General features: G+C 41.5%; 2 protein-coding genes across 2 annotated transcripts; one reads left to right on the forward strand and one right to left on the reverse strand.

Annotated features, from left to right (window-relative positions):
• Positions 1-2,212: 2,212 nt before the first annotated feature.
• On the forward strand, positions 2,213-56,967 carry nlk2 (nemo-like kinase, type 2). The gene is made up of 11 exons (XM_070970171.1): positions 2,213-9,308; positions 31,199-31,328; positions 32,511-32,566; positions 35,389-35,495; positions 36,167-36,252; positions 37,107-37,316; positions 38,927-39,028; positions 45,946-46,032; positions 46,882-47,080; positions 48,126-48,219; positions 52,709-56,967. The coding sequence occupies exons 1-11, from the start codon at positions 8,842-8,844 to the stop codon at positions 52,761-52,763; spliced, it is 1,593 nt and encodes a 530-aa protein (XP_070826272.1). The 5' UTR covers positions 2,213-8,841; the 3' UTR covers positions 52,764-56,967.
• Positions 56,968-64,680: 7,713 nt separating this feature from the next.
• On the reverse strand, positions 64,681-115,560 carry LOC139336480 (Na(+)/H(+) exchange regulatory cofactor NHE-RF3-like). The gene is made up of 9 exons (XM_070970613.1): positions 115,532-115,560; positions 114,294-114,355; positions 113,979-114,190; positions 91,042-91,113; positions 83,883-84,012; positions 71,668-71,807; positions 71,374-71,581; positions 65,009-65,205; positions 64,681-64,905 (listed from the first exon to the last, which is right to left on the reverse strand). Exons 1-9 carry the CDS (start codon positions 115,543-115,545, stop codon positions 64,681-64,683), a joined length of 1,260 nt encoding a protein of 419 aa, XP_070826714.1. The 5' UTR covers positions 115,546-115,560.
• Between the last annotated feature and the right edge of the window lie 28,619 nt (positions 115,561-144,179).

The following is a 144,179-nucleotide window of genomic DNA, read 5'->3' on the forward strand; positions in this document are numbered from 1 at the left end:
CACTATGAATGAGCTCCAGCTACACTGCATGCTCAACATTACAAGCAATTTATTGATCAATGGGAAAAAATTTTATTTCAAAATATTGTTGCCTATTAATGACACAAGGTATGGCAGGGGTCCTAAACTGCATTTGTCCAGAGGCCAGAATCTTACATTTGTTCAGGAATTATTTGCCTAATATTGTTCAATATTTTCACTTTTTCACAAAATTCATGATATTTTTATGAGCCTATATCAGTGTGAACAGACTCCTAAAAACATGGAAAATCCAAAATCCAAAATTTTCTCCAACTTCCACCATAGAGGCAGTCAGTGCTTGATATAAAATCCACCATTGAACTACCAATGAACCAGTCTTTGTTTTAACAACTCCTCTTTTGGGACTTAATACAACAGCTGGAAAATGAAAATAAATCCAAATGATGCCTCTTGCATCTCAGACAAGCTTTGTGATTCTCTGTGAGAAGTTATCTGTTTCTCTAGAACAACTGAACTATGAATGCTGTACTTTTTCAATACAAAACCTACAGTTCAATTTCCAATGAATGAGTCCTTATCTCAATAAAAAATTCCACACAACAGTTGGCCAATGAAAACAAACCCAAGTGACGGCTGTTGCATCTCACAGACAAGCCTTGTGATTTACTATCCATTGAGTGGGTGAAATATGAATTACAGACTACTTGATTGGTTTACCAACCCCTGGCATCCAAAGGTTGGTAAACCGATCAAGCATCACTCTCTGGAGGGACTGGAGCTCTTCCACTGGTGAGTGACATTAGATGTGTGCGTTTTCTGAATTCAGTAATATTCTGGAGGCCGGATGGGAATATAGTGGCCTGGATGTGACCTGCAGATCGTCAATTGGTGATGTGGACTGGGTTCGGATTGACTTGCTGGACATTGCGAAGCCCTGGTCTAGGATTTCCTTAGTTTTGGACAGGTCACAGTGGTCAGATGATGAGTGATGTTTATGCCCAAATAGCATTCCAGTTTGCTATGGCTTTTGGTTGGCTTGGTTTTGTTTTCTTATAATTTGATTTAGTCTAATGGGGTTTCTCTCTGGTGGCTTTGTTATGGAGCATGTCACTGTCACAGCCATTTAGCTAACTTCTTTTTTGGGACATCTGTCTCTCCTTGGGTATTACACATGAACACGTTTCACAAAGGTTTTATATAATTTCACTTTTTAAACAGTGATATGAAACACGTAGGTAGCAGGGTCAAAAAACCTGGTTAATTTAATATTCTGGCAGTACAGATGAAAGAGCTTTGCAAGTAATCCTTTACTACATGTATTAAATAATGACTGTAAGCAAGACAATTCTCTTTCACAGCTGAACTTTTTTATGGTGTTGACAGATCACAATACAAGTTACACAATATTTTCTACATAATTTTGAAAGGGTATTCAAGATAACACACACATATTAGTTATCTGTTTACCATAAATATTTGTTTAACTCATGTTTCACATAATCTGTTGTTTCATATTGTACTTTCCCACAATATAATAATTGTGTTTACATTACATTCTGTGCTACATGTACATGCTAACACATTATCTGTGAGGCTCCTCACAGCAAATGCATTCTACGTCACTGGGTATCTGTAAAGACACACCTAAAACTGAGTGTATGTTCCGGCATAAATGCTAATATAACTTAATGTGACAGAGATATTACATTAGCAGTATTTACCTGAGGAAAACCACAGAAGGATCATCAGAAAATGGCAGCATAAACAAAATGATGATGTCAGTTACCCAACATTCAACACTATGTTACATCAACTTCACATTCACTATACTGTTCTTTTACCTATTCTGAGGTACAGGCACAAAAACCATAACCCATGATAACATAAATTCTTCATTATATTGCATTGCTGTACCACCTGACCAATGGTGACAAATGAGAACTGGGTCCCCGGGCACCGGTTGACTGGCAGCCCACTGCTCGAGGAAGGGCTGACCATGGATGGGTCAAAAAGCGGGAAAGAATTTCACAAAAATGCATGGCGTGTGCAGTTTCCCCCTCAACTCTGCATGTTGTGTGTGTAAAATTGTGATGAATAAAGGAATTCTTCTTCTTCTTCTCACAATGCTGAATACTTTAATAATCAAAATATTCTTTGTATGGGCAATATGTACATCTAATTCTGTTTTATTTTTTTATCTTTTTTTTTTAACTTTGTTTTTATTGAATTATTTGTTTTACAATAAAACAGAACATTTAAATACCAAAGAAAGGCACAGATGAGCAAGTGGAAAAGGGCAAGGGATACATGAGTCACAATTACAGCGTTATTACTGTCTGTAAGGACAAGAGCTAGATCCAGGGTTTTTCAGTCATTTTTGTTCCAAATGTCCATGTTTTTCTTCTCCACATCAAAACAGAGCAGAGAGCTTTTCATACAGCTGTACAATAAACAACAATTCCATAGGTATTTATCAATTATCTTCTTTTTAGGGCGCAGGGTAATTTATTCAAAATGAGCTATCCATTTCCTCCAGTATTTGGTAAATCTGTCCATACACAGGTTCAAAGAAAAAGTCAGCGTCTCCATGTCATATATTTCTTTTACAATACCAATCCACTCCTCTTTTGATGGGGATTCTTTATTTAGCCACCGTCTTGTTATAGCTTTTTTACTGGCTGTGCAAAAATCATGTTCAAATTCGAAACCCATTATTAATTTTATTTTGTCTACTACATCCCACCAGTAAGCTTGTATAATTGGGCAATCCCAGAAAACATGGAGGTGGTCTGCCTGGGAACTTCCACACTCTCACCAGCACCTTCCATAACTAGTTTGGCCTGTCTGAGACTGTTTAATTTTAGGAGTGATAAAAAATCGAATCATGTTTTTCCATGTAAATTCCTTCCAATAACCAGAACTTGAAGTACTCATTCAAGTTTTACAGATGCTCAGCCATACCTCTTCTGAGATGATTATTTTTGCTTCTTTTTCCCAAAGAGATTTACCATAAAGTGTGGAAAATCCATTGCATGACTGTAAACATGAGTAGATTTGAGTAATCAGTTTACATTTGAACTTACATTTGTATGCGTTAGTCAAAATGTTTATTAAGTCAGAGTTGCTGTGTTGTTTTTATATTACTGTTAAAACAGGTTCTAACTTGGAGGTATCTGAAGAAGTCTTGTTTTCCAAAATTATAGCTATCCTTGAATTTTTGAAAGCTGTCTAAACTCCCTTTGTTGGAAATGAGACGCTGTAATACCTTTAGTAGGCCACTGTTGAAAACGTCCATCCATCTGGGTTCGTCTAAAATCTTTATTATATGATACCCAACATAATAGTTTAATATGATTATCCATTTTACTTTTATGACATATACTGAACCAAATGTTTAAGGGTGCTTTTGTCCAATCACTAAAATTTTGTTTATGCAGCAAGTATAAATTTCTGTCTCCAAGCAAGCGGCATATCCATTTGGCTACATTCTAGATTTATCCATTTAGCATTATAAAGATAAGATAAGATAAGATAAGATAAGATAAGATAAGATAAGATAAGATAAGATAAGATAAGATAAAAGATATACCTTTATTAGTCCCACAGTGGGGAAATTTCAGGTATTACAGCAGCAAAAGTGGATAGCAAACATAGAAGGCATCAGTAAAAGGACATTTCATATTAAATATTAAATATCAACCAAACAATATAAACAAGGAGTAATGAAATATGAGCAAACAATACTGATATTGCACATTGATATGATTGATATGATTGCACATTGATATGAATATGAACCATCAGTACTGACATTTCACATTGAATGATAGTACTCCTGACTGGAGTATTGATAGTGAATAGTTTCCTATATTGCACATAGGAATTGATATATTGCACCTTAACTTGAGATACAAATATCTTCACAGTATGAATGAACACAGTTAATGTGTATTATAGTGCAGTCATATTGAAAGTCTTTGTGTGTGTGGTCTACTGGGAGCACTGCTGATTGTAAAGTCTGACTGCTGCAGGAAGGAAGGACCTGCGATAGCGTTCCTTCACACACTTTAGGTGAAGCAGTCTCTCGCTGAAGGAGCTCTCCAGTGCTGTTAAAGTGTCCTGCAGGGGGTGGGAGTCATTCTCAATCATGGATGACAGCTTAGCCATCATCCTCCTCTCTCCTACCACCTCCACTGAGTTGAGGGGGCATCCCAGGACAGAGCTGGTCTTCTTGATCAGTCTGTCAAGTCTCTTCCTGTCAGCTGCTCCCCCAGCAGACCACTCCATAAAAGATGGCTGATGCCACCACAGTGTCATAAAAGGTCTTCAGGAGTGCCCCCTGTACTCCAAATGACCTCAGTCTCCTGAGCAGATAAAGTCTGCTCTGGCCTTTCTTGTAAAGTGCGGTTGTGTTGTGAGTCCAGTCCAGTTTATTGTTCAGGTGAACACCCAGGTACTTATAAGATGTCACCATCTCAATGTCCGTTCCCTGGATGTTCACCGGTGTCAGGGGGCAGAGTGGTCGTCTGCAAAAATCCACCACTAGTTCTTTGGTATTCCCTGCGTTGATCTGGAGGCAGTTCCACTGGCACCAGTCCACAAAGTCCTGCGTCAGTTCTCTGTACTCTCTGTCGTCCCCATCTGTGATGAGGCCGACGACTGCAGAGTCGTCACAGAACTTCTGCAGGTGACAGGTGGGTGTGTTGTATGAGAAGTCTGCAGTTTAGAGGGTGAAGAGGAATGGAGCCAGGACTGTTCCCTGCAGGGCGCCCGTGCTGCAGACGACCGTGTCGGACACACAGTCCCGGGTCCTCATGTACTGTGGACGGTTGGTGAGATAGTCCAGAATCCAGTGTGTGAGGTGATGGTTCACCCCGGTGTGCTTCAGCTTGTCCCTCAGAAGTGCTGGCTTAATGGTATTGAAAGCACTGGAGAAATCAAAAAACATGATTCTCACAGTACTCCCAGGTTTCTCCAGGTTGTTGGAGGAAGATGACGGCGTCGTCCACCCCGATGCCAGGCTGGTAGGCAAACTGAAATGGATCGAGCGATAGTTTCGCCAGGGGGCGGAGATGAACAAGGACCAGCCGCTCTAGGGTCTTCATTAGGTGGGATGTTAGTGCCACCGGCCTGTAGCTGCTGAGGTCCTTGGGGTGCGGAGTCTTAGGCACCGGTACCACACAGGATGTTTTCCATAGCTGTGGCACTCTCCCCAGCTTCAGGCTCAGATTGAACATGCGTTCAACAGTCCCACACAGCTGATCTGCGCAGGACTTGAGGAGCCTGGAGCTGATGCCGTCTGGGCCTGCAGCCTTCCTCGCTTTGATCCTCTGGAACTGGTTTCTCACCTGGGTTGTTGTGAGGGACAAGTTGGTGCAGGGGGGCTGTGTGCTGGAGGGTGTGGGTGGGGGGTTGAGTTGATGGGATGAGCAGTGGGGGGTGGCTGTGAGCTGAGTGTTGCAGAGGGGGAAAGGGGGGGCTAAAAAGTGGGTTGCAGCAGTAAATCAAGTATCTAACGTGCTGATTTGTAGTAATTCATTATATTTGGCAAGGACACCCCCCCTTGTCTTTGGGCAGTTGAAGTGTTTGACATCTAATCCTAGGTTTGAAGCCTTTCCATATGAACCCAGATAGCATTCTCTTCCACTCTGTCAGTTGTTTTTCAGGTATTTCTATAGGTATTGATAAGAAGAGAAAAAGTAATTGTAGTAATATGTTCATTTTAACTATGTCTATTCGAGTATGTAAGTCAAATGGAAGTAAACTCCATTTATTTGAATCTGTCTTTATTTCTTTTGTGATTGGCAGAGAATTGATTGTGTAGATGGTTGATAAATCCTTTGGAATTTTTATTCCCAAATATTTAATCTTGTCATTGTCCCATTTAAAATTGCAAAGGTTACACACTTGTACAAAGGGTGTGTAATTACATGAGAAAACTTGTGTTTTGTGTGTGTTCAGTTTATTACCTGAGTCATGACCAAAGGACATTCATTTTAGTAAACTCAGATCTGGTTGCAAAAGGGTGACTAATACGTTGTCTTCATAAAGGCAGGTCTTAAACTCAGTGCCTTTAATCAAAATTCCTCTCATATCTTGGTCTTCTCTAATAGCGTGAGTGAAAGGCTCGATAAATAATGCGAACAAAGCCAGAGATAAGGGACATCCCTGCCGGCAACCTCTTTCGAGTGGCACAGGGTTGGTCAGACTACCATTTATTTTGATTCTGGCCATGGGAGAACGATATAAGCTTATTAAACATAAGATAACTTTGGCATTCAAACCAAATCTGTGTAGTGTTAAGTATAGGTAATCCCAACTAACTGAATCAAAAGCCTTTTTGGCATCGAGGCTGAGAACCATGGACTCATCTTCACTTTTACTCATGTGCTCCATTAAATGTAAAGCCTGTTTTATATTATCCTGTGTCTGTCTGGTTTTGATAAACCCCATCTGGTCTTCATCTTTTATGTCAGCAAGTATGTTTGATTCTGGGATTATTATAATAGCTTCACAATGTAAGTCTATAGATAGCACCAAAGAAAATATTCGATTGTGAATTTTAGTCTCATGTATATTGAATTCTGTGAAGTCAGTAGGTGTTGAAGAAAGGTGTTCATTTAGCTGGGATCAAGATCAAGAGGTTGCACTGTCTATTCTTAAACCATAAATGGTTTAATGATTTTGAGAATTGATGTTAGTCAACACAGTTTGCATGCAGATTTAATAGAACAAGCTTCTGCTGGCGTGAGACTAAAATGCTTTCTTTTAACTATAAGGATAGGCAACTTTTAATGGAGTGTTACTGTAATAGTCTTGGGTAGGACATTAGTCAGGACTGTATTTATTTACAGATGATTATTGTGTTATGGTGTTTGATTAATATGATATGTATAGGTGAATTTTGGATTATCCAGTTTGTGTAGTATTTATATCTAGTATTTTTTGAAATTATTTAATAGTGTGCTGTGTCAGTAGAGAAATATGTAGCTATCACTGAAACTATTGTTAAGGTTAATACTGATTGGTGTTATAGGTAAGGCTTCATTACCATCCAGAACAGAGCCCCAATGACCCCAGAAATGAATGAGAATTTGAAGGCAACAGGACATTACATACACAATGAGCAGCTGACACTAAGTCAGGGTGGCTGTTCAGTGGGGACCCAAAAGCAAATTTTGGGAATGCTGTGCTCAATCTAAACTTGTTTTTCCTGTTTCCTTCTTGCACTGTACTTGTCTTTTTGGTCTGTACTTTCTGTTGGAACTTGACTCCAGATATTTTATTGAGTTGAACTAAATAACAGTTGTGGACCACTTTCGTGTGGATATCAACGGGTCTTGGGAGCAGCAGTCAACCCCGCTGTCACTTTAGCCCGGACGCCTCACTGGCTGCACGAAATGACAATCAGGGAGATTACTATTACGTCATTGCGGTACGGTCGGTGATTGGTTGGTCGTCCTGCATAATCTTATAGCCGACTAAGTAAGGTTTATTTCACCATGTTGGATAAACGGCTCATTTTATTTGCCTTGTGGCCAATAGTTTTATCATGTCAGTGACAACGGGGCGTCGCGGGACCAAAGTGTAGAGGTTCACCCGAGAGGCTTTCTCTTTCTCAGCAGGCAGCAGACTCACCGACACGAACCAAGGACTAGTGTTTTGATTTGGCGACACGGACACCGATTAGCTAGCTCCAGTTTGTCAGGTTGAATACCACTGCCTTCTTTTTTTTTTTTAATCTTCTGGCTGCATTATTATTTATCTCGCATTTAAAGGATTTAACTTTTTTTCACGCATTGTTATTTCGTCTCCCTGGATGTGTGCTTATGAGCCGCGAGAGGACAGTGTATAATATACTAACTCCAAGGCTGTCGATGGGGGAAATAAGTTACCTGCCAGCCGTCTGCGAGGATTTCTCTTTACATTTTTGAGTCACTGTCGAGGCTTCGTCACTCTGTCAGAATGATGGAGATTTCTTTCCAGGCAAGCCGCTCGTGGGATTGCTGTTACAATATCTGAGAGCAGTGGATGGCTGAGGCCTGGGCCTGCCCGTCTGCATGTGCTGTTGTATTGTGGCCTGGGCTGGGAAACACCTCTGCACCGGATCAGCAGCGTTAACTAGGGCTCCAAAATTACCGCTGTTTTCAAACTAACTGCCTGGCCTGCGCACACATCTGAAAGACGATTCAGTTTGGAATAATAGATGCGATTTCCACGCCTTGTGGAGCCCCGGTGGTGGGAACGGCAACGGCGCTGGACCAGAGCGTGTGGCAAACTTAGACGCTTGCAAAAGATGAATGCGCTGCTTCCCATGTGACATGCTTTAGATCACAGTGTTCTATCAAGACGGGAAAGCTGAATTTCATCAGGAGGGAGGGGGGCTAGATGTACTTCTATCATGGGGTACATCTAGGGCCACCAACTTTTAATTTATTGAGGGGGGTGCGGGTTATTTTCTATTCAGTATTTTTGATTTCTCATTGTTAGGAGTGACACTCTTAGGGCTGCTGAGATTTTTAGACTTGAGTGGTTATTGCTACATTATACATGTTCATGATATGATATGATTTCTGGTATTAACCTGGGTACAACTGGGTACAACTGCCCACTGGTGTGCAAGTAAGAAAATTAATTTAGAGGAAATAGATCAGATCCTTGTTGGCATTATGATATGGAGGCTCACCAGTGTGATATATCTCCCCACAGATTCGAAGTAGCTTTTGTTGGATAAGTTAAACCCCAAATCTGTTTCTGTATGTTTTCTCTAAGTTTCATTAGTTGTAGTGTTGCAGCCTGGTAGCCATTATCATCACTTTTAGAAGCAAGTTCTGAAAGTTGGCATTTCAGCATCATTGAATGGCTCTTTGTGGCACAACTGCCACAAATGTTACAAAAATGATGGCTGCTTACAATGGTGGCTCTTCAGCAGTGGCTGCCCATCACCCGCATCACCATCACCAGCTCCAGCATCTTCCACCTCCCCACATGCATCATCACCACCATCACCACACGGGCCAGCATCATTTGCAGCACCCAGGCCCTGCTGCAGCTGTGCACACAGTCCAGCAACATAGCTCCACGGCTGCTGCTGCTGCTGCAGCGGTGATGCTCAACCCTGGCCAGCAGCAGCCCTACTTCCCCTCTCCTGCCCCCGGACAAGCCCCTGGGCCAGCGGCGGCCGCAGCTCCTGCCCAGGTTCAAGCTGCTGCTGTGAAAACTCACCATCACCACCACCATCAGCAGCAACACACGCACCATCTACAACAACAGCTGGATATAGAACCTGACAGGCCCATTGGCTACGGAGCGTTTGGGGTTGTGTGGTAAGCGCACTACACTACTTTTTTGTAACAGACCATACCAGTATTCTTGCCTGTTTTAGTTCATTTTTCTACAAGCCATGTATAGCTCGGATGTATAGTGTTTTAGCTAAATGCTAAATTAGTTCATAGTAATTCCATCTAATGAGAGTGAAGTGACAACAGGAAACAGAAAAGCACTCGTGATGTTTGCTGTGATGAGTTATCAAACTCAAGCAACTTTCAACTGAAAGTTGAGATTTGAGTTTTAGACTGTATATGAATGGACAGTGGCCAGCTGTAAAGTATACACAATGTGTAATAAGTAGCCTAAAGAATGCAAAAGTGTTAAAGTGCAATGACTGCATGCATTCCCCAGTATTAGGTGAATACCTGTCAGTGCTATAATAACAAGTGACATTTGAAAAATCTAAGTTTGCCTTGAAGACCACAAAATTAAACAGAAGTTAAAAACTGCATACTTGGACTTCAAAAGATGTGGGTGTTCACGAGGCAGGAAGGGTTGAATAAAAGATACTACCAAGTTGCATTATAGAACACGTAGGAGCCTGTGTTTTCGGAGATTATATTTACGAGAATATATTTACTTATTCACTTACATTTACTTATTTTCAGTCCAAGCATCAAATCTGAAAGTTACAGCACATGTAATTTTTGAACGTCCCATATTATGAAAAACTCACTTTTCTGGCATTTGGGGTGTTATTTTGGGTCTCTGGTGCCGCCACACGCATTCAAAGTGTGACATTAGACAGTCCATGATTTTTTGAGTGAGATGTGGATTTCTGAAGCACCCTGCCTGCAGCTTCCAAACGAGCCGATCGAATTCGGCGTGGACAATGAATTAGGAAGCCCGCACACATGCATATTCCCACCCACCAGCCCCCTCCCCATTTTCCCTCCCATCGAGGGATAAGTACGCTGTCTCTCCACCCACCAGATACAGCGCAGCCTTCTTAGAGTTCCGCCATTTCGTTATCGAAAGCACCGGTTTAGGAATCATAATGTGGAGGCGCCACACCCAGTGTTCTGTTGTTGGCTGTAAAGACGAGCACAAATTGCTCCATTGGCTCCCAGCCGCAGAGGACAGAAGAGTGGTGTGGATTGAATTCATTTTTGAAGGCAACGTCCCAGCTACAGTTGGCAAAAACCTGTCGGTGTGTGCTAACCACTTCAAGGCTGACTGTTTCTCCAGCCTTGGTCAGTACGAGGCAGGATTAGCCGGGAGACTTTTTCTAAAGGAGGGGTCACTTCCAGCTTTGTGTGGAATAGCAGAGGGACATGTAAGTATACAAATAATTAGCTGTGTGTTTCTTTTGTAGATTAACGCCCAGCAACCCAGTCGGTCAAGCGATACATACACAGATGCTCTGTTGTGTGTAAGCTTTGGGAATGTGTGAAAATAATACATTTGGAAATGTTTCCTAAACTGGATAATATGTTAGCATAGCCCAGTGCAAAATGAATGTATGGTTGAGACTGCTACATCACAGCACAATTTACACTCCAGGCCAACCATTCTGTGCAATGAGTTTCTTCTCTTGGAGTTTATTTCTGAGTGATTTTTTACGCTGTATGTAGCTGTTGGCATAGCTATACATGTAAGATAAAGTTGATGTCGCTTCTCTTTTTTTTATATAGGCCAGTGCATCATTATAATTACCTGCTGTTGATCAAGTGTGACAGTGAGCTGTTGCAGCCTTGTGCTGTTATGTTTTACTCCTAAGTATGCCCCGTTATCATAAAAATATACTTTTGTTACAGCTGTCCAGGCTACTGTGTCCTGCAAGGACTAATGTTGTTGCATTAAAACGAGAATGCTGACAGTGGACAAGCCACCACATCACCAGGGGATCCTCTTTTCAAACTGAGCTTTCCAAAGTCCGTGAAGGGAGAGTGCAGAGGTTTGAAGCCTCTGTATCTTCCCTGGGCGCCAGGAAACTCCAGACGTATCCGAAGTACGACGCATGATGGGATGATTACACAAATCTTCCACCCAAGGAAGCCTCAGCACCAGCTCACAAAACTCATATAAGCTAAATGCCTGAGAACGACTGAGTAAAATGAACATTATGTTAGTCAACAGGTTCTATAATGTCAACATCTGTATTCACATTTTTCAAATTTGGATTCAGTGAATCCTTCACTTGTACTGTATTTCCATGTACAAATATTCATGACTGTGGTCAATAAATATTTATTGTATATCTGTAAAATGTTTCACGTGATGAAATGGACAAATATTTCAAGTGTAATATACAGTATTTGCTTAGGAAAAACTTGGCTATATTTAATGAAATTTAATTTAATGAAATTTAATGAAAATACATCTGATACAGGATATAAATCCTCTACATCAGACTCAAGATATAACAACCATACAAAAAAAACAAAACAAAAACAAAACAAATATACAGTTTAAAAACCTAAATAATGCATACATATCCAGGATAATCTCCCACATTATCTCAAAAATAATCCAAATCACAAAAATCATATACTTGCTTCATAATTATATAAAAAAATCCTAATTATATAAAAAATCCTAAATCATTTGTATATAGGACAAAAAGAAGCCTTGTGGGACTCCTGATGTCACTGGTTTTTATCCTGACATAACTCCATTCACCCTACATGCTGTTTCCTATTGTGCAAAAAGTCCTGTATCCAGTCTATAACCCTGTCATCTAAGCCATAAGATTTTATTTTTGAGAATAATCTTTTATGAGGAACTTTATCAAAAGCTTTTTGGAAGTCCATATATATATATACAATCAACTGACTGCCCTTTATCCAAAGCTGCTGTCCACTTATTCAGAACCGTAAGAAGCTAAAGTGATGTTGATCTCCCAGATATAAATCCATACTGTTTATTACTAAAGAGCCTGTTGGTCTTCATATGATCTACTATATAGTTCCTAATTATTTTTTCCATTGTCTTACAAATTACCGATGACAGACTAACTGGTCTATAATTTTCTGCCATTGACTTATTTCCTTTCTTGAAAATAGCACCAATTTGCACCTCTTTCCATTCACATGGTAGAGTTGCCTCGTCTAATGATTTATTAAATACCAGTGTTAAGGGTGCCACAATTACACCCGCCAACTTCTTTAGAATCCTAGGATGAATCCCATCTGGCCCTGGTGACTTATTGACTTCAATATTCTGTAAAAGCTTAATTATATCCTCAGGAATTATTTTTAAATGTTTCCTTTGGACATCCACTTTTTGCAATTCAGGTATGCGCCCTTCAGGTTCCGTCACATATACACTACTAAAATAATCAGACAAAATTTCTGCTTTTTGTTTATCAGCATTTGTTTTTGGAGAATCAGTATCATCCTGATTGGTATATAGACCACCTATTTTCGTTTTAATTTTTGTCCTCTTATTTATATAATTCCAAATAACCTTTGGTTTATACTTTGTTTGTTTTGCCAGATCTTCTTCATAAATCGTCCTTAAATACCTTGTTCTCATTCTTACAAAGTTACTGACTCTGCGATATGCCTTCTGTAGCTCTGGATCTTTACTTTTCATTGCCTTTCTCACAAGAGTGTTTTTTTTCTTCAATTTTCTTTTTTGTAATACTATCCAAGGGATATTTATATTTCTTAGTCTGTGACCGTTTTTTCCTGATTGGCACATACCTATCCTCTATTTCCTTCAACTTTTTCTTTATTGATCTCCATACATTTTCAACATTACCACTAGATAAATACTGTGTCCAATCAAAAACTTCCAGTTCCCTACATGCTTCCTCATATTTCCCTTATCATAATTTTTCCTCATAGTTTCACTGATCACAGTTTTGGTATAACATATTAGCTTAAATAATAAGACACAGTGATCACTTTTACCTAAAGGACTTAAATACTGAATGTCCTCAATCATATTCTCTTCATTTGTGATAATAAGATCCAATACATGTGGTTTATCATCTCCTCGCCACCTTGTAGGCTCTTGTACATGCTGAAACAAAAATACATTTTGAATACACTCCAAAAACCTATTATCCAGTGATGTGGGATTATCCCCTTTTGCATCAGCCAATTTCCAATCTATTTTTGGAAAATTATAATCCCCCATCAGTAATTTATACAAACACTTTCTAGTTGACATCTCTTCCATTAAACCCAAAAGATTTTCATTATTTGTCTCAGTACCACTATCAGATCTATAAATTAAACCCACAATCAAAAACTCATGACTGTTACATTTAACCTCCACAAAAATATTCTCTTGAAACTCAGTCACCATTGTAACTTCTTTAGCTTTGAGTGATTTATGAATATAAAGCAATAAACCTCTATGTCATTATCTATGTTCCAGTCAATATCATCCAAATAAAATTCTGCTGGATTAAATTTCTGCTTCTTATTCTTAAACTTCAGTAATTCCTATAACATGAATAACTGGAAGTGCTTTCAAACGAGCATTAAATTCGTGCAATTTGTTATCTGAGTTGATCTGCATTTGTATATAAACATCTGATGCTTTGTAAAGGTGAAGTTTTACAGACATACTGTGGCTTATCAGAAACAGGTTTATTGCTGTTCTCAAGTCACTCAGTCTTATACATCCTCACCACTCTCCTCGCCTCGTTCAAGAAAAAATACGATCTGACTTTGGGCATTGGGTGACTATATTTAGTTAATTATGGTGTATGAACATTGAAGTTAAGTAGGTTATTACAGATAAAACTCACTGCTCTATCCCCCATAGCTGTAGTCAGCATTGTGAATGTTGTATGCGTTCTGCAGCAAGAACACATTTACAGATGCAGCAGCCTCGAATTTCTCCTCCCAGCCAGAGGCCATCCGGCTGCCAGCCAGCTACCAGTCCCCCCCCCTCCTCTTGGGGGTGTGCCCAGAATCCACTATAAACACGCCTCTTCATTCAATTGCAGGGTGTCACCAAGAGATGGCGTGTCCCTCACAGGAACACATCTCAAGGGCAAAGATTTTTACTCCACTACATTCATCTGCTTTAGTAGGCTTATTTGTAGTTAGGCAGTCACAGTTACTCAACTATTTTACGTTGATTATTTAAATCAACTTAGAAAAATATTTCTCGCACAAAGTCTTAAAAAAGTCTTAAATGTGTGTTTCCATCAGCCTGTTTCAATGCATATTTTCGATTTGCAAGCAGAAAATTCCTAAGTTTTTCTCTTACAATATACTGTATGAATTTTTTTGTGATTGTTGCGATCAAAAAAAACAAACTCATGTAAAAAAGTTGTATATAATCACTTCCTATATGATAATAACCATACTTCACATTACAGAACCAGTCAAAAAGATTCAGTTCTCATCTTAAAAAAAAAAAAATGTTTTGACTTGAGAATGAGAAGCATCAGCTCAAAGTTAAGAAATTATGTGGCGGAGATTTGGCGCAGTTGGTAGAGTGTTTGCCCCATGTATGAAGTTCTCTGCCGTGGCTACGGGTTCGATTCCCGCTTTCAGCCCTTTGCTGCATGTCATCTTCCCTCTCCTGAACCACTTTTATGGCTGCTCCTCAGCTGTCCTATACACTAAAGGCCAAAAAGCCCAAAACATAACTTCGAAAAAAAAAAAAGTTACAAAATCATTCCTGAGTCATAAAAGTGATGTAGCTTTACAAAACAGCCTGTGACTCCAAGAATAAACAGGCTCCATCTGTTTACATAGAGTTTGCTTTTGATAATTATCAACAAAAATGATGACCTAATTTTACTTTACACGCGCTGGAACAGAGACAGAGCTGCAGGAGCAGAGCGCGTCATCTGGAGATTCCAGGGCTTGCCTATGTTTTCCGCAACAGGCGCGCGGCTCTCGGCAAAAATAGACCAGGAAGCGGCCAGTAGACAGTCATATTAGTATTGGTTGAATATGCGCTAATTTTTGCGATCGCAAGATTTCCTGGTTGGACTGATAATATACATTTTGATGCATGAGGGAGGTGGGAAAGTTGGCTTAACCATAAATGTAATTAAGTGTAATGGAAACATTTAGTGAAGTCTATAAAGTAGCCAGCGACACAATATTAATATCTGTGGCACAAATTGATTTTTAATTCCTGGAGGTACGCGCTCCCCTCAGCCCTCCACCTATTTTACTGGCCATAGCTAGTCTGTGGGACTGTGGGGGCTGGGAGCCTGTTTGGCTGGCGACCATCCATTGAGTTAGAACAAAGGATACACTGTAATGCAAATAATGACTTTTCAGCCAACGACGCGGCCGGCTCGACACTACACATGCCTGACAGAGTGACAGACAGGAGAACATCATGACGCCCGTGGTGATGATGCGCGATGTGTCAGTGAAACTACAGGTTTACTCAGCTCTGAAATGTGCCGGGAGTTGATCGCTTCAAATGCACAAATGCAGTGAAGTTCACAAACCACCAACAGTTTATAGAATAGGATGGACTGTCTATCAGTGGCCATTAGAGCAGCTCTTTAATAATTAAAATAGATGTCACACTGTGCGGAAGAGCTTAATAAGTTAACAAGAGATTTGGCCACGACAGCTGAAATGTAAACTTCTGTGATGCAAAACTGTGTTTGCTTCTGATGTCTAAGTGTGAAGCGTTTTAAATCATGTGCATCTTCTTTGTACTCAGAAGCACATCAAGAATGCATTTTTTACTCCGGAAATTATGAAGAATCAACAAAATATCACAGCCTAGAGAAGGATCACAAACTTTTCAATGTCTAATGTCAATTTAGTCGCCTTTATATTTATTTATTTATTTACGTGGATAACGTGCTGTCTGCCACCAGCTTTGTGTGGAAATACTTCAAAATATGAAACAATTAAACAATTGGATTTATACTTTATCCGAAATCGGGGTGAAATATTGCATGCCACAGATTAGATAGATACAGAAATCATCATCTGAGAAATAGTCATGATACTGATTCCACTGTTTATTGGCCGTTTTCATGTGTGTGTGTTAACTGATTGGTCAATAAAAACAAGTAGATTGGCCTATCTACATCGGCCCATTGGCCCTTTATGCCCCACAACATTGTTTTTTTTCATTGGTCTGATTGGCCCATTAGGATTATTCATGATTGAATGTAGGTGTCCGGCGGGGGATGAGGCTCGCTGGCTGCGGAGGGAGAGTTGATGTTGTAGTAAGAACCTGTCTGCCTGGTCTAACATGATGAAGTCATGTTGAACATTTCCGTTTCCCAAAAAATCATTTATTTGAGGTGCAGCGGCACAATATTAATATCAAACACGCGTGCACAACGCCTGACGTAAAAAAATGCATTCTTAGTGTGCTTCTGAGTACTACGTTTTCCCGCGACTATAACTTCTTTTCAATAGTTACTGTTTATATTCATTGCGTGAACAGTCTGAAAAAAGAGACACAGAGAGGAGGACACAGACAGTCACACAGACAGAGTGGTGAAAAAGATCAGTGATAATTAACTACAGTATATTAAGCCTATGATGTTGAACATCGCAGTGCGCAGTGCGAGCCGTCTGCTGCGCTCCGCAGTCGCCTGTGAAGGCGAACGAAATCTGGAACCTTTCAGCTCAATGACATGACTTTGAAAGCACCAAGTGATTTGTTTTAACGAATTTCGTTAGATTAAAATATGTAGAACTGTAAAATATCACTTTATCACACATTGTTGCACAATTTCTACATGTGCACCTATACAAACAAATAAAAATGACGATTCATGCATGTATAAAAGCTAAAGAAGTAGGAAACCTTGCATACCACTATTTGCGACCAATAATAGCACCCACGTTTTAGATTTGAATGTTCATGCTCTAGCTAACTACTTTTTCTCAGCCTGAGGTGAATGGCCAGTAGTGCTGGTCGGCAGTGTCCTCTGTGTGTAACTGCGTAGTTACGCCGATCAATAGCTCAGCGACCCGCCCACATTCACCATAGAAACACCAATGATGATCCAGAAGGAAGTAAGCCCAGAGTGCTCCCTCCACTCTAGAAACCACCTCCTCTTTATGTAAACAAGCAGGACCTTCGTGATTGATCTCAAACTAATACAGAGTCATAGGAGGAGACATTAGCAGCGTTTTTTTCAGGCTGGAATATACCTTGTGACCACAAAACAGCAATGATAAAACATACTTTATGATTTAGCAGTTTTTTTTCTGTTACTGTGTGGCTGCTAGCTCACCGAGTTTTCATCGCACAGTGAGGAGGCAGACATCTTCATGATCATCAGACTCTCTGCTTTCATTTGATACCAAGGCTTTTGAGGTTTGCGTGAAGTGGTGAAATCAGCAGATGCCGTATTCTTGACGTGCTCTATTTTCGTGTTTTCGTTACATGTGCATATAATTTCGTGGGGTATGAATTATGTTTCGTTTGGGTGGCAATGCTTGGTAGAAGCTTTTAGCTGAGTTTCTCCCCGTCATTCTGGTATGCTACAGGTTAGAATTGGTGCTTCCTAGCATGAGCATTGACCATCTGAACTGCGTGCATCTCATGCTGCTCCCTGTGCAGGGGGCGCTCATATTGAAAAGAAAAAAAAATAGAAAGACTTTTTTTGACTAACCATTCAGAAGCATCCTGCTGAATTCTCTGAGTCTGAGGTTCTGTAGGAGCCTCCCCTCCTTCTTCAGGATCCGATTCAGGTTTGAACATGTACGGTTGTATTGATGAACTCGGTCTGTTCATTGCGGCCATGTCCGCTACTGGTAGCGCTAGGTGAGTCTACGCTTTTCCTGTTACTATGGTAACAGTTTATGGGTAGGGTGTAGGCATGAGCAGTAGCTCATTTGTATTTAAAGCTACAGACGCCAGAAACAGCTCATTCTGAAAGGGACTGAGACAGAAGGAAATAGAGGGAGGTAAGAGTCTTTTCCTAAAAGCTATTTTCAGCAAACGGCTTCGAAAACATGTTTTATAAAACTCATAGACCTATGTAACTAGTTGAAAAATCTTCATAAATTGGGACCTTAAAGTGTCTAGTGCAATAACAAGGTAGTTTTGTGTCAAAAACCTGTGAACATCTATGTGTTGAAGGTATCATGTGGGTGAATATAGCTGGGAGGAGCAGTAATGTTGGCAAGGACAGCAAGGCAGAAATGCTAGCAAAATAATTTAAAGATAAAAAGGAGGGAAAAAAATTTGTGAAAGAGATATGAAGTAAAGAAACAATATGGAAGCTAAAGACACAGAACTATGGGAATCTATACACATTCAGTATTTCTAACAAAAACACAATAAATGGTCTAACAGACATATTGAACACACTTCCTACCTCCATAAGAAATGTAAAACCTTTTTTTCAGAAACATTGTTTTCAATATGGATTAATTAAACGTGCAGTCAGCATTTCTAATTTAATGTACTTCTTGTCCAATTAAACAAATATATCCTTATCCTTATAGATTAAAAAAAGTCTCTGTCCACTCCAAAGACAGCTTGTCCCCACTTTGAAGACAATTTCTTTAAATAAATACCTCATTACTAAACAACCACAATTCATACAGATGGGGATTTTGATACGCAGAGGAGTACACTGATACTAAACATCACATTTATCTGTAATGGTTCTGGAAATATTAGAATAAATATAATTAGTTTTTAAAGGGGCCATATTGTGCTTTTTGGGTGTGTATAGCTTTTTGTGCATCCACTCACTGTGCTGTCTGCGATTGCTATACGAAGATGTGGAAGATATTGTTATGAGCAAATCATTGATTTGCCTTCTTTTGAACATAAGGCGTGAAAATAGACATATGAAGTTTCAAACCTGTGTTTTTTCTTTTTTAGAAGGGGTATTCGAACATCATGTTTGACCAATTTTAACTTGTGTTTGTCAAACCATTTCAAATGGTAAATGAGCTGCATCTACTGCTTTTCTGATGACCACTCAAAGTGCATTTACAACATAAATCTGCATTCACTCATTTACACACACATTCATACAATGGTGGCCAGGCTATCTGCTTATCATGAGCATTAACCCACCATTTACACACACTCATGGCAAAGCATCAGGAGCAATTTGGGGTTCAGTATTGTGCCCAAGGATACTGCGATATGTAGATTGCAGAGGCCAGGGATCGAACCACTGACCCTCTGATAAGTGGACGACCACTCTACCTGGATGTAGACTACTCAGGAGGCAGACCGGTCTTGGTCTTTGGCCTGCGTTGAGGATAAGTAAAAAGCGTAGAGCTAACTGCTCTGTTGTTGGCTGCTAGAACAAACTAAGAAGTCTGTATCTACTCCCGCAATCAAAGAATATCAAGACCCATTGAATTAACTTTTATTTTTGATGGAAATGTGATTTGAATGTCAAAAAACTCTTTGCATTTTAGCATTCGTCCAAAAGACTGCTTTGTCAATGAAGGACTGTAAAAATACAATCTCAATGACTGAATGATACCAGCTGTCCGAGACTCAACTTTATACTTAGAAGTTTTTCCATGTTTTATGTTGTTTTAATCTTTATTTTGTTGGTTAACCTGTTAAACTTGGTGCTTGCATGTTGGGTTAGGGTTAGGGTTAGCCAATGTGACTACTCCCACCGACAGAGCGATGTTGGACTTATTCTTTAGTACTACTAATAGAAGTACTATTGCACTTGGAAAATACTATTGCAGTTGAGAAATATTAAGTCTGTATATGCACAATATATACAGTTTCTAAAAATTTGCTATTTGTTATTGCACAGTTGAGAAAAAACTTAAACAACTTAAAAAAAATTGCACAAAATGTAAAGGTATTGCACCAGATGATATGGATAATGTGAGCATATAATAGCATTAGAGCATGTATTAGCATTATAACAATAGTGCAAAACAAAAGGTTTATGATGTGGAACTGGGAAAAACTGCATCGACACAGTGCTACATTACATGATGCTGTCTTTACACACTGGATGCAGCAATCTGCTACTGAAGGACCAGTTTAAGCCCCCTACTGTCTCGTATGGGAGAGGGATGGGTTGTCCATGATCGATGTCAGCCTGGCTGATATCCTCCTCTCACCCACCTCCTTGATGGTGTTCCATAGGGTAGTCCAGGACAGAGCCAGCTCTACTGACCAGTTTGTTTATTCTTTTCCTGTCCCTCTCAGAACTTCCACAACCCCAGCAAACCACCGCATAGAAAACTGCAGATGCCATCACAGAGTCATAAAATATTTTTAACAGTGTCCTACATACTCCAAAGGAACTCAGTCTTCTAAGCAGGTGCAGACACTCTTTGGCAGGGCATCGGTGTTGTTTGTCCAGTTCAGTTTGTTGTTGAGATGAACACCAAGGTATTTGTAATTCCCCCACGATCTCAATGTCTAAGCCCTGGATTTTCACTGGTGTGGTTTGTGGTATCGTCCTTCAGAAATCAATCACCATCTCCTTTTTCTTGCTGGCGTTTGTAGTGTGTACAGAGAAATCACTGGAACTATGGAGCAGCTTAAGGACAACAAAAGTGTGAAGGGAGATCCCAGAGCCAAAATGGGACACCTGTACAAGGATGCAGTGAAAGCTAAAACGTACTTGCAGTGTTGTCAAGTGCTTTTCGAGCCATGCAAGTCAAGAGTTTACAGAATACCAAAAGCAGCACACGGGTTGTCCTTGAGTGTACTGATTTGCTTAGAAAGCGCATGCAAGCATTTTGAGATGATGCAGTAGTGGAAAAGATACTACACACAGGATCCACAGTGGAGCTGAAAATGCCTGATGAACACAGGGTGACAAACCCCCAGTCCATTACTGGCCCACAACAGCCAGAGGCAGAAGTACAGCACTCATGGCATCACAAGTTTTATGAAAGAGTGGATCGACCAAGATGGCATTTAACCAGAAACAATCAGACAGAAGGTGCTTACTAAGGCAGCCAACAAGGAACAAACAGTGAATGTAAATTACCTTCACCTCCCTTCCCTAGTGATGTCATCAGCGATTCTGCCTGACACTGTAAGACAAAGCTGCACATGTGTAGGGCAATTTTTAAAAAAGCTGAAAACCTCATTATGCTATGCCCATGTTTCTCCATCTCAGCTGCTTTGTCTGAGAGAACATTTTTCACTCTGCACCGTTTGCAGACATGCGCACAATGACACAGAAAAGACACTTTGTTCTCATGCAAGTTCATGGTGATATTTTGGACAGTTTGGAGATTAATGCCCTAATGACCCAGAGAGTTCTGTAATACAGACGGTAGGACATGTTCTTTTTTTTTTTAATGCTACCACTGTGCACCATGCATTTGTCTCTGGAGATTGGGCTTTGGTTACATGTGTTCTTATTCTTGTTTCTGAGTGTGGTCCATATACCTTTTGGATTTAAGTTTTTCATATCAAGACTGGTAATTGGTAGTGAACAAATACACTGAGGGGTTTGAAAAGATCAACCGTACAACTTTTTATGTTGTTGTTATTTCTAGGTGTGTTAGTGTAGCGTTTATATTCTCACTCATAATAATGTTCTTGCAAGTGAAGTCAAGCCCCAAACCACCCCATCCCTTTTTCAGCACCCTCGTTTAGAATGCATTCCTGCATTTCCCTGAGCTTCAGTTTTGAAGCAAATTCTGCTCTGTATTGGCCCTCAAAGCAGCAAAGTAAAACAATGAGTCCACACACAGCTTAAGAGTTTTCCAGCTGTTGGGAGGACACTTCCATCAAAAATAAAGTTAATCCACATTGTCTTCACTTCCTTGGATGGTTGGAGTAGATGAAGACTTTTGTGTTCATTCTTGCAGACAGCAGAAAAGAGATTGTTATGGTTTGTTACATCTACTAATTACTATTTTCCTTTCTAACAAAGATTTGGAAGGTAACATTACGTGCAAACCATGACAGGTATGTGATCTGGTGCTTGTAGCATACATGGCAAGAGATGGTCCGTTGACTGGAGAAATCTGCAGATTGCAGAGTTTTCTCAATTGGCACATTTCCATTACACAGTTCCAGCTCTACTCGACTCAGTTCTACTCTACTCTACTTGGTTTGGTTGAGTTTCCATTACAATTGAGTATTTCATAGTACCTCCTCAACATAGACGGGGTCGTCATACCACGGCTGCGCGAAACTGCCATGACGTCAATTTGTACGCGACGCAAACAGAGCCGACAAACAATGGAGGACATCGAGGCGATGTTGTATTTGCTGCTCGGTTTGTGGCTTTTTGTCACACACAAAACAAGAGAAGAAACCGAGCAGCCATTTCCTTCGAGTGAGAATAAAGAATAAAGTCAGCGGTTGCTGTTGCCCGGCGTTACAATGGAGGGGGCGGGATTGTTTTTCCGGTGTTGGATGTTGCAGACCAGTGACGACACTCTCCGGCCAATCAGTGGCCGACAGGCTGTTGACGTCACACATATAGTATCGCTTCTGCTCGCTTGGAATGTCGCTAGAGCAGGTACTAAAAATAGTATCAGGTACCAGGTACTATCCCTAATGGAAACACAAAACAACCGGGTAGAGTAGAGTCGAGTCGAGTCGAGCTGCGTTAGTGGAAATGTGGCAAATTTGTCAGGTGTTCTCATGGTATTGTTATGATAGAGACATCCAATGTGCTTGACTCCCCTTAGTGTGCCACTCTCCATAAAAAACATCTTTCCTTCAATTTTCAAATTTGGATTGTTCCCTATTGAAGCTGATCGTGCCAGGAAGGCAGATGATGCTTCTTGTGAACATGATGCTATATTTAGATAGGAGAAATACAGGAGGAAGCTGGAGTGGAAACTCCAGCAGAACAACTTGAGAGAGGTCTGGAGTGGTATGAGGACCATCACTGGCTTCAGGACAAGCCGCAGAGGAATTGAAGGAAGCATTGACAGGGAAAATGAACTGAATCTGTTTTTTAATAGATTTGACACTTCAAGCCTGACTCATCCCCCCTCTGACTCCTCTGCTGTCTGTCCTGGATGACCACCATCAACCACTCCCCACTCCCCCCCTCCTTCTCCTTCTTGCACCCCCCCATCCTCCTGTGTGAGCCCTCTTCACACCTCCGCAGACTGACTTTACTCCCCAACCTGAGGACTACACCCCTCCCCCACCTGTCACCTCCATGGTGTGCTTCACTGCTGCAGGTGAGAAGACAGCTGATGAGACTCCACTCAAACAAGGCTCCAGGCCCTGATGGTGTCAGCCCCAGGGTGCTCAAAGCCTGTGCCCCCCAGCTGTGTGGAGTTCTTCACCATGTCTTCAGCATGAGCCTAAGTCTCCAGAGGGTCCCCATGCTGTGGAAGACGTTGTGCCTCATTCCTGTGCCAAAGACATCACGGTCCAGGGCCTCAAAGGACTACAGACCTGTGGCACTGACCTCCCACATCATGAAGACTCTGGAGAGACTCGTCCTGGAGCAGCTCCGGCCCATGGTCAAGTCACTCTTGGACCCCCTTCAGTTCACCCATCAGCCCCAATTTGGAGTTGAGGATGCCATCATCTGCCTGCTTAACCGTGTCTACACCCACCTGGACAAGCCGGCGAGCACTGTGAGGGTTATGTTTTTTTGACTTCTCCAGTACACCATTCGTCCCGCTCTACTGGGTGACAAACTGACAGCTATGCAGGTAGACGCCCCCCTATTGTCCTGGATTGTGGACTACCTGTCTGGTAGACCACAGTATGTGCGCCTGCAACACTGTGTGTCAGACAGAGTGGTCAGCAACACTGGGGCTCCACAGGGGACTGTTGTCTCTCCCTTTCTCTTCACCCTCTACACCACGGACTTCAACTATTGCACAGAGACCTGCCGCCTTCAGAAGTTTTCTGATGACTCTGCGATAGTGGGATGTATCAGCAAGGGCGATGAGGATAAGTACAGGCCTGCTGTGGACAACTTTGTCACATGGTGTGAGCAGAACCATCTGCAACAAAATGTGGCAAAGACTAAGGAACTGGTAGTGGACCTGAGGAGAACCAAGGTACCAGTGACCCCTGTTTCCATCCAGGTGGTCGGTGTCGACATTGTGGAGGATTACAAGTACCTGGGGGTACATATTGACAATAAACTGGACTGGGCAAAGAACACTGATGCTCTCTACAGGAAGGGCCAGAGTTGTCTCTATTTTCTGAGGCAACTGAGGTCCTTCAACATCTGGTGGACAGGATTTTCTATGAGTCTGTGGCGGCAAGTGCTATTCTCTATGCTGTTGCGTGGTGGGGCAGCAGGCTGAGAATGGCGGACGCCAACAGACTCAACAAACTGATCTGCAAGGCCAGTGACGTTGTGGGGATGGAGTTTGACTCTCTGACGGTGGTATCAGAGAGGAGGATGCTGACTAAGCTACGGACTATCTTGGACAACGTCTCACACCCATTTCATGATGTGATGGCCAGGCACAGGAGTACGTTCAGTGAGAGACTCATCCCACCAAAACTCAAGACTGAATGCTATAAGAAATCATTCCTGCCTGTGGCCATCAACCTGTGCAACTCCTCCCTCTGAATGGCCTTTGGACTTTCACTGACTTTTCACTGCCTGATATTATACGGATACAGGTGCGCGACATAAAGATGAGACATGAGAGTGAAAGTGGAATGCAAAGAGGTGCGCAGTTTATTACCGCACACAATTAATTCATTCATTTTACGACAATAATTGAAGCCTGACTTTACGCTGAACCAAAGATAAGAGTTCTACCTATACCTAAACCCTAAAATGAAGTGGACAAATAAAAATACATTCACTGTGCTACCCTTCCTACTTCTGGCTTAAAAAAAGGGAGAAAATCCTGCTATGTTAAGAGATGTAGAAAGTGATGGCTATTTACAACATTTACAAAGTTGTTGTAGTACATAGCTGATGAACAGCAATAAGATAAACAATGGTGATCTAATCACAGTCTACAAGCAAAGCTCTGGCCAAGGCCAAGACACCAGTTCTCGTGCTCAGTTGTTACGTTTTCCCGACACCTACTGTGATATCCTTATAAGATTCATTTGTTCTTATGGTCTCTGCAAGGGGGTTACAGTGCAATTACAAACAAGTGTGGTGTTTAGGGTGGGAGCATTAAATGTCTTAGAAATCACAATGTGGGTTTCCTGTTCTGCCTTTGTTATGGAGCAGATGTGTGTTTATTTTTTTTCCCTCATATTTTACATTCTTGTAGTTGGTTTATTTTGATGAGATACTGTTTAAAGGGTTAGCTTTGACAGCCAGTGAACAACAGCTAAGCTAACGAGCAACACAAGATAGCGAAGGGAGACCAACTTCTTGGTGAGAAACTTCAGCTTGTGGCTATCCTGACAGACTTCAGGGCAGAAATTTCCCCCCTTTGCACAGGTTTGAGGCAAGAAATTGAGGTCTTATTTTTGGAGAACAAATCTTCAAAGCCTGCACCATGAGATGGGAGAGGAGATAAGGAGACTCTGTCAGGGCCATGCCTGGGGGAGTCCGAGCACAGCAAGCAGCCATTGCACATTGTTGCACAAACACTCTTTGTCCATGTCCAACAAGTAGAGCACCTTGTCGAATTGTAAAACAAAAGAGCTGAAGTGGCTAAAGGAAGAATGTTTCAGTGTTGAAAGCTGGAGTCTGCAACAAAACTTCATCTCACAGGGATGGGTGCCCCTGTCCCACTAAATTCATGACGGCATGTATTCCAGAGATTCTGGGTGTAGTGATAAACAGCACCTATCAATTGCCACCTGTAAATCCTGAAAATGGAGCCTGGCCAAGATCCACTCTTGTCCGGTTACACTATTGTGCACAAAATATCTCCACGACAGGATAGATAAATTCCCCTTATTGTTTATTTTTTTTCTTGCTGCTAGCAATGGCTTGTGATATGTAAGCCGGGACATACAGTGGCTGGAGTAAACACATGGCTGATGACATTGGACAATGTTTTTTGGTCACCCATTTATTTATTAACATATGCACAAAGTAAAAGTAAGAGTGTAGTTGACTGATGTTGCTGTTGGCTGCTGGGAGAGCGATAAGACTGCAACATGACCATCAATCAATGCTGATTGAGGAAATTGTGGACTAACTTTCTGGCTAACCTTACTCGTACAGAGTTTATTTTGGTTTACTGTTTCTTACTGAATATTAATATTGGTATCTGTATACTTCTACTAATACTACTTCTACTAATTGTACTTGTTAAATGAATTTCTGCTGAGATATAACAATTTAATGATAATGGGAAAGTATCAAAATGGAACAGTTTGGGAGATATAAGATAAAAGGTGTCATAGTCTTCTTGTCAATTACCGGCATCAGTACAATCCGTAAACTGTATTTCCATACAAACGTTACAGACAGTGCATTCAGAAGGTAGGAAGGTGATCAAGAACCCGATAGTCACTCTGACAGAGCTCCAGCGTTCCTCTGTGGAGATGGGAGAACCTACCAGAAGGACAGCCATCTTTACCAATCAGGCCTTTATAGTAGAGTGGCCAGACAGAAGCCTCTGCTCAGTTAAAGGCAGAAGGCAGCTTGGAGTATGCCAAAAGGCACCTAAAGGACTCAGACCATGAGAAACGAGATTCTCTGGTTTGTTGAAACCAAGATTGAACTTTTTGGCCTTAATGCCAAGCGTCACGTCTGGAGGAAACCAGGCATCTCTCATCACCTGGCCAATAACCTCCCTATGGTGAAGCATGGTGGTGGCAGCATCATGCTGTGGGGATGTTTTTCAGTGGCAGGAACTGGGAGAGTAGTCAGGATCGAGAGAAAGATGAATGGAGCAAAGTACAGAGAGATCTTTGATGAAAACCTGCTGAAGAGTGCTCAGGACCTCAGAGTGGGGTGGAGGTTTACCTTCCAACAGGACAATGACCCTAAGCACACAGCCAAGACAGCAAAGGAGTGGCTTCAGGACAAGTCTGTGAATGTCCTTGAGTGGCCCAGCCAGAGCCCATGCTTGAACCTGATTGAACATCTCTGGAAAGAACTGAAAACAGATGTGCAGCGACACTCCCCATCTAACCTGACAGAGCCTGAGAGGATCTGAAGAGAAGAATGGGAGAAATACAGGTGTGCCAAGCTTGTAGCGTCATAACCAAGAAGGCTTGAGGCTGTAATCGCTGCCAAGGGTGCCTCAACAAAGTACTGAGTAAAGGGTGTGAATACTTATGCAAAGGCGATACTTCAGTTTTTTAATTATTTATTTATTTTTTTAATTTGCAAAATTTCTAAATAACCTTTTTCACTTTGTCATTATGGGATATTGTGTGTAGATTGATGAGACAAAAATGGAATTTAATCACTTTTACACTTGGTAAAAGGCTGTAATATAACAAAATGTGGGGTAAGTGAAGGGGTGTGAATACTTTCCGATTGCACTGCATTTTTGACTCCTTATTAGCCTTCTTTGGTTAGTTGTGGGGTTTTCCCGATCCGATCATGTGATCGGAAATCATGTGATCATGTGACTGCAGACTCGATCAGATCGGACGTTATGTCCTGATCATGTATCGGATAGATAATATATATACATATGTATATTTATTGTTATTTTTAATCACATTTACAATATATGGGCTAATGATTAAAAATAAATGAGAATAAAATAGTATTTATTAACTACCAACATTTGCAGGCCGGGTCTGTGTCTGTGACAGACGGCAGCACGCAGCAGTTTGTTTTTAAGCTGAGGTGTGTGATATGCTGCTACCATGTCTGCTGTGTGGAAATATTTCAACGTGAATGATGAGAACAGTTGCGCTGGCTCAAACACTAGTTGGTAACCGTGGCAACAGAAACTCAGAACATACGTTAACATACGTTGTTTAACAGTTTATTTATCACAATGGCGAGACAGTAGAGGACACACACTAGTGGTAAGAGGTGCACTTGCCCTCTGAAATGATACTTTGTATCACGTAACATAACGTTAAGCAATCATCTCACTTCCCTCCACTGATTAGGCCTAATATAACAGCTGTGGCCGACCGAGCTGCAGGTTCTGTGGCCGGAGCCGGTAACCTTGGCAACGCATCACATTGAGAGATATTAAATAGTCCACTCAGCTACTTCTTGCGAAAAACTACGAAAACTACGGAAAAAACAACATTAACGTATTAATAATTGATTTAATATTTATTTCTTTTGTAAGTGACCATGGTATAAGCGGGATAATGCCCTTCGCGGTGTCCATTATCAGAAATGAAAGCAAAGTCCATTCATTCACGTCGGATGGTTCACGCCTCCGCATCGTCCATTCATTTTTGATAATGGACACCTCGTCGGGCATTATCCCTTACTTAATGTTGCACTATTCCTAATGTGAAGAAAATTTTTATTTTATTTCTGTGTTCTGTTCTGACTTGAGACTGTAATTCAAGCTACCTCAGAGAAGTTTACAATACACTGCACTGCATGCATGCACAATTGTGCATAAGTGTTACATGTTAATATGAGAGCCACTGGTTTAAAAAAAAAAAATAAGGGACATCCTGGATCTTATTCTTTGCTCTTAGTTCATTTCATAATGTTCTATAGAAGTATCGGATCGGGACTGGGTATCGGCAGATACTCAAAAGCAAATGACCTGGACTCGGGGGCAAAAAAACGTGATCGGGACATCCCTAGCGCTAGGGTGCGCCCCCTGAACGTTTCGATAGTGAGATCACTGTGTCCTTTAGATTTAAATGCAGGATGCATAACGATCAACATCACTGGAAACTGGATATTAATAAATGCCCAATACAGATAACTGGCAAGTCAGATCTCATAACAATGTGTGAGCTTTATGTAGCGATGCAGTAATATGCTTGTAAACTTCGAAAAGTGTATTAGCACTGATGGGGGCACTGGGAAATGTCAGTTTGTTTACTTGCTATGTTGCATATAGGTTTGAATAAAAAAATCCACAACTTTCTTTACAGGGAACAGTGGTCAGTTCAAGACCGGGCATGCCAAATTGGCCATGTGGTAGAGGGGGTATTATAGGGGTATCATCCACTGCACTGGCCATTTGGCTGTGTTGTAATTCCTGCCCAGTAAACCTTTTATAAAAAAACCTATTAAATAAAGATCTTGTGAACAATTCAGGTAAATAAAGGCTTGAATCTGAGAATTTATGGAAATTTCACGCAGCTTGAACCCCTCAAGCTATACACATTACCATTTCATAGCACTGTGGTGGTTGTGTACTCATTAAAAGTTTGAGAACATGAACTTACTGGTGGGGGAATGTAGTCTTGTTACCTTGCATCTTAGTCCATTGCCATCTGTTTGCCTTCACTGATCCTATTTGATAAGGTTCACTGAAGGTTGCGCTGGTGTAGTGTGTGCAGTTGGAATATTTTTACTTACACCTGCAATGCTCCTGACGAGGGCTTTGATCTCTGCATTCCCTTACTTTTCTTGATTCTTTGACTAATCACTAAGAAATGTGCTCAAGCAACAAACACTACAAAGGATAGTTTCTCTTGCCCCCCCTTGTCAGTCATCTTGTCACACCCTTTCTTTATTCAATATCTGGCTAAACCATCAAGATTACCATTATAAGGTCAGAGAGGTCACCAGAAACATTACAAATTATATAATTACCAATTTCCTGTGGTATTGTCATCAATTTGCATTGAACTTGGAGTAGGGTAGTCATCTGCAGGCATCTCTCTAAAACATTCTGCTTGCTGGGGATAAAACTTTAAAGTGTTACATTTGAATATAGACCAAAACCGTGCATGTATTCAAACAGTTCAAGATCAGGTTTCAATTTACTTTGGCTGGGCCTTGGATAGGTGCTTTAGAATGATTTAGGAATTGGTAAGGGACACACAATATGTTTAGTTAACAGAGAACTTTTCAACATTCTCTTCAAACAAAAAGTGCAAGGAGCTCCCAGCAACATTTCTTATAAAGTTAACTGAACATTTTAGTAAATAAATGAAAAAATAGCTCTCTGGAGTTTTTAAAAAAATAGATGAAGTAAAAATAGATAAAATTAGTAAAACCTACATTTTTACTCAAATTTGAGTCTTAATTAGTCATTCCAACTCAGCAGCATCAGATTGTGGCTCAAAAAGAAGAGTTTATCAGTTATTTAAACACACAGGGAACCTGTCATTCAAAACTAGGTGACTTCATTACTAATAATTACTCCTGCAGAATGTGTACAATTGTAGTGTACATCATCTAAGCAGTCCATGTATGGATTAACCAGTGTTGGAAGAAGTACTCAGATCTTTTACGTAAAAATAGCAATACCACAGTGTAAAAATATTTGCAAATTAAAGTCACATTCAAAATCAAAATATAATATGTCTGTGTGTATATATAGGAAAGTTTCAGGAAACATTTTAGTTACAGTATTAGTAACAGTTGGCTAAGCTATTAGTAGCTGTGGGATGAGAGTGAGAGTATGATCGGCTCTGTTAAGTGACATTCAAGAAATAATATTACAGCCTATCAATTGCTAGACTGCTGGCTAAATTATGGATCAACTGAACTTGTTGACATGCATTCAAGACTCAGCAGTTGGCTATTGCGACATAAATAAACTCAGCATCTTCTGTGTAAAGGATTGTGTTTGTAATTTAGGAAATATCAGATGCCTTTCTTGCAGCACAGCTCTGTTACTCACTGGAGCTCCTCCAGTCTGCAAAAGTGTTCCTCTGTGCCTTTCTGTGACACTTTGTTGATTGACTGTGTAACCCATCAGACAGCATCGTATGTGGGACACTTAGTAAGACCACACATTGGTAAGAAGATTGGTACAGACAGAGAGAGGCACTTGCATCAGAGCCAAAGTAGCACATTTATAAATTAATTTATTTTATTGTCAATTGTATGTATGTATATGTATATATATTCTGATAATCAAAAAAATACTGAATATCAGAATCAGCTAGGCCGATAATTGGTTAACCTTTACTCTGAAGTAGGCACAAACTGTGAGATCATATGATCAGTTATTGTATCAGCTGAACTAACAATACCAATGTGCAAGCTCCTCAATAGCCACTGATTGATAATAATATTGTGTTTGTCCTTTTTACCCAGGTCAGTGACAGACCCCAGAGATGGAAAGCGAGTTGCCCTCAAAAAGATGCCCAATGTCTTCCAAAACCTTGTTTCTTGCAAGAGGGTATTTCGAGAACTGAAGATGCTATGTTTCTTTAAACATGAGAATGTAAGTACACAGCAGTGCTAAAAAAGTTGTCATCTACAGATACAATCACACTCTTCGACCCCCTGTCCACGTGGTATAAGGGGGCCTTGGGCCTGAGCCAGATGTGAATGGCAGCAGCCTATCAAAAAGCTACAGATGAGCCCTTCCACTGCCAAGGAAAAATAAGCAGATTCGGACAGCATTGTCACTTCAGGACAGTCTTGAGGTACAGCTACAACAACAAAGAAGAGGGCCATGTGACCGACAAGTGTGATAAGTGTTTTCGCTGACATTGATTACATTCTTTCAGTGTCAAGCGTCTTGTACACATGCACAGCTACCCTGAAATTTTGTGGACATTATCCTGAGGAGCTGTATGTGAGAAGGCTTTACCCTGCCAGCACTTTAATACAAAATCCATGTAATGTCCCATGGAGCCCATGTGTAAATACAGCAGGTCATTATCTGGAGAATTCACAATGAGTGCGTGGACGTGATGACGATGCTGTCATGTGACTGGCACACAATCAAAAGAACATAGATAGTGCGGATACGTCCAAATACCTCTAGTATTAATGTCAATGGAAAAACTGTCATTATTATGAATGAGTTGGTAGCTTCGTCTGCCATCTTCAATGTGCTGTAAACAAAACACTGCCATTTCCGCAGCATACTTTTTACATCATGTCTTGCCTCCTGCATGCTCCACCCATTACTTAAACCAAATGGAGTTTTTCCAGTAGGTGAAAATGCGTCTAACAAGGACAATCTCCTTAGATGTGTGAAAGAGCAACGCTGGACAATGTTCCAGTCTCATTCTGAGGACATTGTATTGTTCATATTTTGAGTTCATATGAGAAAATGACCCTAGTGATCTAGTCATTGAGGCTACAGAAAAGTGAACTTAAGATGTCTTCAGCTGTGTCCATTTGTCACATGCCCCTTTGTTTGCATGTTGTGATGGTCCCTTGAGAGTAGTCCCTTCCATTGACTTGGTTTCTGTTCTGCCTATCTAATTTGCTTATTGAGATTGGGTCATGTTACAGGCAAAATCAGGATATCAAGAACGCTAAAAAATACCAAGTGTAAATGCAATGGTTCTGTGATCAGGTGTAGTTATCGAGAAAACATATCCAGATACGGGTAACTTGTATTAACCTGGAAATCTGAAGAAACATACCTTGGCTTTAACTCTCTCCGCAGGTGCTCTCTGCTCTGGATATACTGCAACCTCCACACATTGACTACTTCGAAGAAATGTATCCTTTATCTTTGACGAATTCAAAAATAATGTAATAAGCTACATTAAGTTATATCCATGCTGGAAAAGACATTGTACACTCGAATGTAAGCTACTCCATGTGCACATAAATGATATACCTTGGTAAAAGCACATGAAGTCAGCTACACAGATAATTGCAGGGCACACACTATACATTATTTAAATTTAAATGCTTCTTCTCTCACTTAGATGTATTTTTTATACACTCCTGTCTAACAATTCCATTCAAACTTTCCAGGCAAAGAAAAGAAAGTATTGTCACTAAGAACAGGTGCATCTCTTTCAGCCATCAGGCTCTCTCGCTTTCTACATTAAATAAATAACCTTTATTTTATGTTAGCTAATGAATAGCAACAATAAGTGTTCTACGAAATGATTAATATAAGAATTTTAAGTTACTGTGATTTGAAAAAGCCACAAAATGTTCACATGGGAAATGACAACAGTCTGTTCATTCATACAATCGCCATAACAATAAAAATTCCACACACATGCTCTTTAACAGTAACAACACTTGTTCAAATCCAGCTTGGCACCAAGGTAAGTGCATCTCCTGTTTCTACCCATCTGTTGTAAACCTTTGTGGTTTAAAAGTTGATTTTACACTTCCTGTGCTTCTTTGCAAATTCCAAACTTAAATTCCCAACCTTCACTAACATATGTTTAATTAATGTAATGTATTATTATTATTATTATTGTTGTTGTTGTTGTTGTTGTTCTCTGTTTCTGCTGCAAAAAGAATGAGAAAATATCCATGTTTTATGATTGAGACCTTTATGGTGAAATGGCCATCCTGGCTTTGCAATATTATTATTATTATCCAACTATCCAGGATTGTCCCTAGGCATTCAAACAATGAGTAAAAACATTTAATAACTTAGAATGTGTTTTTGTTTTTGTGGTTAGGTGGCTGTGGCCCCACTAGCCAGTCCTGTGTACATGTACATTAGATTGTTTTCAGCTGAGTTACCCAGAGCAGGGGTTCCCAAACTTTTCCATGCCATGGCCCCCCAAACAGCATTAGCTTCTGGTCGGGGACCCCCTTTGCAAACCCACTGACAATGCTACAAAATATGTAGAGAAACATCAACTTTTAGAATGATATTCTTACTTTTATTCACTATTCAATAATTATTACATTTGTTTGGCATAAGAATATTAACAAACATGTTTTCAACACTGTATTATATTCCCACTGAATAATGAACTTTGCAACAAACTGTTGACAGACAAGAACAGAACAAAAGAAATCAAACCTCTCAATTGTGTGTGTTCACTATTCAATAATTATTACATTTGTTTAGCATAAGAACATCATTAACTAACATGTTTTGCTTTTTTTTTTTTTTTCTTCCTTCAATTTTCTGAGGCCCCCGTAGCGGCCCCCCAGGGGGCCCCGGCCCCCACTTTGAAAACCACTGACCTAGAGGTCTCAATCACATAACATGGATATTTTCTGAGGCTTTTTGGTGCACAGAAACTTCTGGCAGAGAAACAACAGCTAAAAGAAATTCTAATAACTTTACATTTTGTCACAGTGATTGGGAATTTGCAAACCAGCACAGGATACGGAATGTCAATGAGTTTTCAGCACATGGGTAGAAACAGGAGATGCATTCACCTTGGTGCCAAGCAGGATTTGAACAAGTGATGTTAGTGTAAAGGGCATTGTGAGGTCATCTTGTTTGTGTTGCTCACTGAGATTTAACTGTGACAAAACAGAGTGTGACTACTGTATGAATGAACATACAGTACATACATGTGACCATTTTAGTTCAATCTTTACATTGCTTGATATCGCAGTAACTTTCCTTTCATTAGCTAACAAAAAATACAGGGTATTTTTCACATTTAGAAAGCAAGTAAGCCTGATGGCTGCAATAGAAGAGTTATTTCACAGAAGTGCGTAAAAAATAGATGTAAGTGCGAAAAGAAGGATGTAGTTCAAGACATAACTGTTTGGCGAGTGTGCGCCCTGCAGTTGTCTAGTAGCTGACCTTATGTGGTTTTACCAAGGCAATTTATGAATACATAGATAGAAGTAACTTAATGTGTTCATAAACATTTTTTCAACTCAGATGATGAAACTGAGAGAGTTTTTAGTAGAGTTTGGAGTGTCCTGATGTCCTCTGTGGAGAATGGAGAGTCATATGCTCTGTCTGCTTTGCATGGTGCCTTAAATTGCCCTTTAGCTGTTCTAAGATCACTGTAAGTCATGGTATCTTGGGAATCATTCCCTCCATAAAACCCACAACATGAGCCCTACATGTGAACATTAGCCAGCTCTGGAGGCTAAGGAGTTTGGTGAAACAACCAGCACTGTGGCCCACTGTGGGAATGGGACCTAAGATAAAGACAGACTTTCCACATCGCTTTTGGAAGTTAAAAAGCTTGTTCAAATATCAAATATGATCAATTTGGACTGTGGATGAGCTGTGTTACTTTTACTACATGGATGAGTGCTCTGTTAATATGGGATGGGAGTGATGGGAGTAAAAACACTGTATGACTGCATTACACGTACAATCCTAGTTATCGAATCACAGACAATTAGTGTTGAGGGGGAGCAAAATGGCTGAAGGGTTGTAGGATGGGCTGTGTCAAGGCAAAATGGAAGATGTTCAGCATCCATAGTGTGTGCAGCATACTACTGCAGATGAATGAGATCTACAGAGCTTCTCCTGATCTCGTCCTTCACCAAACACTTAGAATATCAGCATTGTTTTCCAGTGGTTCTCAATGAGAAATGCTGTTTGTGTTGGATGTTTTTGTTTTTTCCCTTAATTTCCTATTGGTCAGCTATGTGGTGACTGAACTGATGCAAAGTGACCTCCATAAGATTATTGTATCACCACAGCCTCTGAGCTCAGACCATGCTAAAGTCTTTCTTTATCAGATTTTACGAGGTAGGTTCTCTTCTTGTTATTAAAATACAGTTGTCAAAATGCAGGTTGAATACATAGTGTACACATACAGATGCATATCATGTAGAACGCAGAGGAAAGCAAGGGAGTAAAAATGGATCTCAGGACATCTTTTGAGACTGCTGCTAATATTTTCAGGTCAACTACTCCAGAATTGAGTAGAGTGTTGAGAATGCCCTCTCTCCAAAATGAGCTTCCATACATGCAATATGCTGTAGATTTCACTATTTAGTTTTTAATTAAGACTTGTGTACAATGTAAATTGAAATAATCTTCACGATTCAATGTTTTTTATGTCTTTCAAATTAAAAGCCTGCTAGGAAATACAAAGGATTATGTACTTTGAGTTGCTTCTCACTTTTGATAAAATTGAAGTATATCAAATATCTGTGAAGGAAGTGTTGACTTTCATTGATGGTAGCTTAGTAATGATCAAACAAAGGCCAAATGGAAGTGTAAATAATAAGTGAATTTGTGAATGTTTTTTGAATAAAATAATCATGCATCATTACCTGATGCTGAGACAGTGTCAACATATAAAATAACTAACAACAAGTATATGTTCTCCAGACTCTTATATAAATCTTTTTTCTTTTTTTTTTCCTAATTTTCCATCCTGTTGTCCCTTTCTCCTCCACCATCACCACCACCAGGACTGAAATACCTTCATTCTGCTGGCATTTTACACCGAGACATCAAGCCTGGGAACCTCCTGGTCAACAGTAATTGTGTGCTCAAGGTCCGTTGAACAGGTTATGTGCCTATCCTATTTTCAAGTCAACTGACTATGTCAAGAGAAAGTCAAAATTTGCATCCCACCTGAGGACAGCAGTGCCTTTTCATTCTTCGTATTTATTGTTTATTTTATATTTTTGCACTGCTAAACTTATTCTTCAGTCTTTTTGTTTGTCTTTTGTCCTTTTTCTGATGCAAGTACACTGAGTGCACTTTTAAACCAGAGTCAAATTTCTTTTATGTGCATACCATAAATAAAAAGCAACAGCATTACAAAATACAGTCTTGTGCAATAGGTAAATCAGTGTTCATTTCATCAGTGTAAACTAGGGTGAAAAGTATTCAACATCCTTCATCTACTAGTGTTAATTTTGTTGATGTTCGTCAACAACCGTCTTTGCCCTGACCAAGACGAGATGAGGACAAGAGAGCTGATATCATTTAAAACGTACTGTGACAATGTCAATATGCAGTATTGTCAATGAAAATGATGAGACAAATGTAAAGATAAAAGCACAAAATCTCGTTATTTTTGTTGACCAAAAAAAAAAAGACTCAATATTATATTTTTATGCTAATGACAGCTATTACCAGAGGCATTATGTTTGTGGGTTATTTGTCCATCCATCCATCCATCCATCCATCCATCCATCCATCCATCCATCCATCCATCCATCCATCCATCCATCCATCTCTTTATCCATCCCATTCTCAGGAATGTGATATCTCAGGAATGCCTTGAGGGATTTTTTTTCAATTTTGACACAAACATCCAGGTGGGCTCAAGAATGAACTGATTAGATTTTGGAAAAGGAAAAAATCCCAACAGTTGTACTAACATCTGAATGACTCTTTCAGATTTGTGATTTTGGCCTGGCTCGAGTGGAGGAGTCAGATGAGGCACGGCACATGACTCAGGAAGTGGTGACACAGTACTACCGTGCTCCAGAGATCCTCATGGGGAGCCGTCACTACTCCAACTCCATCGATATCTGGTCTGTAGGCTGCATCTTTGCTGAGCTGCTGGGGCGTCGCATTCTCTTCCAAGCCCAAAGTCCTATTCAGCAGGTAATTCCTACTCTAGTGGGATGAGATGAGTGAGCGTTAGTCACAGTGAATTGAATATATGCATAGTGGGAAGACCCAGGACACACTGGGGTGACTATGTCACTCGGCTGCCCTGGGAACGCCTCGGGATCCCCCCGGAAGAGCTGGGGGAAGTGTCTAGGGAGAGGGAAGTCTGGGCGTCCCTGCTCAGACTGCTCCCCCCGCGACCTGGCCCCGGATAAGCGGGAGAAAATGGATGGATGAATGGATGGATAAATTTATTTGGCAGTTTTGAAATATGAACTCACGCTTGTCAAATGATCACAGTTAATGTTACGTGTTCACTCGAGTGCTCAGTTTAAATGCTTATTAACCCAATAAGCCCACAGTAAGTGAAATATACATGCACACTAAAATAATGGCCAAAATGTAATAGTGGTCAGGGTCTTTTATTTTTTATTTCCAGTTTTATATCTCACCATACTTTAATAAGAATCCCCCCTGTTTTCTGATCAGGTCCTGTGTCCATTCACCGTCAATGCAATCTCAACACTTTTTCTATAAGACCCACCTTGATAGATTCAGGACAATGTGCATATCCCTAGTACTAATTATCACAGATTGTTTCCAGCCACAACTCTTCCTGCACAGATGTTATTAAAATGAACATAAATCCCCCCATTCCCGGTATGGTTCTAAGTATCTGCCGAATGTTTACGTGATAATAAGTTCACGTAAGGAAGTAGAATGTACCCGATTAGAATTAACTGGTGAATGAAAAAGAGTATTTGTGTGAAAAAGTGAGTCACTTAAAATTAATTGTTAAAAGTAAACAGTATTTTTTTTTTTAAATAAGAAAAAATGTCAGCAGAGTGGTGAGTATGACTCAATGGAATAAGAGCTGTGGAAATAGTCATCATACTGAACTCAACATGACAACCATTAGAGTACAGGTAATTCCACCCTGTTCAGTGTTTTTAACCAGCCTTGTCTGCTCTTTGCCATTATTTGAATAAGGCCTTCTATTTGGGAATTTATAGTAGAATTTAATGAAAATACGAGAAAGGGGGATGCAAAGTACAGATAAGGATGTAACACTTCGGTAGAAATAAATGGTGCCTTACTATCTTAAAAATTGCAAGCAATAGATAAATAAACTATACAGTAAGTACAGTACAAATGTATTGCTATGTCACAGATTTTATGAGAAAACACTATACATAAATTGTATAAAGGGAAATCATACTGCAAATGAAAAAAGCAAGAATAGGAAAAGAGATAGTAAAATGAGTTTTAGGTACTGCATATGATAAGTGTTCATGATAATGGCACTTGTCAATGTCACTAAAGAATAACTCATAGATAGAAAAAAACATTCTTTGTAGAATGCAGCTATGTTGGATGCATGTAAGTGAAGACTGACTAAAGTTTGTTGTACTTTGTATTGTCTTTCTTTAATAACATACTGTATTACTGGTTTGCTCTTTGTTGCTACTCACTGTCATAGATAAAATGAAGGCCTCTCTACTTAAAGACAAATATCTTAGGAGTCCTGACATGCAGAAACAAACCTTAGTATATTACTTGGTTGTCTGTGATGTGTGTGGGCGTTTTTTTTTTTTTTTTTGTAGCTGGATTTAATCACTGATCTGTTGGGGACTCCTTCTATGGAGGCTATGAGAACAGCGTGTGAAGGTGCTCGCGCACACATTCTCAGAGGACCTCACAAACAGGTAAGTAATCTATTTTTAGACAAAACTTTCCCATGTGTCTTTCTGGAAAGACAAAATAATTCTGGGGTTTTCTGTTTTGCTAATAGTATTGGAACTGTTTGCTAGATGGTACTGACTTCTGCTTGCCATCAGTGAAGACCACAATGCACAAGATGACTCCTAAATCTTTGTGTCGTGATAACAGCAGCAGCTGGATAATTAGGGGGAGAGAGACTGACTGGAATAGATAAAAAAAATTAGGTAGGATTGGCATCTTGATAATATTAATGTGTCCTATTATAGAGATAGGCATTGTGCTCCATTTCCCTAAAGATTCTCCTACTTTTTTCACCAGGGGATCATAATTGATTGGGATGATTTTTCCAATGTCTGGGGTTATTTTAATTCCTAAGTAAGTGAATCCTTCTGTGGCGGTAGCAAAATGTGCATAGACCGGTAGACCCTCTCTCTCTTCTTTATTCAACAGTCATAAGGCACTCTTACCGCTGTTGGTTTTTTAACCAGAGAATTTCCCAAAAGTCTCCAGAAGGTGACATAGCACCTTTAGTGAGGTTCCCAGATTTGTCAACAACAGAACAGTATCATCTGTTATGCCTGTGATTTAAGCCGACTGACGAATCACCATGGCCAGAGGTTCGATGTCAAACAAGAATAATAAAGGGAACGGTTGGGTGTATAATAATTGGATCCATTTAAGGTACTTCTCACTAAATCCCAATCTTTTTAAAGTATCAAAACCTCCATTTGATCCTGTCAAAAGCTTTTTCGGCATCTAATGACAGGATTGCATGGTCCGTGGCTTTTTGTTTATAAGACCTACGTGTGTTGTTAAATGCTCGTGTACAAATCCATTTTGGTCGTTGGTGATCAGATTTCGTATGACTTTTTCAATTCGCTTAGCCAGGGCCTTGCATAGTATTTTGGTGTCACATGTCATTAAAGATATGGGACGATAAGATGCTCTTTCTGAGGGAGATTTACCTGGTTTTAACAGAAGAGAAATTGTGGCAGACCTTAATGATGGAGGTAAGATTCCTTTTTCACAGGATTCATTAAACATCTCTAGGAGATGTGGTAGCAGTTTTCCTGAGAATTTCTCATATATTTCTATGGGCAAGCCATCGGGCCCTGGTGCCTTCCCACTGCCCATACTTCTCAAAGCCTGCAATAGTTCTTCAATACATAAACTTTTCTCAATATTAATTTTAGCCTCCTCAGCTAAAGTTGGAAACTGAAGTTGGTCCAGAAACTCATTTTGTTTTTCTGGGATGTCTGGCTATTCAGATTTATACAGTTCTTCTATGTATCATATAAGGCAGTGTTTATTTCAACTGGATCGACCAGATTTTTTTTTTTCCATTTTCTAATTAAATACAGTTAATGGCTCTATGTGTTTGTATCTCTCTAATTAACCATACTAACAGTTTCCCAGCCTTTTCTCCCTGGTCTTAATATGACTGCTTTAACCATAGCAAATTGGAAGCTATCTTCTTGGTGGTTCCAGGATATTACTATTATGGAGTTCTTGTTCCAACTCCCTCACTTTTTGTTTGAGAGTGCACAGTTGTGCATAATATACTTTGGATTTGTACTTAGTGTAGCTTATGATGTGGCCCGTTAAGTATGCCTTGAATGCCTCCCATTTTATTGAAGCACTGGTTTGGTTTGTATTCAGAGAGAAGTATTCGTCTATTTTGCCATCAAGAAATGTTACAAAATCCAGGTACTGCAGCCAACTAGATTGAAAGCTAAATCTAGGTGGTGAGGAGCTCATATTGGGTACTTGCATTGTTAAAGAGATTGGAGCATGGTCCAACAACAGTATACTATCATATCAGCATTTGTCAATTTTTGATAGTAAACTATTAGAGATTAAAAAAATAATCTATTCTAGAGTATGTTTTATACGTATTTGAGAAGCATGAATAGTACTTTTTATTAGGATGGAGGTGTCTCCAAATATCAATTAAATTTGAATCAACAATGAATTTTTTAATAGTCTTTCTGGTTTTCTGATGGGAAGTATCGATGCCAGTAGAACGATCATGTGGTCCAGTACAGAATAAAAATCGCCACCAATTACATATTGACCAGGGAAGGATGGTAAGGAGAGAAAGAGGTTCTGATATAAAGATGGATCATCACCATTAGGAGCATACACACATTAAATTGACCTGGGTAGACACTATGGTACCATTAAGTATAATGTATATCCCTGATGGGTCTATGTACTTGTTTTTTAACCGGAAGGGAATTGATTTATGATTTAGTATCATAACCCCTCTAGTATGAGTAGTGAAGAAAGCCGCATAAACTTGACCTGGTCATCTGTTTTTAAACCCTATCGTTCATTACCAAATGTAATGTAATGTGCCATCAGTCAACTGACAGCTCGTATTACGTCAGTCGACCCTACCCTAACTAACCTAACCAAAAAGTTTGGATGCTGTGTTAAATAGAATGTGATAATTTGCTAATCCTTTTTGAAATATACTAATTTGAAAACAGTACAAAGACAAGATATTGAATGTTTAACCTCATCAACTTTTTGATGATTTGATTTGACAATTGATTTTTGTAAATATATGCTTTGTCTGAAATTGATGCTAACAACATGTTTCAAACATGTGGGCATAATAATAATAATTTTTGAGGTCCTCAAAAGACACCTGTTTGGAACATTCCATAGGTAAACAGGTTAGTTGGGAACAAGTGATTTTATCATGATTGGGCATAAGAGGGGAATCCTTAAAAGGCTTAGTTGTTCACAAGCAAGGATAGGGTGAGGTTCACCATCTTTTGAAACGCATTATTCACTAGCATGTGAAACACATGGGCTTGAGAACTTGTGCACCACAAGGTCCTTAGCAATCTGCTCTTGGTTCAACTTTTTTGGCTGGCTATTTTCAGTTCATACCTATGTCCCACTTTAACCGGTCCTCTCAGCCTCTCTGTTCCACAATGACTAGTCCACACAGCCTCTTTGTCCCACAAATGCTCTCAGCTTCTCTGCCCCACTGTGCTCCTCAGAGTTTTCAAATACTTTGAGCCAAATGAGGTTCTTCAGTCACAGCTGTGACAGAAATTGTCAGAGACAGCAGAAAATCCTCACATATCTCACTGAAGGAAGAAATTCCTCAGCAATCTCAAAAATGTTGCTGGAAGATCCACCATGAGCATTTTAGCATTTAGCCTACGTCAGTGTGAACCCCCAGCAGACTACACCATAGAACAAAGCAGAGGCCACAACAGAGTCATAGAAGGTCTTCAGGAGTACCCCCTGCACCCCAAAAGACCTCAGCCTCCTGAGCAGATAGAGTCTGCTCTGTCCTTTTTTGTAAAGTGCAATGGTGTTATGAGTCCAGTCCAGTTTGTTGTTCAGATGAACACCCAGGTACTTATAAGATGTCACCATCTCAATGTCCCTTGCCTGGGTGTTCACTGGTGATGGGGGAGAATGTGGACGCCGACGGAAGTCCACAACCAGCTCCTTGATTTTATCCGCATTGATCAGCAGGTGGTTCTGCTGACACCAGTCCACAAAGTCCTGAATGAGTCCTCTGTATGACCTATTGTCCCCATCTGTGATGAGGCTGACAATGGCAGAGTCATCAGAGAACTTCTGCAGGTGGCAGGTGGGTGACAGGTGGGAAAAGTCAGCCGTATAGAGGGTGAAGAGGAACGGTGCCAGCACCGTTCCCTGGGGGGCCCCACACTGCAGAGGACAGTCCCTGACCCACAGTCCCGTGTCCTCACATACTGCGGGCGGTTGGAGAGGTAATCCACTATCCAGCATGTGAGGTGTTGGTCCACTCCTGAAAGCTCCAGCTTGTTTCTCAGGATGGCTGGCCTGATGGTGTTGAAAGCACTGCTGAGGTCCAGGAAAAGGATCCGAACAGAGCTCCCAGGTGACTCCACGTGAGACAGGGCTCGATGGAGGAGGAGGATGAGGGCATCGTCCACTCCGATGCCAGACTGGTACGCGAACTGCAGCGGGTCCATGGACGAGCTCACCAGGGGGCACAGGTGGGCAAGGACCAGCCGCTCCAAGGCCTTCATGAGGTGTGATGGCAGTGCCACCGGCCTGTAGCAGCTAGGGTCCTTGGGATGTGGGGTCTTTGGCACAGGTACCACACAGGACGTCTTCCAGAGTCGCGGCACCCTTCCCAGCCTCAGACTCGGGTTGAACAAATGTCCAATGATCCCGCTCAGCTGGTCAGAGCAGGATCTGAGGAGTCTGGGACTGAGGCCATCTGGTCCTGCACCCTTCCTGGTCTTTAACCTCCTCAGCTGATTTTTCACCTGGAGAGGTGTGAGAGACAAGTTGGAGCAGGGGGGCTGAGTGTCTTGTGATGTGGATGAGGGGCTGGGAGGGGCAGTGGGGGGGTGGCGTTGGTGGCGGTGAGCTGAATACTGTGGTGGGGGGGGTCAGTGGGGTGCTTGGGCAGAGTGCTGGCAGATCAAGGGAGGGCTGCTGCAGTGCTGGTACAGCTGGGGGAGGGGCAGATGTTTCCTCAAACCTGCAGAAGTAGCTGTTCAGCTCATCTGCCCACTCTGAATCCCCAGCTGCCTGGGAGTTTGGCTTCTGGTGGCCTGAAATGGTTTTCAGGCCTCTCCAGACTCCCCTGGTGTTGTTCTCCTGCAGCTGTTCCTCCATTCTCCTCCTGTATCTGTCCTTCCCCTCCCTTACTTTCCTCCTGAGCTCCCTCTGAACAGTTTTCAGCTCCTCTTTGTTTCCTGACTTGAAGGCCCTCTTCTTCTCCTTAAAAGAGCCTTAATGTCAGGATTAATCCAGGGTTTGTTGTTAGAGTGACACCGTACAGTCCTGGTGGGTACAGTGTTCTCCACACAAAAGTTTATGTAGTCCGTAATGTTGTCTGTCAAACTGTCAATGTCCTCCTCATGAGAGTCACAGAATATATCCCACACGGTTGTCTCGAAGCAGTCCTTCAGAGCCTCTTCAGCCTCGTCAGACCACCTCTTCACTGTGCGGGACACAGCTGGTTGCCTGTTGACAAGGGGCTTGTAGACAGGCAGGAGATGAACCAGGTTGTGATCAGCTCTTCCCAGAGGAGGGAGGGGTGATGATTCGTATGCCTCCTTGGTGTTGGCATAGAATAAGTCCAGTGTTTTATTGTCTCTGGTGGCACATGTGACATACTGGATGAAATTGGGCAGAGTGGAGGACAGAGAGGCATGATTAAAATCCCCAGAGATCAGTAAGAGGGCCTGTGGTTTCTGAGTCTGCAGCCTGCTGATCACGGTGTTGATGACGTCACAGGCTGCGTCGGCGTTAGCAGAGGGGGGAATATACACAGCCACCACTATGGTGTGTAAGAACTCCCGCGGCAGATAATATGGCCTCAGACTAACAGCCAACAGTTCAATGTCCGGGCAGCACTGCTGCTCTTTGATAGTGATATGCCTGGAGTTACACCATCTATCGTTCACAAACACTGCCAGCCCTCCTCCTTTCCTCTTACCGCCCGAACGAGTGAAAATCCATCCAGCGCCACAGTCGCGTCCGTGTGCTGCATTCCCAGCCAAGTCTCCATGAGCAGTAGCAAACTGCACCGCCGCTAATCCTGCTCATGTTGCGTCAGCGCTGCCAGCTCATCCATCTTGTTGGAAAGAGATCTTACGTTTCCCATGGAACGTTTCCCGCGGCACCCTCGCGTCCTCCTCCTTAGCTCGCGGGGGACATCAGGTCGCTCCTCCGGCCGCACAGCTGTGTTACGCAGGCCCAGCAGCTGATCCCTACTGTAAACAATGGGAGCCATTGTCTCTCACGGACCCACAGACGCGGAGAAAGTTGTAGAAGTGGCAACGAAGTAGCGCCAGAGTTACTGTTTAGCGTCTCTGATGTGCCAGATATTTACAAACACGTAAAACTAAAAGAATAAGCAAGACGCACAGAAAAACAGAAAAAGATAAGAAAAAACTCCTAAGAGTTAAGCGAGCTACTGTAAAAGGCTGCCACTCGTACGGCGCCAGAACCGGTGGCAGAATCCCACAGGAATCACGTGACCCACAGAATTCCTGAAAAAATGTCAGCCTTGAACACTGATTGTGATCTGATTATAGCTTAAGAATCACCACACAAGTCTTGATTATTGACTTGATTGTGATGTGAAGTTTTTATGGCTGATACAGGCTGTGGATGTGTAATATGACATTGACGATTGTTTGAACGGCCAAATGGTATGTTGCTGCAAATGTTGCTGCCACAAGGATTTGTGGGATGGCCATATCTCCTTTCCTTTTGTTAAGGATGGTACAGTGTATCCAGTACTAAAGGAGATAAGAAAAGAAGGATTGAATCACCTTTCCTTTGCATTTAGAGAATTCAAAGGACTTACGATGGCTGCCACTAAGATACTTCAGGATCATTTCACTCCATTAGAGCCCCACCTCTAATGGCAGCCCGAGTCTCATTCCCTTCTTTGACTACATCCCCCGAGTCACATCTACGCTTTTTTGGTGAAACCACAAAAGACATCTTTCACAAAGAGTATGAGCTAATGCCTATGGTGAGAAGGTACAGGTTACTAGTCTGTTAGTTGAATGGGTATAAATTTAATTCCATAATCAATCAATCCAACTACACAGTAAAAGATGAGGCCTGTATGTTTTTGGGGAAGGAGGTTTCAGCTCTTGTGACCAATAAAGTGGTGTAGGGCATTTTTGCATCTCTATGTAGGCCATCTATCCAATATCTTTGTAGGGCATCTGTGCAATACTTTGGTATGGGACATTGTGCAATATTCCCAGTGTGTATATAGATCTGGGTGTGATACTATAGTTTGATTTTAAATGTGTCAAAATTCGAAAACAGTTATATGTAAAAAGAGGTTTTAAATTTGTTTAAAGTGTGAATTGGAGGATGGTTGATGTTGTGATGTTTGTTTTGTCTGCAGCCATCTCTTCCTGTTCTGTATACACTGTCAAGTCAAGCAACCCATGAAGCTGTCCACCTCCTCTGCAGGATGCTGGTGTTTGATCCGGTGAGTCATTCTGTTATACATAGTTTTGTATTATGTTTTGATAATGAATGAAACCCATTCAGTGAGTCACTGAAGTATAATTATGGATATGTACTGCAAAGCAAAACAGAGGAGACACATTTAAGACCATTTTGGACGAAATTACATTACAGGGGATGGCAGGGAATTAAATATTGAACAATTTAACTCATTTTTCCCACTTGGCATTTTAACCATGTTGAAATTACAGACTGTGAGGTGGAATCTGGAGCTATGCGGGATAATAGTTAGGAAGGTAAAAAGAAAAATAGGTTGCATCTCACCCCACCCCATGTAAATTCCACCAATTCTTCAAGAAGCATCTGAAACATCAGATCAAGAGCAGAGATCATTGACACAGATGACAAATACCTAGTCATTGCCATTGCAAGAGTTGTGGATCACCTCAATTATTTTTGTATTATGCCTCAGTAGTTGAAAAAAGTTTCTATTTTTTTGTTTTGTTGGTATCTTTTGTACATGAGTTTGTATGTACATGAGTGTGTTTGTGGGTACGTGTACATACATGCATGCATATGTGGGTGTGCATGCATGGATGCATGTGTGTCGGTGTCCGGGCGTACATTCATGCATGCATGTGCACAGGTATCTATGTGTGTACTTATGTATATGTAGCCTATGCGGAAGTATGTTCTTAAGTGTCCAGTAAGCCCATGAGGGGTGGGCACCGTTAGGTGTAGGACACTTTGTGAATAAAATCAAATCAAAATCAAATCAATCTATTTCATTTCTTTTAACATGTATTCTGTGGCTAAGCTGAATGTAAAATTGAGTTGTGTTAATCACATACAACTTTTTTGTTTTCTCCAGTCAAAGAGGATTTCGGCAAAGGATGCCCTGGCTCACCCTTACCTGGACGAGGGCAGACTTCGCTACCACACATGCATGTGCAAATGCTGCTACACCACATCCTCTGGCCGTGTTTACACCAGTGATTTTGAGCCTGTCACTAATCCTAAATTTGACGATGGCTTTGAGAAGAACCTGAGTTCTGTGAGACAGGTCAAAGGTAAGTTTATCTGCTGAGCTGAGATACTTTTAGTTTTTATGTTTGCTGAATTAAAGGGCATTTTAACACTGGCAAGCACATTTTGAGAAGAGCAATTGTTGGCCCTCATGATTCTTTCAGTAACAACAAAATTTAGGCTTCTTACTGCTAAACAGCACAACCTGTGGGCCTGTAGAATATTCAATCAAATGCACTTTTGCTTTTTGTGAATGTTCAGTGACATGAGGAGAAACCAGCAGAGTACCACTATAGCACTAGCAGACACTAGCATCGACCATTTCTTTGACTGTGTCTGGATAGGAAGAATTTTCAAATACAAAATTTAGACAAATGTGCCAAGTTGACTCTTGGAAATTCTTGGAGATGAAAATAAAAACACTTAATAGAGCACATCCAAAGTGTTGGACCTGACATATAATAACACTGGTGTTTTCATCTATTGAGTCAACCTGGTGCAATTTGGCAGGAGCCCAACTAAGACCTCTAAATTGTGGCTACTGTCTCATGCACTTGAAGATGCCCAGTGGAGTTGTCTTGTTGAGAAACAAAAGTTATGCTGACATTCAGGGCCAGATTTACTGTCCACTGCTTTTCAGCCATCCTGCCCCAAACACATAGAGTGCTTATCATACAGATGTAGCAGGCTGGAATCACAGTCTGTGTGTCAGCTCTCTCCCCATTGCATATGCAAGTAGAGGGGAAAAACATATCAAATATAGGCTTGTATTCTAAATGAAGCAATTTGGCACTCACTTTGGCAATTACTAATGAACACAAAGTCTGATTAGTGTAAAAAAACAAAAACAAAAACAAATAGTGGACGGATGATGTGGTTCATGTTCATCAAGGTTGAATTTGTGCATAACTGTCAGTGAACTGTAAATGCATTTTTCATCAACACAATCACATGCTGCTCTCTCTCTCTTTCTGTCTCTCTCTTTTTCTCTCTGTCTATGACTGTGATTTTAGGTTAGAGTAAGTAGAAAATCAAATGAAGAATTTGTTTCCTAAGTGTTCTCTGCTTGTCTGTGTTTTTCCTTCACAGAGATCATCCATCAGTTCATCTTGGAACAGCAAAAGGGGAGTCGAGTGCCACTCTGCATTAACCCTCAATCAGCTGCTTTCAAAAGCTTTATCAGGTAGGAGGTTCTTTAATACACAGTATTACATTTAGTCTTAAAACTAAAGATTCTGTATGCGTTGATCATGAAAGAAACAATATTTTAATCAGACAGCTTTCGTGTTTTAATTTTACCTTTTTATCAGGGGTGTATCGAATGTCATCTTTTTACAGTCAAAGCTTTAACTGAAGCTTTCGAATGCAGCTTTGAATGTCTGCCTCACATTTTATGACCTCCTCACCTTAAAAAAAAAAAATAATAAAATTCTTATGTTATTTGCAATTTTTATTCACCACAAACAGCCAGAATACTGTACATTAGCCATAAGCTGCAGCTGCTTAGTTTTTCTTTAAGGTTATGGTATTATGTCACGGTACAAAAATAAAAGCAGTACAATATAAAAAAAATATTATACCTCTTCTCACTCTATTAGCGATGTAAGAGAACATATCTTAAGAGAGAAAGAAAGATCAAAATGGAAATGAGGTATAGGCCCACATGTGTTTTGGAAGGAGTAGCCTGCCCCAGAATGTAGGTTAATTGGTAAATGTAATGTGATTTATTCTCAGACTTAGACAAAGGGTAGGGTTAGGCATCTCAACAGCATTTTTTTGGCAGAAAACCCAAAGCATAATCATGTAAGTACAACAATCAGTGTACCACAGGGCGTGTCGATCAAGTACATTTACACATGGCAGCAACATAAAAATGGCAAAAGTTACATGTTCTAAATTTTAAATTGTATTGATCTGTCCCTGAGCTTTAGTTGTGCAGAAAATCCAGATATGTACTGGCCCTCACAGCAGTGTGAAGTAAATGAGTAGCACACACATATAAAGGTTTCTAGTTGTACTTGTGGGCACATATCTATCTAGTTAACCCACTCGGTCTCAACTTCCCCAGATGGGGGAAGACGAAGACTTTTTGTGTTGGTTCTTGCAGCCAACAACAGAGAAATTGGCATGCGTGACTCATAATGTTGCCATCCACATCTTCTGTGTTATTCTGGGGAAAACAGTACTGTATGTAAGTCCAGTTCTGATAGTATTTGCATAGCCCTCTACCTACGTTATCACAGTCACAGTAGAATAAATGATTTTAATATGCTGAAACATTTATCACAGTAATGCAGGTATTGTAAAATCCATGTCGTGACAGAATGTGACACTGACAAACTGGTTTACCACCCAGCCTTAGAATGTCTGTGCATGTTTGTTTTCAGTTCAGCCTCTGTCTGAACTCAACACTCACAAGACTCCAGGACACCAGATACTCTCTGTACATTCATGAAGTGAAGCACATTTCCAGTAAACAGTTAACGATGAGAAAATTACTGCACCTTTTGGCACCTCTGTAACTCAGTGCTGCAGACAGGTTGATGTGAAGATAAATCCACTTAAGAATAAACTCTGAGCCCTCCTCCTGCTGGTAAATGGCTCTGGATCAGAGCAGAATCCTGAGTGACTCTGGGTATTTATTCCTACACAAGCTCCTGGCTTCCCGAGCTCTCTCCTCCAGAACTCCCCAGTGTTCAGTAACTGTCTGCTGGCATCTGTCCCCCCACTCAGCCCAGTCCTCCCCATACAACATCTTGTGATATGTATGATACACATTTGAACGTTTATTTAGAATTCATATGTCAACATTATGAATGAAGCTTCAAAGCTTCAAACTATTTAGTACTGCACTACTTTTTATGGAGCTAGGCTAGCAGTTTCTCAGGTTCCAGTTGTTGTGCTAAGCTAGGCTAAACCCTTTGCACTTATGTTACATTGATAATAGTGTTATCTGCATACGGATAAGATCCCTAGATTGTAGAGAGCTCTTTTGAAAGTCTTTGTAATACTGCTGCTACAAGTTTTTCTGCTTCCTAGCTACAGTTATCATCATTAATGGTTGTTACAATCAGAGTATTTAAAATGTGTTTAAAGTGTTTCAAATTCCCCACATGTAAAAGTGTAATAGTCTCCTAACTGCAGTACCTGATGGTTTTAAACTTCAAGGTAACTCAATTCTGATAATAATTCTGAGAAACGCACAGTCTAGTGGGTATATTAAGAGAATCAGAATCTGCTTTGTTGGCCGATTTTTTTATGAAAGTATTTGTGTTGTGTAGACAAAGAATTTGACTCTTGAAAAGAAGTTGCTCTCAATATCAGGAAAAATGGAAATAAACATAAAAGTCTATTATCTCCATACAAGTAGGTGACAAAATAGGTGTATATACACGTGTGTGTGTGTGTGTGTGTGTGTGTGTGTGTGTGTGTGTGTGTGTGTGTGTGTGTGTGTGTATACACAGTGCTTAACAAATTTATTAGACCACCTGTCATAAAAACGGGCAAACAAAAAACTTCTACTAAATAGTCCCTTTTCACATAATAACCAAAAAACTTAATATTTTGTATTTGTCTCCCTTGGCCTTGGTAACAGCTTGCATTCTTGCTGGCATTGTTTTCATGTGCGTTTCGACAGTCTCTTTTGTTACTGAGCTCCAATTAGTTTCTAGCTGTTCCCACAGACTTGCTTTAGATGAAACTTTTTTGCGATCAATCCTTGAATCTACTAAATTCCAAATTTGTTCAATAGGATTCACTCTGGACTTGGCCAGTCCATCAGTTCCAGTAGCTTTGAAATATGCTTGGGGTCATTGTCTTGTTGGTATATGAACCCACGCCCAATCAGATTCAGTCCAGAAGGGATTCCATGATCAGGGCTGTCGCAGGGGGGTGCGAGGCCCTGCTCTTTGACATGGATGCACAATTGCACATAAACAGTCACACGGACACGACTATTCTAGTTCTTCTGCACGCATAATCCCGCTGCAATACGTTTTTATCAAGTAGAATAATACAGCATAATCATACACATAGTCTCAGCTATGACTTTTTGCTATTTATTATCAAAGTTGAAAAAAATCAACTGTGCAACGAGTGGCTTTACATCAAGTCAGCTGTTTACTTTTGGCATCTTGACATTTTAAAGAAGTAGGTTAGGACACTTCATTCATAATATACGTTCATTTTCATTACAACTGTACACAACATATTTACTGCACTGTAACTCTAACAAATAAGATGGACTCACCATGCATAAATTACGCAGAAGCTGATCATGTCAGAGCCACCGTTACTGAAAAAGTCAACAGGATCCTGAGCGCAATCTCACAGTTAGGGAAAGTTCCTTCAATCCCTTTGAGGTATCCAAGTGTTTTAAGTGCTGTAGTTGTTCCCTTTGGGATTATCTCTGGAAGTATCCTCATCTCTGTGAAGAGATCCGGTGCATCCTGAGATTCGGACATGCTCAGACGTTCAGTGAGGCCTAATGACATAGCGACAATGAAAAACCCGCTTAATTTGTTGGATTTGTCCAGCGTTTGTGCTCCCTGGCAAATCTGAGGCACTTCTGGATGTTTGCAGGCCTCAAAAATGGCTTCTCAGCAGCTATTCTTCCCTTTAAGCCTTGTTCCGTCAGTTGTCTGCTTATGGTCATTCTGGAGACTTTCTCAGACTCTGATCTAGAAGCATTCATCTCTGCCTGAAGATCAGCAGTGGTTTTCCTTCTATCTCTAGTACTTAAAATCTTGAGGTGTCTGACACCTGCTTCAGTTAACTTTCGTTTCCTGCCTCTTCCTTGGCGCATTTTGTAAGTACCAGTCTCGGCAATTGAATCCAAAGCATACTTGACCACACTGTGAGAACACTTTATGTCTTTCCCTATTTGCCTCAGAGACCAGCATCATGAAGTGCTTTAATGCATGCTCTTTCATTTTCAATGAGCTCTCGCTGTTTTACCATTTTGAACAGGAATGAGGAATTTCAAACTGAATTCACCTTTTTATACCCAAATTTGAGCGGGCTCACTGGGCTTCTCTGAGAAGTTAACCAAGCATAACATTCAACCACTAAAACTAATTTTTCTGTTTAATAATTTTTCTCAGGAATGCAAGTAAATGACTATAATTTGACATATTAATCAAGAAATAATAATGTGCTTTACTATTTTTTCATTTTTTTTGTAAATCAGTAAATTTGAAAATTCACGGATAACAATAATAATTATATTTTAGCATTAAAAATATCATTTCGGTTAAAGTGCTTCTACATATTGGTGTATTAACCAGTACAGAAAAATAGAAAATGATTTTGGTAATTACCGGTGCTGTTAATTTAGGGCAGCTGTGGCATAAACCTGACTTTGGGTGATGGTCTAATAAATTTGTTAAGCACTGTATGTGTGTGTGTGTATGTGTGTATAGATGCATACGTGTGTATGTATGTATGTGTGTGTGTGTGTGTGTGTGTATGTGTGTACATAGAGTGGGTTATTACGTGTAGTATAAGCATGTATACATGTATATACAACATAAAGCATAAACATCTTTTTAACAGTTGTGGAAACAAAGTAACTAACCACAGCCCCTTTAACCAAGTAGCAAATGTTTATAGCTGATAGAGACCTTAACAAGATAATACTAACATCACCCACTTTTTGGCCTCCTTTTGAACAGTTCCACAGTGGCTCAGCCCTCTGAAATGCCTCCATCTCCGCTGGTGTGGGAATAGCTGCTGTTGTGTGTCATCATCTTTCCCAACTGACAAGCTGCTAAACTGGGAACAAGAATGTGTCTCAACATCTTCTGTCATCTACGTAGCATTTCACTGGAGAGCAGGACTCAATGGTCTGCTGTGTGTATGCTGAAACATGAAACAAATGAAGAGAAACCCACTGATAATTTCTTTATGGGGTGTATGGGGGTTTGGTTTGGAAATGAATGAGACAAATCCTCTCTAGACCAAATCAGGATGTTTTAAACAAACCCATCTGGTCACTTCCAGGAAGATAAGGTTGATAGTTATTGCATCATAATGAAGTACATTTTGTTTTGCTATATATATTAATACAAATTTGAAAATAGATGTCTTTGTAAAATATTTTGTAATCACATCAATTTCCCATACAATCTGGCCACTATGCATTATTGCACCAACCTACACCTCTGCATTGGTAAATTAAATCCAACTTTCTTATTCAGACAATCGATTGTATTTGTGTTGGTAGACAGTGTTTTTACAAATGATTTTATAAGAACATGCTCTTGAGCACATTGGCATTTTAACATATTAAAAATAAATTACTGCAGGCATGTTTCCCTGTATCTCCCTATGTTCCCCCCCTGTAGATTTGGCCATCGTTTTTACTTATGTGACAATTTTTTTGCCAAAGCTCAGGTGACTCATGTATAAATGATGCAAGGTTTGGGATTTAGAAAATGGTAGCTGTCTGCCCATGTTCCACATTATGCTTAGTCATGTGTCGGGATGGTCAGACACTTCAGGTCACATTGTAAGGGTTCAGTCCTGTTCCAAGTGTTCCCTCCTCTCCCAGAAGCAACAATGATTGAATGATGAACAATATAATAATGTCATGTATAATGTGCATAATTAATTTGGACCTGTACTTGTGTTGGTGTCAGCACATTGACATGCAAAAAACACATACCCACTTAATACTTTACCTGCCATTTCATCTCACCGTTTCATAGTTTGTCATCATTCATGGCGATATCTTTCCATGCAGAATGCACATCTAATCAGTTCATAGTTGGCAAAGCTTCCATCATTTACTTATATGCCCACAACACTTTTGTGAATTTTCATGGCTAAATATAATGGAAGTGAATTAAATTCATTCATTTAATCAAGCTAGATTGCAGCCTTGGACTTCAACTATTTCTGGTTGTTGTCAAAGAAGGCAAGAATAAAGAGAAATCTACAAACGTTTTAAATGTGTTTTACATATACGTATACTTCACATGAATAGTAAATACATGTATCTGCTATTTTATGGGCGATTTCAGTGATGACTATGCAAACATTTATACATGAGGCTCCACAATATTAATAATTAAGTTGAACCTGCCCCAATATGTAAATCTTTCTTGGTCAGTCGTTTTGGAAAAGGGCAGGCTTTCCCTAAAAAGGCCAGTAACACCCCTATTTCTGTTGAATGAATAATGTTCTGTTTTGGTTTTTAGATGACTAGTGTTTTGTTGTTGAGATTGTTCAGTCAAGTGAAGGTTTAAATGCTCACTTGCATGTTACAAATGCTATCCTTAAACTATGCCCTGCTCTCAAACAGGATGACACCTTATCTGACTCGTGAAAGCCCATTTTCTGTACCGACGAAGGGAAAAGGAGCAGAACAGGAAATTCTCCAGTGCTACACTGCCCCCTCCTTTGACCAACCACAGCTCTTCTACTGTAATATTCAGTTCAGTACTGGTGCATGGGTGAACAGTCCTGTCAACCTAACTGAATAGTCATTGTTTTTTGTGGATGTGGAAAAACGATTGGAACACAATACACTTGAAACTGCATTTAACTGAAAGTGTAGTGTTACCTAAGAATAATTCAGTTTTTCACAATCTGGGTCTTGTTTTTTGTAGCATTGGCCATTGTTCCTGTTATTCATGAGAAATTTTACTCAACAGTTTGATTGAAGGATGTCATGCTGTCCACTGGTCATTAGAGGCATTTATTTACCACATAACTGCCATGTATCTGCTTTGAGTTGGGCAGTGGACCTTTGTTGCATGTTTTACCTCTCTTTCTCCCTATACTTCCTTTCTGGTTCTCAACTGTGACACAGTCTTATAGTAGCATTCATAGAGCAACCTCATGAGCCATCAGGCACGCTTTGACAAGTCCATACTTTAGTTATTGTATCCAAACCACTTAGTTGGATGGAAACAGAAAGGAAATTATTCAATTTATTTCCCAAACTGTCTCTGGAAATTACCAATTGAGTCTTTCAGAGCTACTTCTTACTTTTACCTGATGTGCTTACTCCACCCTGAGGTGGAGTAGATTCTCTGTTGTCAGTAGATATGTTATTTTAACATATCTGAAATATGTTTGTCTGTCGTTCTTTTGAAGTGACTGTAAGTGTACTCATTTTGTTTGGTCAGTTGGTTTTAAAGCTGAACTCACAAGTGACAGGCATGATGGCCAGCACTATGAGAATCAGACCCAGAGTGTGAAGAAATCCTTTGAAATACTATAGAACCTTAAAAAAATAATGTGAGGTCTGCTCTGCTTATTCTTTGGACTATAAAGACAAATAAAAATTGCCATCATGCTATGAATAGAATCTCAAAATTAAAGGAAAATGTACCATGGTAATGAGGCAATTAAACCAGCAGTATCATTTTGTTAGGATGTTCATTCTTTGTTCTGTCTACTTGAATGTATCATTAGATACTATTGGCTGACTTTTTCGTCAGGGATTACATTCAAGCAGCTCACCATAGGACAGAAACAAGTAGCATGTGAATGGTGTATGAAATGATGGCATGGTCTTATCAGTATGTTTTTTTTTTCTGACTGGAATCCAGTGCTAAAATGTGCCCCGCTCCTCTTCATACATGTACACTGTCTCCAGAAGAAAGAGCTTTGAAGTAAATTATTTAATATATTTTTAGAATTGTTTTCTATTCCTGTTTTTGTGTCCTATGGCATGCATTCTTGTCACACCTCAAAGTATGATTATGTATATATGTTAAATAGAAAGGTAAATCTACACACAACCTAAAAACAATACCACTGTATAGAAATTGTATTAGCCTGCACATTTCTAAGGCTGTGAAGTTAATTTTATTTTTAAAACTTGCATACAAATGTATATATTTTCTTGATTTTTACCCTGCAACTAGGATCTGTAGAGGACAACAAATCCTGTAATAATTCACAGTCATAAGTGTATCTTGTGTGTACAGCCGAGTTGTAGATATATGGAAGGAGAAGCCTTTCTTTGTTATTGTTGTTAATTATTTCATCACAGCAGCACTGTGTGACTATGTATATAAAGGATTCACCATGTTGGTCTCTACCTCTTGAGCTCAGTAACTTGGCTTTGTTTACCCCCATGTTCTTCTGATTTCATGTGGGGTAGAATTGAAAACACTTGAATGTCTATTCAAGCTTTTATACTGAAATGATAAAAGTGCACCTCCCTCCACCTCTCTGCAGACATTTCCTTGCACTATCCGTGTGCAAAGCATTAACCTGAAATTTTGAATCATCAGATGTTTGTATTATAAAATCCTACCAATAGCCAAGGGTTCCCTGACTGTTAGTCATTTTTCACTCTTTGATAAGACAGAATCTTATGGGGAGGCAGAATCACTACTTACACAGTGGCTGTGTTCAAAGTTCAGTATCAAGGACTCAATTTTATACAAAGTTAACTTTTGACATACTTTTTTTCCCTTTTCTTTTGACTTATTTTCAGGCTATTAAGAAATAGACCAGTGTTTCATTTGTATTTTTTTCAGGCCGTACTATATATGATTGGGCTTCAGTAGCATTTAATCAGATAAGTGTATCCACTAATTAAATCTGAATCCTTTCTGAATTGAGTTTAGATTTACCTTTCAATAAGTAACTCAAGTTCTAAAATTATACTTAAATTTGTAATCACCTGTTTTTGCTGATATGTGAAATTGTTTGCTAATAAAAAAAGAGCAAGGAGAGATTAAATTTCATTAAGAGGTTTGTTTCATTAGTGGATCCTGATATTTCCAAACCAGATCTGATTTGGAACCAGCTATCAGAGTTTAGCCCCAGTATTATATACAATATATTTCTTAATGTTTGTTTGTAGAGTTCTGATTGGCTGCAGGGTGGCTAAAAATAGAACAACACAAGCAAATGAAGAAAGAAAGAAAGAAAGAAAAAAAAAAACTCCACCATTTTACAACACATAGCAGCATTCAAAAAAACAACAACAAAAAAACAAAACAAAAAAGCAAGCACAAGCAATCTAAAGAACACATCTAAAGAAAACATGGCAGAAAGAAACACTGCAAATACAGAAAACACTTGTCTGACAAATCTAACAGAACAGAACATAACACAACAGAAATTTCCATGTGACACTCAAAAACAAATACATCAACTATTCAGTGATGTCTGAACACGAGTGAAAATGTTTAATTTTTAACATTTTCATTACCTGATTCTAAACATTAGCTGTAGACCTAGCATGAAGCCTTATTCACATTAATGTGGAAAAACAGCCTTTGCTCCTGTGTCCTACATACTGTGTATTATTTTGTATGTGGTGTGTTGCAACGATCCTGATGTGATGTATACACTGTGCAAAGTTCAAAATAATTTAATTATGACTTGAGTTGCATCTTTGTGAATGCAGTCCATGTCCAAAGGCTACTACTGTGATTAAATATAGAAGAGATATTAATATGGACTGTCAGATGGACCTAGGAAAGTGTCTTCTTAAAATTTGCCTTGAAACATTTGTATTGTAAAAAGTTGTAATGGCACTGAAACAATTATTAGGAAAGGTTCCAGTGAAATATAAAACACAGACATAAAAAATGATTTTATTTTTTATTTTAATAGCAAGTCTGACTCCATAACAATGCCAAAACTTAAAGTCACTGTTCTGCCTCCATATTTTCCTAGTGTAGCTATACAACAGCATATTATGATCACATTGAGACAAAACTGATAATGTTTGGCTGAAATATTAGTTTTCAGATTCAGTCCTGCACGGAGCATAATGGCAGCAGAAGCCTTTTAATAATTAATATTATGTTCATCTATTTTTAGTGCCCCCTGCAAAAGTCATTGATGTTGTAACTAAGTTATTTTGTTGTGTACGATCTGAAAATGTTTCTCATTTGCTTGTGTTTCTTTATGCCACCTGTAAATGGTCAAATTGGTGAATGTCTTTTTTTGTTGTTTTATTTGTTGTTTGCTGTTTTTTTCATTTGATGCATATGCTGTCAAATTTTAAAGGTATTTTCCTTTCTTCTCGTGTTTTCTTAGGTTTCAGTGCATTGAGTTCTCTCAGCCACTGTAATATTGCCCAAACACATGAAATTACCTGGAAGTAACACCAGTTCTATGAGTACATAGGTAGCTCTCTGCCAGACTATGCTATTGATTTTCCCAGATGAGGTTTATAATTTGTTTTCTGTCACATGACCATAGTTTTACATGGATAATCTACTCCAACCCATTATGAAAAATAACTGTACAGTAGCACTGTTAGCCCTCTTTCATCAAATTAGCTCTACTCCTTGAACCAGTGCGGTTTACGATTCTAGGAACCTTGGTGGAATCTAGCAGACCAGGCCCCCATTTCCACCACATTTGAGCCATTGTAATCAAGGATGTGTCATGAAAAAAGGTTATTATACAATGCACAACAGAAGTAAATGGTGGAAACAAGATGGTGGATTGCATTGATGATGTGAGAGCTTTTGTTCTGTTATTACAGATATTTGTTTTTATCCAAAAAACAAGGACCAACTATTACTGACAAGAAGATGTAGAAGACTGTTACATGGCAGATTAATGGTCTCCTCTCTTTCCAATCCATAGAATATGACATGCCCATGTTATCATGGTTTGCACATCAGGTCATGGGAAGACTGTTATGTTTGGTTCCAGCTTGGAATAATTTTTTCCAGTTCCAAATCAATTTATTTTTGATTGAAATGCTTCAAACTGTTCACAATTAGGTGCACAAACCAGAGTCTGTACCATGCTGGTGGAAATAGCGTGTTATTTATACTTACCCATTCAATGGGGACTATTTGATAAAAGTAGATAATAGAAATGAGACATGCTGGTGGGTGTCTATTGGAAACTGAATGGGAATTTTCTCAGGAATGAACAGCTAGCCGTGGTACAAGCACTGGCTATGGGCTCTATTTTCGTCCCCGCCACTGGCGGGGTGCAGGGTGCGCACCCCACGCAGTGATATTTTTGTGCAGCGCAGGCAGGCACGCAGCACTCTTGGTATTTTGGTAAACCGAGGCGCACAGAGGTACGCCATGATGGGCGTTGTGGCGCAGTAGGGGGAGGTGTCGGCATAATCAGCCGACCGATTTGGATTTTCAGTCCATTTTGATCCACGCCGGTGACACAAAAGTGCACTGAAAGCTCTCACCCCAGACTTGGTCAACTCTGTGCACCAGGAGCGCACTGCTGGGCAAGTGGTTTTTGGTAAACCGGCGGAGTCGTGCGCCCACGTCATTAATACCTCACAGGCAGGTTTCCACAGTGTCTGGCATTTCACGGCGATCAATAATTAGCAACAGCCACGATTCAATGCAACCATCTGAGTCAGCACGTACAGTCAGACATAAATTTGTATATTTTGATCAGCATCTCATCTGACCACATCGCAAGCGCATTCAGCACGCATAATGGTCACTCAACCTGACTGAATGTACACAGGTGAAACAGGGATACAAACTAATCAACTTCGCTGTGCCAACCAGAAACAGCCGTGGCATCCTGACTGCTTCTATCTCAGAGCACTTGAGAGACAGAGGGACACAGACACACAGAAAAACGTAAGTGATGATCGTTGTCCGCTATTACCCACGTCATTTCATTCCAAATACAAATGTTATCATTGTAATGCTTAACGTTATCTACAAAGATGGAGTACATCATTGCTTTGAGGAGGAGGAGGAGGAGGAGGCCAGATTTACCATCTAAGGACCTCATATTTAGACGTGGGTGACGTCAGTCTTCTCCTGGGAGAAGTTTGGGCGTTGACACTTTCCTGTACAGGCTCAGTAATCCTCGAAACTTGCCATGCGCCTCGCTAGCGGCATTTTTAAAGGTGAGGCCAGGAGCTGGTGTGATTGGTGAAGATTGGACTCGGCTGTGTCAAATTCACTCCATGCCTTCTCCCCTCCCTCCTTCTGAGTTGCACCGCTGGGTGGGACTGAGATGAGAATGGGGAGTAGTTGCGCCGGCAGCGCAGTGCACGAAAATACCAAAGTCTGTGCCACCACACCCCATCGGCGAAGCGGACCTGTCTTTGCGCTGTGCCTCCGCTGCGCCGGTGTCGGAATCGAAAATAGAACCCTATATGTAGATATGGTAGTTTCCTATATGTTTTATTTTGTGTTGGAATGAAGTACTTGAATCAAATGACTCTGATTATGGAAAATTGTAGAGTCATAACCGACAAATTTATGTGAGAAACTAACTACAGCTCAGTAGCTACTGAACTATTTGGATTCATACAATTTGTTGTCCTAAACAATGTTTGTATATTTGATGTTTTAATCAGATGCACTGTAATTTGAACAAGACTTGCCGTAATACAGTACATAGATGTATCTATTAAACTCTGCAAGCACTGTAACTCAAAGTTAAGTACTAATAATCCAGTTGGCATTTGTCATTTAAGAAAGTGTGAGGTCTACCCAAAAGGTTCCATCCCGAAAATAATGGTGAAAACATTAAATGTGACATTTAAAGAATACCAAACCTTGTTGTCGCTACTTCTAGCTCAGATTTCAAAAACTGAAGACAACCTCAGATAATATGACCACACTTCATGAGAACTTTGGTTCAGAATTTTGCATTTGCTTCAGGACACAAAAGGCAGACTTAATACCATACTTTCCATAATGACAGACTTGTCTCCCCCAACACACACACATTTTTTTACACCCCACATGGGTATGTATGAGTAATTTACATTTACACATATAAATGAGAGAAGACAGACTATAGATCATGTCTGCTGCAAAATAAATAAATCCATATGAATGAATGAATGATGAACTACCAGACACAGTATGTACCCATTTTAGTTGCATTCATACCATAATACCCAAAATATACGGACCATAACAGACTGGTGTTTATCATTGACAAAAGAAGAGACAAAACAATATACAGTTGGAGGACAGCACCAAAACAGGGGTTATGGTATCTGATTTTAAAAAAATAAACAATGTATAAAGAGTAACACAACTTAATCTCCAAGTGTCTCACCTCAGTCTGCTATTAAGTCATTTGCTTCTTTAAACCTGATTTCTTTGTCTTCCTCAGTCTGTTGATAGCTTCTGTCATTCATGCTCTGTTCCTTCATCCGTCACAAGAAAGCTTCACTTGTTCTCTCTGACACCTGAAAAACACAAAAAATGGTATTTCAGTCATAATGACTGTGTGTTCCTCTGTTGAGGACAATGCAGAATATTCAAACAGCACTGGATTGAATTAAACATTTTTCTGGATTGTCTGGAAAGCTTTGCTAGGGTTGGGCTTAGCAGGAAAATGGCGATAGTGCTTGGGAATAGGCCTAACAAAGCATCTTGAGCCCAACCCACAGGGTTTGCCACAAATATCAAAAACATCTACTTCAAAACCCAGCAGACAAATTTTCAACAGTTTCAGCAAGCATGATCTGGGGGCAAGTATTAACCAAAATCTGTAGTGTCATAGTGATTGGTGCAAATGGGAGTGGCCTATCACATATGTGCTTGTAACCCAAGATGCCTTTGAGTAATCCTGATTAAACTCACTGGAGAGATTCTGTTATCTCTTGAACATACAGACAGAGTTTCATGCAAATCCAATGAAGGGGGAATACATGTCAGTACTTTGAGCAGTTGTTGAAGTCCTGCTAGTGTTGTGATGATGAAAAAAAGCATGTGATTGGTCTCAATCCTTGTTTAAAAAACATTAAACTCGCTGAAGTGACTTGGCACACATTTGTGAATCCTGAAACCCACTCTTTGCTACTCTGTTTTAAATGTGGTCAATTTAGCTTGTTCCTTCTGTTACATGCAAAAGGAATGGAACCCCCAACTCACCACAAATATTTTTATTATTTGTTGGGTTGGGCACAACACAATTAGCTAATTAGCTAGAAACATGAAACTCTGCCCTGTAACTGAAAATGATGTGCATGCCCTTCCTAAAAAAATGTGAGCATAATTGGTCTGATGGTAGTGCTGTAATTAAGGCCCAAATGTGCAATTTTGGAAAGGCCACACTCCTCATACTGTAAGTCCCATGGTAGTCTGATTGACATGAAATTGGACACACAAGTTCATCTCAGTGTGCTCTTCATTAAAGCCTCTTGGACCATAAAAGGTCACCATGATGGATTTTCTGCCTTGTTGAATTTTTTGAAAACTATCAATATCATCAGTATAACTTTGGATTTTGGCTGTATCAACACCCAAATGAGTATATAGCATTGCAGGACTATGGCACACATTTTGATTATAAATGAGCAAAATCAGTCAAGAAAAGAGGCAAGGGGCAAGGCTTAGACCTAAAACCTAGTTGACAGACTTTAAGCAATTTAGGTTTACAGGCTCTGGGGGCAAGTATTAGCCAAAATCTGAAAAGCTGTATAAATTGGTGAAAGTGGCTCTTTTGCCACATTTGATGACGAAACTAGTGTGTGATTGGTCTCACTACTTGTTTGAACAGAATTAAACTAGCTGAAGTGACTTTGGTCACTATTGTGAAGCCTGAAACCCACTTGTTCCTGCTTGCTGCTTTAATTTTTGCTGCTCCCATGTTTCTATTAACCTGACATTCAGTTCAGTCCTCAGTGTTCAGAGTGATATCATCTACTCATTCACCAAGTCACCAATTTTCTACTACTAAAATTTAGGTATGAATGAAGGTCATGAGAAGTCCAGATCTGTTTTACTATCACCAACAGATCAGAACTTTTGTGATTAAGATAAAATGTTTGATTTAGAAAAACATGCATTCTTTGTCATGTATATTACTGCAGGAAGTTCCATTACTTCAGAATTTATTATTAATATATGATTTGGGGCATTTGGCATTAGTTTGCATGATTGGTCAATGGAAAAAAAATACAAAAAGAAATGCAGAAAGATAAAATTGCCTGTTATAGTGCAATCCATCTTAGAGATGGCTCTATTGTAATTCGTGCAATATAAATAAAGATAATTCATTCATTAAGTCCATAAATGCATATGTTGTATATATGGAAAATGCTTTCAGTGGACTTTTTAATGCTAACTATGCAATCGTCAGTTTACCTCCACGGGTGTTTCCCAAAGCAGCCCATCTAATGAGAATGTCCCCTGCTGAGGTGTTGCCATGTGGCTCCATGTCCACCATGATACAATCACTGGTCTCCCCAATCTAGCTAACTTGCTGACACTGTTTGCTAATATGCCAGACCAAAGACATTTTAAAATTTCTAACATTAGTGTTAATGTTACTTACCATAAAAATTTGATGGCGCTTGCTTGTTTGTTGACAATGAGATAAATATTTTTACCTGTTTGCTTCCTATAACAAAATTGTCATCAAGTTAGCTTTTAGCTGTCCAGGGTTATACTTTAGTGGGTAAGCCGTGCAGAAGGCTATGCAGAAGAGGGCACTCGTGGTATTCACCTCTTTAACACTAAGCCATTCCATTCTGCATTTTTTGATTGTAGAAGTAATGGTAACGGTAACGGACCAGAATTTGGTTTCTTTGGTAACGGCTGGAGTTTTTTTTAATGAGGTACAGTTGTGTAGTGTGAACAACAGTGCTATTCATAGTGTGTGTTATAGAAGGAAATGGAAATTTAATTAATTGAATGAGAATAAAATGATGGCTTAATGTAGGATTTGGATATTGGCCTCAAACCAATAAATATAATTGGCTGGAACCAGGCACAGTATTTCTGCCAGTGTATAGAGTCACAGTATAGAGCACATATGTCGGACTCAAGGATAATTTAACTGTGGGCCAAAACCAACCGACAGTTAAGTTATGTTTGGCCAGTATGATATCTAATTATCTATATCTAATTATTATTAGAGCTGGCCCGCCAGTATATTGCACGCACCACTAGTACTACAAGTCCCACAATGCACTGCCAGTGCATTGGCACGTCAATCAAAGGCCAAAGGTGCGAGTCCCTGCCCCACTCAAAAAATGGCTAAATGGGAGGTGGACTTTGAAAACAGGGATTTTCAAGGCAGGTGGGAAGAGTATTATGTTCATGGATATGAAGGACAAAGCTGTTTGTCTTCTGTGCGGAGACAGTGTGGCTGTAATGAAAGAATATAACGTAAGAAGACACAATGAAATGAAACACCATGACAGTTAAATTACTCTGGAAAACCTGCATAAAGAGCCATAAGAAATAAATGCAACTGATTTGTCTTGTATTCAGTGTTTAATGTTGTTGTTTATAGATAAAAATGTCTTATAAGCTGTGTTAGTTTCAGGTTCAAGTATCTGGCTGAGACTAGTGTGCATCAGAGAGCAGCAAACTCAGGTTCAATATATGTTTACTTTTTGCACTTTTCTTGCTACCACTGGGCATGTTTGGTTTTTCTTTGAAGGAAATTATTTTTTGGCTGTTGTTGGCCTGTGGGAAAATGTTTTCATTTGAAATTACTATGGAGAGCTGCAGATAAAGCCATAAGAAATGATTGCAACTGATTTTTCATTTATTTATTTATTTAATGATTAATGTTGTTTTATAGGCAATAACTTATGGGCTGTTCCATATGTGCAATAAGGTCATTTCAATCAGTTTTCAATAAACATTGAACCAGTCTGGCCCTCGACTTGGAACAGTTTATTTAATTTTGGCCCACTGTATATTTGAGTTTGACACCCCTGATATAGATGATTTTATGAATAGTAAGATCATACCTGTGTGGTTAAAGTTCCTGACTGGTCTTGGACACAGTCTGAGTTGAAACCAGCACCTGTCTCCTCTCTGTCCTGAACATACATTGTGAGATATGTCAAACATTCATCTCCATTTCTCAGAGGAGTTCCACTCTGGCTCTTAGTGCAGTGGGGGGCAGCCTGCTGTTTGTCATCCTGGAGTGTACATTGGTCATGGAACAACAGGGGAGAAATACCTAACTGCAGGAAAACAACAGAAGGCAGTTAAAGGCAAGTCCTAATACATGATCTGTTTTTGAGTTTAACTGTAGTTATGTGAACGCATTAAAATCACTGCACATACCTCTCTGTAAAAGTCTCTTCCTGGTATAGATATAGAGGTAAGGATGACTTTATCACCACTCTGTCTGATCTTTTTGACAATGTCTTCATGCTCCATAAACTCGACAGGTTCCCCATTGACAGCTAGCAGCAGGTCTCCGTCCTCCATCCCTGCCCTCTCAGCTGGACTCCCCACATCTACCTCCCTCAGGACATGGACTGAGTCACAACAGGTTCGGACAGGAAAGAACAGAAGCTCAGAGAGACATTCAACTATCTGATTAAAAAGACTCCAGAATGGTTTTGAGGAGAGTTTCATGTATATGGAGTTTGACCAACACAGATCCTACAGTTGCTAAGCCTTTAAAACAGCATTAGACCATGATAAGATGCTATGTTCTAGATGCTTTGACGTGAATAAAGCCAGTTACTAAATTATGATGACCCATAAACTGTGTAAAACAGTAGACGCAGTCTCCATGACATCACCCATAGGTTTCTTAGGAGCCATTGTGAAGCTCAGTGACTCCAGCTGTCACCATCCTGGCATTGCCTGGCTCCATGAATTTCTTGACTAATCCAAAAATGAGCAAAGAGGTGGAGTGTGAGTAGAGTTGAGGAGGGCTGAATTTCTTTTGTTTCTGGGAACACTGCTGTAAAATCTAACCTGAACTGTCTCCATCACATCATGTGACTCATCACAGTCACACATCGACCTGTGTTGAAATGAAAAATGTGGACCTCCAGACAACACTTTGGCAGAACAGATGGAAGATAGTCTGAAGAAGTTTTAGGAAAAGACATTGGGATGGATTGGCAAAAACGAACAGTGTGTCAGTATCCCACACACTTGACTGTGCACATCTTGATGTGCCTGATGTGCACATATGCATGGAGGCAGGGGCATGTATAGACATTTGAAACACCTGGGCCTGACACCAAAAGAGAGGAAGTCATTTTTGGTAATTTTTTTGGAATTAAATAATTAATTAGCTAATGGTATCATGAAGTCCCTCACCTCAATTAAATCAAACCAATTTTATAGGCCTAAAATGTTTACCTTGGAAGGCAGCTGGATTCTTCTCTGTTGTCTACCTCCATGTATCTTTCTGTGTTGTCTGCTTCCCTGTTCTTCTCCTTTGATGTGTGCTTGTTCTTTGTCAGGGTTGTCTAACTCTCTCTTCTCATTCTCCATTGTCTAACTCCCTGGTCTCCTGTATTGTCTTCCTCACTGTTCCCCTCTTGTGTTGTCTACTACTCTGTGATTTCCACATCTCTGATACCATGCCGTGAAGCCAAGCCAAGTTATGCTTTGATTGATCATGTGTATTGAAATTACACATGATGGCAGAAACTAGACAAACAAGGCCCAATGATGGGGGACAACACCATCAATGTAAATGCCTGAAGCAAGCAGCAAGCACATTGATTCAAAGCAAGCAGCAAGCACATTGATTCAAAGCAAGCAGTAAGCACAATGAGAAATTTCTTTTTTGGCTACTCATTCTCTTCATGTGTTGTTTGCTTGTTCTTCTCATTTGTTGTCTGTCTGTTCTCCTTCTGTGTTGTCTACCTCCCTCTTCTCCTCCTGTGTTGTTTGCATTTTTTTTGTCCTGCATTGCCTTCCTGTTCTCTTCATGTGTTGTCTACCTCTTCTTCTGTGGCTGAAAATGGTAGGGCAGGTTTGATTGTTGGCAAGTATCAGAAAAAGTTACTGATATCAGCAAAAATATTGATAGGGATTAATAATTATGGGGCACCACCCTGGTATCAGGGACTAATAACTGAATCAATGACGCAGTCTCAGAAAGGGGTGTTCAAATAAAAATGTAAATCTTTGAAGATGATTTACATCTAGGGTGAACAGTGAAGGGTTAAATTGTAGTACTGCTGTTATCACAATGCATATACACAAATAACCGCAGGCAATTGCTCCTTAGAGGGACAAAAGAGTTTATTTAACTTTAGCAGTGCTGATCAACTATCAATAATATTTCAATTAATGTCCACTGTCCAACTACAATGACAATAAAAGGCATAAAAACTGAGTGATAGAGGGTAAGATGGCAGACGTGACTGCATGAGTGCCTATGTCACGCAATAATTAGTTGGTGGGCAGAACCATAAGAATTAACCAGAGAAATGAGAAGCAAGATGGGAGGACGTGATTTCAACATCTCTGCTACCACACTTATGCTACCACAAGATCTTTGCATTTTAGGTGTGTATTTGGACGCATAAAGTAGGTGGATGTGTGCATTTCTGAACATCGGAACATACGATCTCAAGCTGGTCAGCCATGGCACCGGTCTTTTCATCGGTAAAGTGCAGCTTACTGGCTTTACATGTGGTAACTGAAACTAACGCTATCAAGGCCAAACGGCATGGGACAACACAATCAATGTAACATGCAGAAGCAAGCAGAAAGAACAATTAACATGGGGTTTTTCGCACAGTAACAACAGGACTCAGCATACAGCAACACATTTTATAGGACAGGATGTAGAAGTCATCTTTCCCTTTGTGTATTCCATAACTTCCTTCCGCAGGCAAGGTGTGACTGGTGCACAGCCATCTTTCTCAACATACAGATATGTTCAGTGACCACAAGACAGTTACTTGGCCAGCAAGCTGTGGGACTGTTGCCTAGATTAGTTTAAGTACAAACATTTGATTAGTAACAGGACACCCCCCTATAGCAACTTGACATTGCAGTTGAAAGGTGGAATGGGGCATGTCGATTCTTGTATCCTTCATGACATCATAGCTGTATCGCAGGAACTCCCCTGAGTTTTGGTTGGTCTTGATCAATGGGCAACCAGGATTTGTCCTGATGGAAGTTTGACACTGTATCATGGTTCAGGTTTTTGTTTTTACATGTGGGCCTCTCTTTGTTCACTCATGTAGTGAGGTCCCAACATCATTCTATGTTGTCTACCTCTGCGTTCCCTCCTGTGTGTTGCTTGTTCTTGTCCGTGTTGTCTACATCTCTGTGCTTCTTTTCTGTTATCTACCATCCTGTTCACCTGTGCTGTCTGCCTGTTGTCCTCTTGTGTTCTCTGCCTGTTCCCCTCCTGTGTTGCCTCCTTGTTCTCCTTCTGTGTTGTCTTCCTCCCTCACCTCTTTCTGTGTTGTCTTCTTCCCTTATCTTCCACTGTGTTTTCTACCTCCTTGCACTGTTCTTGCATGTTCTCCTGTTTTGCCTCCCTGTTCACCGTCTGCGTTGTCTATTGCCTCTTTCTCCTCCTGTGTTCCCTCCCTTTTCTCCACCTGTATTGTGTACTGCACTGTTTTCCTGCTGTATTGTCTGCCTCAGCCTCCTGTGATGTGGCGGTAAAATTTCAGAGTAACAGAGACACAGAGCATCTCCATAACCCATAGTAACTTACTATTTTGCTCTTGCTCCTGTCGCCCTTGCCTGTGTGTGCACAGTGCAATATGAGAGGGAGAGAAGTGACAAGCTGTGCTGCTGCCAGATTGCTCCGAGAAGCATGCATGGAAATAAGTTACAATATAACAGATTTGTAGTTCTCTCTTTCCACCTGCTGCTTTAAATAATTTGCAAGATATGTCATTAGCTGATTTTTAGTGTGGATGTGAATGAACAGGCACTCAAGCACTTGGACCAAGGCAGGGGACAGGGCCTATAAAAAGGGGCAGGATGACCACCTGCACCTTTCTTCCTGCACTGGGACACACCTGAGAGGCCTTTGTTTGGTGTTTCATTTGGTAGTCATTTCTAAAAATATATGTGTTTGTGTGTGTTTTTGTGAGGGGCTCAAACTTTGTTTTAGGCACATCAGCCAAGAGACATGGTATGCTCAAGCACAGAACAGAAATGTTTTTAAGGAGGCTTTTTGTCCCTTTAATTCATTATTTACATGGTTCATGGTTCCTGGTTCATGGTGCAAGTGGTGTGGGAGGAAGCAGAAGAAGGGCAAGCGCACTGGACACTGGTCCAAACAGGCCGACTATACCAACCATTCTCCTCGCAAATGCACACTAACTGGATAATGAAATGCACCACATACATCTTTTGAGGTCTACCCAGTGTCACGTGAGAGAATGCTGTGTCTTTGCACTGACTGAAACATGCCTTAATGACAACATCCAACTTGACTGGCTAATGTGCCACAGAGCTAACAGAACCTTAGTTAAGATAGGAAAAACTTGTGGTGGCAGGTAAAACGTGTTTACATCAGCATGCTGACATGAGGGAATTTACAGCCATTCTTTTGGTTGCTGCTTATGTTCTCCCCAGTCCCAACAACAAGCAAAGCAGACCTTAAGACTGCACTTCCAAAAACACAACAGCATGATGATTTTCAACTAGGGGAAATGATACACCAGACCTGTTTTACATAAACCACAGAGGAGCATGCAATGCTTCACTTTTACCCCACCTTGTCCTCTCTGACCACATCACTGTTATGCTAAAACCAGTATACAGACCACAGGTGAGAGTCATCAAAACAGGTTAAGACGTGTGTACTATTTTCACTGTCTTTTCTTTTAATCCAAGGTGAAGTGTGTTTGTTGTGTGTTGAAGAATTTGGGTACAACAACAACACCTCCACCATGATGAGGCATTTTTGTGCTTTGCATAAAAATAATGATGGGAATGTGTCTGGACCCAGCCCATATTTAGTTTCTGCACAATCAAATTCACTGCCCCCTTCATGTTCAAGCACGTCCACTGCCCCTTACCTTGTTAAACACTGCAACAGTTTGAAAATAATTGTTCCCCTGTCATTATGAGTTATTCAGATGTTGACAAAATTATTAATTGACATTAACATTTGACAAGTAATATTAGATTCCATTGTATTGTCATGTTACATACCCATAATACACTAAACAAAAATATACATTTTATTTATATGAATGAATACATGAAAGATACATTCAATTCAATTTTTATTGAAATTGAATGTAATTGAAATGCATGAAATGCATTTACTAAGATGAATTGATTTCTTTTACTTGGTAGTCATTCCCATGGCTGCACTGGCAGAACAGTCCATTGCAAATTGATAAAATTACAATTACAATTTCCTATAATTTATAGGTTCCGCTCCGAAGCGTTGGCACTGTGCGACCCATCGCCAACCTGTAATATATCTGGCTATTTAACAGTCTATGACCAGCAGGGGGGTTTGTGTGCACAGGAAGCCTTGAGAAATGAACCTTTTTGTGAACCATTTGGCTGGAAAGCTTCAAGGCTTAAAGAAGCTTCATCTCGCCATCACTAATGTGGGGCAGAGATAACAATAACTCTACCTAAATGTGAGGAAAACAAAGGAGATTGTCTTTGTATTCCTGAGAATGTACGCCTAACATCCCTCATTGACGATTAACGCTTGTGCTATGGAGAATGGGAGCTGTACCAAAATTCTGTGTGCACATCACCAAGGATCTTTCCTGGACAAACAACATTGCATCACTAGCCAAGAGAGCCCAGCAGTGCCTCTACTTTCTTCAAAAATTAAAGAGAGCAAGAGCCCCTGGCACCTGTCATGTGGCCAGTGAAAGCCCACTGTTGTTATGGTTTCAGGTGCATGCTCATTACACAAATTAATAATGGACCCCTGTATAACTGTATTTATACAATGCTTTTCTAGTCTGATGACCACTTAAAGTGCTTTTTATAATACAAGCCTGCTGTTACCAATTCACACACATTAAGATTGACAGCAATTTCAGTATCTTGCCCGACAGCATGAAGACTGCAGAGACTGCTTCTGATAAATGGGCAACCACTCTACCTCCTGAGCCCCAGCCACCCCAGCCCAGTTTTTAAGCATCAACTGATTTTGTTGATTTTTTTCAGCATTGAACTCCTGTTTCATTCAATTTAATGTTACAAAAATCTCTTTAGAACCACGTGTCTGCCCTCTCAATGAAGAAGTCTGTGTTTGGTGATATTAGTATTGCTATTTTGTAGTTGTACATATTCCAAGGCTGAAATTTCTCAATAAGTGTAGTTGGTCTTCTATCTTATTCACCCATAGAGTATAACTCTCTATGTGGTGGAGATGGGAAAAATAATAAAACAAACCTTTAGGTTGTTTGCAATTATACGAGCATTTATAAGTTTTGTGTGCTCATTCTCTTTACATTTATTTATATGAATATAGGTTTTATTGACAGGTGCATGTGATGAATTAATGTTAATGGTGCTATAAATTATTTCATGTAATGACACCTCTTCTAGCATTGCTGTCTTGCTCTCAGTTGCCTCAGTTCTTCACTATCGTTGTGTAATCTAAACTACTGTTGTATCAGGTTTACACTGCACTATTTGTCTTTATAAAAAGGCAAGCTGTCTCTATGAAGTAAGTGTGCATGTGTGTGTATCTGTGTGTGTCATGTGTCCATCAGTCTCACCTATCAGTTGAGTGCCTGCCAGCTTCTCTTGTCTCAGCAGGAAGCCATATCCATTGCAACCTTTAACCAGATGAATCGTCTTGGCAGCATGTGGGAGGCTGCAACATTCTGCCACCACAGGCAAGATGGGCATCTTCCTCCTGACATAGCAACACTCACTCTCACTGTCAATGACGAGCACTGTCACCGAGTCCCCTCTCTTCCTCACCTGACAAGCAAACACTGCAGGAATCACACATATATTCTATCAAACAAACTACACATTAGATCTAACTGAGGAAACTGGATACATACAGTTCTGCTGAGAAAGGAGTGCGTCAGCTTTGACACCATAACTCCGTTGATCCAGATCAATCTGTCTCCAGTGCGCACACCAGCTTTCTCTGCTGGACTGTCAGTCACTGTGCTCACAACATACTGGCCTTTCTGACCTGCTGACACATTTATACTATTATCATAATCGTGATCATCAGTATGGATGGCATAAAACTGTTGTACTTTGTAACAAGATAAACTAGAGTATACAAAGAAAGTGTGTGACTTCAGACCATCATAACCATGACATAACACCTGTCATCAAGGAGCCTTTAGAAATGTTTATTACTGTTGTCATTCTGTCAATTATGTCATTTTATACAAAGTGGACCTTGCTTGAGATGTCCTTGTGATAACAACTTGACATTAATCAAGACAGCACTGTTATTGTTATGACAACCTGACATTACCCAAAGCAACAGAACCTGTCATATTTATTTCATATCATGCCTAATTATCATTCTATTATAAAGAAACTTTGGATTTGTGTTAACATTACAACTGTCATATGGGGTTGGTTTTGACATTGGCTGTCATGAGACTATTATAACTTTGTCATGAATATTTTCCTTGAGCTCACTGCAGTGGTACAATTTGGACTTTTCATTCAGATGTTTATATGAGGGCTGCACGGTGGCGCAGCAGGGAGTGTGCGTGCCTCACAGCAACAAGGTTGCCGGTTCGATTCCCGGGTTGGGCCCTTCTGTGTGAAGCTTGGGGTTCTCTCCGGGTACTCTGGCTTCCTCCCACAGACCAAAAACATGCTCATTAGGTTAATTGGTGACTGTAAAATTGCCCCTAGGTGTGAGTGTGAGCGTGAATGGTTGTGTGTTTGTGCCCTGCGATCGAATGGCGTAGCGCGCCTCTCGCCCGTTGACAGCTGGGATAGGCTCCAGCACCCCCCACAGTAGAAAAATGGATGGATGGTATTTATTGGTTTAGAGACAGAAATGTGTCATGTCCATTCCAATGGACGCTGCAAATGTGGGCGGTATTAATTGTAAACATTTCTGTGAATTATATATATGTTTGACTTGGGCCATAAATATTTAAGTTGTCTGGAATTTACCGCCGCCGCTATGACATAACACAATCGGTTGTAATCACAGCAGTCAAGGCAGCTGCGGCTGATTCGGTGTTACATGAGCCGGGCGCCTGCTTGTTTGATGATCACTCGTGGAGCATATCTCATTCATGGATTTTTAAACAATGCATTCCTCGGAGAGCGCAGCGAGGTGCGCGTTGTGTGTGAATTGTTTTATTGTTATCATGTAGATATTTTTGATGCATTGTGAAATGTTTATCTTCAATGTTCATTTGTATTGTAATGGACTGGGTGCTGTCAATTACATGTTATTCTGTTATTGTTATGTTAAGAATGTGTTATGGTTAGCTACAGTCAGAAGTTCATTAGGGCAGTTACTGAGTTTCCTTAATGTCAGTGAATGTGTTATGCCAGCTACGTCTTCACGCTTGTAGACACTGTGAAGCCTGTCAATCAATACCAGCACTTATGGCAATGATTTGTGTGAGATACCCGACTGTGATTGAAGAGGATCAAGGAGGGAGAGTTTTGTGATTCGAGAGTGTTTGTGTGTGTAGATGGGGGGTTAGCGTGAATTGTTGAAGTAGCCGCTAACAGCATTTTGAAGACAGGTTTTTTTTATTTTGGCGTTGGCAACGGCCCACAGTAGCCTGTGTTAAGTTCCGGAATAAAAAACCAGTAAACCGAGTTCACGTCTCGTAGCCTCGTTGTTAAGGGACGCTACAGTATGCATGTTTTTAAAACAGTTTCACGGTGCCATAAGGAGTTCACCGAGATTAATAAAAGACCTTACGCATCAGTCGACTCTCACGAATCGTCATTCCAAGGGCTGCTACAATGTATACTGTTGCCAATATGGATAGTAAAAAGTGTTATTGCACAGTTGAAAGAAATATACAATTTAGAAATTGCACCAGATGCAATGAATAAATGTGAGCATATTAACATTGATAACAGTAGTGAAAAACAAAAGTACATTTATGATGAATTGAGTAAGACAGCATCAACACAGTTGAGTGCTACATTACATGATGCTGGAGTTAAACAGTCTGACAGCTGTTGGGATGAAGGACCTGCGGTAGTGTCCTTTCTTACAGACTGGATGCAGCAGTCTGTGAGCTGTCACTGAAGGAGCTGCTTAAGCCCCCCACTGTCTCATATGAGAACTGAGTGTAGTATGTGAATTGTATGGTGTAAGATCGCTGTCAAAAAGACGTGTCCATAATTAAAGTTTCGTATTTGTAAAGTTAACATTTTGTGTTTCAGAAAAGTTGTTTTACACAAAATTCTGCTGTCATATACAGTACAGGCCAAAAGTTTGGACACACCTTCTCATTCAATGCGTTTTCTTTATTTTCATGACTATTTACATTGTAGATTCTCACTGAAGGCATCAAAACTATGAATGAACACATGCAGAGTTATGTACTTAACAAAAAAGGTGAATAACTGAAAACATGTTTTATATTCTAGTTTCTTCAAAATAGCCACCCTTTGCTCTGATAACTGCTTTGCACACTCTTGGCATTCTCATACGTGAGTCTGTGTCTTGTTTTTATATTTTAGATTATATTTTATATGGCACTAAACTAGCTTCATCGGCATGTAAATATCTTTATATTGCAAGCTAAAGCAATAAGTATGTGAGTCCAAGAAATGTATATCGTATAAAATGGTTCAATTTTATGAAATAAATAATGGCTATGCACGTTATTATTGACGTTACCTGTGCAGGGCTCTCAAGTATTGAACTGAGTTCAGAGTGAGACTTGGCGGCAGCAGTGAGGGTTGGGGTGGGGACGGGGTCTGATCTGATAAATGACACATAAATTGGTACAAATAAAAATATTTATTCAATTCAGCATTTCTTAGTGCAAGTGTGTGTGTGCATGCATGTGTGCGCTGTGTCTGTAACCCCCGCCCTTCCCCATCCTGCTCGGTGCGTAAAAAAATACTAAGTGGCTCGGGCTCCCAGGCAGGAGACGGCTCCAATCGTTCACTTCAAAGAGCGGATCCCCGGGCGGGGCCTTTCTGTGCGAAATTCAATATTCCTTCATTAGTCCCGCAAGGGGAAAGAGTATTGAACGAGTGCAATGCAAATTCAAAAAAGAGTGGGATAAAAGAATAACATCATCATAAGAAGTTGTAAATAGTATTTACAGATTGTTATGCACAGATTATTGCACTGATTACTTGGAGAAATTTTTGTTGTACAGTCTGACAGCTGCAGGAAGGAATGACCTGCGATACCGCTCCTTCACACACTTTGGATGTAGCATCCTATCACTGATGGAGCTCCTCAGTGCAGTGAGTGTGTTGTGGAGGGGGTGGGAGTCATTGACTGTCATGTAGGACAGTTTGGCTGTCATCCTCCTGTCCCCCACCTCCTCCACCAGTTCCAGAGGGCATCCCAGGACAGAGCTGGCCTTCCTAATGAGTTTGTCCAGCCTCTTCCTGTCAGCTGTTGTGATGCTGCTCCCCCAGCAGACTACACCATAGAAGACCCTTAATGACAACAGAGTCATAGAAGGTCTTCAGGAGTGGCCCACACACCCCAAAAGACCTCAGCCTCCTGAGCAGATAGAGTCTGCTCTGTCCTTTTTTATAAAGTGCAGTGGTGTTATGAGTCCAGTCAAGTTTGTTGTTCAGATGAACACCCAGGTATTTATAAGATGTCACCATCTCAATGTCCCTTCCGTGAATGTTCACTGGTCTGGTCTGCTCTGTAGTAGAGGTGGAGTGAAGCGTCGGCAGCCTCTTGAGCAGTGAGGTTGTAGATCGGCTATTTTCAAATGGCTGAAGTGTGTATATAGGGCTGAAGTGGTTAATATGTTTTGTGATAAATCTACAAAGTAACTAGTAGCTAAAGTTATCAAATGTTAGCTACTTTACCACCACTGTGCTTGAGTGACTGTCCTTCAGGCAGCCATTTTCTTGTGTTCCCGGTTATCACAGGACTAGTTGCGGAGACCGCGGCATATCCAGAGGAGTAAGTAAAAATATATAAAAGTGTTCACATAAGGGCAAAAAAACCAAAACAAAAAACAGCGCTTGATGTTTTAAATGCAGGATCATGTCCACAGAAAGAGTTTATTAATATGTGCATGCTTCGAACAGGATAGTCCCCCACTTCGCGCGCAAAAAAAAGCATTGCTAGCTAGCATTAGCCTATAAGCTAACGTTAAGCTAAATTTATTTTCTATACGTAACTTAATATTATTCCTTGGTTCATCTACGCATTAAATGCATGGTGAGATGTCTCCACTAGCTCTCAAAATTGCGTTGTTAGCAAGCATTAGTTAGATTGCCCTAATAAATAATAATTAAAACCTAGCTAGGACTAATGCTCGCCGCGGTCCGAGCGTTAACAAACTTGCTAACGCTAAGATTGGGGCGAGTATTAGTGCTAGCTAGCGATGTATTGTATTGCCAGCTAGCATTAGCCTAATAGGCTGTGGTCGGTGTGGTGTTCCATTAAAATATTATTTACCGGGAAGCCTATTTATAACGTTTGGCAATGTATTGTATGTTATAATATTTATTTTTGCAGACATACTTAAACGGCCTTTGTACATGCCTATTTGTGTCTGCTAATTTTCCAGATACAGTCGACGGGTTAACTGAGCAGTAAATAGCATTTTCTGCTCTGCCTCACAACGTACTATATATTAAACCAAATCGACCCTGTGAAAATTTAAATGTGCTCATTCATAATCAAGCAATGAAGCTCAGATGTGTTCTCTGTCTCTCTCTCTCTCTCTCTCTCTCTCTCTCTCTCTCTCTCTCTCTCTCTGTGTGTGTGTGTGTGTGTGTGTGTTTGTGTGTGTGTGTGTGTAGATTGACAGGCACATGCAGACCTAGAGAGCAGTTACCTGTATTTGAGGAAAACTAAGTAAGTACACAAACAACACACACTTTAGCATTTATCTTCACTTGTTACAGCAGCGGTCTTCCACAGAAATACTGTAGAGCAATGGTTCCCAAACTTTTTAGGCCGTGACCCCCAAAATAACCCATTGCATAGGCATTGCTTCATATGCAAAATTTCAATCTGTTGAGGCTTTAGTGGTTAAATGGCATATTTATATCCAATTGTCCTTAAACAAGTAGTATGTTTTGAGATTTAATTCAAGTGTCAAATCTTTATCTGTTACAGATTGGGAGAATTAAAATTATGGAATACAGTGATAGCTCTTGGACCGAGCGACGGCGAATTAATGCCAAAGTTCAGGAGCACTTGCGGGTGGTGGAAACAAAACGACTTCTCTTCAAATGAGGATGTAGTTGCTTTTGAAATGAGCAGCAGAAGTTCGGAGAATCAAAATGAACAGTTGATGTCTCGTACAGTTTGCGATACAACGGACAGTCAAGTCTTTGGGAATCTGAATGAAGAGTTGGACTGTCGTGTGGAAAGGGACCAAGATTCAGATTCCGAAGAAAGGCTACGACTGATGTCCAAATGGAACCTGAAAATTCACAAAGGCAGCGGAGGTAATGTTTTTTTTAAGGCAGTGGTTCTAAAACCATTTAAAAACTTGTGAGTTCTGTCGCTTTCTGCTGGAGCTGGACACATATGTGAGCTGTTTGACATGCATTCTAGCCCACACCATGCACAACTAACTGCATGATTGTATAAATTAAAGATCAACTCATTATTTGATTTGTTTTTTCTGTAGCTTTGATCAGTGTTATTCATTATTATATTGTTGCTGTCAGGCAGAAACATTTTATCGCCACAATTCAACTTTTAATGAAAATATCTACAAGCTCACCAAGCTTTGTGAGCATGTAGATCAGAAATTTTTTAATAGTTGATGTATATGGTTAAAATTAGTTTGATGCTATGTTAAAATGGTTTGCTGGGTTTGCTCTGGAACCCCCTCAAAGACCAATGGGGGTCTCCAGAATCCATTTTGAGAAATACTGCTTAAAGAAACTATTTTGCTAAAAGTTATGTTTTTAAATTAATGCAGGCCAACGCAGAAACTCAGGTAGGTTCTCTTGAGTGACGAATCTGAAGTGTGTTCCGAGGATGTAGAACCACCGACACCTCCCCGTGAACTGTCAACAAAAAAAAGCTCCCCCACAAAGAGACAGCAGAGCTGCAGTAGGAACTCGAGTTTGTCCAGCAGCCCACCTGAGTCTCTAATGCAAGTATGCAAACTATGGAATTTAGATTTCTTATTTATTTAGTAATATAGAGAGAAGTTAACTTCTTTAAATGTAAAATTATGTGTAGGAACCCTGAGTCCGAGGAGCACCCCCAGTCTCATCGGATTCCCCAGTCTGGACAGAGAGGGGTCAACTGCAGCCCTGATAAACCCCGTCTCTGAAACCCCGAGTCTGTCCACCACAATTGGAAGAGAGACTTCAAGACGCCTCAGCGAGAATGCGAGCACCCCAAGTTGGGCACCGAGCCAGAGCTGCCGCCCCATTGAAAGCCAGACATCACGAGTCACTGCCCTGATTCAGAGCCCCAGTGAGACCCCGAGACAGAGCCACTTCTCTTCATCTCAGACACCAAGACCCACTACCCCTATGCACAACCCCAGCGAAACCCGGACCCCAAGACATAGCCGACCCTCTTCAAGGTGGATAAGCAGCTCTGGGATGGAACAACAAATGTTCATCCAGTTGGTCAAACTTCTCGAGGAGGTGAAGGACACCCAGAGGGTCCATACCAGGATGCCAACCAACCTCCTGAAACAAAAAGAGGGTGTTCAAGTGCTGACTGTGCCAGAGGGAGCAGTGTTTCCACTAAACAGAGTGGAGGATGTCGAGGCCATGTGCGCCAGGCTGGGCGACGTAGAGTTCAATTCTGCAGTTGTAAGTTTAAATCTCTTATTCACTTCAAAATGTAATTGTATTTTCTAAATCTCTTATTCACTTCAATATCTATTTTCTAATGACATTGATAATTATTTTTTAGTAGAATAGCTTTTGTAGCCTACATCTGGACACCTGTGCATTTCCACACACACACCGACACACACACGCAAAAGTAGACATGGTCTTGATCAAATCCAATACAGAATTTCCTTCCTGTGACTTTTATCATTCTAAGCCATGACAACCATGGCAACCAACCGCCCGTGGGCCCACCACCTGCAGGAAGGATCACAAGGGGCTGGTGCTATGCGATATGGGTGGCAGTCGTGGGCAGGGGCCCCGACGACCCAAACCCTGGACAACGACTCTGGCTATGGGGACATGGAATGTCACCTTGCTAGGGGGGAAAGAGCCTGAGCTAGTGTGGGAGGTTGAGCAGTACAGGCTAGAGATAGTCGGGCTCACCTCCACGCACAGTCTGGGCTCTGGAACCCAACTCCTTGAGAGAGGCTGGACTCTCTTCTACTCTGGAGTTGCCCGCAGTGAGAGGCAGCGAGCTGGTGTGGGCTTGCTTATAACCCCCCAACTCGGCCGCCATGTGTTGGAGTTCTCTCCGCTGAGCGAGAGGGTCGTTTCCCTGCGCCTTCGGGTCGGGGATAGGTCTCTCACTGTTGTTTCGGCCTATGGGCCGAACAGCAGTGCAGAATACCCGGCCTTCTTGGAGTCCCTGGGAGGGGTACTGGAAAGTGCTCCAACTGGGGACTCCATTGTTCTGCTGGGGGACTTCAATGCTCACGTGGGTAGCAACAGTGATACCTGGAGGCGTGTGATTGGGAGAAACGGCTTCCCCGATCTGAACCCAAGTGGTGTTCTGTCATTGGATTTCTGTGCTAGTCACAGTTTGTCCATAACGAACACCATGTTCAAGCATAAGGGTGTCCATCAGTGCATGTGGCACCAGGACACCCTTGGCCGGAGGTCAATGATCGACTTTGTAGTCGTATCATCTGACCTTCGGGGGTATGTGTTGGACACTCAGGTAAAGAGAGGGGCTGATCTGTCAACTGATCACCACCTGGTGGTGAGTTGGATTCGCTGGCAGGGAAGGAAGCAGGACAGACTTGGCAGACCCAAATGGACCGTTGGAGGTCGATTCATCCATCACCGGGACTGAAGTCACTGAAGTAGTTTGCAAGCTCCTCAGTGGCAAAGCACCAGGGGTGGATGAGATCTGCCCTGAGTACCTCAAGTCTCAGGATGTTGTAGGATTGTCTTGGTTGACACGCCTCTGCAACATTGCGTGGCAGTTGGGGACAGTGCCTCTGGACTGGCAGACTGGGGTGGTGGTCCTTCTTTTTAAAAAGGGGGACCGGAGGGTGTGTTCCAACTATCGGGGGATCGCACTCCTCAGCCTTCCTGGGAAAGTCTATTTCAGGGTACCGGAGAGGAGAATCCGGCCGATAGTCGAACCTTGGATTCAGGAGGAACAATGCGTTTTTCGTCCTGGCCGTGGAACACTGGACCAGCTCTATAGCCTCCACAGGGTGCTTGAGGGTTCATGGGAGTTTGCCCAACCAGTCCACATGTGTTTTGTGGACTTGGAGAAGGCATTGGACCGTGTCCCTCGCTTCATTCTGTGGGAGGTGCTCCGGGAGTATGGGGTTGGAGGCCCTCTGTTGAGGGCTGTACAGTCCCTGTACAACCGGAGCAGGAGCTTGGGCCGCATTGCCGGCAGTAAGTCGGACCTGTTCCCGATGCATATCGGACTCCGACAGGGCTGCCCTTAGTCACCAGTTCTGTTCATCATTTTTATGGACAGAATTTCTAGGCGCAGCCAGGGGCCGGAGGGGGTTCGGTTCAGGAGCCGGCAGAATTTGTCTCTGCTTTTTGCGGAAGATGTTGTCTTGTTGGCTCCCTCGAGCCAGGACCTTCAGCGTGCACTGGGGTGGTTCGCAGCCGAGTGTGAAGCAGCTGGGATGAGAGTCAGCACCTCCACGTCCGAGGCCATGGTTCTCGACCGGAAAAAGGTGGCTTGCTCCCTTCAGGTTGGGGGAGAGTTCCTGCCTCAAGTGGAGGAGTTTAAGTATCTTGGGATCCTGTTCACGAGTGAGGGAAGGATGGAGCGTGAGATTGACAGGTGGATCAGTGCAGCGGCTACAGTAATGCAGTCGCTGTACCGGTCTGTCGTGGTGAAGAAGGAGCTGAGCTGAAAGGCAAAGCTCTCGATTTACCTGTCAATCTATGTTCCTACCCTCACCTCTGGTCATGAACTTTGGGTCATGACCGAAAGAATGAGGTCCCGGATACAAGCGGCTGAAATGAGTTTCCTCCGCAGGGTGGCAGGGCGCTCCCTTAGAGATAGGATGAGGAGCTCTGTCACCTGGGAGGAGCTCAGAGTAGAGTCGCTGCTCCTCCACATTGAGAGGAGTCAGCTGAGGTGGCTCGGGCATCTCTATCGGATTTCCCCTGGACGCCTCCCAAGGGAGGTGTTCCAGGCATGTCCCACCAGGAGGAGGCCCCGAGGAAGACCCAGGACACGCTGGAGTGACTATGTTGCTCGGCTGGCCTGGGAACGCCTCGGGATCCCCCCAGAAGAGCTAGGGGAAGTGTCTGGGGAGAGGGAAGTTTGGGAATCCCTGCTCAGACTGCTCCCCCTGCGACCCTGCCCCGGATGAAGCTGGAGAAAATGGATGGACATTATGTCCATGTTCCCATTGATTGTTATTTTTTAGTGGTACTCTAAGTACGTTAAACACAGTGCTGCATTAGGCAAAACTAGAGTTGAACAGTCTTGGTTAGAAATGTTGTCTTGGTAAAGTTGTCATAACAAAGACATTGCTGCATCCAGTTTGTAAGAAAAAATGCTACCGCACGTCTTTCATCCCAACAGCTGTCAGACTGTTCCATTCCAGCATCATGTACTGCAGCACTGTGTTGATGCTGTTGTTTTTCCCCCAATTCAATCTTATCTTATCTTATCTTATCTTATCTTATCTTATCTTATCTTATCTTATCTTATCTTATCTTATTTAATGTCAAGCTCTTACAGTAAAGACATCTCCAACAATGTCAACTTTGCACTAGAAATTACATAATTGATCAAATGACACTTAATGACAACAGTCATAAACATAAAGGCTTCATGTTTATGATAGATGTCATGTCATGGTTTTTGACAGCACACCCCTTCAAATAAAGTGTTACCAATAAATGTTAAGGCTACCTACTAATGTGATTAAGTAGCAACAAAGTGTCTGCGTAGTAGGAAATATACATCCAGTGATTCTACTGTACATTACAAGGTTCCTCTAATAACAGTTCATTTTGGGAACTTTTACGGTTTTCTTTCTGAGAGTGAGATGAGATAATAGGGTAACACTTTTGATATAGACCACATCTGTAGAGCCTTATGAGGGCATTCATCATTAATTTTAATATATTCAATATATTCATATTCATTTATGACCATACTCATAAACACACATAATTCTTTCTGAGCATTATATCTGCAGCCATGAAAAAATATAGATGTGACTTATAATGAATTACAACTTCAAGTGTCTTGTGGGTGCTCTTGAGTTACAGTTATGAACAAGAACTTGAGTGTTTGGGTTTATAATACATTATGACTACCTAAACACATCTCAGCAATCAGCTGTAGTAAGGTCTAATAATGTGCTACAATAGTCCTTGCAGTATTACAAGTTATCCTTGTCTGTGATAAGTAAAGCGAAGTACATATTGACGCATCTAGAGTAATGCATGCCTCATTCAGAATGTTTAATTGTTGATGGTAAGTATAATGCATTTTCATGCATTTAAAAGAATATATGCTGCATCATTAGTAAGTATTATATAAGATGTCAAAATGCAGAGAATTACAAGTAAAATTTGTTTGCATTTGGAGTTTCCCCTACCATTGCCTTGGGGAACAATTATGTGTTGTGGCCGTGGTTTGGTGATCTGCTCTGACTCTGTTTTGTGTGTTTTTTCAGGGCTGGAACAAGGCAGGGGCAGGGCTGATCTTTGCTGGGTTGAGCAGCTCCTGACACACCTGTCACCTATCTCCCCTAATCAGTACTCTCCTTCTTAAGCATGCTTCTCCCACACTCTGATGCCAGATGGTCACATTGCTCATGCTTGTGTTTCTCGCCTCAGCATTGATCTCCAGGTTCCTGCCTTGTGTTCTCCAGCCGTCTTGCCTTCGTGCATGCTGTGATTTTTTTTTTTTGTTTTGTTTTCCAGCCTGTGTGCTAACCCATTACGGAGTTTTTTGTTCTAAGTGTCTGTCGAGTGGTTCTCCAGCACTTTTGGTTCTTTTGTTGTTCTCTTGCCTGTGCTTTTTCCCTCAGCGGAGCTTTTGTTTCCTACCAGTGACTGTTGAGTGTGGTGGCTGTCGAGGTTTCTCCAGCGTTTAATTTTGGACTTTTTGCCTGTGTGCTTTCCCTTAACGGAGTTTTGTGTTTTCTCATTAGAAGCTGTCGAGTGTCCTCCAGCAGAGACTGCCCTCTCCGTTCCCGTTATATCGGCTTCCTCAGTTGTTACTTCTTTTGTTGTTACTTTTCTAAAATAAACTGTGATTACCGTCTCTGCATCTGAGTCCTGCTTCCAGAGTCCGTAACATTATGTTGTGAATTCTTCACATTCAGAGACATTTCTGTTTCGGGACCATTTTTTTATTTTGAAATTAAGGGCTTGTTTTAGTGAATTCAGTCCAATTTAGTTGCTTTGGTCTGTGATTGGTATTTGTGCTATTACAGTATATCACTTAAATTATTATTACTATAATTATACTAAAACCTATTTTCTAGTGTATCATAAGTTTACATTGTGCTTAGTATGAAAACCTTAAACAATATAAAAACTTGATCCATACTGACCTAAGTTTTGTACATTGGAGACTGAAGCAACGTATGAAAGTCTCACTCTGCTTGGGCCTCATTGTCATTGACAAAGTGAGTTGTTTCTGGATCATATTTATGTTTGTTATAGGATCCTCCAGGTATCTTAAATTAATTTCTCAAAAAGAAAGAAAAAAGATATCTGCTCTCAGACAGGAGCTGGCTCACATCACTCATTTAAAAGAGCTGGCTCATTAAGCCAATTCATTCATGAATGACACATCACTAGTGTTTGATAAGATAAGATAAGATATATATAATGATCATGTAGCACACTCTTAACTAAAACTACTGACAGTTGTATTGTTGGCTTTCTTGTGAACTGCTTAAAGCCCACTAGATCTGTGTGTATTGTCTTCAGAGTGGCTGCAAATGAGTAGTTAATGCCATATCAAACAATGACAGCAGTGTGTTGGTACCTTGCGCTGAGATAGCCATCCCCAGGCCATGCTCTGGGTGTCTGCTGATGTGACATAGTTTGGGTCTGGACCAGTGGGCACCTTTGGAGGCCTTGGCCAGTGTCTGCATGTCCACACCAATAGACACTGCCTGGAGAAGAGAGACACCAGCAGGATTCAGAATCACAATCAGACATACTTTATTGATCCCGGGGGAAATTGGTTTTGTTACAGTGCTCCTTAAAAGAATAGAAGAAATAGAAGAGATTCAACTCATGGAAGAATGAATAAGAGGGACAGCATCCTGCAGAATAGCTCACAGAAGTCAGATTTACGTATCAATTTAATGAAATTTACAACACACAACAATAATTTCCTTGTGAAATCAGAAAAGGGCTCTAAAATTGCTGTACAATGGAAAGGTTGTTTATGAGTGGTGAAAATGCTGTGAACATTGCAATGTTCAATATCCAACCTGTGGAAACACCTATAGATAAATCACATAAAATTAAGTATCTTCACTCTACCATGTTATTTTTGTGTGTTCGAGATGTGCCCAATATTTGTTTGATGCCTGTCCAGTAGGTAACATATTTATATTTAATTTCCATTCATGACCAATTAATTGATAACTAGCTAATAGATGCCTTTTACACCCCAATTTATGAACCCTTTGATAGAAAATCTTAGCTTAAGTTAGTCCTCTTTCAAGACTGATGCAGGTAGCCTATGTGAAATTTAACAACACTCTTTAACTTAGTTCAGATTCAATTAGCACAGATTTGAAGCTTACACTGCCTGCTTTTGCTAGTGCTTTTAGGACTTTTTCAGCTTTATTTCCCAGCTTAAAATATTTGTTAGAAACATAATCAAAAAGTAATCAAATGTAATAAGTTACCTTACTTTGATGAAATAATTTAAAAAGTCAAATTACTTCTTACATTTTTTTTAACTTTACATTTAACATCAGAATCAGAAAGAGAAACAGAATCAGAGTTTATGTAGTATGTATGCACATACAAGGACTTTAACTACAGTTCAAATAGTGAACTCAATGTGTTTGCATGGGAAAGAGAAAAAAGACATACATGAGACAAAAAACACCACTAAGCAATAAGATAAGTAGTGCACCTAAAATAAACAATAAACAATATATACAAAACATTATTTGGCAATAAACAATATATTACAATGATATGTAGTGTGCAGGTATGATAGAAGTTGATAGAAACAGATAGCAACACATTGTGCAGCCTGTTGAACAACATTTAACTTCTAATGCTATCTAATTAACAATGGGCATTCATTCAGAATGTATTTTTAATGTAAGAAGTTCTCTTTGTCAGTGTAACAGCAAGGTTATGATGTTAAGCATAATGTTACCACAGCTGCAAATTACCAATAATGAGCAGTGACTCATTGCATGTCTACACTGACAGCATTTCAGTCATTAGACATAGACATAGACATTCAGTAAACAGCAAGTGTACATCACGGAAAGGGTGATGACACAGGAGGTGGTCAATCCGACACGCACCGACTGAGGTCTTTCAGTGAGGAAGTCAAGCAGCCAGTTACAAAGGGGGATGCTGAAACCCAGGGGTCCCAGTTTGTCTACCAGATGCTGTGGAATGATGGTGTTGAATGCTGAACTGAAGTCCAGAAACAGCATCCGCACATGAGTGTTTTTTTGCTCCAGGTGAGCAAGGATCAGATGGAGAGTGGAGAAGATGATCAAGATGGTGCCACGGACGGCTGCCTCGGTGTGTTGGTGCGCGTTGTTTTGTTTTGTGTGTTAAATCTGTTTTTTGCGATGGTACTTTGGTTCTTTCACCAGAGAAGAGCTCGTGAACATCAGGGGAGCAGAACCAGAGAATTTATTTCCTAATTTTCTGCTCCCAACAGTGGAAATTTTGGACAACCTGGTCAAAGGTGCACTCACCTTTGCTCACGCAGCGAAACGCCGGAGGAGAGGAAAATGGGCTGGCGTGCTCGTGCGCCTTCGCCAGCGTGGACTATGCACAGCATTACTGGGAATATTTCTTTCTAACGTGCGCTCACTGCCGAACAAACTGGAGGAATTGCAACTGCTGTTGGGTAAAAACAGGGATTTCTCTTCATCTGTGGATTTGTGCTTCATTGAGATGTGGCTCTGTGGATTAATACCAGACTCTGCGCTGCAGATGGCTGGTGTTACGGGTGTTATATGTTTTATCCCATTTAACTCATTCATTCATAAGCATCTTCAGTTCAGCAGCGTGGGAACCGTGACATCATTGGGGATTCCCTTTTGCGACAGCTCCTGATTCGGAGATGCCTCCCGACCGTCCCGGACCCGTCCCGGACCCGTCCCGGACCCGTCCCCTCGATGAGTGTACTGACCAATCCCATGGCTCCACCTGGTCTCTCCTCCCTCCATTCATCAGCGCCCTCTCCAATCCGGGCACTAGCACATACTATAAAAAGTGTGTGCCATCGCTGCCGGGGCAGCTGTGATTCTCTTTGAACAGTTCGCCTTGTTGTGCCTCTTCGAAAGACTATTAATATTGCTATTGCTCGTAAGTCCAGTGTAGATCCAGGTTTGTGTTTAGGTCAACTAGTCAGTTCCGTTCGGTTAATTGCACTGAGGCACTAGATTTGGGGAGCTGGGCTATAGTTGGTTTATTTCATTTTTCACACATCACCGTGCACCACACCACAGGCAACTTTTCTGTTAGCACATTAGGTTTATGGGTAGCTGTTCCCATGTATTTTTGTTGAGGTTAGAAACAGTGTAGACAGATAAATTTCTTCTTCAATTTTTCTTTGTATGGTAGTTAGTTTTAGGGTGGATTTGGGGATAGGTGTAGCTGGTTTTTGTTTGTTTTATGATTTGCCGCCACCCGCCACCCTCTCCCTTTGTTATTCCTTGCTTGTGTTTTTTGTGGGTTGATTCACTAAACATTAAACAGCATTTTGCTCTTTAACATCATAGCACCGTGTTGCTTCCCTTTATCCCTAGCCTTTTCCATCAGAGGGTCATAACAGCTGGTTTCCAACTCCACTGCGCGGACAGACACACGGAACTTTCCGGCAAAACTAAAGGTGGAGGAATCTGTTTCTACATCAACAGTGGTTGGTGCAACGACGTGACAGTGATCCAGCAGCACTGTTCTCCTGACCTGGAATCTTTCACCATTAACTGTAAGCCTTTTCATTCACCCTGTGAGTTCGCTTAATTCATTCTGGTCGGCGTTTACATCCTGCCGCAGGCCAGCGTGCAGGACGCACAGCGTACGCTCGCAGACCAGATACTGTGTGTGGAGCAGACCAACCCAGACTCTTAAGTTATTGTCCTTGGCAACTTTAACAAAGGTAACCTCACCCACGAACTCCCTAAATACAGTTTATTAAATGCCCGACCAGAGAGGAGAATATTCTGGATTACTGTTACACCACTGTCAGGGATGCTTATCACGCCGTCCCCCGTGCTGCACTGGGCCACTCTGACCATGTCATGTTCCACCTGATTCCTGCTTACAGGCAGAAGCTAAAGCTCTGCAAACCTGTAGTGAGGACATCAAGGAAGTGTACCAGTGAGGCTGTGGAGGATCTCCAGGTGTGTTTGGACTCTACTGACAGGGATGTGTTCAGGACTGCTACCAACAGTCTGGGTGAGTACACGAAGGCTGTGACATCCTACATCAGCTTCTGTGAGGACTGCTGTTTCCATCACGCACCAGGGTGAGTTACAACAATGACAAACCCTGGTTCACAGCCAAACTCAGACAGCTATGGTTGGCAAAGGAAGAGGCCTACAGGAGTGGGGACAAAGACAGATTCAAAGAGTTGAAGTACAAGTTTAGCAAGGCGGTGAAAGAGGCCACCCACATCAGTTTCCATCCATGAGAGGAATGTCAACAAACTCTTCAGAAAACAGAACCCCCGGAAAGCAGCTGGACCGGATTCTGTCTCCCCATCCACCTTGAAGCACTGCGCTGATGAGCTGTCTCCAGTGTTCACAGACATTTTTAACACCTCACTGGAGACATGTCATGTGCCAGCCTGTTTCAAGTCTTTAACCATCATCGACTTCAGGCCCGTCGCCCTGACCTCTGTGGTCATGAAGTCCTTTGAGCGCCTTGTGCTCTCACACCTCAAGGACATCACTGACCCTCTCCTGGACCCCCTGCAGTTTGCCTATAGAGCCAACAGGTCTGTAGACAATGCAGTCAACTTGGCCCTCCACTTCATCCTCCAGCACCTGGACTCCGCAAGAACCTACACTAGGATCCTGTTTGTGGATTTCAGCTCTGCCTTTAACACCATCATCCCAACTCTGCTTCAGGAGAAGCTCTCCCAGCTGAGCGTGCTTGAGTCCACCTACAGGTGGATTACAGACTTCCTGTCTGACAGGAAACAGTGCTGGGAAAACACATCTCCAACTCAAAGACCATCAGCACCGGATCCCCTCAGGGCTGCGTTCTTTTTCCTCTGCTCTTCTCCCTGTATACAAACAGCTGCACTTCCAGTCACCAGTCCGTCAACCTGCTGAAGTTTGCGGATGACACGACCCTCACTGGACTCATCTCTGATGGCGATGAGTCCGCCTAAAGGTGGGAGGTTGACCATCTGGTGACCTGGTGCAACCAGAACAACCTAGAGCTCAATGCTCTAAAGACAGTGGAGATGGTTGTGGACTACAGGAAAAACTCAGCCTCACCTGCCCCCATCACCCTCTGTGACTCCACTATTGACACTGTGGAGTCCTTTCGCTTCCTGGGAACTATCATCTCCCAGGACCTCAAGTGGGAGCCGAACATCAGCTCCCTCATCAAGAAAGCACAGCAGAGGATGCTGAAGAAATTCAGTCTGCCAAAGACAATGATGGTGCACTTCTAAACAGCCATCATTGAGTCCATCCTCACCTCCTCCATCACCATCTGGTACGCTGCTGCCACCGACAAGGACAATGGCAGACTGCAGCGCATCATTAGGTCTGCAGAGAAGGTGATTGACTGCAATCTCCCGTCTCTCCAGGACCTGTACGCCTCCAGGACCCTGAAGCATGCAGGAAAGATTGTGGCTGATCCCTCTCACCCTGGACACAAACTCTTCGAGACACTCCCCTCTGGCAGGAGGCTGTGGTCCATCAGGACCAAAACCTCACGCCACAAGAACACTTTTTTCCTGTCTGCTGTCAGCCTTATCAACAAGTCCCGGAACCCTCCCAATACTCTTCACACTTCACCTCTGCCTCATCTTGTCACATTGACATTGCCATAACTCTATGCATTACATAAACGCTCAGCTTGGACTTCTTCTGAAAAACAGATTGTGTTTCTGGAGAAAAAAAAAAAAAACAAGACAAAAAAACCCCACAACAGACTTGTGTATATATATGTATTGTTATATTTTGTACTCATTGTTATATTTTTTACTATTGTTATATTTTTTACTTCACTAATATCTTATTTTTACTAGACGTGTCTTGCACCAACTTCACCAAAACAAATTCCTTCATACTTGGTGATAAAATTTTTTCTGATTTCTGATTCTGTAATTGAGTGATGTGATCTGAGTTTTTTTTAGGCACTGGGATGATGGTGGCAGACTTGAAACATGATGGAACTTTGGCTTGATGCAGTGGGTGAGGTGTTAAAAATGTCCGTTAGAACGTAAGCCAGCTGATGTGCACATTCTCTGAGCACCTGCCCAGGTATATTGTCAGGGCCTGGAGCCTTCCTTGAATTGAGTCTCCTCAGAGACCTCTGTGAGTGCCTCTCCATCCTGCTGGGGAACAGCTTTCACTGCAGGAGTGCTGTTCAGAGCATCAAACCTCCCAAAGAAGATGTTGAGATTGCTGAGGAAGTCAGCATCATCATCGTACGCAGGAGGGGCTATCTTGTAATTTGTAATAGCCCGTATGCCTTGCCACATGTTCCTGGTGTTGGAGGCGTCATGGAAAAAATCCTGGATTTTTTGGCTGTGGGCATGCTTTGCTAGTCTGTTGGCACTGTTCAAGTTGACTGTCGCTGTACTCAGTGCCTCCACTTCACCTGACTTGAAGGCTGAGTTCCAAGCCTTTAGCATATTTCGCACATCCACAGTCATCCAGGGTTTTTGGTTGGCCTGGGTGATGATGTTTTTCGTGGTGCTGACATCATCCATGCATTTGTTGATGTAGGCTGACAGACATGGCATTGTCATCAATATTGATGTGATCATTGTAGGAGACAGCTTTCTTAAAAATATCCCAGTCGGTGCATTCAAAACTCAAAACAGTCCTGAAGTGCATCCATAGCCCCCTCAGGCCACACCCTCACCTGCCTCACTGAAGGTTTTTCTCTGATCAGCAGGGGCTTGTATGCAGGAATTAGCATAACTGACAGATGGTCTGAAGAGCCAAGGTGCGGCCAGGGGACTGCTCTGAATGTATCTTTGATGTTTGTGTGGGCCTTGTCTAGTGTCTTCCCTCCCCTGATTGCACAATCCACATGTTGGTGGAAATGTGGGAGAACTGTCTTCATGTCGGCTTGGTTAAAATCCCCAGCAGCAATGAAGAAACCATCAATGTGAGTGGATTGCAACTCACAGATAGTCCGGTAGAGAACATGCATAGCCTCCTATGTGTTAGCGCTGGGGGGCACATCCACAGCAGTGATGCAAACGCCGCCATCATTCCATCTCGAGTCACGTCTGATGGAAGCACCTCTACTCAATCAATCCAGCTGTCTCCACAGGCTGTTATAATGGCTCACACTTCACTCAAGTGAACACAACCTGAAGGGAATCTTTATGACTTCAATCTGTTTTCTTTACATTTTATGCATGTAACTGCAGTGGTTGTGTGTTGGGCATGGGTGACCTCAGTACTGTGTTTGAACGCATCCTGTGATGGAGCTCTGAAGCTCCTGCTGCTTTACTAATGTGCTGCTCACACTACACCTCCTCTGTGGACAGCATGTTAGAATAAACATTATGTTACTAGAAGAAGACTGGCACATCAACAGCAACAACAACAGCCGATGATCATGGCTGCATTCATTGACGTATTCCAGTGTCAGTGCCCTGAAAATCTAACTGAGCCAACATTAAGGACATTGGTGTCACCTGTGCCTGTCCTGCTATGACAAGATATCCTATTTACAATGAAAGTGATAGGAAAGATTATAATGTGAAATTAATCCTAACACAGTACCTGTTCATACTCTTCTCTCCTCATCACCAGCACAAACAGGTATAAGCCGCATGACTGGATTTTCCTCACCACCTGTCAAGTAATTACAGAGAGACACAAGTGATTCATTAATTAAGTTCTATTTAATTTTGATCACTTCTGGTCCTGTTCTTTTAATATGTAGGTCCAACTGAAACTACAAAAAAAAAATCTGTCCTTTACTTTTATCTCTTACTGGTCATAAGGATTAAGACTAGAATAACATAAAGAGAGAAGGGTACATTAAAACCAAAATCATTAGATCAGTCCAGTCTGTTTACTTTTGGATGAATCCCCCTCCTCTTCCAGCAAGCGCTATCAAGGTGCCACCCCTTGGTGAAAGGGCAGCAACTGACAATTTCAGGTGTTTATATGAGAAAAAGGCTCTGATAGAATTATGTTGTCTGTTTTTAGCTCTGCAACTGCTGGCTATTCTATTTCATCCTCCCTGTCTTATGTGTTGCTCTGTTCTGCTCTGTTTATATATTTAGTTATATTTTTAACAATTACTAGTATCGTATGTTTATGTGAGGATCCGCTAGATCTGTCTGATCTCTGTTCCCCTTTTCCCTAGTGTTATGTGTCCGCCTGTCTGTTCCCCTGTCTGTCTCAGCTGGGTGTTTCCCTGCACCCAGCTGACTCCGCCTCTCAGGCAGCGCACCTGGAGCGCATGAGCCTGATTAGAGCCCAGGTATTTAAGAAAGAGGCTGAGCTAGGGTGGTCGCCGGATTATCCTGATCTCTCCCGTGAGTTATCCAGAACCGAGCCCAGTAAGTACCAGTCTTTGCGTAGCTGTGATCTGTTTTTTGCCAGTGTTTTTTTCCCCTTGCCTCACCTGTGCTTTGTCTGTGCAGTGTCTACCAGCCATGTTCAGCCTTTGCCCAGCCTCAGCCTCCCACGTGGAGAAATTGTTTGTTCCACTCATCGAGTGCACCTTTTGTTTCTCCCTCCACTCGTTGAGTGCGCCTTTTGTTTTTTCCCCATTCCCACTCCTTATGAGTGTGCCTTTTGTTTGTTCCCTCTACTCCTTATTTGTTTTTTGTTTGTTTGTTTGTGTGTGTGTGTGTGTGTGTGTGTGTGTGTGTGTGTGTGTGTGTGTGTGCGCACTTACCAACCCAGCTAAGTGTGGACTTGGGTGTCGTCACACATTCACCAACAGTGGACTTGAAAACTAACGGGACATTTTTTAGGTCCCCTCTTGGACATGCCTTAAATCAGTCTAAAATCATGTCTAACATGCTCTGGTAAGGTTTATTAACTTTTTTCCAAGAGGTCCACACTTGGTGTGTGAGTGTTTAAGTACCTACTCATGAGTGCCTCTACTGGTTTGAGCAATGAATTTCAACGACCCATTACACACACGTCGCTTTTCACACTCCTCGAGCTGTTGTTGATATTCATTGTTCAAACCAGTAGAGGCACTCATGAGTAGGTTCTTAAACACTCACACACCCAAGTCCACACTTAGCTGGGTTGGTAAGTGCAGCTTTAATGGATATCTTAGATTTCACTGTATTAAAATAAAGGGTTACTTAGAATGCACCATATAAATGAATGTTTTAGAATCTAAAAAGGAGGGAAAAAAATGAAATAAAATTTTCAGCAGTAAGACACTATTTTAGTTTAAATGAAACACAAAAAATAAATTGATGACAGACTGTACTGAATTTTTTGTTCCCAAAATGCTGGTCCGGCCACATTTCACACATTTATCGCAGGATTTTTTTTTTTTTTTTTAACTTTTTTTTAACCCTAACCCTGTGTGCTCAGTCTAGACTGAGGTGGAATTCAAGGAGTTTAAAGACATTTTGAAATAGTCAAATTAACCAGGATATAAGGACATAAAATGAAAAGACAGTGTTAAGATTAGTTATTGTAAGTTCATCCGATTTTTACTAGACCTAAATAAATACTGTTTCAATCAATTTATTGATGTAATTGTATCCCCAAGGTTCTCAAATAGGTCCACACTTGCACTGTACCAAATGACACTGGTCCCCTGTTATATGGCTCATAATGACACAAGTGCATCATGGAGCAACATTCAAACTCATGCATGAAAAAGGGGAAATTAATATTTCTTTTATATTGATATCCTTTTGGAAACTAAATTAAAAATATATATATATTAGCTTTACTTTTACATTATAAATATATTATTTACAAATTTGCTACTATGCTTTTGTAAAAACACATCAAGGTTTTTCAACCCTAAATAGAAATCAGTCCAAAACTGCTGAATTAACTTTAGAAAAAGTTTATTTAAACCCACACATTTAAGCCCACACATACACTCCTAAACTGAGGGTTTCTCTCTTCATGTTGCTGTACTCCAACGACAGAAATGACTTTCCACATGATAACCAGAGTTTATCACATAAAAAATCTTATATATGATGAGTTCTTTTACATACAGTAAACATTTCAAACATATCAAAAACAGTTACATGAAATAAAATAGAAATAATAAAATAGAAAAATAGAAATAAATTGCTTCAATGTTATGACACAGTGGTGCTATGTTTACATGAATTGCTAATGTTACGACAGATACATTTACATGTGTTACAAATGCCCCATTAACATGAATTACTAGTGCTATGACCCTTACACTGAAGCTCTGTAATGCAAGCTCCCAGTAATTCAGGCACATATCACTGTTATCCAGGTTTTCAAGTGAATAACACTGATGCTCCAAAATGTGAGCTCTCAGAATTCTGGCTGTCAGTACTATTTCTAACTGTTGTAGTTACAGAAATCAATGAGAAAATAATCAATTCCTTCAATGTTATGAAAGAGTAGTGCTATGTTTACATGATGTGCTAATGTTGCAACCCTAACACTGATGCTCCGTTTACATGAATTACCAATGTTGTGACCCTTACACTGATGCTCCGTTTACATGAGTTACCAGAGTGTTGTGACCTTTATACTGATGCTCTGTTTACATGAATTACCAATGTTACGACACTTAACACTGAGGCTCCATAATGCGAGCTCCCAGCATTCAGGCACATATCACTGATACCCCACAATGCAAGCTCCCAGTATTCAGGCACATATCACTGATATTTCATATTGGAAGCTCCCAGTATTCAGGCACATGTCATTGATACCCCACAATGCACGCTCGCAGTATTCAGGTGAATAACACTGATGCTCCATAATGTGAGCTCTCAGAGTTCTGGCTGTCAGTATTATTGATCTTCATAGTTATTGGCACAAATTCCTCTTGATACTTGATATTTTGTTATGCACAAAATATTTCACTGCTTTCCAGTATCTTCCATTGTCCCTTAGAATGGGATTTTCATCCAAGCATCTTAGACAATCAACCTTTCCAGGATTCTTCATTTTCATCAGGAAGTCTTTGAAATAGTGTTCAATTATTTTTCTCTCGCTTGGGGTGCATGGATTTCCCTATAAATACATGAAGAAATTCATTAAGTGAAGAAATTGTTCAATGAAAATCACCGCCATCAATTCTTATCAATAAATATCAAGGTGACGATATTCGAGTCAGTGGAATCACGTACCCTTTTTGCCTGAAGTGCAGTAATGATTTTATGTCCACAGTTGCCTTTCTGGAAGTGGAAGTCCCTTCTTCAGGATCTTCTTCTTCTTCTTCTTCTTCTTCTTCTTCTTCTTCTTCTTCTTCTGAGTTTCCTGAAATCACATAGATGGCAATATAATCAGAGTGACAGATTTTTTGTTATGATTGATTAAATACATGTAGTGGAAAGTCTTACCATTTTGACTAATGGCATTATCTGCATCCAAGATTAACTCATCTTCAGCTGCAACAAAATGTTGTAATATAAAATGAAAACTTCTTACAAATTAAAAGTATCTTTGCACTTAAACCTGTTTCTCCATGGCCTGTAATGAAACACATAGCATAGCTTGTTAGTTACTTTACAAATAATAACAGAATTGTGAAATTTGCTACTAGCTTATCATAGGCATGTTTCACCAACTCTGTTTATGTAATTGAAATTCTAATTACCATCACATACATAGACTGTTTCTCTTTTTGGTGGGAGAAGAGGAATCCATCAGGTCACTGCCAGTAATCTCTGGCTGATCATTCTTTTGTTGTTGGGGATTACTGCTTACTGCTACTTCTGCTTGTTGTTCTTCGTCTGACATTTCCAGGAAAAGGGACATCTGTTGCTCAGTTGTCTGAAATAGAGAACCGTCAGTTATTTGCTTTTATGAAAATATCAAGTGTTATCAAACCGTGCCCCAACACCTACTTGAAAATACTTACTTTATATGTATTCTCATTGTCCAAATTGCTGGTGGTTCCAGTGCAATCAGACTGACGTCTGAAACCTGTAAATACATACAAGATTTGGCACACCCACAGAATTATTTTAAGGGTACAGTTTTTCAATGTTTCATATCTTCAAAAAGGGTGCTCTCAACTGACAAGAAAATTAAGAAAAATTAGAATTACCACAATGTCAATTATGTCTAAACTATTTCTGGGCTGCACCTGGCAACATGTAATATGTATAGATATAACTATGTACAGACTGTCGTAATAGATGTGTCCTAATTCATTATCAACTCAACTGAGATCTTTAATGCACATACATACAGTATTTACTAGAGAACCTTACATTTCATTCTGATAACGTACCTTTCTCCACACTGATGAGTTTTTTCTGAAATGTGTCCTTATCTTTCTGAGAAGCAATGAAGTGCAAGGCTTCCTTTTCAGGACAAATTCTTCTGGGTCTCATCTCAAAAAACGTAGATAAATCTCTTCAGGGCTTTGTTGTCCTCGTTCGAGTGATGAACAATTCCAAAAGTCAGAAAAGACTGGTATAAACCCTCTGTACAAAGCTCAGTATAATCCTGGATCTTTCTGGACCCTCATTGGTTCTTGCTAACTGTTGTTGGCACAGTAATGTAAATGTTCTCAGATAATGAAGACAATAGCTTGCATACCTGTGAAAGAGGCGTGTACGAAGAATGTTGCTTTGACCTTTGAATTGTAACAGAAAAAGGATTGCACAGACTCCCTTTTTTGTTGAAGAGAATGATACTGGGCCCATGTGGAGCAATGCTCACACTTCCTCCTGGAAATATTCATTAGGATAGCAAAAGACAGAAAATCTAATCATTGTCAACAAATTGTTATATGCCAAAGTTTGACAGAAGAAGACAAAAGAAGACAAAAAGATCTTCCTTTGTCTGCAAAAACTCCAGGAATACACATTTCTTTATCATGAGATACTGGCTCTACTACAGTTTTTACTTAACATCTGTATTTTCTCATGACCACAAAGACACTTAAATTGAACATTAAATAAAGTTTTTTTTATTAGTATACACTGCATCACATAATGACTGATATGGAGTCTTAGACTGGGAGAAAACATATTTCAAGACTGTCAGAAGGTGCAGCATCATAACAATGGATCTGAAAGTTTGCATAAAGTGGACGACACATGCATTAAGGTTACACTGTTACTCACCATGAATTAATGAAAAATATGGTTGGTTCTGGAAAGGTTACTGCAAGCTAATATGACTTTGGCACTGTCTAAGAGTTAGAATTAGAATTAGTCATGGCCATGTTTTAATCCACCTTTATGTCCATTTCTGCTGAGTTTCAGCAGAAATGGACATATATGTGTCTTCTCAAATATGATGTTATACTACAGTGATACTTTTCATGACCATGCATGCTTAGGGGGCATCTGCGTCATGTCTAGGACCATTCATTTTCATTTGGATAATTCTGGCTACATCAGTTCCAAAAAGGTTCAGTTGCACAAACCTGGGCTTATACTATTCAAAGCCATTTTTATGAATACTTGACATATTACTACTACTTTATTGCTGCTTCTATTCAATTATTTTCAGAAAGAGTAATACATTTAAGAAAAAAAAAAGTTCTCTACACTGAAGTAGTGACATGACCAGGCCCCATGTGCTTCACAGATCCCAGCTCTGAGGTAACTCAAAGTGTTGTTTTTGAGAAGTGAGTGACTTGGGGTGGGTGAGGGGAGTGAATCAGATCCAGGCAATCTATGACAAACTGTGTCCATGCCTCTCTCTCTGCAGAGTGGGGGATGGTTTCCAGGTGCTGACGATGGTCATTAGGCCACAATGGGCTTGAAGCTTGCTAAACAAGTTGCAAAGATGTTCAAGTGAAGGAAACTGTAATTTACCCTGGCTGAATGTTCATAGTAATACTATGATACTACAGTAGTGATACTCATGACCATGCTTTCCATGATACAAAGTACATTATCTCTGTTTGAATCTGTTCTCAATTAGAGAGCTGCAGAAAATAAACAAAATAACTCATAGTATAATATATACAGTGGATATAAAAAGTCTACACACCCCTGTTCAAATGCCAGGTTTTCGTGATGTAAAAAAATGACAGTAAGACATATAATTTCACAACTTTTTCCACCTTTAATCTGACCTGACCTCACTTGTACAATGCAAGTGAAAAACAAACTGAAACCTTTAAAGGGGAAAAATATAAAATAAAAAACTTAAAATAACCTGGTTGCATAAATATGCACACCCTTAAACTAATACTTTGTTGCAGCACCTTTGGCTTTTATTACAGCACTCAGTCTTTTTGGGTAAGAGCCTACCAGCGTGGCACATCTTGATGTGGCAATATTTGCCCACTCTTCTTTGCAAAACTGCTCCAAATCTGACAAATTGTGAGGGCATCTCCTGTGCACAGCCCTCTTCAGATCACCCCACAGATGTTCGATGGGATTCAGGTCTGGACTCTGGCTGGGCCATTCCAAAGCCTCAATCTTATTCCGGTGAAGCCATTCTTTTGTTGATTTAGATGTGTGCTTTGGGTCATTGTCGTGCTGAAAGATGAAGTTCCTCTTCATCTTCAGCTTTCTAACAGAAGGCCGAAGGTTTTGTGCCAACACTGACTGGTATTTGGAACTGTTCATAATTCCCTCCACCCTGACTAAGGCCCCAGTTCCAGCTGAAGAAAAACAGCCCCAAAGCATGATGCTGCCACCACCATGCTTCACTGTAGGTATGGTGTTATTTAGGTGATGTGCAGTGTTGTATTTGCGCCAAACATACCGTTTGGAATTATGTCCAAAAAGTTCAACCTTGGTTTCATCAGACCATAACACATTGTCCCACATGCGTTTGGGAGATTTCAGATGTCTTTTTGCAAAATGAAGCCGGGCTTGGATGTTCTTCTTTGTAAGATAAGGCTTCCATCTTGCCACCCTACCCCATAGCCCAGACATATGAAGAAGACGGGAGATTGTTGTCACATGTACTACACAGCCAGTACTTGCCAGAAATTCCTGCAGCTCCTTCAGTGTTGCTGTCAGCCTTTTGGTAGCCTCCCTGACTAGTTTTCTTCTCGTCTTATCATCAATTTTGGACGGACGTCCTGTTCTTGGTAATGTCACTGTTGTGCCATATTTTCTCCACTTGATGATGACAGTCTTCACTGTGTTCCATGGTATGTTTAATTCCTTGGAAATTCTTTTGTAGTCTTCACCTGACTGATATCTTTGAATAATGAGATCCCTCTGATGCTTTGGAAGCTCCCTGCGGACCATGGCTTGTGCTGGAAGATGTGGCTACAAAAATGTGAGGAAAAGCCTACTAGAACAGCTGAACCTTATTTGGGGTTGATCAGAGGCACTTTAATTGGCGACAGGTGTGTGCTGATGCTTTGACATAAGTTAGAATGTAATTGGTAAAATCTGAACACAGCCACATCCCCAGTTATAAAAGGGTGTGTACACTTATGCAACCACATTATCTCAGTTGTTTATTTTTACTTCACCCCCTTGAAAGATTTCTGTTTGTTTTTCACTTGCATTGTACAGGTTATAGGTCAGATTAAAGGTGGAAAAAGTTGTGAAATTATATGTCTTGCTGTCATTTTTTTTTACATCATGAAAACCTGGAATGTGAACAGGGGTGTGTAGACTTTTTATATCCACTGTAAGTTGATAGCATTTTTTCAGAAGGTCTTGAAGAAAGTCGTGGAGTGCTTGCATTGGTGCACTAGTCTATACTGGTTTTACAAAACCTTTATGGATATTTTAGCATTTTTCCACACAACTGAGCATCTAATGATTGTCATTTTATACTATATGAAGAACAGGTCTGGATCTTGTTACACTGATTCTTAAAAGGTGTAGGTAACTATTGGAGATTAACTTCACTATTCAGGTTAAAGAAGAAAGACAAAAACAAGTTGCTCAATTGAAGGAAACTGTAATTATCATATCCAAAGCCAGATTTACCCTGGCAGAATATTCATAGCAAAGTGCCTATTCCACACCAATAGCTTGAAGGACCACGTCTGACATGTTGACATATGTTAGGGGATATTGCTGCACATTGTAGCTTTACTGTCTTTAGTCTCATGAAGTGAGTGAAAAACAAGGGCAATGGCTTGTGTTTAAATCTTTCATTTTGATTGCAGTGTGAGTGTGTGAATGTGAAGAATGTGAGAATGTGAATGTGAGTGTCGTTTCACACCATTTAACTGGGGACCTGTACCATTTTGTTCTTTACTATACAAGTGTGGACGTTTTTTTGTTCAGTTCCAAATAAATGTTTGACACACTTGAAGACTGATAATGAACATGTCTATTTTGATAGATTATAGTGGATAATTACAAATAATAATTCCTAAACTAGATAATGGTATTTACTCTGATCTAATTTACACAACACATTACAACTGTCGTCCTCACCAGTGTAGCGTAAAACAAAATTTCTGGTATATTTGCGAATCAAACTTGATCTTTAGACCATCTGTGTCTATTTTAAAATGTACATTTTGAAAGAAACAAAGAAAGTGTTTGCAGTAAACCAACACTCATTAAGTGAATGAATGGATACAGACAGTCACACTGTAGTCTATGGAGGTCCACTCTTTGATAGGTAGACATCGCCAAGTCCCCTCTTAGCTTCTTCTTTAAAAAAAAATAAAAATTGACATTTGAAGTAATATTATGGTAAAAGACCTTAAAACTAAGTGTAGCATTTTAGTTTTGTATTTTTAAAATGACCAGAAACACCAGTTCCCACTTCCCAGGTGCTCGGCGACAGTCCCCTGTTCACGAGGTACGCGTGTATGTGTGTGTGTGTGTGTGTGTGTGTGTGTGTGTGTGTGTGTGTGTGTGTGTGTGTGTGTGTGTGTGTGTGTGTGTGTGTGTGTTTTGTTATCTTTGCTGTTTATAAATTTGGTTTGCTTTTCCTACTCTTGTCTCCTGGTCTCTACATTGAGTCCAGTAACTGCTATTTTTGGGTGGGGGTGGGAATTTTATGTCTGTCCTGATGTACATATCTGTGATAATGTGATCTTGTGTGTTTACCTTTTGTCATGCTTCACTAATGTTTAGAACAATCCTGTGATTGATCCTGTGAATCACAACAATGTGACTGACAAAAAAATGATTGACAGGTGCTGTTTTTTTTTTTATTTTATTTTTTCTGTTTGATTACATTCTGTGTTGTTAGATTTAAATTGTTCATTAAAAATATTGTGTTCTAAATTAAAATCTTAGAACCTCGTTACATTATCTATTCCATTTCTTATTTACAATATAAGTAGACTTTTGAACTACTTTTCAGTGACAACACAATTAGTTTATTTTTTTCTGTGATATTTACAAAGATACAATATGAATATTTCTACTTACAAGTGGGCATTCTTAAAATGTACAACTATTTACAAGAGATCAGCAGAAATGACTATTTACAGAGATTTGCAGATTTACAGAGAACATATATACAGTTGAGGCTGAGCAGGAGTCCCTCGTGGTGCTGCAAGATTATTGAAGCAAACAGTTTCCTGTTCTGATAACAGTGACCATCAGGACCGCTTGGAGGCTTGATCCTCACATGGCAGCCGTCGATTGCTCCAGCAGCTTTTCGAAAAGCTCTGTGTCTTGCCAGCTCTGCAAACCCCTGAATTACTGCCGCCAGGTCTTCTGTGGTCTTGGGGAGGTACATGACCCTGTGGCGAATGGCCACCACCTCCTCAGTAACTTGATGGACAATGCGGTGAACAGTGGAGCGAGGCATCCCAAACACCCTTGCCACCACAACTGGAGGATGTCCCGCTCGCAAGCCAGAAGAGACAGACCAAGGTCTCTGTTGTGGCACCCCATCCGTGTCGCCTTTCCTGGTGGAGAAGCTCCAGCAGCACTGCCAGGGACTCTCTGCTCAGCCTAAAATCTCGTCTGGTGTCATGATCGTTGAAAAATAATAGCAGAACTGGAACACTGATGTTTATGCAGCAGTACATTGCCCTTGCCTGGATGGAGAAAGGAGGGTAAGAACAGGAGTATTAAACAAGAGCAACTGAATTTTAGTTGATATGGCAACTCTAGTGAATGTTAAAGCTTAGACCAAAAATGCTTCATTTCTCCATCTATTACACTTTGGCTTCTCAATATGGTTCTGATATTTAATAACACAACATTTTAATAGGCTATTGAATTAAGTCAGGGTTATTTACAGGGTTCGTACACATTTAACTATTCAATTCAAGCACTTTTCAGATCTTGAAAACATAGCATTAAAATTACAGCATACAGAAGTATCAAGACTCATGGTTAAATGACATATATGTCAGTCCATAGTTTTTATGGCAAGCGTTTCTCACTAAACGGTATCGTTTATTAATGGGTAATGTATGAACATTAATATGGGTTAAAATAGCCGGTTAATGTTACCTCCCGACGGCGCTCTCCCAGCCCGAGATAAACGAGCCGCCGGTGTCGCAAAACCTCTGTCTCCATTGTCGTCTGTCGTCTGTCTGTCATGCTTCCGTCGTCTGTCGGTTATGTTTCTGTTGTGTCGTTTGTCGTCTGTTAAATTTTTGTCTCTGAACGTGTGTTTTTCCCGGGTTAGGAGGGAAGAAGTTATGACGTCATGACGCAATCAGGAAATGCTCCGAAGACTAGACCGTCCCATTTACCGATGGTTGATGCGGCCGACGGAGGAGCCTCCGCGTCCTCCGTGGGCCGCGTAGGAAGGGTCCTCTGAAGGATGCAGCCCCTGAATTGGGACACAGCCATAGTCCTTAAAATGCACCCTGTTTGTGCTCACGGCTGGTGATCTTTGCAGTGGTTTGCAGCACCAATGCACTCGCACTCGATGCAAGATGGTGCTGTGTTAGGTGGCCACCTGTTGCAGTAGCTAGGTCGTTTTTGTTAATTTAGTATGTTTTTTCTGTTCTTATTTAATTCTATCTCTTAATTGTGCTTTTGGTAACCGTATTGCAGTATTTGATGTTTCTTGCAGTGCAGTTTTATAACTTTTTTGTTGGCCCTCCTGTTACTTTTTGCACTCTTTGTAATAGAGGGCCGTACAGAGAGGAGTTGGGGCATTGTCTACACATGTGAGCAGCTGATCGCATTATGTAAACCCACGTTGGCGCCTGGAGAGAGGTTTGTAGTCCCGGACGAGTTGAAGAGGTGACGTCAGGGCTGCAGAGCCAGCGCCAAATGGAGGGCCAAGGCAGAGGCAACACCACATTGGACCTACTGTATGCTAATACAAAGGATGCATACAGTGCCACAGCCCTTACCCCCCTTGGATCACAGCTTGGTGTTGTTAACACCCCAGTATGTCCCTCTTTTCCAGAGGCAGCCTGTATCCATGAGGACAGTGAGGAGGTGGACTCAGGAGGTTAACAAGTCACTGCAGGACTGCTTTGTGACAACAGACTGGAATGTATTGTGTGGGCCAAAAAGACTGCTGAGAGGATCACCAGGACTCCACTACCCTCTCTGCAGAGCATTTACCACCTCAGGGTCCACAAGAGAGCTGCCTCCATCCTGAAAGACCCCACCCACCCCCAGCACGGACTGTTTACACTTCTGCCCACAGGCCGGAGGTACAGAAGTGTGAAATGCAGGACGTCCAGATTAACTCTTTCTTTCCCGCAGCCATCAGACTCCTTAACAGATAACTGGACGACCTCATTCATTCAGCTGCATTCATAACTGCACTGTACCTCACACTTAACTCTCCACTGTGTACTATACTGTTTTTTTTACAGTTTAGTTCTACCATTTTTGGACTGCACACTTACTGTTTAATTGCACACTTAGTGTTTAATGTTTACTTACTGTTTAATGTTTACCTTTACCAATTTGCACATACTACTGCAATTGCAATTCTGTTCATTTATCTCGGATTTGTTTATTTATTTGTCTTTGTTTCTTTAATTTGCTTTTTGTTTGATATTGTTGCTTCTTATATATCTTTTTTTATCCTGGCATTCTCGTGGATGGCAAAGTAAGAATTTCATTGCACAAGGAAACTTGTTTCTTGCTGTGCATTTGACAATAAAACACTTTGACTTTGACTTGACATGGGGAGGACATCAACAGCCTGACAGAGTATATCACAGAGTAGATCAAATTCTATGAGCAGTCCTTACTTCCAACCCAGACTGTACGCTGCTTTTCCAACAACAAGCCCTGGATCACCAGTGAACTGAGAAGTTTGGTAAACAGGAAGAAACAAGCTTTGAGGACAAAAACAACTAAGGAGTGTTCAGCATGAGCTGAGGGAGAAGCTGAGGCAGAGCAGAGATGCCTACAGGAGGAAGCTGGAGGCCAAACTCCAGCAGAGTAGAGTGAAGGATGTGTGCACAGGAATGGAGATGATCACAGGGCTCAAGGCAAGAGACAGACCAGCAGCCGGCAAGTCTTGAGAGGACCAATGAACTAAAACACTTTTTCAACAGGTTTAGCTCACAGCTAGGAGTGGCCTTGCCTTCCCCTGCCCCTTCACACCTCACCATTGTCTACAATGGCCTCCATAACCCCCCTCTGCCCAAGCTTTCTCTCTTTAACCCTTAACTCCCCCTGGTGATCTCTCCCTTGGACTCAACTCCAACATCCCCCACCATCCCCCACAGCACCTCCTCCACTGGCACTATCCCCTGCCTGACTGCGTGCCAGGTAAGAAGACAGCTGGAGTTGCTGTACCTGGGCAAGGCTGCTGGCCCCGATGGCATTAGTTTCAGAGTCCTGAGGCCAGCTGATCCTGAGACACCTCTTCAACCTAAGCCTGAGTCTGTAGAGAATCCCGGTGCTGTGGAAGATATCCTGCGTGGTTGCTGTTTCCTGAAGAAGAAGTCTCTATCTGGCCCTTACATCATTCATGATAAAGGTGCTGGATAGGCTGGTTCTGGCCCACCTCCAAAGTGGAATCATCACTGGACCCTTTACAGTTCACCTATCAACCCCATTTGGACGTGGGTGACGCTATCATACACCTGCTGCAATGTGCTCACTCTCACCTGGATTGCAGCGGCAGCACTGTGAGGATCACTTTCTTTGATTTCTCCTGTGCATTTAACACCATTCAGCCGCTGCTCCGTGATGAAAAGCTGCATGTGATGGGAAACAATGTGTCCACAATCTCCTGGATTACTGACTACCTGACAAATAGACCACAGTGTGTTTGACTAAGCAATGCTCTGTCTGAGAGCGTGGAAAGTAGCACCACGGGGGACTGTTTTGTCTCCTTTTCTCTTGACCTTGTACACCTCAGACTTCCAGTACAACTGCTCATTGTGCCCTAAAGAAGGTCTCGGACAACTCAACGATAGTGGGTTGTATAAAGGATGGATGAGAGGAGGAATACAGAGCAGTGGTGGATGATTTTGTGGAGTGGTCTGGTGAAAATCACCTGCTGTTTAACGTGGCCAAGACCAAGGAGCTGGTGGTTGATTTCAGAAGGAATAAGGTGACCACACAACCACTGTGTATTCTGGGGGACAATTGGAGGGACAAGAAGAAGAAGCAGAAGAAGAAGAATCGGAGGGACAATCCCCTTTATTCATCACACAATTTTACATGCTCATGCACACAAACGCCATGCAATTGGTGAAACTTGTCCTTTGCATTTATCCCATTCTGTTCGTCCTTCCTCCATGGCAGAACAGGAGCGGTGGGCTGCCATCCAACCGGTGCCTGGGGACCCAGTTCCTGTTCGTCACCATTGGTCAGGTGATCTTCTTGCATGTTTTTTTTAATGGGGTTTTTTTTAAAGAGGAAACCCCAGGTGAACACGGGGAGAACATGCAAACTCCACACAGAAAGGCCCCTTTCCTCGAGCAGCAGGCACTGAAGGCATGGTGATGGACACGCCCCCGCCGACCACAGCGGGAACTGAACCCGGGACCTTCTAGCTGTGAGGCGACAGTGTTGCCTCCGTGCCACCAAATGTCACAGTGGTGGAGAATTACAAATACCTGCACCTTGACAACAGACTGAACTGGAAAACTAACACCAACGCTGTTTACAAGAAGGGGATGAGCAGACCCTATTTCCTGAGGAGGCTCAGATCATTCAATGTGTGCAGCAAGATGTTGGAGATCTTCTACCAGTCTGTTGTTGGTAGTGCACTCTTTGCTGCAGCATCAGAGCCAGCGACACCAACAAACTGATCAGGAAGGCCGGCTCCATCATTGGCTGCAAGTTAGACACCTTTGAGGTGGTGGTGGAGAGGAGGACACTGACAGACTGTTATCCATCATGGATAACTCTGAACATCCTCTTTACCACCTTATGGACAGACAGCGGAGCTCCTTCGTGAGAAGATCCCTCACCAGGATCAATGGTCGCAAAGCTGCAGGTCCTGACATCATTCCTGGTCATGTGCTTAAGGACTGTGCAGAGGAGCTCACAGATCTTCAACACCTCCCTGAGCCAAGCCGCTGTCCCCACCTGCTTCAAAAGTACCACCATCGTCCCTGTTCCAAAGAAGACTTCTCCATCCTGCTTTAACGACTACCACCCTGTGGCACTGACCCCCATCATCATGAAGTGCTTCGGCATCACATCAAATCTGTCCTCCCTCCCTCCTTGGACCCCTACCAATTTGCATATCGGGCCAACCGGTCCACTGATGATGCAATCTCCACCACCCTCCACTCAGCTCTCACCCATCTGGACAATAAGGACTCATACGTGAGGATACTGTTCTTCGACTTTAGTTTAGCTTTCAACACAATCATCCCCCAGCAGCTGATGCAGAAACTGGACTGTCGAGGACTAAACACATCCAGCACCATCATGCTGAACACAGGGGCCCCCCAAAGATGCGTGCTCAGCCCCCTCCTCTTCACCCTGCTGACCCACGACTGCACGCCAACACACAACACCAACCTCTTCGTCAAATTTGTGGACGACATTTGTGGTGGGGCTCATCAATGACAACGATGAGTCAAACTCCAGGGACGAGGTGAGCCAACTGGTCGCATGGTGCAGAGACAACAATCCCTCTCTCAATGTGGAGAAGATGAAGGTTATTGTTGTCGACTTCCAGAAAGCCTCCATCCAGCACGCCCCACTGACCATCAACAATGCTGCTGTGGAGAGAGTGAGCAGCACAAAGTTCCTGGGTGTGCACCTCACTGAGGACCTCTCCTGGAGAAGCAACACCTCTTCACTGGCCAGGAAAGCTCAGCAGCGCCTCTACTTCCTCCGCAGACTGAAAAGAGCCAGAGCACCAGTCCCCATCATGTACACCTTCTACCGTGGAACCACCGAGAGCATCCTGACCAGCTCCATCACTGTGTGGTACGGCGGCTGCACTGTATCTTGCCGGAAGACCCTGCAGCGCATAGTAAGAGCAGCTGAGAGGATCATTGGTGCCCCCCACCCCTCCCCTTCCCTCCCTCCAGGACATTTACAGCACACGCCTGGCCTGCAAAGCGCTCAGTATTGTGGGTGACCACCCATCCCCCACTGCCTCTTCAGCCTCCTGCCCTCTGGGAGGAGAATGAGGAGGGCCAGAAACAGCAGACTGAGAGACAGCTTCATTCACCAGGCCATCAGGATGCTGAGCTCCCTCCCAGCTCTTCTCCCCCTTCCTTCCCTGCCCTCTGCCCCCACAAACTCTGGACACTGACCCCCCACCCCCCACTCCCACCCCACCACCATCCATCCATCCATCCATCCATGCATCCATCCATGCATCCATTTTCTATACCGCCTATCCCTCCAGCCAGGGGGGCTGGAGCCTATCCTAGCTTCAACAGGCGAGAGGCGGGGTAAACCCTGAACCAGTCACCAGCCAACATGCAAGGACAGACAACCAACCAATTTAGAGTCACCAATCAACCTAATGAGCATGTTTTTGGTCTGTGGGAGGAAGCCAGAGTACCCGGAGAGAGCCCACGCATGCACGGAAAAAACATGCAAGCTTCACACAGAAGGGGCCCGTCCAGGGATCGAACCAGCAACCTTCTTGCTGTGAGGCACGTGCACTACCTGCTTGCACCACCGTGCCGCCACCCCACCACCACCACCACCACCACCACCGTTCATTTCTTTTTGAAATACATTCCACCATGTTTGTACTGTTTATATTTTGCCATATCATACTGTATACCCATCTAGATCTTTTTTATCGTATATATTTATTTTATATTTGTTCTTTTATATTTTATACAACCTTATACATAATGTTTATTGCTGTTTGCACCAGGGATTTGAGGGAAACAGTATTTAATTCTGTTAATGTCCTGTACATATAGCAGCACTGACAATAAAGTTGACTTGACTTGACTTCTCAAATAGACTGCTCCAGCTCCGCTGTCACAAGGACTACTTCAGGAAATCATTCCTGCCACGAGCCATCACACTGTGCAACAGTAATTTAAACAGTTAATCTCTACCAACCTTACAAATACCAACATTTCAATGTTATATATTTTTTTGCACAACTGCAATATTGCACACAATGTTCAGTGTTTATTTATCATCTGCAACTTGCACATTTTTTTTTTTGGTATATAGTTTATAGCTCTGGCGCGCTCTCTCTCTTATGAAATGCTGTTAATACTTGTTATATTGTATTTTTATTATATTATTATAATTTTATATAATATGTATTACATATTATAATACATATTATATAACTATGTATTTAGTTATACTTTGTCATATGTTTAATTGCTATTATTCTATGTTTATACGCTTAGTTATATTTTTTATATTTTAGTTAAATATTTTTTGAGAACATTCTTTTTCTCTTAGGGTTATGTTTTATATATATATTATGTTTATGTGTGTGTTTAAACCGCTGCTGCAACAAAAGAATTTCCCAAACTGGGATCAATAAACCTGGGGTTGGGGCTCGCAGGCGAGCGCCTGGCGAGCGCCTGGTGGCCGGACCCGGCCCGGCACAGCCCGAAGGAGCGACGTGGGCCCACCTTCCTGTAGGCCCACCACCCGCAGGAAGGATCAGAAGGGGCCGGTGCTATGTGATATGGGTAGCAGTCGTGGGCGGGGGCCCCGACGACCCAAACCCTGGACAACGACTCTGGCTATGGGGACATGGAATGTCACCTCACTGTGGGGGAAAGAGCCTGAGCTAGTGCGGGAGGTTGAGCGGTACTGGCTAGAGATAGTCAGGCTCACCTCCACGCACAGTCTGGGCTCTGGAACCCAACTCCTTGAGAGAGGCTGGACTCTCTTCTACTCTGGAGTTGCCTGCGGTGAGAGGCAGCGAGCTGGTGTGGGCTTGCTTATAGCCCCCCAGCTCAGCCGCCATGTGTTGGAGTTCTCCCTGCTGAGCGAGAGGGTCGCTTCCCTGCGCCTTCGGGTTGGGGATAGGCCTCTCACTGTTGTTTCGGCCTACGGGCTGAACAGTAGCGTAAAGTACCCGGCCTTCTTGGAGTCCCTGGGAGGGGTACTGGAAAGTGCTCCAACCGGGGACTCCATTGTTCTGCTGGGAGACTTCAATGGTCACGTGGGCAGCGACAGTAACACATGGAGGGGTGTGATTGGGAGGAACGGCCTCCCCGATCTGAACCTGAGTGGTGTTCTGTTATTGGATTTCTGTGCTAGTCACAGTTTGTCCATAACGAACACCATGTTCAAGCATAAGGGTGTCCATCAGTGCACGTGGCACCAGGACACCCTAGGCTGGAGGTCAATGATCGACTTTGTAGTCGTATCATCTGACCTTCAGTGGTATGTCTTGGACACTCGGGTAAAGAGAGGGGCTGAGCTGTCAACTGATCACCACCTGGTGGCGAGTTGGATTCGCTGGCAGGGGAAGAAGCAGGACAGACTTGGCAGACCCAAACGTACTGTGAGGGTCTGTTGGGAACGTCTGGCGGAACCCGCTGTCAGGGAAGTTTTCAACTCCCACCTCCGGGAGAGCTTCAACCAGATCCCGAGGGAGGTTGGAGACATTGAGTCCGAATGGACCATGTTCTCCACTTCCATTGTTGATGCAGCCGTCCGTAGCTGTGGCCGTAAAGTCGGCGGTGCCTGTCGTGGCGGCAACCCCCGAACCCGGTGGTGGACACCGGAAGTAAGGGATGCCGTCAAGCTGAAGAAGGAGTCCTATCGGGCCTGGTTGGCTCATAGGACTCCTGAGGCAGCTGATGGGTACCGGCAGGCGAAGCGTGTGGCAGCTCGGGCGGTTGTAGAAGCAAAAATTCGGGTCTGGGAGGAGTTCGGGGAGGCCATGGAGGAGGACTACCGGTTGGCCTCGAGGAAATTCTGGCAAACCATTCGGCACCTCAGGAGGGGGAAGCAGCTTTCTGTCAACACTGTTTACAGTGGAGGTGGGGAGCTGTTGACCTCGACTGGGGATATTGTCGGGCGGTGGAAGGAATACTTCGAGGATCTCTTCAATCCCTCTGTCATGTCTTCCGTAGAGGAAGCAGAGACTGGGGACTTGGAGGTCGATTCATTCATCACCGGGGCTGAAGTCACTGAGGCAGTGCGCAAACTCCTCGGTGGCAAAGCGCCGGGGGTGGATGAGATCCGCCCTGAGTACCTCAAGTCTCTGGATGTTGTAGGACTGTCTTGGTTGACACGCCTCTGGCAGACTGGGGTGGTGGTCCCTCTTTTTAAAAAGGGGGACCGGAAGGTGTGTTCCAACTATCGGGGGATCACACTCCTCAGCCTCCCTGGGAAAGTCTATTCCAGGGTACTGGAGAGGAGAATCCGGCCGATAGTTGAACCCCGGATTCAAGAGGAACAATGCGGTTTTCGTCCTGGCCGTGGAACACTGGACCAGCTCTGTACCCTCCACAGGGTGCTTGAGGGTTCATGGGAGTTTGCCCAAACAGTCAACATGTGCTTCGTGGACTTGGAGAAGGCATTTGACCGTGTCCCAGCGTCATTCTGTGGGAGGTGCTCCGGGAGTATGGGGTTGGAGGCCCTCTGTTGAGGGCTGTACAGTCCCTGTACAACCGGAGCAGGAGCTTGGTCCGCATTGCCGGCAGTAAGTTAGACCTGTTCCTGGTGCATGTTGGACTCCAGCAGGGCTGCCCTTTGTCACCAGTTCTGTTCATCATTTTTATGGACAGGATTTCTAGGCGCAGCCAGGGGCCGGAGGGGGTTTGGTTCGGGGGCCGGCAGAATTCGTCTCTGCTTTCTGCGGAAGATGTTGTCTTGTTGGCTACCTCGAGCCAGGACCTTCAGCATGCGTTGGGGCGGTTCGCAGCCGAGTGTGAAGCAGCTGGGATGAGAGTCAGCACCTCCAAGTCTGAGGCCATGGTTCTAGACCGGGAAAAGGTGGCTTGCTCCCTTCAGGTTGGGGGAGAGTTCCTGCCTCAAGTGGAGGAGTTTAAGTATCTTGGGATCCTGTTCACGAGTGAGGGAAGGATGGAACGTGAGATTGACAGGTGGATCGGTGCAGCGGCTGTAGTAATGCGGTCGCTGTATCGGTCTGTCGTGGTAAAGAAGGAGCTGAGCTGAAAGGCGAAGCTCTCGATTTACCAGTCAATCTACGTTCCTACCCTCACCTATGGTCATGAACTTTGGGTCATGACTGAAGGAACGAGGTCCCGGATACAAGCGGCTGAAATGAGTTTCCTCCGCAGGGTGGCGGGGCGCTCCCTTAGAGATAGGGTGAGGAGCTATGTCACCCGGGAGGAGCTCAGAGTAGAGTCGCTGCTCCTCCGCATCGAGAGGAGTCAGCTGAGGTGGCTCGGGCATCTCTACCGGATGCCCCCTGGACGCCTCCCTAGGGAGGTGTTCCAGGCATGTCCCACCGGGAGGAGGCCCCGGGAAAGACCCAGGACACGCTGGGGTGACTATGTCACTCGGCTGGCCTGGGAACGCCTCGGGATCCCCCCGGAAGAGCTGGATGAAGTGTCCAGGGAGAGGGAAGTCTGGGCGTCCCTGCTCAGACTGCTCCCCCCGCAACCCGGCCCCGGATAAGCGGAAGACAATGGATGGATGGATGGATGGGATCAATAAAGTAAAAGTCTCAGTCTACAGCAGGAGGAGAGGGAGAAGGGCTGGAGGACAGGTGAAACTGAGATAGAAAATGGCACTGATTATTTCTGATGAGCCTCGGTTTAATATATGTCCATTTGCTTTGAGGAATGACTTCCCCTTGTACATGGTTGGTAACTTCAGATTCTCTTTTCTCCAGCTTGTCTTTCTGCACACTGCTGGTGGGTCAGTGACACTCCCCACAGTGAGTGGAATCTACATGTGCGATGCAGAGACTCCCTGTCATCTGCACGCATGCTGGAATTTCCCTGATGAAAGCCAGGGCTCTACACCTCTCAGAATGGTGCTACTAAATGCTGGGTCCATGGCAAACAAGTCGTTTCTTCTTAATGATCTTGTCATGTTTAAAAAATTCAATTTTCTGTTTCTGGCTGAAACCTAGCAGAAGAATACAGAACATGCCCTGCTCATAGAGCTGTGCCTGAAGGATTGCACTTTTATCATGTTTGGCCAGATCTGTGGTGTTCAGGAGCCACTTCGTATGTTGATTGGTGAGTGCCAGATTGTTTTTTTCTTTTGTGCTGCACACATTTTTAACCAAATTACATGACTTTTTTACCTCAGTCCTTAACCTGTATCATTGCCAGTAATTTTAACATTCAGGTTGATGATATTTCAGTTCTTGGCAAACTTTTTGTTTTTTCAACATCACAGTATCTTTTAATCTCATTCAACATGTGTCAGACCCTATGTACAATAGAGGGCATGCTCTGGATCTTGTTATTTTGTTGTTTGATTCTTTATTTTCTGACATTTTTTTAATTATATAACACAATTGTATTTTATTGAATTTGTCTTTTAATCTAGCTTTCTTTCCCTCAAACATATCATTAGCTTTCGCACCCTTAACCGCCTTTAAGTCTTTTGCCTTTAACTGCCTGTAAGTCTGTTGTGCACAGTTATGTTGACTACTTTGCGCAATCTTTCAGATATTGCACAATGTCATCAGAGTCTTCTAACCTTTGTAACTTCCCTCCAGCTGGCACTCCCTGAGCAGACAACATTTAGGGCACTTTCAGTTAGAATTTAGTTCTCTGCACTATAAAGCCCATTGGATGCTCTCACTTCCTGTTTGTTAATTTGCTTAATCTACTGAAGAACTGGAAATTCAGGTTTTTCTGTTTACATTCAAGACCTTGAAATAATAAAATGCCTAGATACGGTGCATGCACAATGTGAGGTTCAGTGTGTCTCCAGATTCTGCGAATTATAATTGCCTCCTTATGTGTTTCAAGTCTGTTCAGATCATACTTGCCTATCACACACACCCTACAATAACTTTTGGACATTGGACATAACTCAACTTCATTAGTAATCTCAGGCTCATTACAGAGATAGTCAAGACAGTTCTGCCAGATGAAAGTGCTTGAAGATGGCAGAAGGACTGAAAACAAAGCTGGGGGTGAGGAAGGCTAAGGGCTAAGCTCAAGCTAACTTCCCATCTGCTATCTGTACCCAGAATTTTCCACACCACTGTACAGTCAACAAGACTGCAACATCATGATTTTTACAGAGACATGGCTCAACAGCAGCAATTGAGCTAACGGGGTGCTAAATCCTTGCGGGGACTATACAAAACTTGGTGCTAACTCTGCTAACTTAGAATATTTCACTGTGTAGACCTTTCTATCTGCTCAGAGAGTTTACACCTGCTTATCTGAAAGAGGGGGTACACTCTGCACTACAACACTGGTTTGAATGCACAGATTGGAGTATGTTTGCTACTAACATCAATAGTGTTGTCACCATCTAATGGACTATAGGACCAGCAGACTTAGGAACAGCCTTTTCCCCTCAGCTGTCACCTTACTGACCTGTGATAGTGATAGCTAGCATGGGACTTGGCAAGGATAGGCAAGCATTAGAATGGACACTGTGGAAACTCTAGGAAACAATAAACTAAGAAACACCTCATGGAATGCAATTGTTAAAAGGAATAAAGACCAAGGTCATGCTGAATTATCTCACCTGGACACAATGAAGATTGTGAAAGCAGTCCTTAAATTTATCACTGTGACAGGATAACAGACATAAATAGACCCACTCCAAACTGCAGGCTAAACCTGACCTGTGAGAGGCAGCCATGTGCTGTAAGGCATGTGGTCTGCTGGAAATCCAGGGATTTTCAATGGATCCAGCTCATCCAACAACATTTAATTAATAGAAGTTCAATAAAACCAAAAAATACATTTTAATTGAATGTATTAATGAATTCAGTGGTGACTATATGTATTCCAATCATTTATTTATTTATTTATTTATTTGGTACCAGAAATTACTCTCTGGTTAGCAGGTAAGCATGCCATACCTAAATATGCTCCCTGTGCTACCATAACTTAGCTACAGGCCTGGGCAACACAATCTTATTATTCAATTCAGATTACAGATCTACCATGCCAGCAGGATGGAAAAAATAATGGAACAGGAGAAACGAGAATGTGTGGCCAGTGTCCAACCTACCTAATAACACCGCCAAATCTTTTGCAAGTTGTATTCCGTATTTTGTCATATCATCAAGAATATCATGATCACAGAAATACCCTGAAATTTCACGATATTATTTTAGGGCTATATTACCCACCCTCACTGGCCCCTGGACAGAAGATTGGCAGACTGTTTATCTATTAACTTCTGGACACTAACCCTGTTGAAGTCCATGTTTTCCACATATTCTTCGTTGACTTCCAGCACTCGGTCTCCGTCTCTGAGCCCACTGTGCTCTGCAGGACTCCACGGCTCCACATTTCTGATCTCAAAACCCCAACTCCGCTGGTCCTTTCGCAGGTAGAAACCAAAACTCTGTCCCTCCAGACGCTTTAGTTGACACAGTCTGGGGACTAGGCTCAGATCAGGCTCTGCATACATGGTTAAGTAAAAATCATTAACAGTGTGGGGACACTGGGAAATTTGGAAAGTTTGGAAAGATTTTATGTGTAAAGGCATGGATATCAACTTCACCAGAATCATCAGTGATGACTAGAGCTGGATTATCAATCCCTTCCTTTGGATTGAAGGTAAAACTGATATAAAGAAAAAAGAAATGGACAGAGTCAGTATGACAGTGTTGCACAGAACGGAAACCTAGAAGAAGTAGGCGAAGAAGTAGAACTAATTTTTACAAAAATAGCATAGAAAAAGTCTGTCTAAAGGACCAGACCAGTGTTTTGGAAGTTGTGTTTCATCCTAATGCACTGCTCCTGCTGACCCTTTCAAAGTCTGCTGTGCTGCATGAGATAAATGTGGCATTCATTTTATAAACAGGCACCTAGAGGTTTACATTCATTTCATGATATCATCATCCAGGTACTTGAGTAATGTTTCAAAGGGTTCTTGATGATGAATATTACCCTTACAATATGCCTCCCACTGAAAATTTATTGTATTTGTATAGCACTTTTCTACACTGACAACTACTCAAAGCACTTTTTACAACACAAGTCTGCATTCAGCCATTTGCAGACATATTCGTACGGCAGCTAAGCCACCTGCTCATTATGAGCATTACCCATTAAAACATACTCACACACCAATGGGGTTCAGTATGTTGCCCAAGGATACTTTGTGACACTTTGCCTGAAACAATTGGTTGTAAGCTGCTGAAACAATTGGTTATAGGTCAACCCCCCCCCCCCCCCCAAAAAAAACCAGTAAGCCCTGTGTCAGTGTCATTTTATGGAATGTAATTTAGTGCAATGTATACATCAACTGCTAATTTGTCATAAACATAATCTTTCTGTAATCTTAACTGATGCAGAATTGTACCATTGCAAACTCCTAACAGAACAGTGTTTGAATTATAGTATCAAAAACATTGTTCCTGGAAAGGCTGTTCCTCTTTAATTTTGTCAATGTAATTTTTCAGTTACAAGCAGCACAAACTAAATTCCAGCCATTGTGTTGCGGTGGAGAGAGAAATCTCAGAGACAGATAATTCAAAACCTAAACAAATCAAACCTAAACAGATCAAACCAAACCAACCAAAACAATATACATGGATTTTTTTTGTTTTTTATCATTTGTTTAAACAAAACGTACCACTACTAATAGTTTGAAATATTCTAGAAACTGGGATTAATGTAAAATATTTAAGATTTGTAGGGAATGGTCTGTAGCACAAGTATGGTTCTTTCAAAAGCATCAGATTTCTGTATAATTGAGAGGTATTACTGCGAAGATAGCTCTATAGCTGAACTTACCGTGGAAATTCCATTGCATCCTGGCAGCCTGTAGGAGTGACAGTAACACCATGAGATATTTTTCAATTCAGTTCAATTCAGTTCAATTCAGTTCAATTCAGTTCAATTCAATTCAATTCAATTCAATTCAATTCAATTCAATTCAATTCAATTCAATTCAATTCAACTCAATATTCCTTTATTCGTCCCTCGAGGGGAAATTCCAATTTCACAGCAGCATCAATAAGTGAATAGAATATTCAAAAAGACAACAAGTGCATGCAATTAACACAGTATATACAAAGGGGTGTAATAGAAAGAGAAAGAGGAACAACATCATCCTAAGAAAATGTACCGAAAATATTGCACAGGTTATTGCCCAGGTGCACAGATTGCCATAGCCATAGCCATAGACAGCTATTCTCTTGCTATGCCATCATCACATGGACTCAGACACCTTGAGGTAAGCTCAAGAAGTGTTTAGTCCCTGGCCTTAGTCCAAATATATGATCGATCAATGAATGACAACAACAACAACAACAACAACAACAACAGCAATAAGAAGAATGATGATGATGATGATGATACTACTACTGCTACTACTAATAGTAATAATAATAATAACAAGAATAATAGTAGAGATGCTGACCAAAAATAAGGAACCAGCACTGCCTATGATTGGCTGCTGCCTCTGGCCTCTTATTTTATTCATAGGGCCGAGCTGAGCAGCTCAATGTCACACTCATGGTAGTTCATTAAGATGTGCTCAGAGAATGAAAGTTACTGAATGACTCGTACATAGGAAAGAAAACTTTGGATTTTGCTCAGGGCTCCATTAGACCTTAATTCAGAATGCAAACACTGGAGATTTTCCTTTTGACACCAAGAATCACAAGAAAAACCACAAAACTGGCTCAGTAAATAGTAGTTGCCAAGGTCAATTCCATATGCTTTCAATTTGACATTATGGTATAAAATGATGGTGTGTATCTCAGTCCTGCCATGCTAATACAGTCAAAATCCTAAATTCTAATGGTGGAAAATCCATCATGGTGGACATTATCATCCAGGAGGATTTTTTGTAGAACACAGAGAGTATCCTGGGTTCAACAAAAGTAAGCAGCTCAGTAGGCCAAAATTAAAGCCACAAGTAGCAATGGTCAGCAATTTGAGCGGTTCTAGCACAACAACAACAACAACAATTATTATTATTATAATAATACATCTCTCAGTGCTTTCTGAAGTCCCCTTGTCTGTATAGAAATATTGCAAAAAAGCTTGTATTTAGTTAAATTAAAAACAAAAGTTTTCTCAGCCCCCTAACACCTGGTCACTGCACTTTTTGTTGACAAGAAGAAAATGTAGAATGCAGACACTTATCCTTAAAATCAGGGCATGATGTACTTAGTTACTTTCCACCACTTCATGCAGTGAGCAGTGCATGTCAGGGTAAATTTCTGCATACATAGCAACCAGTAACCTCCTTAATACCAAGAAGACTCTAATGGGGACAGGTTGAGAATGGGACAGGAGGGATGTTTGGTGCCTGAGTTTGAGCCCCAAAATCACTAAATCTGCCACTGACCATGTACACACAAAGAGAAGCAACTTCAACCAGAGAGACCTCATTGCTGTGCTAACCACTGCATCTTAGCCTACAAATACTTCAAATTCTTTATCAATTGATTATTTTTCTTGATGGAAATGGGCTTCCAGAGACCAAACAGCTCTTTTGTGAACATTTGCACTACATCAACACTGTGATGAGCAAACCTTCAAGATGAAAGTCATGATTACTGACATTACTACATGCCACTTACTCTCTGTCTGAGGACAGAACTGTGCAAGTGGCAGATTTCTCACAACAACTTTCCACTGACTGTGGAACATTATCTCTCCGGAGTTCTCTGTTAAGAATTGTAAAGGCTTCAGTGTTGTATACAATATATTCTGAGACTAGGACTGTGGATGGGGCAATGTTAAACCAGGAAGAGACAACTGGAGTCTTTTCGTGGTATTAATTCCAAAGAACCCAAGTAATGTAGCATTTATATGACACAACTCTTCCTGAAACCATCAATACAACAAGTATGCACAAAGTCTTAACCTTCAAATAGAGAACACAGGTAATAGCGACTTACCACCACAGCCACGACATCCCCAAAAGTTAATCGTGTCAACGCTTATCAGCATATGAGTTGCTGTTTGAAGTGAATTCGAAAAGTCATTCGTTTGTGAAGCAGAAACAGCCTACCTTTCGAAGACGTCATGAAGTCCTGAGTGTGTTTGTACTTGCTCAGACTGTGGACAGACAAGGTTCACAGCACATGCAGACAATAAAGACTCCTTCAACAGGTGAGATGGTAACTCCTTTTTATGCAGCCTTGCGGGTTAAACATTTACTCATATTTCTCACAGGAGTGAGGCACGAGGAGGGATCTCTAAGGACCCACAAGTGGGATACACAAGAACAGACTTCACGGAAGTCTGTTATTGGCAAACATGCCACCTTTTATTGGCCATCAGTTATTGACTGGATGCTGCAGCTGATCAGACTTATCTGACACATCCCAACATTACTGTTCATAGCAGAGTGACTATAGACAGACTAACAGATTAAATTCAAGTGTATCCCACCCAAGTTAATTATTTGTTTTCTAATTCATCATCTAGTTACAGATCTGTGGTAATTCTAAGTCTGAACAACAACATGACCGCAAGCAATTTTCTTCATTTATAGAAAAAAAATTCAGTCCCCATAAAATTTTACCGTGGATACAGTTAACATCAGAGAGTGAACAGTCTTTATCGTCATTTCCATTCAGTTGCATTTGAGACAGATCAGCGTCGCATTTTCTGACACTCAACATTCAGAATATCAATAAATAAAGATACAATGAAGAAATAAAATAAGCACGTTCTGCTAGCAGAAATAGTTCCTGTGCCTATGAGCAGGACACAGTACACAGTATAAATGCAGAAAGCAAATTTCTATACATGTGTAAATGTTCTTTAAACAGGTAACAGAGAGACAGCTACAGAGAGAAAAAACTGCTGCTCTGACTGTGTGTCTTCATTAGTGTTACCATTGTGTGTGCAGACACAAATTCATCAAAGTCTCTATAGCTTCTAAAGATAACTGATGGCTAATCCAGCTGTAATCAGCAGCCAACTTCATCAGAAAGGGACATTGTTTCAGGTGACACGTCAGAGGAAACCTATTTCCTTGTTTTTTTCTCCTTACATGGTTTCCTGTATCTCTCAATTCAACAGATACAAGTGAAACATGAATGCAATTTAAGAGACCTGGGATGTAGGCTACTCCATGTCTCACTTAATGCGGTGCATAAGCACACTGAGTTCACATGCATAGAGCATTATCAGATACAGGAAATAAGGGGGAAAGCATGTACAGGGGCATGGCTGTTTTTACACAGTGTATCTTCTCTGCTGCCCCCACCCCAACAGTTTTTGGTCATGTACAGTTAAGCTATCTATGTTGGTATGAGCTTTTGTTAGGAACAGAAAAATCCAATTCTTGGACAACTTTACTTCTGTCCGTGAAGCTAGAGTTGGTAAAGTTGGAAAAACCAGCAAGAGTGAGCTACATTTAGTATACAACATGTAGAAGTATACAATTGAAAACAGCAATTTTTGGATTTTGGGAAATTTTCATTCAAAGGAGGTTTCACAAGGTTCAATATTGAATCGTGTTCACAATTTATATTAACAATGGTGCATCCTCTAACAAACCACAATGCTCATCTTTATGCAGATGATGCAGTTCTGTATTGCTTTGCTAGCACTGCACACCTTTGAGAAATTGCAAGACAGATATTTTAATTTGCAAATAGTCCCCTATTTTTCCAAGACAATTTTAATTGCAATAAGCAAACATATATACATTTGAACTATTGATTTCAAGCCCATAGTCCAAGATACCTCTCTGCCTCTTGCATCACTTCAGTAATATTCCGACTAATCCGTTATTTCATGTCCATTTCCCATCGTTGTTGCGTCTTGTTCCATTATCTGTGTCTTGATGTGTAGACATTTATGGCACAGGGACGCTGGTGCACAGTCCCTGCTCCTTGAGAGCCTTTGCTGCAGGTTGTGGATCTTCACATCTTGTAGCAACTCTGGCAGTCATATAATAATGCTAAGACTCATAAGTACCAAATAATGCATATATGAAGGCTAACACATTAATGAGTTGTATCAGAAGTCTAGGTTTCGCTCAAGAAGAGAATGGACAAGAGACTGAGGTTGCTTTGGAATGGTACCATATATTATAGAAAAATAGTAAATGACATGCAACAACAAGTGAAAGAGTATATACAGTGTAGAACAATCAATTAATATGAAACATGGAACAAGAATGGTCATTAAAGTAATGCAGTGCTTGTTCAATATCTTATGTACATTAAATAATCACAAGGCATAATAAGAAATTTCAAATACATGACAGCACAGCTCGAAAATCACATGTTTCTAAAATCTCAGATATCTTGAGTTCAGAATAGACACCATCGTAACCCACCAGCCACCCACAGTTCCTTGAAACCCACGTCTGGGTTTGAAATCCAGTCCAGGGGGAATATTAGTGTGTGAGTGTGTGTGTGTGTGTGTGTGTGTGGGGGGGGGGGGCAATGGGCAAAGTGAGTAGATGCGCAAGGTGGGCTACAGAAAGCCCCCTACCGGTCCAGCAGGAGAAGTGCGACTCTTTGGCGATGTGCCAGTTCATAGGCTCTAGGCCTGCTCCTTTTAGCTCGCCATCAGTCTGGAACCTGACCTGAAGAACAGGACCACGGCTCATGTAAATTACAATGTACATTGATAAGTAGAAATTCTAGTGTGCACATACTTTACCCACAGCATTAGTTGCACTATGGTTAACTTCCTAATATTCATATTCATTCATTCATACCGTAACAGTAGAAAAATAAATACTACTACATTTAATCACGAGTCATAAATATATGTACAATATCATTTAGCAAACAGCTGGTTTACAACCCCTATTAGACCAATAACAACAATATATTTCCATAGTATTCATTCAATATTCAAGGACACTTGGCTTTACATATGTCATTTATGAGTTACAAATCTTAGAGAAACCAGGCACGTTGTCTGTCAAGCAACCACGCTAACCGTGTCATTAAAAATGAATGACGTCGGCTAAGCTTATGTTGCAGGTCCCAGGTGATGGGGCCAGCAGGCAGATTACTGTATATAACAGAAGAAACAAGGAGCACCATGGCAGCTATCGTATGAATTTATTCAAAGTAAACACAATATTTCCATCTTTCTATTATGCTTTCAAATACTCAAAATGTTTCACCAAAGTGCTTCAAGTACACATATAGCATACAGTATTAAACCCTGTAAATATAGCATACAGTATTAAACCATGTTTAACCAGGAATACAAACCCTTTTCCATTACTGACATTACTCATTCATTTCACATTGTTCACAACATCTCAACCAATGAGGCACCCATTTAACTTCCTGAGAGCTAATACACACAGTAGTAGACAACAGTTCAACTCAACACAGTACACTCTGAAACACCGGAAATGCAATATAACAATTTAAACACACAGAAGAGAAGAATAACCTGTGCGCGGGATATCTCATACAGCGGGAGTACACATTTAGCACTACGCTGGGTAGCAGCCACTAGCCCACCGATGCTAGCGCAGATAAACAACTGAGACTGTTTCCACAATCTACACACGCTAAGGCTACGAACCTTATTTTACGACATTCTAATCATGTTAACCACACTAACAATCACGTTTGTTACTTGTTATGACTTGTCTAACATTGGACCAACCTGTATATAACAGAAGAAACAAGGAGCAGAAGTTGCTGTTTTCACGATGGCAGCTCTCGTATGAATGAGGAGCTTCCGCTCCACCGAGAAAGAGACGCTCCCGGCCACTCAACATTCTACTACCGCCACCTAGTTGTCATAACATGACATTAACTTGCACTTTTGATACTCCCCTTAAACAGCATTATATTACAAAAAATAAAAATACAAAAAAAATACATTTTTAAACCAATGTGAACACATTCTGTGTGGCTCACATTTACGCTAGCGTAACCAAACAATTGACTCACCACGCCACGCTCGTTCGCGGCAGAAGGCTCCTAAAAATTATCACATACCCAGCATTCAATGCCAACTGTGGTTCAAGAGGAAAAAATGCCGAAAAATAAGTTTAAACCGACCTGTAGCTCATCTCACGTGCAACGTCCCCACTGCTCCTACTCGGACTGAGCTACAGCGGCGTATGAATTGCACACGATTGGCCGCGCCGACCCACGTGACCGTATGACGTCACCAAACGGAAGTACCGCAAGATGGACAGCGATACCATGGGTGCTTTTCATTCCATAAATTGGGGTGCTTTTCATTACAGTGGGTGCTTTTCATTCCATAAATTGGTCTCCTCGTCTCCTTCACTCGCTTCCTCTCCTCGCGCCTTAGCTCCGCTCAGCGAGGACATGAAAGAGGGATGCGAGGAAGGGACGTGAGGACGGAGGAAACGAAGCTCCGAAATGAAAAATCCTCGCTCCACAGCGTCAGTCCGAAGCGACGTCAATTACTGATGACGTTTGCACAGCTGTAAAAGCTGTAAAACGTGATATTATGGTCAGATCTGCAGTCAGACTGTTCTACTCCTGATTGCTATTGATGAGGTTTCAATTATATGCCGTTAGAGGCATAACAGAGGACGGGTGTGTGGTAGATTAAACCAACAGCCTTGTAGCCTTGCTTTAAAAAACCGTAAATATATACCAAGAATTTTCATTAATTGTATCTGGTGACAGATACAATTGTTAAAAGGACACAGTTGAAACAAGAATCAAGATTACATTTGTGAAGACCTGCTCCCGCCATGATTCAATACGACACGCCCCTTAAATAATAAAAGACTTCCGCATAGGCTACACCGGTGTATCCTCACTCTGATCTCCTTCAGAAGCCTCCTCTCTCCTCGCTCCTCGACTCCTTCAGGTGCATTTAAGCAATTGAAAGATCCTTCATCATGGCGGAGGGGAAACGACTTCCGGGTCGACGAAGGAGAGAGGAGGAGAGGCACAATTAAATGTAATGAAAAGCACCCAACGTAATCAGTTTGGTATCTTAAGATGATTTTTTTTTTTTTTTGTCACACTCTCGCTCACTTAATGTATTTTTATTTATTTATTTTTATTTTTTTATCATATGTTATTTATTTACTTATATTGAAATAAAAAGAAAAAAAACGTGGGAAAAAAAAAAAAAAAGAAGAAGCCTCCTCTCTCCTCGCTCCTCGTCTCCTTCAGGTGCATTTAAGCAATTGGAAGATCCTTCATCATGGCGGAGGGGAAACGACTTCCGGGTCGACAAAGGAGAGAGGAGACGAGGAGGCACAATTAAATGTAATGAAAAGCACCCTAAATGTAATGAAAAGCACCCATAGAAAGGCTAGATAGCTTACAGATGCTGTGAGCCAATGAGGGCTGACGTTGCTACGCGGCGGCCATCTTACCTAGGGGCTGCTGGCTAACTGATAACATTAATGCCTATGGAGCATGTACTATTTAATTAACCATAACTTGCTCAGTTTCAACCGATTTTTAAATGGTTTGATTTGTTATAAATGCCAGAGATGTAGTTATGTTATTTCATATTTACGGATAATTATAACCATGGACTTTCATATTAAATTAAAAAAGTAGATAGTAGACCATTACCTGCCATAGCTGCACACATATACAGTGAAATTAAATCGTCAGTGTTTATGTTAAACATTTAATAGTTTGATATTTTAGATTTCTAATTAATACATATATTAAATATAAAGGGGTAAGTTGACCCACATGATATTTCAAACTTAACCTGAATAATGTATGTACATTATATGAATTGTGAATCATATTGGCAATTTACCCCAAGGCTTTTGGTTCATCTTGCCCCATGACCATCGTTTTGATAAAACCTAATTAATTTAATGATTCAGAATGATCTTTTGCTAAATGATTCACATAGTTCTATACATTGAATATGACTAACATGCATAATGTATAAGTTTAGACCTGGGTCCATTTGCTTTAGCATAAAAAGTAATTATACCACAGAAGTCAAAGAATTCCACAGCCAGTTGGAAATGATGTTTGTGTTCTTATTTTAGGGTCTCGTGACAACTCATGTGTATAGTTTTAAAGATCAAGGGGATGGTTTATTCATCTTACCTGTTCTACCCTACATATATTTTATTAAAAATTTTTAAATAAACACATTCAGTAACATGACATCAAGGTTTCTTTTATTATCAGGTGCGCACAATTACAAAACAATTCAAGATTCACTCCAAACCAACAGTAACACTAAACCATGCAACATTCACTCCAAACCAACATGCACCCAAAACCAACATATATACAAAACCAACATATATACAAGTGCACGGACAGTTTGAGCTACTGCCCCTTAAAAAGGACTGTCTTGGTGAGCTTCTGTCTCACATTGTCTTGCTGTAGGCTAAGCGTAGTCATTTTAGCAATGTGGTGCAGCCTTAGTTTAAAAAACAGGGACACAACTAACAGTGTGTTGTGGTGACTGTCGATGCCATAGCGTGTATCGTTGATATGCTCCCCGAGCAAAAACACATCCTCTGAATTGCTAGGAATTGCTCTTCTCCCGCTGCAGTTTCCGCACTGTTGCCAAGGCTGCATTGAGTTTGGCCTTTATAGCCTTGGGGCAGGAAGGCAATGCGTACAGGTGGTCAGGGGCCTTCCTCTCCAGGCTCTTTCTCCTCTCTCCAGTGGCTGCCTGAGGCTTTGGAAAAATATATAAATAATAATAATAAAAATACTACTACTACTACTACTACTACTACTACTAATAATAATAATAATAATAATAATAAGGACAGTATTAACGGTAACTTTTTAACAATTCATGTTCACCTATCAGTGCTGAGTTCAAGACAATGCTATGTTCTTTAAATCTACAAAATAAAACCCAAATCAGTGCTCTTGTAATAAATTGATTTTAATAAATTGGCTTGGCTAAAGGCGAAATTATGTTTTGGGTCTCTAGACAAAATTGTCAGTTTTGATTGTAAAGGTTCCCTTCACCTTGTTGTAGTTTGTACATGCTTATTCATAAAAGTGTATGAGTGACATGAGCAAGTGACAGCCTGTGGTTCTCAATCCTTTTAAACAGATTACCACCTCAAATAATATCGGGTTCTTCAAGTAACACCATCATATCCCTTCCTGGGCACCACTGAGATAAATGATTTAATGATAAGCCATATGATGCTCTTAGTTGTGTACAAATACTCACATCAGGTGGAGGCTCATCCTGGTGCAGGTCCATGGGCAGGTTTTCTTCTGCTCTTCTAGAGGCAGCAGTGCTTCTTGTTGCTACTGGCTAAAATATACAGTTAAATATTAAAATGTCCATAATGCACAACACTTTATGTATTCCTAAACTTGCAGAAATCGTGACAATATGTATATCACATATTCTTGTTGGCCAATGATACACATATCCTTTGGAGATGAGCAGGGAAGTTGAAAATGGTTGGCACAACACCAGCCTTAAGCCGGACAGTCTGCCCTGTCCTGTCAAAATCCTCACTCCTGAAATGTTCGCTGCACAGTTTGCAGTTTTTTGATGCAACAAAACCGTCCCTTCTTAGAGCAAGTTCTCATTGCCTCCTCTTCTCTGCGTTTTGGGGAAACCTTAAAAACATGAGGAGATACCAAGATATATGAATTATTGACAACATTTTACACCCTTCTTACCTTTAACATTAATGGTAAGGACAGAAATACTGAGCTAAATTATGATATTGTTGGGGTAATTCATGTAGCCTATGCTTGAATGCCATTATGAAAACCTAAATAACAGTAACATGTTAAAAGAAATGTGAAAAAGAAATATTCAATGATTATTATATAACAAATTTGATTATTATATAACAAATTTCTAAAATGTCAGGGTCAAAATAACTTGTATTATACAAGTACAAATCCACTAAGTTAGCAACAATTATCCTAAATATGTCCCTCAAGTCATTTCTTACGAGTGAAAAGTGATTCCACGGTCTCTTGTTTTGAAGGAACGTTCGTTTGAGCATCCATATGCTGCACAAAAGTGTGGCATCTTGTACTGTAGGGGGGTATTTCTGCAAACACAAAGCCAGCCAGTTACTGTATCACAATAAATCTAAATCGAGGATATATTTCACTAATGAAACAGCTTGGAAATCATGTTAAAACGAAGGAGTAATTATGCCTTTCCCACCTGTATAGAATTGAGTCCAGGTTACTTTGTAATAGTCCAAGTGGCTCACATGTCTCATTCACAACCTTTTGTTTCTTTGCTAGCTAATACCCAACTGCATCCACACAAATTGTCATTTAGACAAAATATGTTGTTGTCATACAATTATTATTGGTCTCACGGAAACCTATTTAATAATTGAAACTCCCAGATTGCAGCCTTGCAAATGGCTGTAACAAACACAGAACTATGCAGCGATTTTCGAAAAAGAAAACTACAATTTCAACAGGTCTGCGCGGCCTGAATCATAGCCACGTTAATAAGGTTTTTAATAAACCAAACCGTTTGTAAATCCGTCAAGAATTCAGCAAGTTAAGGGTATTTTTGTTTGTGTAGGTCGCTCACCTTCAATCGACTACGAGAGAGTCCCCCTAGGTAAGATGGCCGACCGGTGACGTCGCCGGCGAAAGTCCCATCAGCCATCTAGCCTTTCTATGTATATCTATGAGCGATACCATGATAACAAACAAGATTTGTCATCTGGGTTACACGTCTGTAAGGTCCTATCTTCACTGAAGACCTTCAATATGGCTTGGGCCAAGATATGTGATTTTATATTCATGGCCTGGAGTTGTTTTCTTATAGGTGTGTACAAGGCTCTTTGCTGTTTTACTTTGAAGGTGAGGTTGTGATAAAGGAAGATACAGGTTAATTTCCTTTCCCCCATCCAGCATGTCATATTTGCTTCTTGGTTTGAAATTGTTTCAAAGTTCAAAATGAAATGAAATGAAATGTGGGCCTAGTATGATGTTTGCCTTCTCTGTAGACAGGGTGTGCTCTAATGATGTTTAAGTCTGCAGGTATTTTTATTTATTTAAGCATTTAAATTAAGCTTTTTTTTGAAAAACAAACAAACAAACAAACAAACAAAAAAACTAGGCTAGGGAACAAACCTATCCAATTTCCAAACAAAAGTATTTAGTCTCACCTGACTCATTAATTTCCCCTTTGACTTAACCCTTCAGACAGTAATCTCTTTGAAGATCAGCATCTCCTAACATCCATCCCCGCCATCTTTCGGTTGCGCTCAGCAAACCATATTACCTGACACTCTCAGCTTTCAGCCTCCAACAACTCCGACACGGTCCCTGGCCTACAAGAAACTTCATGCGGACATCCTGTCTTCAGCTCCAAATGACTCTCTGACCTGCTTGAGGTCCAGGTTCTTGAGCGACAGTTGACAAACTACCTTCAATCAATCAATCAAATTTTATTTATATAGCCCTTTACAATAACCAAAAAGGTACCCAAAGTGCTTTACAACAATGCCATAAAACCATACAGAAAAATGAAAACACAAAAACAATAAGACACAAGTGTTGACCAAGGAAAGTGCCACTGTGCTACAGGTTATTAAAAGCCTCCCAAAGGCATATAAAATAGAAAGTGGAAAGTGCCACTGTGCTGCAGGTTATTAAAAGTCTTCCAAAGGCATATAAAATAGAATAGCAAAAAAAAAAAAAAAAAAAAAAAAAAAGGCTGTCCTAGCCAGAATTAAAAGCCAATCTAAAAAAGCGAGTCTTCAGCTTCGATTTAAAAAGGCTGAGATCAGCAGAGGTGCGAATGTCGGGGGGCAGTTTATTCCACAGTCTCGGAGCAGCGACAGCAAAAGAACGATCACCCCACTGTTTGTATCTTGACCTCGGGACGTCTAACAGAAGCTGACCCGAAGAACGCAGGGCCCTGCCATGATCACGGATAGTTAAAATGTCAGACAAGTAGGAGGGAGCCAGGCCGTTGATGCCGTTAAAAACAAACAACAATAGTTTAAAATCAATTCTAAAACGAATCGGGAGCCAGTGAAGTGACAACAGAACAGGGGTAATGTGTTCACGTCTAGATGTGCTTGTTAAAAATCGGGCAGCAGCGTTTTGTACTAGTTGGAGATGTGAAATTGAAGACTGGCTGAGGCCAACATAAAGGGCATTACAGTAATCTAGTCTTGAGCTAATGAAAGCATGGACTGCCTTCTCGAGATCCTGCCGACTGAGGCGATCATACACCTGCAGCAGTGACACACTCCGTATAACAGACAGCAGACACAGGAAAAACAGCAACACACTCAGCGGAGGGAGACGGCCGGCCGAATACAGAGGCGCCATCTTGGATTCCACTTATTTTTGCAGACACTTAAGACCTACCTTACCTTGACATGCATTTGCCACACATATTCGCACCACCGTCTCAAAGATATCCAAGTGCACAGTAACTCACCTGAAGAACGGTCTCTGGAAGCATCCTCATCCCTTCATCCATTTATCCCTCCTTTCATCACTTCATCCCTGACTCCTTATCCCCTCACCCCCCTTCCATTGCTCCAAAAAGAAACCAAAATTTTCAAACTGCTCAAGGACTCTTAACATGTCATTCTTCCCTATTTCCCCCCAAACTTCACAAACAACCTGAGCATATGCATCCCTCCATCCCGGCACCCCTCCCTTTACTCTCACCTCTACCTGTATACTGGCCAGGACAGCCACTCAAACCACTCCCCCAACAGTGATACATGGTGATGCCAACAGCCAAAAATCACAATTTCCTCTGCTTACTTCTTTCCCCCTTCCCTCAATCCTCACATGCAAACATCCCAAAGGTTGATCAGACAGTGAGGATTTGCAGGGACTATGAAGTGTCTATCAACCCCTGGCTTGAGGTAGATCAGTACCCCATACCAAAACCGTAGGACTTGTTCACAAAACTAGCAGTAGGTGAGTAGGTGAAACTTGACTTGTCACAGGGCTACCAACAAGTAGAGCTAGAAGTAAGTTCTAAACAGTGCTTGAGCATAAACACACACAAAGGGCTGTATCAAGTAAACAGACTTCCTTACTGTTACGACCCCCTAAAAAGGCTCACCCAAGGAGGTCTAACATAATAAAAATGAGGAGGGTTTTTTTTAGCAGCAGCCAAAAAATAAGTTTATTAATACAAATAAACCAATCCACCAAAAAAAACATCAACCTCAACCAAACAAAAAAACTGATGGGCCAGCCAAACTAAACAAAAGGGAAGGAAGGAGCTCCAGACCAACCCACATAGGGCCGTCGGATCCAGGATCCTTCCTCTACCCTACAAACATAACAACTAAACCCTCAAAGGAAATAAAGCCGCGAAAACAGGACTACTGGACCCATCAGGAAAAAACGAACTGAACACAACATATCAACACAACTGAAATCTGCTGCAGCTCCTGCTGCTTCCCAGGAAGGAGAGAGAGTGAGACAGGTCCCGCAGCGCCTTTTAAGACCTGCCCCCAATCAGGAACCCTCCGTCTCCACCTTAAAAGGGGCGGAGCAAAAGAAAAAGGTTAGTCACCTTACAGCCCACCACCAGCAGGCTGAGGAGCGCATAACACTTACAGTGTAGCCAGTGCACCTGCAATAGGGCATAGATGGCGTAATCTGTTACTTGGATGACATATTGATCACAGGACAGAACACAGAAACACACATGAGAAACCTGGAAGAGGTGTTAAAAAGACTGAAATGTCACAACCTTAGGGATAAGAGAGAGAAATGTGCCTTCTTCCTGCACAGTGTGTCTTATTTTGGACATGTCATTGATGCAGAGGGAATTCACCCAATACAGGAGAAATGTGAGGCTATTGCCCAGGCAGCAGTTCCCACTACTACCACTCAACTAAAGTCTTTCCTCTCATTGCTGAGTTATGGAAAGTTTGTTCCAAAACTTTCTACCCTGATAGTGCCTATGACAGGGTTACTTCAAAAAGATGCTAAGTGGGAGTGGTCAGCATCATGCCAGAAGGCATCTCTAACAGAGTCCTTGTACATTAAAACCCAGAGCTGCCACTCAAACTCGCTTGTGATCCTTCACCAGTTGGGATATGTGCAGTGATTTCACATCAGTTGCCAGATGGAAGTGAAAAACCTGTAGCTTTTGCCTCTTGAATGCTCACCAAAGCTGAGAAAAAGTACTCTGATAGAAAAGGGGAGCATTAGGCCTGGTTTTTGGAGTGATGAAGTTTCATGAGTATTTGTTTGGTCGCAAGTTCACACTGACAACAGACCACAAACCACTATTGAAGATTTTAAGTCCAAAAACAGGGGTACCTCCCTTAGCCCCAGCTAGGATGCAGAGATGGTCCCTGATTTTAGCAGCGCATACCTATGAGATACAGTAAAATCCATCTGAGCAGCATGGAAATGCTGATGCATTATCCAGACTTACAATACCAGACAACAGCTTTCCTAAACCAAACGCAGTTGTAGTGTTATTAGGGGACTACCTTAATTTGATGTTGCATTTGTTGATAAAAATAACGGGGCACCACCTTCCTCAGCTAAGAAGGACTGCAGAAATTAACTGCCATAACGCTGACAAATACGAACGAATGAACTAACAGTAAACCAGTCTGATCATCTGAAGTGTAAACTCTGGATACAGGGATCGTATATATTATATACTAAAAGACAAAACTAAACATAACCTAAGACAAGACGGAGTAACGCGCACTCTAAGTAACGCGCGCACTCTGAGTAACGCACGCACTGTGAGTAACAAGCGCACGCACTGTGAGTAACGAGCGCACGCACTGAATTCATGCTGCGGCTGCAGACATTTAAACCTTGCTCCAGAGGCGTGTCTAATGGGCAGGCCGTCGAACATGTGAGACGCTTTGTGACGCGCAATCGCCTCAAGGAGCTGAATTAATCAATGACTCACACGAGGGGCTCATCTGCTTCTCACTATTGTCAATCACATATAATTTCAATAACAAATTTTCAATGACATTTCAACATTGTTTACAGCATGCATCAGGCACTTCCTATGGTTGGGTGACAACATTAAATGATAATCCTGGTACAGTTTCATCCCAACATGAATAATGACTCAATGTATAACTAATACAACAATAAAAGAAATAGAAAGAGATAAAGAAAGAAATAAGAATAAAGAAATAACGAAATAAAGAAAGGCAGACTATAATTGCAAAAAAAACATTATCATCCTTATGATTGTTCCTTAATAAAGGTCTTATAAAGCACAGTCAACTTCAAACCCTACGAACCCTTAGATAATAGGAAGGCTCCATTGCAGAGCCTCAGGCAAATCTTAAAACAAAGTTAGATTCACAGATTGTCATGGGACATGAGAGAACATGGGCATCATATAGATCATGAGTTTAGCCATGTGAATATGTCCAGTGTTGATTCATACAGAGATGCAATTGTCAGGTATACCAAGAAACAAAGTCCTCCGGCTTACAAACAGTTCATTTTAAGGTTGGTTACTTTGCAACCCATCAGCAGACTCTGTTTGTGGATTCAGTTGAAGCCTGGCCTTTGTTCTTTCCAGCCGGCTTTACTTCCTTAGGGCTATTGGGGGACCATTAGCATTGACATGGGACATCCTGTTTCTCTTCAAAATCACACTTCATTATGAGCATTCTAGATGGTCTATAGTTCAATCAGTTAGACTGGTTTCCAACTCCATTTCTCATGAGAAGTCAGAGAGGGTAAGAGAAGGTCAGTTAGAGGCTAGTTCTGCTACACAGTGTTCAGGGTGTCTTACTTAGACAGTCTGCCCTTAACTGCAAAAGTTGTCGCATAAGAAACAGAGAGAGGAAAAAGGTTCCGGTTATGGAGTACGTAACTGACTTTCTGAGAAAACACTGCACGAAATGACTAAAAAACTCGAACTCACTTTAAGACTTGGAAAACCCCGGAGAAGCATGATGACACGGAAAAATAACAAACAGGGACAACAATCTCCGAGTGAAACGGTGGAAAACGACACAGCTATGACTGCCGCTAGCCAGGATGCTAACGACAACAACGGGGAGGCTAATGCTAGCGGACGGTCAAACGCTGAAATACTGAATGCAATACGCTCTCTGAAGAAGGACTTCGGCCAGCAATCAGCAGACATACTGGAGGCTATTAACGGCATTAAGGGAGATTTATTGTCCCAGTCCAGGAGGATCGGTGAAACAGAGGGGAGAATATCGCAGGCAGAAGATGATGTCAACACTCTCCAACAAAAAGTGAAACAACTGGAGGGTACAGTAGAGATATTACGCAATAAAACCCAAGATCAAGGAGACAGGGCAAGACGCTCCAATTTGAGACTGATTGGTCTCCCTGAGAAAACCGAGGGCCCTGATATGTGCAGTTTTTTGGAGAACTGGCATCCTAAGCTACTGGGCGACACTTCGACTCCCACCCCTGTGATTGAGCGTGCACACCGGGTCAGCCAAGTTAACACAAGCCGGTCGTCACCCAGACCAATTGTTACCAAATTTCTGAACTAAAGAGACCGTGAAAACACACTGAAAGCAGCCAGGAAACAGAGGGAGGTGCGCTTCAATGGTCAGCGGGTCAGCTTTTTTCCAGATCTGTTAACTGAGACCTGACAACGTCAACGTCTGTTTGATGGAGTGAGGGTGAGGCTTCGTGCCCTGAACATCCACTACGGGCTGCTCTACCCCGCTCACCTGGTCATCACCCACTACGGCAGGCTACTCGTCTTCACGTCCATCTCCGAAGCAGAAGATTTCCTTCGCAACATCCCATCTCAACAATCTACTGGTACCGACACTCCGAGGGGATCCCCAAGCCCCGAGATCCGATGAGTCTACTTTCTGGACTAAATCAAGTACAGGTAACGGAAAAACTGAAAACCACTATGACCATGGACTTTGGACAAATTTGAAAATCCTCATCAGACATGAACCATGTTTCTGATGCTCTCTCAGTTTAAGGTATAACTGACTGTGACATTTTTTTTTCTCTTCTTCTCATGCCATCTCTCTTTCGTTGTATTTAATTTATTCTTAATTTCACCTTAAAAACTAACCTGGTGAATTGATAGTCTGTTTTTAATATGTCAGTGAGCCATATGACGTGGCAGTTTATTAGTTCATGAATCACATTGCTCCTCATTATGTGGATCAAATGTTGATCATAACCGCAGTTAATTACTCATTTTGTATTTCACATGTACTTAGTTCGGGGAAGTACATGAAGGGTTTTTGGGAGGGAACAAGATCTCGGTGTTATGTTCTTGGTATTGTATTTACAGTTCTTCGGGGCAATTTTACTTTAAACATAGATGACTAATAGATCAGAATTAAAAATTTCTAGCTGGAACACAAGGGGGCTGAACAAATTGGTAAAACTGAAACAGGTACTGAGTAGAATTAAGCAAATTAAGGCCAACATTATTTTCCTACAAGAAACCCATCTGGTAGAAAAGGATATAAATAAAGTGAAGAATAGATGGCCGCGGCAAGTTCATTCTGCTTTTTTTTCATCTCATGCCAGAGGAGTCATAATATTAATTCATAAATCAATCCCTTTTCAATTAAAAAACAGATATTTAGATTCATCAGGGAGGTTTACTTAACGGTACCATAGTATCCACTCAAGTCAGTCTAATATGTGTGTATGCACCTAATGGGGATGACCCGTCCTTTTATCAAAATCTCTTTCTTTCTATATCATCCTACCCTGGTCAATACATAATCGACGGTGATTTTAATTGTGTGTTAGACCCGACACTTGACCGTTCAACGTATTGATACCTCTCATCAACAAACAAGAAAAATGATCAAAAAGTTCATGAATGATCTAAATCTGACTGATATTTGGCGATATCTTAATCCTAGCAAGAGAGACTATTCATGTTTTTCAAGTACATATAAGATATATTCAAAAATAGATTATTTTTTAATTTCACATAGGCTACTGTCAAAAATTGAGAAATGTTGGTATGGCAGTATATTGCTGTCGGACCACGCACCAATCTCTTTGATAATGCCACTGTCTACTGTAATAACCTCACCACCTAGATTTCATTTTCAATCCAGGTGGCTTCAAAACCCAGACTTTGTGAAACATATTGATGGGAAAATAGATGAATATTTCTTAATTAATACTAACCAAACCAGCGCATCTGTAAAATGGGAGGCATTTAAGGCCTATTTAAGAGGTGAGATCATAAGCTATATGACATAAATACAAAAAACATTATTCACAGCTTAGCACTCTTGAACAAAAAGTTAAAAAACTAGAGCAAGAACTTCACCACAACAATATTCCAGAAAAACAACAAGAGCTCCTTTTACTGAAATCCCAGTATAATGAGCTAACCACTAACAAAATAGCCTCTAGTTTGTTGTGGTTAAAACAATCATACTATGACCAAGGAGCGAAAGCTGGAAAGCTGTTAGCATGGAGGTTGAAAAAGATACAGACCAATGGAGCTATTAATACAATTAAATCACAAGAGGGGAAGATCCTGATCGATCCCTCTGAAATAAACACTGCTTTCAAAGAGTTTTATGAGGAGCTGTATAAGTCAGAATATAGTCCATTACACAGCTCTGGAAAACAAAAGGAGTTTTTAGATAAACTCAATTTTCCAACATTATCTGAAGAAGCTAAAATTGATCTTGATAAACATTTATGTGTTGAAGAATTATTAGAAGCAATGAAGGGCATGAACAGTGGAAAGGCACCTGGGCCTGATGGCCTGCCAATAGAATTATATAAAACATTTGCAGGAAAATTGCTACCCCATCTCCTGGAGATGTTTAATGAATCATATGAAAAAGGAGTTTTGCCCCCATCTTTAAGAGCTGCTGTTATTTCCCTTATTTTAAAGCCAGACAAATGCCCTTTAGACAGAACATCATATTGATCCATATCTTTAATGTCCTGCGATACCAAGATATTATGTAAGGCTCTAGCCAAGCGAATAGAATTATTAATACACAAACTTATTGCCAACGATCAGAATGGATTCGTACTCGGCAGACAGGCTTTTCATAATACACGTAGGTTGCTGAATATTCTGTATGCCAAACAAAATGCCAAAGACCATGCAATCCTGTCATTAAATGCCGAAAAGGCGTTTGACAGGGTCGAATGGATTTACCTATTTGACGTTTTAAAAAGATTTGGTTTTGGAGAAACATACCTTAAATGGATTCAATCATTATATACTAACCCGCTCGCTGAAATTGCAACTAATAATCAGATTTCAAAGCCTTTTAATCTTAGCAGATCTACACGCCAAGGTTGTCCTATGAGCCCTTTGTTATTTCTATTTGCTATTGAACCCTTAGCCATGGCAATACATCAGTCTCCCGACATTACGGGCATGACTATTGGTACAACAGAACACCGTTTGTCTCTTTTTGCTGATGATATTGTTTTGTTTTTAACAAAGCTAGGAACTTCACTTAAAGCCCTCAACCATCTGCTGAAGATATTTGGACAATTCTCTGGTTATAAAAATAATGATAAAAAAAGTGCCTTGCTAATATTAAACAGAGAAGAGAGAGTAGGTCCCCAGATCCACACTCAGTTTACTAATACTCCAGATGGATTTACATACCTAGGTATTAAAATATCACCTGTCTTTGAAAATATAATACCAATCAATTATAACCCACTAGTTAAATTAATAGAAGAATCCCTAGAGAAATGGAGTGCAATGCCCATCTCTATGATAGGACGTATAAATATTATTAAGATGTCTGTCCTGTCCAAGTTTTTGTATCTTTTTCAGGCGATTTCACTTCCTCTGCCTGCTTCTTTTTTCTCTACTCTTAAGAAAAACTTTAACAGCTTTATTTGGAGCAATAAACGTCCTAGACCACGTCTTTCCCTCCTCTATCTGCCCTATGAATGTGGTGGGCTTAAAATGCCAAACATGAAGCTATATTATTGGGCAGCCCAACTCCGGGCAGCCATGTATTACTTCCATACAACCGAGGTCCCAGCTTGGGTAGAGATGGAAAATAATACAATAGAACTTCCACTCTGTCAGTACCTCTATTCATCACAGAGTAAAATACTTGGGAAACGCACACATAATCCTCTCCTTAAAAACACTCTGATAGTATGGTATGAAGCCCATACTTTTCTGAATGATACCCCCAAGCTTGTTTCATACCTATATGGGGAAATGAAAACTTTACTCCTGGGAGGCGTGACATGGGATTCAAACAATGGATGGAGGGAGGAATAAGTAAAATAAAGGATCTTTACGAAGAAGGCACTTTAATGTCATTCACACAATTAATGAATAAATTTGACCTACCAGGGAAACATCTCTTTAAGTACATGCAACTAAGAAGCTTCATATATTCCCAGATTAAGACTACATCAGAACCCTCACTATCTAGCATTGAACAACTCATGGTAAACAACTTACATAGCAGAGGTCAAATATCGAGCTTATATGGTCTACTATTAACAGGTTCTAAAGAAAACTCTCTCTCTTATCTGTCTGCATGAAAAAAAGATCTTCAGTCGGACATCAGTATAGAGGACTGGGAGAAGGCATGTCTTTTGGCTCAAACTCAAACTATAAACACAAGATGCAAACTCCTACAGTATAAATGGTTGCTTAGAACTTATATCACACCTGTTAAATTGCGCCATTTTGATCCCAATATTACTGACTACTACACCAAATGTATAGAAGAAGTTGGTACCCTACTACATTGTATGTGGAGTTGTCGAATATTGCAGACATTTTGGAAGGAGGTTCTCGACATGATTTCTAAACTCATAGAAAAGGATATACCGTTTGATGCCAAGATATGTCTGTTGCACGTATATCCCGAGAATTTCCCAGTGACTGTAAAAAAAAAGTAAAATATTAATTTCTGTTTGTTGCAAGCTAAACGTGTTATTGCCTTGAAATGGAAGGAGATCCAGGGACCTACCTTTAGCCAATGGATTACAGAGCTGTCATCTAACTTGGCGCTGGAAAAACTGACTTACATGGCAAGAGGAAAGACTGAGGACTTAAATGAGATGTGGTCATCTTTCCTAACTTTTATGGAGAACCCCCGCTGTACATTTTGATATTATTATTGGAACCTTTTTATTTTTTTAAATAAAGAAACCGTGGATCTTGTTGTGGGTGGGACGAGGGTGGGTTGGATGGGTTTTTGTTCTGTTCCGTGTATTACATTGTTGTTTGTTGTTCTCTTCTTGTTGTGTGTATGTGTGTTTATTGGGGAAAAAAAAAGAAAAACCAATAAAAACAAAAACAGAGAGAGACCCAATACTGGCTAGAGTGAAACAACACATTTTGTAAGGTTGGCCAAAGTATGTTCCAGATGAGGCTCTGCAACCATATGTGAAACGCAAGTTTGACCTCACAGTAGGAGATGGTTGTGTGCATTGGAGTTTCAGAGCGGTCATTCCAGAAAAACTACAGAGCAGGTTATTTTCAGAGTTGCATGGCAGCCACTGGGGCATGGTGAAAATGAAGTCTCTCTCCAGAAGCTTATTTTGGGTGCCAAGATACGCCTTGATTTTGCAGAGGACATTGCAGGAAGTACATGTTTCTGGTGGTCATGGGTGCATATGCTCGCTGGCCTGAAATAATCAACATGCAAACCACAACAGCCAGCAAAACTATTGAAGCATTGAGGATGAGAGACAATGGACCACAATTTACTTCAGGTAAATTTGAGACATTCCTCAAGATGAATGCTGTCAACACATTAAAACTCCTATAGCAGCTAAGCCTAAAACTTAAAGCCACTGAGGGGCTGCATAGACGGGCTAAACATGATTGACACGCTAGCCGTGCACCGCTTCGTTGTGTCTTGTGAAATAAAAACATCCGACGTCTTCTTCTTCTATTTTTTAAGGATTATTTATTGCTCACCGTTCTGGTCTTCAGTGTGTTAAATGCAAGAGTCCAACAACTAGTGTCCACAAAATCCATAAATCCAGCAATCACAAATACACCAACAAACTTCACTCTGTGTGGCGTGCCGGCGTTGCGGTCAAAAAACTGTTTGTGCTCTCACCGTCTAGCAACACCTGTTACCTGATCAAAGGTTCCTACCTAAGTAGGCATGTGACCCAAAACACAAAGTGACACCTAGCGGACAACTTAGTGTCACACACACACACGTTAACCACTTGAAAATGGCCCTTACACACCGGCCCCTAATTGTAATGACTTACAGACATAACAATTCCAATATTTACAAAGTAAGGAGCCATAACCAAAATGATACAATGATGAAAATGATTTACCACATTTTTGGTCACATATTCCAAATACACAGAATACTTCAAATGACCTGCTAACCTTCATTCTCATGTAACAGGCAAAGTTTAGTCACAGGCCTTTCAATGACACTAGACTTCGTTTGCAGACGCATCGAGCGCACAAATCCTTTTTTATCATGGAGAGCTTCCAAGACTCTTCCGAGTGGCCAGGAGCCTCTTGGGGCAGTGGAATCCATTATGACAACGTGGTCTCCAGATTTCAGATTTCTCCTCTTTTGGTTCCATTTTTGCCTTTCCTGCAGCAAAGGTAGGTATTCTTGTATCCAACGTTTCCAGAAGAGATCAGAGATGTACTGAACTTGCTTCCATCTTCGCTTTACATACAGGTCATGTGGCTGAAACAATCCAGGTGGCAATGATGGCTTTCCTTTCATGAGGAGGATATGGTTGGGAGTGAGCGGCTCAAGATCATTTGGATCATCTGACAGCTTAGTGAGAGGATATCATTTAAAATGGCCTCAGCTTCACACATGACGGTATGAAGCCTGCCGTCATCCAAAATCTGCTGTTGAAGAACCGAACTGAGAATCCTTCTCGCCATGCGGATTACACACTCCCAGGCGCCACCATGATGTGAGCCTGCTGGAGGATTGAAACACCACTTAACTCCATTTTGCTGCAACACTCCTTGAATCCGTGTATGATTCAGAGCTGCCAGAGCCTCCCTGAGCTCCCTCTCTGCTCCAATGAAGTTGGTTGCATTGTCGGATTGAATGTGAGCCACTTGACCTCTCCTGGAAATGAAACGATGCAGAGCATTGATGCATGCATCTGTGTCCAGAGAATTAGCCACTTCCAAATGGACTGCTCTGCTTGCCAGACAGGTGAATATAACTCCATAGCGCTTGACTGTGCCTCGTCCTTTCCTCACCTCAATCGGTCCAAAGTAGTCGATTTCCACATTAGTGAACTGCCATTGTATCTCCTACAAAAGCTACATTCAGCTATCATTCTCCTCACGGCTGAGTTGGCACCTGTCACCCAGTACTTCCTCCTCAGTGTGGACAGCGTGTGGTTGCGACCACTATGGCCAAGCTGTTGGTGAATGTGCTTGAGAATGAGAATAGCTACATGTTCGTCCTTTGAGGGGATGAGTGGATGTTTGATTTCCTCTGGCAAGAAGCCTTTTGTCAACCGTCCACCAACTCTCAAGAGCCCATTATCCAAATACAGATCCAACCTGTAGATGATACTTTGCCTGCTCACTGTAATTTTCCCTGATGACAATACAGAAATCTCCTCTTCAAACCTTTGATGCTGACAATATCGAATGATGGCAAGCTCAGCCTCCATAAGATCCTCTGTTGACAAACTTTGCCCTCTTGGACACTGCTTCTCCTGCCGCATGACATTATCTAGCCTTGATGTGCTGACATCAGAAGCCTCTGGCTCACGCCTCCAGTGACTCATCTCCAGAAGAGTCTTTCTCAGCTTCAGGAACCACGCAACTGATACCTTCAGCTTCCTCCAATATGAAAAGTAGGCCAATAGCCGACCAGTGGCATCAGGTGAGCTGTCCACATCAATAGCATTCACAATGGCTTCCTTCTTCACCTCCAGGTCATCTGCTCCTATCGCAGTCTCCACCACACTCGCTGGCCATTCCCCTTCAGCTCTACACAAAAACATTGGACCAGCTGACATACCACCATTGGGATGCTTTGGTGGCTTCTCTGATGGTTGTGACCCTGTTTGTCACAAAAGTATGGAAACGCTTGTCCTTGTTCTTTATGTAATTCAGCACTGAAGTGCTATCAGTCTAAAAAAGACTGTGACTGCTCCATATCCTGTTTCACTAGCGTCCGAAGAGTTATGTCGCTGAGCATGTATGGGGTGTCCAAAGCCCTTGGGTTTAACGCACCTTTCAACCTTGAACTCAGACAGCACATCCAGGTCCTTCATCCATCTCGTCCACTGATGTCCTGAGGTACAGTCTCATCCCATCCAAAGTTTCGTTTCCTCTGCAAAGCTCCTGAAGCATGACTTTGGCAGGCAAAACAACTGGTGCCAGAAACCCGAGAGGATCATACACAGAGCTCGACACTGACAAAATTCCACATCTGGTGCAAGACTTCTGAGGGACCTCCATCTTAAACTTGAATGAATCAGTCTCAACACACCACTGCAAACCAAGAGCTCATTCAACAGGAAGGTTGTCTCTGTCAAGATTCAGTTCTTTCAGATCCTTGGCTCTATGTTCTTCAGGGAAAGTTTGCAGTATGGTGTGACTGTTACTGATCCACTTGGTCAGTGTGAATCCTCCCTTCTGACAGAGAGCAGTGAGATTTTTGACCATGAGGGCAGCTTCTTCCTCTGAGCCCATGCTCTTCAGACAATCGTCAACATAAAAGTTCTCTTTGACAGTTTGAACCACTTCAGCTGGAAAGTTGGACTGATTGTCGTCTGCAGTTTTCCTGAGAGCGAAGCTTGCACAACTCGGCAAGGACACAGCACCGAATAGATGGACCGTCATGCGAAACTCTGCCACTTCCTTGGTCAGATCTCCCTCTGGCCACCACAAAAAATGAAGGAAATCTCTGTCATCCTCTGCCACCTTGACCTGATGGAACAGGCTCCAACATCTTGCTTGCATTGCTTCCAATCAGCAGGTCCACATTAGCCTTTATGCTGGGGATTTGTACCTTCGTCAGGTATGGCCATTTTGCCAAATCTCCTTCAGTCACAACGCTGTCTGTACTTACTGGCATTTTCTCCCAGGATGAGGACTTCAGGGAGTTTATAGAATAGGTTGGTCTCCAAACCAGACACTTCCAAGTCTGTACATTCATAACCTGGCACGACTCCTTCCTGTCCCATGGTTTGCAGAAGAATGTGGGTTTGCCTACCAGTCAGATTGAGCCGTTGCATGAGATGCTCCGAACAGAAGGTGGCAGTACTGCCAGAATCCAAAAAGGCCTATGTTTGTACTATCCGGTCTCCTTTGATGGATGGAAAGAAGACAGCGATCTTTTCCGGCCCCTGTATGACCACAAGTTGTATGAGATGCTGTGATGTTGCATGCTACTGGCTCTTTAGCACGTTCAGTGTTTGTGTTGGCTTTGTCTCTCCTGTCAACATGAAGCACACTTGGATAGCTTTGACCACAACTCCTGCAGGTCAGACACTCATTGCAGTCACGACTTCTGTGACCTGGACATAAGCAACCAAAACAAATCTCTTTCTCCCTTAGAAAGCGTATTTTGTTTCTGTGCTTCTTCCTTTTGAACTGCAGACATTCTTCCAATGAGTGACCTTGATTACAACACATGCAAGTACACTTCGACACTGTAGCACCACGAGTGAAGTTCCTAACTGACTGCACAGAAGCAATGCTAGTGGCAAAGCTGTTTCCTTTAATCCTGTTTCTTGACTGTGGCTTCAATCTGTTGACAACCTTTGAACCAGCTGTTCCAGACGATGGGTCCCGAATGTCACCAAATAAGGAATCAGGCAGGACCAAGGCAGGAGACGCAGCTGCAATCCACAATCCAAATTCAGCCACTGTGGAACCTGCAAGACGACCAAGCACAGAGACTCCGGGGAAGTAGCTAAGTTAGTAACACGCCGTGGTAGGACATGAAAGCGTGCAGATGGAGAGGGACAGAAGGACAGAGGAGCTCGCTGTATCTTTGGAGGTCCCCTGACAGTCTAATCCTATAGCAGCATAACTAGGGGCTGGTCCAGGACAAGCCTGAGCCAGCCCTAACTATAAGCTTTATCAAAAAGGAAAGTTTTAAGCCTACTCTTAAATGTAGAGACAGTGTCTGCCTCCTGGACAAAGACTGGAAGATGGGTCCACAGGAGAGGAGCTTGATAGCTAAATGCTCTGACTCCTGTTCTGCTTTTTGAGACTTTAGGAACCATAAGTAGACCTGCATTCTGGGAACGCAGTGTTCGTAGTTTATTTGGTGAGTTGGAGGCGAGGCTTAGTGAATTGGAAGCTCGGCTCCACACCATGGAAACAAAACCATTAGCTATAGTTAGCCAGGCCCCCGTAGTCGGTGCGGACCGACCAAGTGCAGCTCCGGCTAGCCGTCCCTCGACAGCTCCCGAGCAGCCGGGAAACCAGGGAGGCTGGGTGACTGTTCGAAGGAAGCATAGTCCCAAGCTGAAGCCCACAGGTCACCACCAACCGCTTCATGTTTCTGACAGGTTCTCCCCACTCGGCGACACACCCGCTGAGAAACCAACTCTGATTATTGGCAGCTCCATTTTGAGAAATGTGAAGTTAGCGACACCAGCGACCATAGTCAAATGCCTGCCGGGGGCCAGAGCGGGCGACGTCGAATCAAATTTGAAACTGCTGGCTAAGGATAAGCGTAAATACCGCAAGATTGTTATTCACGTCGGCGGTAATGACACCCGGTTATGCCAATCGGAGGTCACTAAAATTAATGTGGAATGGGTGTGTACATATGCTAAAACGATGTCAGACTCCGTAGTTTTCTCTGGACCCCTGCCAAATCTGACCAGTGATGACATGTTTAGCCGCATGTCATCGTTCAATCGCTGGCTGTCGAGGTGGTGTCCAGCAAATGGTGTGGGCTTCATTGATAATTGGCAGACTTTCTGGGGAAGACCTGGTCTGATTAGGAGAGACGGCATCCATCCCACTTTGGAGGGAGCAGCTCTCATCTCTAGAAATCTGACCGATTTTATTTATGAACCTAACCCCTGACAACTCAGAGTTGAGACCAGGAGGCAGAGCTGCAGTCCTACACGCTTCTCTGCGCCTCCATTAGAGCAGTTACCCACCCAACACTCCATAGAGACTGTGTCTGCCCCCCGACCACGTAAACTAAGTAAACCAAAAGTACAGAGAAGAGGAGTTAAACATAAGAATCTAATTAAAATTAGAAAAACCTCTGCAATAGTACAACAAGATAGGAGAATTAAATGTGGACTCCTTAACATCAGATCTCTGTCCTCTAAAGCTGTTCTAGTAAATGAGTTAATATCAGACCATAATGTTGATTTATTTTGTCTGACTGAAACCTGGCTGTGTCCTGAAGAGTATGTGAGCCTAAATGAAGCTACTCCTCCGAGCCATATTAATACCCACATTCCTCGAGGCAGCGGCAGAGGAGGTGGAGTTGCAGCCATTTTTGACTCAAGCCTTTTGATCAACCCCAACGGAAAATAGAAAGGAAATGGCGTTCTACCAATTTGGAAGAATTTCGGTCCGCCTGGCAAGACAGTCTTAAAATATACAGGAAAGCCCTCCGCAGTGCCAGGGCAGCCTATTACTCTGCACTAATAGAGGAAAATAAGAACAATCCCAGGTTTCTCTTCAGCACTGTAGCCAGGCTGACAGAGAGCCATAATAACCATGTATTCCTTTAGCTCTGAACAGTAATGACTTCATGAGCTTCTTTAATGATAAAATTCTAACTATTAGAGACAGAATTCATCGACTCCTGCCGTTAACAGGTACTGTTTTGTCTTCAAACGCAGAAATCGTAGAAACTGTTACTCAGTCTGTCGCAGTTTTAGACTGTTTTACTCCTGTTGACCTTCATCAACTAATTTCAATAATTTCATCATCAAAATCATCTACCTGTATTTTAGATCCTATCCCGACTAAGCTGTTTAAAGAAGTATTACCTCTAATTGACTCCTCAGTTTTAGACATGATCAATCTCTCTTTATCAACAGGCTACGTACCACAGTCCTTTAAAGTAGCTGTGATAAAAACACTACTGAAAAAGCCTACTCTTGATCCAGGGGTTTTAGCCAACTATAGACCGATATCCAACCTTCCCTTTCTCTCAAAAACTCTTGAGAAAACAGTTGCCAATCAGCTGTGCGACTTTCTAAACAATAATAGTTTATTCGGGGATTTCCAGTCAGGATTTAGAGTGCATCATAGCACAGAGACAGCACTGGTTAAAGTTACAAATGACCTTCTAATTGCATCTGATAAAGGATTTGTCTCTGTACTAGTCTTACTGGATCTTAGTGCTGCATTTGACACCATTGACCATGGCATCCTATTGCAGACATTGGAACATTTCATTGGCATTAAGGGAACTGCGCTAAGCTGGTTTAAATCCTACTTGTCAGATCGCTCTCAGTTTGTACGCGTTAATGACGACTCCTCTGTGCTCACTAAAGTCAGCTATGGAGTTCCGCAGGGTTCTGTGCTTGGACCAATTCTATTCACCTTATATATGCTTCCTTTAGGTAAGATTATCAGGAAGCACTCAATAAATTTTCATTGCTATGCAGATGATACCCAGCTATAT

The sequence above is a fragment of the Chaetodon trifascialis genome, chromosome 9, assembly GCF_039877785.1.
Source record: "Chaetodon trifascialis isolate fChaTrf1 chromosome 9, fChaTrf1.hap1, whole genome shotgun sequence".
Classification (NCBI taxonomy): Eukaryota; Metazoa; Chordata; class Actinopteri; order Chaetodontiformes; family Chaetodontidae; genus Chaetodon; species Chaetodon trifascialis.

Bases quoted from the DNA above. Each gene is read 5' to 3' on its own strand.
- nlk2 (XM_070970171.1), top strand. From the start codon at position 8,842: ATGGCTCTTTGTGGCACAACTGCCACAAATGTTACAAAAATGATGGCT. The intron at 46,033-46,881 runs GTGAGTCATTCT...TGTTTTCTCCAG, and splicing joins GGATGCTGGTGTTTGATCCG to TCAAAGAGGATTTCGGCAAA. The intron at 48,220-52,708 runs GTAGGAGGTTCT...CCTTTTGAACAG, and splicing joins GCTTTCAAAAGCTTTATCAG to TTCCACAGTGGCTCAGCCCT.
- LOC139336480 (XM_070970613.1), bottom strand. The intron at 91,114-113,978 runs GTTAGTGTCCAG...ATTACTTGACAG, and splicing joins AAAACATGGACTTCAACAGG to GTGGTGAGGAAAATCCAGTC. The intron at 71,582-71,667 runs GTATGTATCCAG...TTTGCTTGTCAG, and splicing joins ACTCCTTTCTCAGCAGAACT to GTGAGGAAGAGAGGGGACTC.